General features: G+C 37.1%; 1 protein-coding gene and 1 pseudogene across 3 annotated transcripts; both read right to left on the reverse strand.

Moving 5' to 3' along the window:
• Positions 1–5,593: 5,593 nt before the first annotated feature.
• Positions 5,594–95,398, reverse strand: LOC149847606 (CLP protease regulatory subunit CLPX1, mitochondrial-like). 2 transcript variants are annotated; one of them, XM_089997122.1, is made up of 15 exons: positions 94,459–95,398; positions 92,802–92,863; positions 92,488–92,588; positions 92,167–92,250; positions 35,210–35,256; positions 33,907–33,981; positions 33,726–33,803; positions 14,529–14,585; positions 14,002–14,072; positions 13,823–13,922; positions 13,584–13,688; positions 12,968–13,030; positions 12,706–12,828; positions 12,340–12,504; positions 5,594–5,810 (listed from the first exon to the last, which is right to left on the reverse strand). In XM_089997122.1, the coding sequence occupies exons 1-15, from the start codon at positions 95,290–95,292 to the stop codon at positions 5,739–5,741; spliced, it is 2,037 nt and encodes a 678-aa protein (XP_089853248.1). In that variant the 5' UTR covers positions 95,293–95,398; the 3' UTR covers positions 5,594–5,738. The 2 variants fall into 2 exon arrangements, with proteins under 2 accessions (XP_089853248.1, XP_089853247.1); XM_089997121.1 differs by having other exon boundaries at positions 5,594–5,813.
• A 40,671-nt stretch (positions 95,399–136,069) lies between these two features.
• On the reverse strand, positions 136,070–138,203 carry LOC149847607 (zinc-finger homeodomain protein 2 pseudogene; annotated as a pseudogene). The gene has a single exon (XR_016430631.1). The product of XR_016430631.1 is annotated as a zinc-finger homeodomain protein 2 pseudogene (transcript).
• Between the last annotated feature and the right edge of the window lie 5,976 nt (positions 138,204–144,179).

Consider the following 144,179-nt stretch of genomic DNA (forward strand, 5'->3'; position numbering starts at 1 on the left):
TGAACGCAAACACAAACATATTGTTGAAAGTGCAATGAGTATGATGCATGGTTGCAACTTGTCTATTAGTCTTTGGACAGAAGCTTTTCATACTGCCACTCATGTGATAGATCGTTTCCCTATGCATATCCTTGAAAATCAGACTCCCTATTATGTTCTCTTTGGTGTACATCCCGATTATGATGAGTTACGAGTTTTTGGATGTACATGTTATGTATATATCGATAAATCCATGAGAACTAAATTTCAGGACAAAGCCTCTATATGCCAATTTGTAGGTTATGCAGATGAACACAAGAGTTACAGGTGCTATGATCCGGCGAGTAAAAAGATCAAAATCTCCAGAAATGTTATTTTTGATAAAAATAGCTTTCTAGGGAATAAAGCAAACAATCTTGAACATATTGACACAACTGCAGTGATGAACTTATTTCATACACTGCAGAACAAACTACTTTGGATCCTGAAAGCATACATGATGAGACGACATCAAATAAGGTATTTGAAACAGAATGTCTGAGATACAAAGGAAATGTATATACTAGGTGACCCAGAGAGCAAGCAAATGTACCTGCTGGAGAACACGTGACATTGCCCAATGACAGAGAAACACCCAAAAGATTAGGCAGGATAAGGCATCCTATTGAAAAATGGGTGAGTTATGATAACTTTTCTATGGATTTTCAGATTTTTCTATCCAAGATTGAAAAACACGAGGAACCACTTAGGTTTTGTCAAGCCATTCAATCCAACAAATATATTGAAGCGATGAATGAGGAGATCAAGGCACTTCATGAGTGTCAAACATGGGAGATAGTTGGTCGCCCCCCAGATAAAAATGTTGTTGGCTCAAAATGGGTATATAAAATTGAATATAAACCGGATGGTAGCATCGAATGATACAAGGCACATCTTGTTGCCAAAGGTTTTACTCAAGAATATGGTCAAGATTATGATGAGACATTCAGCTCAGTGGTGAAAATGAGAATTATTCATATTATTCTTGGCCTCGCTATTAAACATGGGTGGACCCTTAGTCAGTTTGATGTTAAAAATGTATTCCTTCATGGGGATCTAAAAGAAGAAGTCTACATGGAGCAACCTCAAGGTTATGCAGAGGGAGACCCAAAAGAATATGTTTGCAAGTTAACCAGAGCATTGCATGGTTTAAAACAAGCCTCCAGATCATGGTTTGAAAGCTTCTCATTAGAGATTCCGAACCACGGTTTCTTTCACTCCCAATTGGATCATTCTCTATTTATATACAGGGATGAAACCACTATGGTTTTTTTACTTATATATGTTGATGATATTGTGATCACTGGTAATGCTCCAAATCATATTCAACGAATTAAAGCTTTACTAAGTATGCAATTCAAGATGAAAGATCTTGGAGAACTGAGATATTTTCTTGGTGTAGAGGTGGACAGACAGAATGGAAAAATGTTATTAACTCAACACAAATACACTCTTATTGGTAGAAACCTTGTCGCATGGAGTGGCAGAAAATAGAAGGCCCTTGCGAGATCTAGCATAGAGGTAGAGTATAGATCTATGGTAGCTACCACAACAGAAGTGACCTACATTAGGCATTCACTTACTGAGATGGGAGAGAATATCTCAAGTTCGACTCTCATGTGTGATAATAGAAGTGCTATACAAATTGCATTCAATCTTTCTTATCACAATCGGACTAAGCATATTGAAATTGACCAACATTTCATTAGACAAAAGATAGCGGACAAAGGGATTGAACTAGTTTATGTATCTTCAAAAGACCAAGTCGCTGATATGTTTACAAAAGGTCTCACCAGTAACCGTTTTTGGTACTTGAAGAACAAGTTGCACATGGTTCACTCCCATGCACAACTTGAGGGAGGGTATTAGAATATGGATTCAGATATGGATCCAGTAGAGAATCCATATCCGACACGAGTTTGTACATGGATGTAGTATACATTACTTATACAGGATAGTTTTGTCCATGTAAAAAAAGGAATTGTAAACCCTATTAATGTTAATGAAAGATTAGTGCAGCAGAATAACGAAGAGATTCTGGTTGTCGATTCCAGCATAGCCGAGTTCCTCTCTCTCTCCTCCTTCACCTCCATTTCTTCTTGGTTCTCTCGACAAAGTCTGCCAATCAAGGGCAGTTTTCATAACATTAAGGACAAGGCTTCAAAGAAACTTCTAGCCAGCGGAAAGAGTGATGAAGGTCGTTATCATTTTTCTCTTCCAGCAGGACGGTATATAGAAGCAATGGTAGGCGAACGGGCACGGTTTGACCAATGACATCAATGCCTCGGTCATCAATCATCTAAGATTGTTCATCATGTGCTAAGTCGATTTCATTTACCTCTTCATAAACGTTTGAAAATAAAGTTTGTAAAGAATGTCAAATAGGCAAAAGTCATAACTTGCTTTTTGTTTCTTCTTCTCATCGAGTAGATAAACCTTTAGATTTGATATTTTCGGATGTATGGAATCCAGCCCCTATTGTTGCACTTAATAATGAACGATATTATGTGAGTTTAATTGATGCCTATTCTCGTTATTGTTGGATCTATATACTTCATCAAAAATCGTAAGTTTTTGATATTTTCAGGCAATTCAAGGCACATGTTGAGAATATTTGTAATGGTAAGATTAAATTTCTTCACACGAATTGGAGTGGTGAGTATCATAATGTTTCTACCTATTTACATGCTTGTGGCATTGGTCACCGGGTCTCTTACCCCCATACTCATGAGCAAAACGGAAGTGCCGAACGCAAACATCGACACATTATCGATGTTGGCCTGACACTTCTGGCCCACTCTGCCGTTCCCTTAAAATTTTGGCCCTATGCTCAAATTGTTGTTTATTTTATCAATCGACTCTCGTCGCATACCATTGCAAATAAAACGCCTCTCGAACTTTTTTTTAAAACTCGTCAACTATACCTTTTTGCGTGTTTTTGGGTATGCTTGTTTTCCCTATCTCCGCCTGTATTGTCGTCATAAACTTGACCCTCGCTCCATGTTGTGCACCTTCTTAGGGTATAGCCCTCATCACAAGAGTTATGTGTGTCTCAACATGACCACCTTCAAACTCCTTGTTTCCCGACATATTATTTTTTATGAATCTCGGTTTCCTTTCTCCCAACTTAGTAGCCATCCTCGATCTCCATCTTCGCTCTCTTTCTCGCCTGCGTCGACCCCTCTTGTCATACCTTATCCCTCCTTCCCTGCTATGGCTGCCCCTACACCTATCCTATCTTCTTCTTCACCCTCCTCTACCCTGTCGATTAGTGTGGACCCTCCTTCCCCACCTACCAATCTTGTTTCTTTGAGATCTGTCCCTCCCTCCTCGGTACTGATTCACACTCATCCCATGGTTACTCACACCATGAACGACACTCATAAATCAAAAATAGTCTTTTCCACAAAACATCTTCTTCCAGTTGCTCTTCTCTCTGAGCTAACACATGATGTGGAACCCACTTCCTTTACCCTTGCCAACCAAGACTCTCGGTGGCAGCAAGCTATGTACTTAGAGTTTAATGCTCTCATTCAGAATGGTACATGGGTTTTTGTTCCTCTGGTTCATCATCATATTATTGGTTGCAAATGGATTTACAAAATTAAATAGCAGTCTGATGGCAATTTTGAGCACTTTAAAGCTCGACTTATAGCCAAAGGCTTCAGTCAACAAGAAGGTGTCGATTATTTTGAAGCATTCAGTCCTGTGGTTAAACCCACTACTATTCGCATTATTCTTGCTCTTGCAACTGGTCACAACTGGTCGATCCATCAACTTGATGTGCAAAATGCCTTTTTTCATGGAGTTCTTAATGAAGACGTGTATATGGCACAACCTCCCAGTTTTCAAGACCCTCAATTTTTCCACTATGTGTGCAAGTTGTGATGTGCGCTGTATGGCCTGAAGCAAGCTCTACGCGCCTGGTATCATCACCTTAGTGCATTCTTTTTTACAGTGGGTTTCATTGGTTCCCAAATGGATACTTTTCTTTTTATTTTTCAGAATCTGTCTATTATTATGTCTGTTCTTATCTATGTGGATGACATTATTGTGACCAACAACTCTTCGTCTCACATTCAGTCTCTCATAAAAGATATGGGGCATGAGTTTGCTCTTAAGCATTTGGGTCCCCTACATTTTTTTCTCGACATCGAGGTTTGTTCTCTATCTACTGGTTTGCTTTTATGTCAGCGCAAGTATATTCTGGATCTACTCAGTCGGTCCAACATGCTTGAGACCAAACCCATTACTTCACCAATGACGACCAGTCTTTCTGAAGAACCCATGTTATATCGCAGCATTATAGGAGCCTTGCAATACATCACCCTGACTCAATTGGATGTGTCATTTGCCGTGAATAAAGTGTATCAGTTCATGCATCGTCCGACTCAATCATTGGCAGGCTGTCAAGCATATTCTCTGCTACCTCAAGTCCATGATTTCCTATGGATTACTTATGCACCAATCCACCAATTTTGATCTCTCTGTATTCACGGATGCATATTGGGTTGGTTACCTTGATGATAGAAAATCCACCAGTGGGTATGCCATGTTCATTGGCCCTAATTTAGTCTCCTGGAGCTCCAAGAAACAATACACTGTCTCCCGCTCAAGCACCGAAACTGAGTACCATGCACTCTCTAACTCTGTGACTGAAGTCACATGGGTCAGATATCTTCTACGGGAACTCGGTTTCACTGGTCCTCCTTATCATTTGGTGTGACAACATTGGCGCCACATATCTCGAATCTCATCCAGTTTTTCATTCTCGCACGAAACATATCGAAATCGATGTTCATTTCATTCATGACAAAGTTGCTAAAAAGGAGCTGCAAGTTTGTTATTTACGTAATCATGATCAACTGGCTGATGTGTTCACTAAACCCTTATTGACTCAGTGATTCTCGTTTCTACGGTCCAAACTCAATGTGAGTGAAGACTCATTGGGTTTGCAAGGGGCCGTTAGAGTCACAATTCCAGAGAACTCCACCAGAGTCCGGCTGAGAGGCACGACCACTAAGAGTCCTGATGAAGAGCAGAATAAAGCAAATGACCTTCCAGCAGGTCACGATAATCCAGTTAAGAGAAGAGTCCACACATTGAATAGAGTTCAAACGGTTTTATCAAAACAAGATGATAAGGATGATGAAACGTTGACTAAGCTTAGAACTCCCTATCCACATGTAACGTTAGCTATTTTGGACTCTCAATGTTAGAGAACCTCTATTTGTGAGTTAGAATAGAGAGAAATTATCCATGGACATAGGTTTATACAGAACCAAGTTAAACCACTGTGCAGCTGTGCAATTCATTTTTTATCGTGTGAGTGTTTGTTTATTTTAGATGACTACGCTGCAATATCACAACCAATAATTAGGTAATGACTGATCGCTGCTTGATTCAATATTATCTTAGAGCAAATATAGAAGCAAGCCAAACTCGAGAGCTCGTATCTAAGAAAAAGGTTACGAATTGTGATCTCATACACTGAATGGCTACTTTTCTTTCACCAAAATGCAATCGAAATCATATTAGGAAAAAAAACACATGCACAGATTCTTACGACAAAGAATGAGGAAACTTGTGACATTATGGAATGTCACTATCTTAAATTAGCATGTTACATTTTCCATTGAAAAGATGGCTGCCCTACAAAGACAATTACATTACATTTGCATGCAATTATTCCATTTGTACATTGGACATATGGTATAAGGCTACATGCCCATCACTCTAGTAGAGAGTTCTGCCTCAACTTCCCCTTCACCCTCCGTTCCCTCGGCAGAAACCTGCTACAAGGTCACGACAGCAAAGCCTCAGAAAAGAAGTATCAGATTGAATAAATTTGAAACGTATCACCGACCAAGACATAAGCCAACTTAAGGAAGCAAACTCTACATCCACATACATTTGCTGGCACAAACTTTGGGTTGGATAATTATACAACAAAGCAACCAGCGGTCTCATGACTAGGTCAGTCATATGTGGAGCAAAAATTTAGCTGTCAACATTTCAGAAGGCAGAAACAAAAAAGGCCCAATCAACTAATCAACATTCTAACTGATTTAGGCACAACAGCACATCATGGATGTATGTATTCATATGTTCAACGTTGGGACTGCAGACTGCTCAATAAACCAAGCTGCCATAGCTCAGCATAGTTTGGCTTGGTAACAACTTCATTCTGGCTAGTACAGAAGCTTGCATTCATCTTGATATGAGCTTGTTATGTTTAATGAGTTGAGCACGAACAAGAGCTGACCTGGCTCTGATAATCGCTGGTAAGCTCATAAGGACAAGAATGTGCAATTTGTTAAGATTGTGTACCCAATATATATATATATATATATATATATATATATATATATATATATATATATATATATATATATATATATATAACCCGAAATACCCATACTGTCATTTCCTTTTGTAATAGGGGTCAGTCCACTAGGGGCTGAGTTGTAATTTCTTTATTTTATATTTTTCTTTTTGTTTTTTATGAAGTTTGTAACATGTGACTGATTGGGACAGCCCAACTAGTCCTTGGGCTAGTCCCAATGGTCATATTTATGACCGTTGGGGGCTAGCCCAACAACTAGTTGGGCTGCCCCCTTTGCCCCTTGTGTTTATAAATAGGGATCTCCCTATTGTGTTTCTTAATGCTTTTCTAAGCATTTGTTAATGAAAGATATATTAGATTTTTACTTTGTGAGTTGTTGGTGCATTGTGTGAATTTTTTTTTGTCCATAAGTGACCATGACTGTGTTGGTATCTCATTGTTAGCCCTTGTGGCACTCTTTTGAGATTTTGTTGGTTTCATTACATGGTATCAAAGCCATCGGTTAAGGATCATGTTCGTGCGGACGTGAGAACACGGATCATGTGATCATGCGCTCGTGGTGTCCAAAGAGTACTTTGCTTCAATTCTCTCTCTCTCTCTCTCTCTCTCTCTCTCTCTCTCTCTCTATCTCTCTATATATATATATATATATATATATATATATATATATATATATATATTTGTAAAAATGGAGGATGAACGAGAAGTTATCTTCATTCCCGTGAAACTCCATGATACAAACTATGTGATGTGGTCATCTATAGTAAAACACAAAATATGAAAAAAAAAGGTCTATGGGGTTCGGTTGATGGCATCGAAAGAGAACCTAAGTTTGTGCTTACCAAGATCGAAAATGGCAAAGAAATAGCGCTTCAATAAGAAAAAATGTCTAAAGTTGTTGCCGAATATGAAAAAAGGTGGAGAGTGGGGGATGGATCATTCCAAGATAATTGAATGGCTCATCAATAGTGTCGACATCAAGAAGTGCTCAAGTTTGACAAAGTTTGATTTTGCTAGTGATGCATGAAAGTATCTTAAGGATATGTATTGTCTAAAAGACATAGCTCATGTATATAATGTGCAAAATAATGTTAGAACTATGACCCAAGAAGAAATGCTCTTTCTTTTCTTTGGCATGAATTGACTCTTTTAGAGCCTAAGTGGCATTGTCCTCTAGACGTAGCACTCCTTGAAAATCAAATTAAGGCGGAGCATTTCTACCAATTTGTCTATGAGCTTAGACCTGAATTTGAAGGGACCAAATCGATTCTCCTTCATAGAGGTGTTCCCACCATAGTTGAAACTTTATAAAAATTGACTATGGAAGAGAATAGGTTGAAGAAACCCTCTTTTACAAAAAATGAAAATTATGTGCTTGCCATGGCAAGGCTCGGAAGTAACACAAGAGCTTATAAACCTTATCACTTTGGAAGAAGTTTGAATGACTATGGTAGAAGTTGAAATGATTATGTAAGGAGCTCAAATGACTATGGAAGGAGCTCAAATGACTATGAATACAAGAGTGGTAAATTAATATGTTTTGCAATGAACCAGGTCACATTAAGCTATATTGCCCAAAGAGAAGAAGAGAAGATCAAAGAGATGGAAAGAAAGTTGCCTCTATGGGGTCATCTAGCGAAAAAGGGTGATGTAGATGAAGGCTCAAAAAATGTGTCTCTTTGTCAACTCATGGAAGTCCTTTAACCATTATTCAAGGCTCATGCCTCTTCTCTCTAGTGTGGCCGTCTCTATATGCGTGGACCCCATTAAGACTTTGTGGATTCTTGATTTCGGTGCCTCTTTTCATATGACTTCTAATGAATTATCTGAATGTCGTATTAACTCCAATGATTCTTATGTTTCAACCGCCGATAGAACCTCTTTAAAAATTCAAAGCTTTGGTACTTTAAAAAAATCTTCTAAAAATAGCCAGAAATTTTATGTTCCAAACATTAGAGTAGTACATAAACTAAATCTAAATCTCCTATCCATTTCTCAAGTCACCGAACATGGATGTAGAGTCACTTTTTCATCAAGTGGTTGCTTAGTGCAGGATCATCGGTCTGAGAAGCCGATCGAGCGAGGCCATAGAAGAGGGGACCTCTACTACATGGACAACTTAAAACTTTCAAATCAAGTTTTTTGTAATTTTGTTGAAAAGAAAAACATTGAAAAATAGCATAGAAGATTAAGACATCCAAGCATGTCAAAATTGTATTTATTTTCCTTTCTTGAAAATTGTATTGAAAAGGAATTGGTTTGTGAAGATTGCATTCTCGAAAAAATGAATCTTTACCACTTGGACCTAGTCATTTTGTTTGTAAAGAACTATTTGAGTTAATCCATTTGGATGTATGGGGACCCGCTCCAATTATGTCTAATGGAGGTGTATCTTATTATATTATATTTGTTAATCACTATAGTAGGCACACATAGATTTATTTCCTTAGACTCAACTAATATGATGTATTTGATTGCTTTAAAATTTTTCATAGTTATGTCAAAAATCAATTTAAAGTTTCTATCAAAATCTTTATATTTGATTTTAGAGGTGAGTTTTTATCAAATGATTTCAAAAAATACCTTGATAAACAAGGGATTGTTCATCAAAGATCTTGCCCGTATACACCACAACAAAATGGGTTGACAAAAAAAAACATCGGCATATGATTGAAACTACTAGAACTCTTCTTATATCCAAAAATGTTTCAAGAGGTTTTGGGTCAAAGTCGTTCTTACAACGGTCTATTTAATTAATAGAATGTCATCAATTATTCTTGAAAACATTTCTCCTATTGAAAGATTATTCAAAATGCCTCCGGATTATAAAAGATTAAAAATCCTTGGTTGTAAATGTTGTGTCATTTCTAACAAAAATGATAAGCTTTTCGCTAAAGTCATCCCTTGTGTTTTATTAGGCTATACCGAAAACCAAAAAAGATATAGGTGTTATGATATTGAAAAAGACAAACTTTATGTTTCAAGAAATGTGGCCTTTCTTGAAAAGGAAAATGGATTTGAAAAAATTGTGCCTAAGGAACCTTATAAATACTCATTTTTACTTGATTTAGCTAAAATGAATGTTGATGATATGGATGGGCATGACCAAAAATATTGTTAATGAATGACAATGATGTTCAAGATGTGCATGAGAGTGACTATGATGACACAAGATACCTCTATTGATATAGTTGAATCTAACAATGAAGTGCAAATCTATTCTCGACGAACTCAAGATCATCCCCCATGTGCACTAGAAAGGTATTCCCAAAGTTAAGACATAGATCAGCCCAGTGTTAGGAGATCTACAAGATTGTCTAAAGCACCTAGTAGGTTTGTATCGTATGAATCATTTGAACCTAACTATAGAGTTTGTTTTATAATCATTCACTCTTATATCGAACTTTCTTCATATAATGAGGCTAAAAATTATCAACAATGGATTAGAACCATGAGCAATGAATTAAAAGCTCTAAAAAATGCAAAAACTTGGAAAATTCAAACTTTACCCAAGGGAAAGAAAGTCATAGGATGTAATAGGGTTTACAAAGTTAAAACCAAAAGTGATGGACCCTTAGAGAAATATAATACTAGACTTGTAACTAAAGGATATAGTCAAGAATATGGTATAGACTATGAAGAAACATTCGCTCTCATTGCTCGTATGACTACTGTTAGAACTCTCATCTCTATAGCTTCAATTAAAAAATGAGTTATTTTTCAAATGGATGTTAAAAATTTCTTCTTAAATGGTAACTTAAATGAAGAAGTTTATATGGAATCACCTCAAGGTTTAGGATTGGCATATGAAAAAGTTATTCGTTTGAGAAAAGCTTTGTATGGTCTAAAGCAAGCTCCTAAGGCTTGATATGATTGATTTAACACCGTGATAATTCCACTAGGTTTTAAATCTTGTTATGCTGACAGTGCATTGTCTGTTAAGTCTTCTAATGTAAGTATAGTTTTTTTGTTGCTCTATGTGGATGATATGATTATCACAAGAGGTGATAAGCAGGGAGTTAGTCATCTCAAAGATGTTCTCAAATCCAACTTTGATATGACAAATCTTGATTTTTTACGTTATTTTCTGGGTATTGAAGTTGCATATTCACCTCGTGGTTATTTTTTGTCTCAGACTAAGTACGTTATCAAGATAATAAAGTCATTCGGGTTCTCTTATGAGAAAAGAATTGATACTCCAAAGGTCATCAATGTAAAGATGAAGATGATAGAGAACCTTTGAAGGACCCAACTCTATATAGACAAATGATTGGAGCTATATCTTATCTCTCTATTACTCATCTTGATATTTCTCATGTCATTCATTCTGTTAGCCAATTTCAGCATGCTCCTACTACAGTACATATGAGTGTTGTAATGAGAATCATCAGATATATTAAAAACTCTATAAATTATGGTTTATTTTTTCATCTTCTTCTCCATTAAAAGTTATTGCATATTCAGATTATAATTGAGGGAAAGATGTGAATGATAAATGCTCAACCACCAGTTCTTGTATTTTTTAGGTGGTTTTTTAATTTCATGGAGATGCAAGAAACAACAAAAAGTGTCTCTTTCTTCCATAGAAGTAAAGTAATGTGCCATGAAAACAACCACTTTTGAATTAATATGGTTGAAACAGTTGTTAGAAGACTTGGGAGTTCACATTGCAGAATCCTCAAGATTATGTTGTGACAACAAGAGCGCAATATACATAGCAAGCAATCATACATTCTATGAAAGGACCAAGCATTGAAATGAATTACCATTACGTTTATGAGAATTTCTGAAGAAGACCATCACGTTGCCATATGTACTATCTGAGTATCAATTGGCAGACTTTTTCACCAAAGCGCTCCCATCACCCAGATTTCACTTCCTCCTTGACAAACTCTCGGTTGTTGCACCGTGAGTTTGACGGGGTGTTAAGATTGTGTACCCAATATATATATATATATATATATATATATATATATATATATATATATATATATATATATATATATATATATATATGTGTGTGTGTGTGTGTGTGTGTGTGTGTGTGTGTGTGTGCACGCACGCGCACGCGAGTGTGTGTGTGTGTGTTATTATATATATTTATTTGTATGTAAACTGAAATACCCATCACGGGTACTTCGGTTATTTCCTTTTGTAATAGGGGTCAGTCCACTAGGGGCTGAATTGTATTTCTTTATTTTATTTTTTGTTTTTGTTTTTGTTTTTTATGAAGTTTGTAACATGGGACAGCCCAACTAGTCGTTGGGCTAGACCCAACTATCATATTTATGACCGTTGGGGGCTAAGCCCAGCTCCTAGTTGGGCTGCCCCCTTTGCCCCTTGTTGTGCTTATAAATAAGGATATCCCTATTGTGTTTCTTAATGCTTTTCTAAGCATTTGTTAATGAAAGATCTATTATATTTTTTGCTTTGTGAGTTGTTTGTGTGTATTTTCATTGTGTGAATTCTTTTGGTCCGCAAGTGACCACTATTGTATTGGTATCTCATTGTAGCCTTTGTCGCCCTTTTTGAGATTTTGTTGGTTTCATTACAAAATTGGTTGCTAGGAATAACCTGCTGGAAAACATCTTTTTTCAATTAAATCATCCCGGACTTTCCTCTCTTTCATGATGAGTCAGCTCGAGCTTCGAACAGTATGAGCACAGATGCAGGATGAAGCTCATATTGAGCAACCGAGCTTGAACAAGGAAAGCTCAAGCCATTCAGCTTGTTTAGCAGCCATAACGCTTGCTATGATTTGAGAAAGAAAAGGGTGTTCTGAAATGTACTGCAAATTCTAATTAATATTCAACCAATATGTTCAGCAAAGCATCACTGACAATAAGAATCATAACCTCTCTACATATGCCTAAGTCACTCTCCTGTTATTTGACGGATCATAGTGTACAGCATAGCATCACTGACAATAAGTTTACTCGTTGACAAATTGTAACGTAAAAGGAAGTTCCACTTACCACAGAACCCTTCTCCTTCTGTTTCCGTTGGGCAAGGTAGATTTCCAACGCACCATCTCCACGCAGAATTTTGGCACCACATCCTGGAGAATCTACTGATCCAATAGCCTCCTCATCAACAACCACTGCATCGACTCTGTCATTTCCAGTTTTGACATCTGGAATCTGAGAAAATAAATGAAAAACATCACTTGGACACTGCATATCAGGCTGAAGTATCAATATGATTCTAAAACAGACATTTCTGTCATCTATGGTATGGCAGGAAATAGAACCAATCTTTTTTTCAGTGAGCTCTGAAAAGATAAAAGACAAGATGACAAGAGCAATGGCACCAACAGAAAGCATCAACACAAGCATCCAGACCTCATACATAGCTTCAGTCAAAAGGTTCTCCAATATAGATCGCAAACCTCGAGCACCAGTATTTTTGGCAAATGCTTTCTTTGCAATAAGCCTTAGTGCTTCATCTGTGAAATGTAGCTTAACCTGAAAGATTGATGTGGCATAAAGTCATGACTTATTTTAGAATCTGGACCAAAACTCATGATAAACATTGACATGAAACAACAGGAGACTTTCTAAAGCATAATCTTAGCCAAAAAATCAGTAGAATTGAAGTGCTTACATCATTCATGCTAAACATTTTCTTGTATTGCTTCCCAAGAGCGTTCCTTGGCTCAGTAAGGACCTAAAATAGAGGACAATAGTACTAGCATGTATTAATTTTAAGAAATGAAAGGCCACAATAAAGCCAAGGTCCAACAAGCACCACACAACATAAACAGTAAAATGTATCATGTTCAGTCATGTCCACACAGATAACAGGATTATTTCTAACTATTATATTTGTCATGCAATTCCACAACGGATGCACAACATGAAGAGTAAAATGTATCATGTTCGGTTATATCCACACAAATAACAGGACTATGTGCTACCATTCAATCTTTAAGCCTGTCAACAAATATATAAGCATAAACAAAGCAACCTATCATAATACACTAGAATATGTCAAACTGTTCTCTGTGACAGAAACAAGAAAATACATGCTATTTATTACATTCTGCACACACCAATTCCTTACAACTAACAATTATGCATACTATATGCATAAATCAAAACTAGATTTAACTCCTTTAAAAAAAACTAGATTTAACTGAAAACAAACAGATTTTGATATTAAAGAACAATTGACTAAAGAAAATCAAGGGAGAAACAGAAAAACGATTAGTAGAAGCTACCTGAACAAGTTGGTCCTTGTTCAGAGCTGATAAGCTAACAAGAATTGGAAAACGCCCGATAAATTCTGGTATAAGACCATACGCAATGAGATCACCACTTTCAACCTGCGCATGGTAGCTATGAGCTTCAGGGTGACTTCAAAAGTTTGGATTCAAACCAAAACTAAAAAAACAAGTGATTGCCCAAGAAGCCAGCAATTTAACTTCAACAGATTTGGCAGCAAACAAGTTATGCTTACCGATTCTAGCAACGATGACGTCACTGCAGCATTTGTGAGCCCACCTGTCCTCATGTTTGCGCGTATTGGGGCTCCAAAGCCAATGGAAGAATCTTGCCGTCTGAGAGAGAGAAAAAGAGACTAAAGTTGAAAGGATGTAAGTTGCATCATAATAAGACGTCGACTTGCTACTTCCCCACCTTTCTGAAATGGTTTTCTCCAAGTCGACAAAAGCACCTCCACATATGAAGAGTATGTCCTTAGTATTGATCTGTCATGCAATGCAAGTTAGCAAGTTAAAAATATAAAGATACACAAGCTCTGCATGCTAATGATACTTTTTAAAATAGGACAACATAACCATTTAGAAAAGATAGCAACAGGATTTGACACAGTAATTTCGGGTACACACACCCATGCATGCAGACAGAGAAACGAATACATATGATATAACACTCAGAGAATTACAGAATACTTTTGGGTAGACACATGTAAGCATTCACATACACGACATATGTATCTGTTGTCACTATGGTCTTTGAGGCACTAGCTTGCTCTCATACCTTTTTTTTACTCTGAAGCCTCATTTTACGGTCCTAATATTGATAGCATATAACACAGAAAATTACACTGAGAAACCTAGTCATGCCTGTGGAGTTGCTAAAACTTACTAGAGCTGCTCCTATCTCTTGCTACTAAGAACACACAAATAAGATGTAGGGCATGCCTGAATGCTGTCACCGCGAGGATGTTTCCGAGCCCCTTTTTCTGGAACATTCACAACCTGGTGAAAAATAGGCAGAAGATTTTAAAATACAGTATTGCATATTGAAGTTATGATTCTTTTCAAGTCATCTTCTCCCATAAATGGGCAAATAGAAGTTTCATACAGCTATAAGCCAAATGAAAAGTTGAAGCAAGTATAATGTAGCATTGAACAAACATGTTTCTTTCACCAAATATAGGCAGTCATCGATGCAATGTTCACATGCTAAGAAACATATACTTGCCAACAACAGACAGAGCCCATAAAACCCAAACAGAGAACCCCAAAACCTGCACTCCCCAAGAAAAACCTGACTAGCATCGTATGGAATTTTTGATTGACCATGGTCTGCTGATAGTGTGGACCATTGATGTCTGTCAAAAAATGCCACTCCCTTCAACAGTTTTATCGTGAAATTTGGGCAGCATGCTGTGGCAATTTTCTTAGGATTCCATGGTGTAAAGGCATTTTTTCCTTTGTAAAGTGCTAGATTAATTTTGCCATTATCCCTTCTGCTTGGCCACCCAACTACATCAAGATTTGATGTTTTGAACTTTCAATTTGCATCTGTCAATATTGGGTCTAGCATGTGCTATGCCTATGCACTACCAGATTCACAAGTGTTAATTGAAACAGGAGTTTTTCAGCAGCAGTCAAATTTCCTATGGCCGATATTGCATTACTTCACGTCTACCTATGTCGTCTGAGCCTGGCTCCAAAATCAATGGCACTTCCACCCCCATTCACTGCAACCTTCTCATTGAGAGAGGGGGTTAGGAGAACAAAAGGTTAGAGAAAACTTGGGTGTTAGGGAAAATAAGTGTAGAACGAAGGGATGGGGTAGATGGTCATTTTCCACAAAATCTGACCATGGTTAACTTGGCGCCATTCTAACAGAAGGGCTATTTTGCACCAACGGTGAAAAAAGCAGGGACTGATTTGCAAAATGGCATAAGGCAGGGACTGTTTTGCAAAAAAACCCAAGAAAGAAACAGCTAAAATAGATATAGAGAAATAGGGTTGGACATTGGCATAGTGATGTAGACATGACCCAACTACGGGAGGTCGGTCTCACGAATACACGTACACGTCAAGTGTACGATGGGGAAGAGATTAAACCTAAATGAAAAAAATGACTTTTTAAAACTAATTTTGTTGTTTTTCGAAAATAAAACAAACAAACTATATATATATATATATATATATATATATATATATATATATATATATATATATATATACAAACAATGTAACTGGTTCTCAATGACGAACAATGTCGCCACTCACGTCAATACGAATGCAACCACAAAGAGCGCAATGACAACAAACAGCCACTATCGAGATTGATGCTAGGTGTTTCACAAATAGAAAATACTGGTAAGTCTAACACCCTTTTCAGTCTGGAATTAAAAATTCAGGAAAGAAAACAGATTGAAGACCCACAGTTCAGCGTGTCTGGAGTCTGGACTGATGAGTTTGGACAATCACCCCACTATAGGATGAGTCTCATAGAGTATGAGGAACTGCGTAGGCAAGTAAAAGAGTTATTAGAAAATGGACATGTTAGGGAAAGAAAACTGGTACTTGGAGGATGTGCATAGATAGTCGTGTCATCAACAAGATCACTGTCAAGTATAGGTTTCTCATCCCTAGGCTAGATGACCTATTGAACCAGTTAACAGGGTCAAAAAAAAAATTCTAAGCTAGATTTGAGGAGTGGGTATCATCAGATTAGATTAGGCTTGGAGATGAGTGGAAGACTACGTTCAAGACTCGTGATGGTTTGTATGAGTGGCCTGTGATGCCCTTTGGGTTATCCAATGCCCCTTCCACTTTTATGTGAATCATGAACCAAATTTTTAGGCTCTACATAGGAAAAATTTTAGTAGTATATTTTGATGACATACTCATTTATAGCACGAGTGAGCACAAACATTTACATCATTTGAGGTTAGTCTTTGATGTGCTTAGGCGCAAACATTTCTATGCATCATTTGATAAATGCACGTTCTTAGCTACTGAGGTATTAATCTTAAGATATGACGTGTCCATGAACGGTATTTCCGTTGACCCTTCAAAGGTAGAGTCCATTAGAGATTGGTCAGTGCCAAACTCTATTACTGTTGTTAAGAGTTTTCATGGGTTAGCATCATTTTATAGGATGTTCATACAAGTAGTATTGTTGCTCTATTAACCGATTGCATAAAGGGAAAACTTCTCAAAAATCTTAAGTTAGCTCAATTATGTTCTACTTTTGTCCTAGCTTTACTAAGTTTTGAGCTTGCTTTTGAGTTGTCTTGTAAAGCATCCTGTGTTGGTATAAGTGCGGTTTTGAGTAAAGAAGGCAAACCCATTGCCTACTTTAGTGAGAAACTTAATGAAATCAAGCTAAAATATATCACCTATGATAAAGAATTCTATATCATTGTTGGAGTCTTAATGCATTAGAGGCATTATCTCGTACATAAGAAATTTATTTTTCATATTGACCATGAAGCATTGAAATACATAAATGGTCAACATAAACTGAATGCACGTAGAGCTATGTCACATAGGTGTGGGTGTGGGTGTGGGTGCGGGTGCGGGTGCGATGATGCAGCACTTTAAAAAACTTGGGTGCGGAGGTGTGGGAGGGTAACAACAACAACAACTACGCCTTCATCCCAAAATAATCGGGGTTGGCGATATGAACCAAAAAAGAAAATCATTCTGGGTCCTCCACATGAATCCTTCTCCTCCAATCATTTCTATCCAATGCCATGTCCTCGGTGAGGTTCAAAGCATTCATATCCTTTCCTATCATCTCCATCCAAGTCTTCTTAGGCCTACCCCGACCTCTTTTAACTAATATATTTTGTCATTTCTCCATCCTTCTAACTGGAGCATCATTAGGCCTTCGTCGAATATGCCCAAACCACCGTAAACGATTTTGTCTCATCTTATTTTCAATGGATGCAACGCCTAACTTCTTATGTATCTCCTCGTTTCAAATCTTATCTTTTATTGTATTTCCACACATCCATCGAAGCATACGCATCTCAGCTACACTCATTTTTTGAATATGATGTCTCTTTGCAGCCCAACATTCCGTACCATATAATAAAGCGGGCCTAATTGTCGTCCTATAAAACTTTCCCTTCAACTGCAATGGCATTCTACGATCGCACAACACTCCAGTTGCACTTTTTCATTTCATCCACCCAACCTTTATCCTATGGTTTACCTCTCCATCAATTTCTCCATCCTTTTAAATGATAGATCCCAAATATTTGAAATAGTCATCCACCGATATTTCTTGCTCGCCAAGCTTCACTACACTCTCATCACTACGGCGTTGCTTACTAAACCGACATTCCATATATTTTGTCTTACTCTTACTCAATGTAAAACCTCTTGCTTCCAATGTCTGTCTCCATAATTCTAACTTAGCATTAACCCCATCTCTAGACTCATCAATCAAAACAATATCATCAGCAAACAACATACACCAGGGCACATTTTCTTGAATTGTTTTCATAAGCTCATCCATCACTATAGCAAATAGGAAAGGGCTTAATGTAGATCCTTGCTATAACCCAACTGTTATAGGAAAATTGTTTGTCACCCCTCCACAAGTGTGGAAGGGTATATATATATATATATATATATATATATATATATATATATATATATATATATATATATATATATATATATATATATATATATATATATATATTTTTAACACCACCCCTTTACCCCTTTTCTACCCCTTCTCGAGGTACCCCATTCTCGAGCCCCGTCCCTCTTTAGCCCTTCTCGAGGTACCCATTATTTTTTTTAATGGGGGGAGGAGGGATCGAGGAAACCCTTATTTTTTTAATAGGGCAGGGGGGCTCAAGGCACCCCTTTGTTTTTTTAATAGGGGGGCTTGAGGTACCCCTTCCCATTCTTGAGGTACTCTCGAGCCCCTTCCTTTTTTTAGTAGACCAAAATGGACTCAGACAAAGTTGACCGAGCCTATTTTAGACAAAAATAACCCTAGGTGCAGGTTGACTGCACCCAAGGTCACATTGACCGCACCGGGTGTGTGATCATCGCAAAATTTTTCCTCTTGTGGTTTCTCTCTCTTCCTTCTCTTTTTCCTTTCTAACCTCTATTTCCTCCTTTTTGAAGGGAGAAAATAAAAGACAAAAAAGAAGAGAGAAGAGAAAAGAAAAGAAAAGAAGATAGAAGAGAAACTCTTTTGCGGGGTCTCACTTGACCTTGATTTGAAAATATTTAGAAAATTACTCGCCTCCGTTTTGAAATATATTGCGGGAAAATGGAGAGATGGGATTCGCTCGTCAGTACGAGGTTCGACCGTTCCTGGCGCCTTTACCAGGGGTAATCAAACCAAGGATCGAATTTATGTCTTTTACTTTACCTAAATATTAATTAAGAATTTATCCTAAGTCTAAATGCACAAAGAATCATGCTTGTGCAATGCAAGGATGTATGCTCTTTTGAAAGATGTTTTGAAAATTTCCAAGTATTCTGAGATGAACTTGATAATGGAGTGAAGAAATGGTTTCTGAATGGTGAAATTTAACTTAGAACTTGAGATAGATCAGAGAAGTTCTAAGTCTTTGAAGTAAATCAGAGTTGAAAGAATAAATCTTGGTTTTGAAAAAGAATGATTTGAAGCTAAAATGAAAGGAAAATGAGTTTTCACAGTCAGGAATGGACTTTGAATTTGGATTTAGGGAAGGAAATGAATATTTGAAATGGAATTTGAATTTCAAATTTGAAATCAGAATGAACTTTGAGAAATCCAAATGGTATTAAAAATAAAAATGGATTTAGGAAGTTCATATGAGATCTGAAAATGGAATTGGATTAGAAAATCCGGACTTGGGAATGAAATTGGATTCTAGATCCTAAGTAGAATTGGATTCAAGATCTGGAATCCAAGATGGAATTGGGTTTTGAATCCTAAAATGGATTTTGGATCTTAAAAAATGGATTTAGGATCTGAAGTCTAAGATCCAAAAGGTGGAATTGGGTTCTGGACCCTAAGATGGATTTTGGATCTGAAGTCTGAGATCCAAAGTGGAAGTTGAATTTTAGATCCTAAATGGATTGTGGATCTGAAGCCTGAAATCCAAAAAGGTGAAGATTATACTTGAAAATCTGGATCCAAGTTGGGATTAAAATCTAACTTTGGATTTGGATTCTGAAAGTCCAAATGGGACTTTTGAAGATGAATCTGGGTTTGAAAACCCAGATTGAATTTAAAATTTAGGAAGAGTCAAGCTTTGAAATTTAGAATCAATCTCAAACTTTGATTTTGAATTTGAAGATAAAAGATAAACTTTGGTTTTGAATTTGAAGGTGAATCAGAAATTTCAAAGTTAATTTGAACTTTGAAATTTCATTTGAATTAGAATTTGAATTTTGGATTTACAAATGAATTTCAAAGTCAAATTGGACTTCGAATTTAAAATTAGAATCTGAAAATGATATTTGAATTTACAAGAGTTGAAATTGATTTGAGAAGTGAGGAAGATATCTGAAGGAAATCACTTGGATTTCTGAAAAAAGAATTTTGAAAATATGATGCAATTCTATCTTAAATGATGAATAAATTTAAAGAATTTTGAAATTGGATTTTGAAAGCCATATTTCATTCTTTAAATGAATGTAAATAAGATTAATGATATAATACACTCCTGACTATGGTCATTGAATGTATTATATAATAATCACATTTAAATTCAAGTGAAGAATAAAACACATTTTTGGTGCTTTTATAGAGTTTAAAATGAAATTAACCCCCAATATACCCTGACTATGGCCATTGGTATATATATTGAATTAATTTTAAATTAAGCTCTGATAAAAGAAGGAGATATTTAAAAATGTGATGATTTTTGAAAAGGATCCAGTGTGGATCCAATGTTATTTCATAAAAGATAAAAATACTAAGTTTTGTTTACATCCTGACTATGACCATTGATGTAAATCGTCAACTTAGGACTAATTACCTCTTACGAAATGGTGCACGTGTCATTCGTGTTTCACCATTGTGAGATTTTGAGAAATAAAGGCAAAAGCATGGAAAATAAGCAATTTATGATATTCACAATGCTCATTCACTCTATCTAAAACAGGAAAATATAAATTCTCATTAAGATCTAACTATTACGATACATGAAATTGAATTTACAACTCCAAATAATGATGTTTTCCACATGTTCCCCTGCAAAACACTTGTTTAGTATGAGAAATAGAAGAAAATTGCATATATCACATGAAGCCAAGACATATATGATGGAAAGATGGAAAATGATATATATATATATATATATATATGTGTGTGTGTGTGTGTATGGATATATCAAGTGGTGAAAATGGAAGGCAGTGGGATTCCTGCAGTAGGGAAAATGATGTGAGACAGCTAATGGATGTGGAGGAAATATAAGGAATAGGGTGAAATGAGGTTACAGCAGGGGATTTTGCTATGACAATACAAGGAAATGATAGGCCGGTAAGGGTGATACTTTAGATGAGGGTGCATCTCAGCTTTACATGGGATGTCCTATGACTGGTGACAGATGAGGGAAGAAGGCCTTGTGAAGGTATGGCAGCTACTGCCGCAGCTATAGTGGATGAGTGGAGGCAGCTAGTGATGATGAAGAAAGAAAAGACAAATGTGAGAAGGATGGTAATGGGTGACAAGGGATGCACATATATGCAGTAACGAATATGGGATGACATTAAGTGTGTCATATAGAATGGTTGTTTGCAGGCAACATGCAAAAAAATGAAGGCATATGGTAAAATAGAATGCCACAAGAGAGGTGTAGTGAACAGTGCAATTGGCAAGGAAAGGAATGGAATGGTTGAGTTGATTTCTTCAGCATGGTTGCACTACCTGGGTGCATACTTTTAGGACATGAATGTACTCATGTGATGAGAGGATCAGGATATGTACAAGGTACAGACAATCCGTAGAAGAGTTATAACTACTGAATTAGGAGTGATGCTAATGTGTGCTACAGCATGGGTGCAAGTGGGTGATAATGATTAGTGTAATGAACTAGTGGATTTATAGTAATGAAATGTGAATACTAAGTACAGCAGGGTGCTAAAAAGAGAGAACTGACCATATATATATATATATAACATGCAAACCTTACCATTAGGAAAAGAAAGAAACTGGTTTTGAAATGACAGAGCACCCAATTTCAATTTGGCAAATTATAGGGTTTTCAATAAATCAGAAATTCTAATTTTGAACCCGCAGGGCATTTGAATGTCTTATCCTATCACATGCTTCACAACGGATTTTAGATTCTGAAGGTGATTTTCACAATTGACCTGCAGATTATGGAGGTTACTGGAAGTTACAAGTACAGGGGGTTATGATGGTGGTGGAGTCCACAGATGCTGTGTATGTACAGTGGGGGGGGTTGAAGGTGAGTATATATTGACTTGATCCATACATCATGTAGAGGTACAGGGCAGGCTAAATGAGGATATGATGTTGGAGACCTACAGCTATATCAATGTCCTGAACATTATAATTCTGCATGTGGGTTCATACAATAGCAAGAGTCAAGATGGTATAACCTGTCACATTCAGGTGATTGCCTCAAAATCCCATGCCCAACATGCACTCCAGATGGTTTGAAACAAAACTTAGCTGGATCAGCAGGGAAGTAAATCTGTCAACTTATCTCCACTATAAATGGTTGGTGCTGATGGTGAACAGCTATTAATGAAAAATGAGGAATACACTGGGAGTATTTCCTGCATATGGGTGTTGTGGAGCACAGAGATGCAGCTATATGCAGGATACAGAATGGCTTATCATGGAGGAGTAAAACGCTGGCCATTGGAGGTATTGTGTTAAAAAAAAAAGTGTGAGATACAAAGTGAAAATGTAGAGACTCTGAAATGGTAATATTTCAGATGGTATATGATAAAAGGAAAATGGCGCTACAGGCAAACAAAACAAAGAAATATATATATATATATATATATATATATATATATATATATAGCAGAGTTTGAGAAGAATAAAACCGAATGATGTAGGTGGCATTAGTGAGCATCCAACGAACTCTCTCGTTTGTTTTGTTTCTCTTTTTTTTTTTAGAACAGCAGCAGCAGCCGAAGATTTTGCTCATCTCAAATTCCATGAAATCTGAAGAACTCCTGTGGAATCTCATCTTGAAGAGTATGTCTTGCTGGAAATGACCTGAACATGGTGTGGTTCTATCTGTTTTTATTCCTCTACCAGCAATAATCGTGCGTCAGAATCTTCTCAACACATGGTGATTCTTATAATTCTGGGTGGATCCTGTATGTGAGCGCAACTACAGGGGCTCCTCTCAGACTAGCTGTGCAATGAACGCAAGTCACTCCACCATTATTGTCCATGACTTTGGACAATTTCCTGACCACAGCTGGAAGCCACAAACGTAGATCAAATGCATCGAAGTCACATATTTCTATGCGATAGTGTTGAATACCATTGAATGATATCAATTCCAAAATATTCAAGATCAGAATTTTGCTGTAGGAAAGAGATTGTGTCCACTCCGATACAGCATAGTTTGCCAATATCTGTATGTCAACGCTGCTCCCATTGCAATTCTGAGAAACCCACTTCTCACGAAATCCTTAAAATGGGAGCTCCTTCTGTGATGAGCGTCCATGCTTTTGAAACTTAACATTATGCTTATGCAATAACAGAGGAATGTAACCAAACTAGAGAAATACTATGAAGGACAAATGGTTGATGCTGTGAATCAAACTGTGGTACCGATGTGCAATACAAAGAAGGAGAAAAAGAAAAAAAATGCATACAGAGAATAGAAATGAGAAATGATGGTACTGCAGTTTAGAAGATAAACAACGATCAAACAAACTGAAATAGAAACTTGAAATGCTATGAAGTGAAATAATTAGGAAATCAACAAGAGATTACCGGTAGGAATCAATACTAATAGGAATAGAAATCAGAAGACAAACAGAAATCAAAACAGAAGAAAGAAATGACTAAGAAGCAAAATATGATTTGAAACAGGAAGCAAAAGCATAGATCAAAACAAGAATCAAATAGAAGCCTAAACGAGTTAAAGTAGAGCATTAAGCAGAGATTGAAAATAAACTACAACAGAAAAAAAAAAACTCAAAGAAAAGGAAATGAATGTAAATAGGAAATTAAGACGTGAATTAAAATCAGAATGGACAGGAAATTGGAAAGGAAAGTAGATGAAATTGACTACAAACTGGAATCGTAAATGAAACAGTGAAAATATAAAAGTAAGATATCGAAAAATATGTTGGAATTAATGATTCCATTGATGTTGCATGGAGGTGGGTGGATATTGCATAAGCAATTCGATACCACCACAGATGCGTAAAGGAGACTGAAAAACAGAAAAAAAAAATTACAGGAGGAAAGAGCACTTACTTGTGGTTGCAGGAGTTCTGGGGAAGAAGCACCGTGAGGGAGGAGTTGATGGCAACTACCGAGGAATAAGTAGAAATTTGATGGTGTGGTAGAAGACGGACCGATGCTGGCTGATGGTGGATGCTCGATGGCATTAATGGATGATCGTGGATTGTAATGGAGAATATGAGAGGGTGAAGTTGGATCCCTCTCCCTTCTGCGTGCTCCCCTTTTAAAGAGCAAAAGGAGGATTCCAGAGAGGGAGGCTGTTGGAGATGGATGACCACTCAGCAGAGAAGAAAGTGATGGATGGTGCGAACGAGAGTGGCCGTTGCAAATTTTCTCAAATTCCCAAGAGGGGCTCCCTTTTCAGGATTTTTCTAAAAAATGGTTTTTTTGGTTTTCAAAAACAGGGGTTTTAAGAGAGGGTTTTTGACAAAGGTTTAAAAGGAAGGTAAACTGTATAGTTTCTGAAATTTTTTGGTTTTTTTGATTTTCTCATTTTTTGTTCTTTTTTTTAATATATTTTTTTATTATTTTTATTATTATTTTTTTAAGACAAAATTCCAAAAAAAACTAAGGATTGTGACTACTTTTCACAAAATTTACAAAAGAAGAGTTTTTCTGAAGAGTCAGGGTTATTTTGGGAAAATCTCTTCAAAAAAATGGGTTTGGACCCAAGTTTTGAGAAAATGTTCGAGTTTTTGAAACTCGAATTGAAAAATACAATGCGATGGACCCAAACGGATGCCGGATGAACTGTCTGAGCTATTTAAAAACTATTTTTGGTATTTTCTGTAATTTTAATTTAAAAATTGGACGAGACTCAGATTTGGATCTTGACAATGGATCTGGATCCGAAATCAAGTCAGATATATAAAATGAATTTAATTTCAGTAAAACTTGAGAAATGAACTGGAATTTAGATTTAAAAGGGACTCGGTTGCTCATAAAATGATATCAAGGGCAAAAAGGGAATATTTAAAAGATTTTGAAAATTTTGAGGTGTTCACAAGGTGCCACACCCGCGTCACGTCACGTCAATGCGAGTGCGGCGGCCTCTATGGCGAGTCCCTATAACATAGGCGTAGAGCTAAATGGGTAGAATATTTGCAAGAGTATAATTTTGTTTTGAAACACAAAACTGGAAAAGATAATGTTGTAGTTGATGCTTTAAGTAGGAAAAGTTCTTTGCTTTCAAACATGAAAATGTTTTTTTGGGGATTTAAAGATTTTGCTTCTTTATATGCTAGTGATAGTTATTTTTCTAAAATTGCGAGTGAAATAAATGAAGCATAGCATGATGATTTTTGTTTAAGAAAAATTTACTTTGCATACCTGATTGTTCTCTTAGATTTAGGCTTATTTCATATTTGTATAATGAAGGTCATTTTGGTAGAGATAAAACCATGAAACTTGTCTCTTCCACATACTTTTGGCCACACACTATGTCACATGGGTGCGGGTGCGGGTGCGGGTGCGGGGATGCGGCACTTTCAAAAAATCCGGGTGCGGGGGTGCGGTAGGGGCAAAAATATAAAAAAAATTTATATATTCATAATAGTTTAACATTTAACAGTTAACATTGTCATAATACCATTCATCATGCATGCAATATATCAACCTAAATATCAAATTATCAATCGAATAAGTAAAGCAATTACATAAATCGACCTAAATATCAATCAAATAAGTAAAGCATAAAAGAACTAAATTAATATTGTGATCATCGCAAAATTTTTCCTCTTGTGTTTCCTTCGCTTTTCTTTTCTAGCCTCTATTTCCCTTTTTTAAAGGGGAAATAAAAGAAAGAAAAAGAAGAGAGAAGAGAAAAGAAAAGAAGAGAGAGAGGAGCTCTTTTGCGAAGGTCTCACTTGACCTTAATTTTAAAAATATTTAGAAAAATTACTCGCCTCCGTTTTGAAAATTTGCGGGAAAATGGAGAGACGGAATTCGCTCGTCGGTACAAGGTTCGACAGTTCCTGGCGCCTTTACTAGGGGTAATCGAACCAATGATCAAATTTATGCCTTTTTGCTTTACCTAAATATTATCTAAGAATTTATTCTAAGTCTAAGGATGCACAGAGAATCATGCTTGTGTAATGCAAATGCAGAAATGTATGCTTTTGAGAAAACACTTTTGGAAATTTGAGATTTCCCAAGTGATTCTGAAATAAATGTGATAATGGAGTGAAGAAATGATTTTTTTAATCTAACTTAGAACTTGAGATAGATCTGAAAAGATGTTTGAAGTTCCAAGTTTTGAAATAATCAGAGTTTGGAAAAACTAAATCTAGATTTGAAAAGGGGAATTTGAGGCTGAGATAGAAAAAATGAACTTTCAAGGTCAAAAATGGACTTTGAATTTTGAATTTGTACACTTTGAATCTGAATTTTGAGTCTCTTACTCCTAGCTATCGAGCATGTTTGTTAACACTTTATTCATATTATGAATCGGCTCATTATAATCAAGCCAAAACTATACCACATTGGGTTGAAGCCATGCAAATTGAGTTAGATGCCTTAAAAAAGGCCAATACTTGGAAAATTGTAACCCTACCCCCTCATAAAAAACCTATTAGATGTCGATGGGTTTTAAGGTTAAAACCAAAAGTGATGGATCCTTAAAAAGATATAAAGCCAGATTAGTGGCTAAAGGATATGCGCAAGAATATGGAATTAACTACGAGGAAACATTTGCTCCTGTAGTCAGAATGACAAGTGTTAGAACCTTAATAGTTGTCGCATCAACCAAGAAATGGCCTATATATCAACTTGATGTGAAGAATGCCTTTTTAAATGGAAATCTAATTGAAGAAGTCTATATAGATCCACCACCTGGAATTAACATTGGAAAAGGTCAAACTCTTAAACTTTTAAAAGCCTTACATGGTCTTAAGCAAGCCCCCGAGGCTTGGTATGATTGATTTAGTGATACCATGAAAAAATTGGGTTTTCGTTCCTGTTACACTGACACTACTCTCTTTGTGAAAAGTGTAGGTACGAATATTGTTATCTTGTTGCTTTATGTTGATGAAATGATTATCACAGAAAATGATCAATATAGTATTATTAATGTTAAAAATATACTAAAAGATAGTTTTGACATGTCTGATTTAGGTTTTCTTCGGTATTTTCTTGGCATTGAGGTTGCATATTCTCCCCGATGATATATATTGTCACAAATGAAACTTGCTGCAGATACATGTGCTAAGTCTGATATTTCATATGATAAAAAGGTGGAGACTCCAGAAGTAATCAACGCAAAATTAAGAATGGAGGATGGGGTTCTTCTAGAAGATCTCACACTGTACAAACAACTCATCGGATCTCTCACATATCTTACTATCACCAGACCTGACATCGCTCATGTTGTTCACTCTGCTAGTCAATTTCAGCATGCCCCTACAACTTTGCATATGAGTGTTGAGTTCTGGATCATCTGATACATCAAAAATACTATAACTAAAGGGTCATTTTTATCCTCCTCTTCTTCATTAAATTTACTTGCTTATACTGATGCAAATTGGAAAGGTAATCCTAATGATAGAATCTCAACTACTGGCTTTTGTGTCTTTTTAAGAGATTCTTTAATTGCTTAGAGATGCAAGAAGCAATACAAAGTCTCCATATCCTCTACTGAAGCTGAGTACCAAACTATGACAACTACTACAATGGAACTTGTGTGGTTTCAAAGTCTTCTCAAAGACATGGGGTAGACATTACTGGCACCTCAAAATTGTGCTACGATAATAAAAGTGTCATTTATATTGTCAACAATCACACCTTCCATGAATAGACCAAACATATTGAAATGGACTGTCACTATGTTCGAGATGAGTATCTACGTGGAACAGTTGTATTACCATATGTCACATCAGAATATCAGCTAGCGGACTTTTTCACTAAAGTACTTTCTGCGCCTCGCTTCATGTTTCTCCTTAGAAAACTTTCCGTCATCACCCCGTAAAGTTTGAGAGGGGTGTTAAATCGTATGTATAAGACTATAATACCTTATAGGGGTATTATAGTTTTTTCACATTGTTTTAATAAACAATGTATTTTTCCTTTTTATTCCTTTTTTATTTTTTCTATCTTTTTTATTTTGAATTCACGCCAAAAGGGGTCCCCACAATAGAGTCGTTGGGGGCTCCCAACGACTCTTTGGGAGCCCCCCCTTTTGGCTCCTTTTCAGCCCTCTCTCTTTGTATAAATAGGGGTGAGACCCCTTGTATTTCTTAAGTTTTTTCATTCTCACTCTTTCAATAAAAGAGTCTTTTTATTTTAGTTGTGCTTTTTTTAAAGCTTGTGTATGTATTGTCCCATAGTGGACTTGTGTATTGCTCTCTTTTGATATTTCTTTATTGTTGAGATTGTGAATGCATTTAGCATTTTTTATATTTCTGCATACTTCGTTACAATCATAACATCTATAACATTTTGATTTTCACCATAACCAATAAAAGTACATTCAAGAGCTTTTGGTGAAAGTTTATCTTGTTCTTGAAAAAGAACAAAGCATTTACATCAAAAAAACCTAATCTTTTAAAATCAAGAGATATTTTGAACAAATTTTCAAAAGGAGAAACATTTTTTAAGGATGAGGAAAGCATTCGATTTATGAGATAAGTTGCAGTAAGAGCGGCTTCGGCTCAAAAGTTCTTTGAAACATGTTTACAGACAAAAAGAGTCCTTGTTGTTTCAATGAGATGCCTATGTTTTCTTTCGGCAAGACCGTTTTGTTGGAGAATTTTTTAATAAGATCTTTGATGAATAATGCCATTTAATTTAAGATAGTTTTGAAATTCTTTTGACATGAATTCTTCTCTGGAATCAGATCTAAAAATGGTTATGTTGTTTTAAATTTGATTTTGAATAAGAACATGAAATTCTTTAAACATGGAAAAGACATCGGATTTGTTTTTGATAAAGTAAACCCATGTGTATCTAGTAAAATCATCAATAAAGACAACATAATATGAATATCCTCCTTTAGACATAACAAGAGTCGGTCTCCATACATCTGAATGCACTTGTTCAAATGGTCTTTTAGAAATAAAATTGCTATGTAGATAAGGAAGATAATGCATTTTTCCAATGATACAATCATTGCAAGTAAATGCCTTTTCATTACAAAATTTTTCCAAAAAAAAGAAAAAGATATACTTGGAAATACTAGGGTGTCCAAGCCTTTTGTGCCAAGTCTCAAGATCTTTAGATTGAACTAGATTTAAAAAAAAAAAAATGGATGGCAAAGACAAAAAATCCATGTAATATAGGTCTCTTCTTCTATGCCTTGCCCAATCCGCTTTACGGATCAAAGATCCTGTACATAGCAATTGGTTGGTGAAAAAGAGACACTACATCCAAAATCGGTTATTTGAGAGACAAAAAAAAAAGATTTAAATTAAATTTTGGAATGATTCTAATTTTTGAAACATGAAATTCTTTGTCTTGACCAAAAACTTTTTCAAGACTTCTCATTCCTTCAACATCTAATGATGTTCCATCGGCCATGGAAACGAATGATTTAAAAGAATTAAGATTTGGTTTGGATAAAATAAATGCATTCGGAGTCATGTGAAAAGAGGCACTCAAATCAAGGATCCAAGAGGACATACTGGGAGTTGAGATCGCGACACCAAAAGTGGAAGGTGTGAAAGAATTGATCCTCATGAATTGTTGGAGAGTTTTCGTAAGTTGAGCAATATAGTCCTTTATGTCTCCATCTCTCTTTGAATCTTCACTTGAATTATTTGGACAATCTCCAGTGGAAGCTACCTTTCTTTTAAGTTTAGGATAATTCGGTCGAAGATGACCCGATTTATTACAACAACAACAACAACAACAACTACGCCTTCATCCCAAAACAATTGAGGTCAGCGATATGAACCAAAAAAGAAATTCATTTTGGGTCTTCCACATGAATCCTTTTCCTCCAATCATTTCTATCCAATGCCATGTCCTCGGTGAGGTTCAAAGCATTCATATCCTTTCCTATCATCTCCATCCAAGTCTTCCTAGGCCTACCCCGACCTCTTTTAACTAATATATTTTCCCATTTCTCCAACCTTCTAGCTGGAGCACCATTAGGCCTTCGCCGAATATGTCCAAACCACCATAAATGATTCTCTCGCATCTTATTTTCAATGGGTGCAACACCTACCTTCTTACGTATCTCCTCGTTCCGAATCTTATCTTTTATTGTATTTCCACACATCCATCTAAGCATCCGCATCTCAGCTACACTCATTTTTTGAATATGATGTCTCTTGGCAGCCCAACATTCCGTACCATATAGTAAAGCGGGTCTAATAGTCGTCCTATAAAACTTTCCCTTCAACTGCAATGGCATTCTACGATCGCACAACACTCCAGTTGCACTTTTTCATTTCATCCACCCAACCTTTATCCTATGATTTACATCTCCATCAATTTCTCCATACTTTTGAATGATAGATCCCAAATATTTGAAACAATCATCCACCGGTATTTCTTGCTCACCAAGCTTCACTACACTCTCATCACTACTTCGTTGCTTACTAAACCGACATTCCATGTATTCTGTCTTACTCTTACTCAACTTAAAACCTCTTGCTTCCAATGTCTGCCTCCATAATTCTAACTTAGCATTAACCCCAGCTCTAGACTCATCAATCAAAACAATATCATCAGCAAACAACATACACCACGGCACATTTTCTTGAATTGATCTCGTAAGCTCATCCATCACTATAGCAAATAGGAAAGGGCTTAGAGCAGATCCTTGATGTAAACCAACCGTTATAGGAAAATTGGTTGTCATCCCTCCACAAGTGCGGACATTGGTTACTACTCCTTCATACATATCCTTAATTATACTAATGTACTTGAGAGAAACACCTTTCTTCATCATTGTCCACCAGAGAACGTCCCTAGGTACTCTATCGTATGCCTTCTCTAAATCAATAAAAACCATATGCAAATCTTTGTTCCTCTCTCTATTTCTCTCAATAAGTTGTCTAAGAAGATGTATAGCTTCCATAGTTGATCTTCCAGGCATAAAACCAAATTGATTCTCCGATATCATGACAACCTTCCTCAACCTAGACTCAATCACCCTCTCCCAAAGTTTCATAGTATGACTCATGAGTTTTATACCTCGATAGTTTGTGCAATCTTGTATATCACCCTTATTCTTATATAGAGGCACCAAAGTACTCTTCCCCCACTTATTAGGCATCTTATTTGTCCGCCAAATCTTATTAAAAAGATTTGTCAACCATTCTAAACCTTTCTCTCCCAAGCATTTTCATGCCTCGATAGGTATACCATCTGGGCCAACTGCCCTTCTTGATTTCATTTTCTTTAAAGCCTCTGCAATTTCTTTCTTTTGAATCTTGCGCATGAAGTCATGATTCATCTCATGAAAAGGAATGAAGTCTCCAAGATCTTGAGCATGACTTTCATTAAATAGCTTATCAAAATAATTTTTCCATCTCTCCTTAATCTCCTCATCTTTGACTAAAACCCTTTGCGTTTCATCTTTGATACATCTAACCATCGAGGGATCACAATGGTGACAAATAATTTTTCTTCCACCACCATTGTTATTTTTCCAAAAAATGAGGAGGTTTATATGTCTTCATGTTATTTTCTGGTCTAGATACCGCATGGACCTCATCAATGTCCTTTTTAAGGGTCAAGCGAGTTTCTTCTTGGCATAAATCAGCGAAGATTTCACTAAGAGGGGTAGAAGCCCTATGAAGAAGGGACCCTCTTAGTTGTTCAAATTCGGGATGAAGCCCGTGGATAAATTGAAAAAAACTCTTTCTCTCAATTTGCTCTTACCTCATGGCAATAGCGCTTCCTTCTCATTGTGGTTCAAGAAGAGCAAGTTCATCCCATAACAGAGATAGAGTACTATAATAGTCTGTAATGCTCATATCTCCTTGCTTGGTTCCTCCTATTTTTTCTTTCAAAAAGAAATGCCTAGCAAGGTCTTTTTTAGTGTACATACCTTTCATGAAAAACCATGCTTCGTTTGCCTTCTTGAATTTGGCAAGATTGGCGCAAATTTTGAGTTCCACATTATTCATAAACCATGTCAATATTTTGGCAAGATCACTTTCCCAATCTTAAACGTTAGATTGGTATTCTTGAATAGCTTTGGCATTTTCTTCTTCATTCAAGGCTTTTTCTTCATTTTCCTTCTTTTTGGTAAGCTTCAATTGTGGTTTCAGAACGGTTCCACATACGTATCCCCAAAGTTTCTTACCTTTTAGGTTGTTTTCCATGGTGGCCGCCTACATTCTATAGTTGGTTCCATTTAATTTGAATGAAAGATCGATCTTTGTATTTTTGTCGGCCATCATGGAGGGAGTTGAAGAAAAACAAAGGTATGATACTTAAAACTACTCAAACATATGAAAGAGTACCCCAATGATGCTTTCACAACCAAGCTCTGAAACACTAATGAAGAGAGTTAAAGCCACTAAGTGACTAAGAGATGCACAAGCATACAAGCAAAAGGCCACTAATAGGCAAAAATACAATAGGCCACAAAGTGGCAATTGACAAACACACACAATATGAAAGAAAGAGCTCTAGAAAAATAAATAATCTCTTATTAAGAAAAGCTTAAGCAAGCTTACATGGAAGTGGGGAAAGGCCCCTTATTTATACACAAAAAGGAAGCAAAAGGAGGCTCCCATAGAGTCGTTGGGAGCCCCTCCAACGGTCATATTTATGACCGTCGGAGAGGTATGACTCTATGGTGGACCCCATATTAAAAAGGAAAAAAGAAATAATAAAAAATAAATACAAAAAATAAATAAAAAGACAAAAAAACATATCCCTAATGGATATGCGTATTTACAAGTGAAAAGACCAATTTACCCCTAGTGGGTATTACAATATATATATATATAGACACATAGACATATATGAAATCTCTCTCTCTCTCTCTCTCTCTCTCTCTCTCTCTCTATATATATATATATATATATATATATATATATATATATATATAACATCTATAGAATTTAACAGACTTGCCCTTCCTTTTTAAAAATGAATGAAGTTTTCTTATTTAGAGTGCATCCTCTCTCTCTCTCTCTCTCTCTCTCTCTCTCTGCTTCAAATAATTGTATCTTATGTAGAACCAGATTTTACTTGGATATTTGTGTTCTATAGCAGCCACATTTGGATGAAGTGGATGGTCATAGTTTGAAGGTCACAGGAGGCCCTTTCAAGGCTGTCCTAGGCTATCGGCCATGTTGGATAGGTGTAAATTCACTATTAGGAAACCTAGTTCAGGGTCTTTGGCAATGCAACTATAAGAGCAGCATTGTTTATGTTATGCAGCATTCGCCTGTATAGATATATTCTACAAGCCTATCCAAGTATGTTGTAACACAAGGGATTTGCATGAAACGCAACATGAAATATGGTATGCACTTCAGCATAGTTTGCTGAATGAATTCATCCCTATGCACCAGAGTTTATTCTTCAGTCATATCTGTGTTCCAACAGTGGCAGCACTGCACCAATTTGAATAGCCAAGTGATTCTTTAAAGTTAAGCAGACAAATTATTAGTCTTCACCAATAAAGCTTATACAAGAAAGATGCAGAACAATAAGATCAGAGAATAAGCATAGGGCACAAAATTGTTCATGACAGTCTTCAATGACCAAATTTGAACTTATATATAATTGCGAAAGTAAGAAACACTAGGCAGCCGTAAAACACTCACAGTTCCTTCCAGCATCTTAAGCAATGCCTGTTGAACTCCCTCACCAGAAACATCTCTGCTAATATTTAGGCTTTCAGCCTACATACATTGAGCATGAGAAAAAACAGACAAGATGATTATATAACTGTATTTTTCATTGCAATGCATCAACCTTTTGTATCAATTGATGCCAAATAGATACCTTCTTAGTTATCTTATCAACTTCATCAATGTAAACTATGCCTTGTTGAGCTGCTGCAATATTGAAATCAGCAACCTATTGAATAATAACATAGGGTAGAAAACATCAGTATAAATCAAGAATAGTTACATGAAAAAGAGAAAAAAAAAGGACTAGATAATAGCTTCAGCTTTCAAAGTGAATGTGCAACAAAAAGATATCCAAAGAAGGGTTCCTAGCACAGGAAATATGCAGGACACTAAAATAGAGAACAAGGTTATGGTAGCAAATAATAATTTAAACGTTCACAAAACATTCCTCTCCTACTATTCTATTGCTTCTTTCCATTCCATAGTATGGAAAAAGAGGAAGTGCCACCTTCCATCCATATGGTAATTATCTTACCCAGTGCAACAGAAGTTCCATGTTGCCTTCTTGAACAAGAAAAAAGAAAAGCACAGCACTTGAATGTATTTGTAAACAACATTGTCTACTTGTGTTCGTTTTAAACCATAGTTACTGGAAGAGCCCCTGAGGAGGGGGAAGTGCACTTCCCAATAGGGAAGCATGGGGGAAACACACTTCCCACTCACTTTTCAAATCGCTTCCCTTTCATTTCTCACTCGCTTCCTCTTTATTTTTTGTGTTTTTCATGTTAATATTTATTTTTTTCGTTTCCCCCTTGTTTCCAACTTTCGCCTCTCACACGCTTCCAAAACGAATCCCGCTTCACACTACCTTTTAACACTCGCTTCCCCACTTCTGCTTCATGCATCCATACTGTATCCATTTCACTTCCTTGTAACTATGTTTTAAACATCTAAAAAATTGTTCGGATGTTTGTTTCGATATTTTATAAAATCATTTCTATTTATTATTTATAAATATGGTAATATATCCATACATGGCAATAGACTACAACTGATGCGAATAAAAATTAAAAAGGACTAAGTTTTGCCAAATGTTTATCCATTGGTACTCATGAGCTGAGTATAAATGCATGAAATTAGCCAAAGCAATCACAATCAATTAGTATAGATCACATGCATACACACACAATTGTGCATATGGGCTCGAATCAAATTGTTTTGATGAAAAAACCTGATCTTTTCATTCTAAAGTCTTGGTCATAAGCAATTCCTTATCTAATAGATGTTTTCCACTAAATAAATCACAAAGATTCACATTTGTAGGGTTTAATTTACAAAACATGCAATAAAACATCAAAAGAATAAGATGTTCCACACAAACACACAGAGATAATAACATATATATAGTCTAAGTTGAGTATCCGTGTAAATGATGTAATGATCATGAACTGTACCGTAAGTAACTTGTACAATATTGATTCTACATCCTCCCCAACATAGCCTGCCTGCAAGTAATGGTATTTGCATGTTAGAAAAGTCTCAAGTGTAGCAGGCAGAAAAAATCAATTCACTCAAGAATGGAAATGAGCTTGCTGAATATCAGAAGATAAAGGCTGATCAGCAAACAAGCTTAAAAGTTTTTCTTCCTTTTTATTTTTTCTTTTTATTTTTGAAGCAGAAGCTTGTTGATGATTAAAATCAAATTTGAGTATGACATAAGGCTTTTGGGGCTTATAGTCAACATATGACCACCCAATATTGTCATACAAACATAGGCACGTAGTGTCAAGAAATTGCATAGCAAGTACAGCAAAAGAAAAATGTTACTGACATTAGACTAGGAGCAGAGAAAAGGAACATGATAATAACACTATCATCATTACTCATCCTAAAAAGGAAAAAAACAACACTATCATGATCATTGAAAAGAACAGCAAGACAAGCACAATTATTTCTTTCAGGCACCACACATTCACCCATATGCAGTTAAAGCTACAGCCATGTCAATGACTGCATGACATTGACAATTTATGAAGAATCCAAGTTGCAGATGCAAAAAGAATATGTTGATTGTGTAACCAAACCAAGACTAGAAACAGAAACTTAAAATACTCTAAGAGGTTCCTTGCAGAAAAGGAAGAGGAAGAACCCAATGGGCAACGAGATTCACCAAGAGACATCGACAAAGAAGTGGGGAGGAAGACAATGAAAGAAACAAGAAATGTAACATTGAAAAGAAGTGAAAACTGATGTAAATAGAGAAAGAAAATAAATATAGGGGAAAATTAGTAAAGATAAACAAAAAGTAGGTTATGAAATAGATGTAATCCATAGTTCATATCAAGAAATCACTGGGGAAAAAATTATAAGGCTTCCATTTGTTGCCATCTGAGACACCAGTTGATTTTCAGAAGGACAGTAGAGCAGGACATTGATATATTTACCTAGTCCACCAAATGCAACACCTGGAAATCTAGCAGTTGGTTTTGCAAGAACAAAGTCAATGGTTTTGTACTTGATACTAGAAAACCCTTCAAAAACTCATAAGGAATGACACTAGAGTCCTACTGCAATACTTAGAGCTTTGGACAGATGATTGTTAAAAATAAGTGTGTGTATATATATAATGTAACTAGATAGTAACTAGGATTAGGATTTTCACCTTTTTGTTTTTGGTTTTGAACTAGTCAACATAAGTTGACTAGTCAAGCAAAGCCCCACTACAATGTATGCTTCTTGCATAGTCTTGATCAAAAAAATATTGTTTTTATTTCTTCTATTTGCCCCTTTAGTGGGTGTTTGTGTGTGAGCCCATTTTGTGGCTTGTGAATGTTCTTTTAATGCTTTGGTGAAACTCTTTGAGTGTCCACCTTATTGTTTTGGTGAATATCTTTTGTAAGACCTTGTTTTCTTTCATGGTATCGGAGATAGGAGATCAAGCTGATTTTTTGGTGCATTGGGAAGCATGTCACTCAAGATTTTGAAGAGATAAAGTCTCTTTTGCAAAATTCACTTAAGTGCTTGTGAGATTGTTGTGCCCTCTTGGTGGTGGAGTGCTTGTGTGCTTGTACTCTTCATTGAATGTGCTCTCTTGGTGGTGGAGTGCTCGTGTGTTTGTGCTTCTCATTGGAGGTGCTCTCTTGGTAGTGGAGTGCTCGTGATCTTCTTGATTATCTTCTCTTTGTCTTCCTCCTCTCTATCTTCTATTCTTCCTCTTAACCCTTGTAAACATTGATGGCAATGATAATGTCACCCTGAAACCCATCAGGCTCAATGGCACAAACTTTGTAACATATGCTTCAATCATGAAGCACTTCATATGGGAGAAAAGGTTGTGGGGATTACTGAATGGGTAGGATTTGGAACCCAAACTAATTCTTACTAAGATAGAAGGAGAAAAAAAAGTATCTCTTACGGAGGCGGAAAAGACCAAGGCTATGACCACGTATAAGAAAAAATTGAAAGAATGGCGAATGAAGCATGTCAAGATTATGTTTTGGCTCATTAGTAGTGTTGATATCAAAAAGTGCTCAAGTCTAGCTAAGTTTGAACATGCAAATAAAGCATAGGACTATCTCAAGAGAATGTATTCTCTTAAAGATATTGCCCATATTTGCAACTTACAGGACAAAGTACACACTATGACTCATAGAGGAAAAAGTATTAGATAATACTTTAGTGAGTTGTCTGACCTTTGGAATGAGTTAGCTTTCTTGAGCCACAATGAAATTGTCCCGAAGACATAGAAATTCGTCAAAGACAAAGTGATGTGGAGCATTTCTATCAATTCATCAATGGTCTAAGACCGAAGTTTGAGTCTACCAAATCAGCTCTTCTTCATAGAGAAAAAGTTTTCCCTATTGAATATTTAAGTATAGAGAACAATAGATCAGTGTTTTAAAACTCGCCGAGTCAACTCATTGACTTGGCTGACTCGGCTCGGCCCTCCAGCGAGTCAACTCGGCAAGGCAAACTCGGTTTGCCAAAACTCGGGCTTGACTCGGGCGAGTTCTGGGATGTTTGAAATTTGATTTTTTGGGTATTTCAGAATAATTTTTTTTCTTGCATCAATAGGGAATAATTAATTGGCTTGTATAATTTGATCAGTTGTCTTGAGAATTTCTTCTTTGATTTTGTTATGGATTTTCTCACACATAGTATGTAACCCATACTTTCTCTCAAATATCTTTCTATTTTTCAAATTACTGAAATGGCTATAATGTTAATTTATTTTTTATGACTGAATAGGATCATGACTTTGAAAAGAACTTGTCTTTAGCTATGTGTAGTTGGAAGTGTACACTACATGAGCAAGTTTCATGTGCTTGTTATGACTGTGATTCTTGAGCCTATAGTATGGCTGAATTTCTCTTACAAAGCACATTGGATATCCTTCATAGTTTCATCTCAAAAACTATAAGCCTCGGCCCCTCATTCTGTTGTTCAATATTGTCTTTTATTCGATGATTTCCTTGTGAGTCTATTCTGCATAATCAGATACTGTGGCCAATTTTTTCTGGCAGTCATCCTAGTGCAGCTTAAAAGTGTAATTCTATATTGTACATGGTTACTTTTGATATGTGGGCATGTTTCATAAAGCACAAGTCCAATATTTTCTGAGCCAGGATCAAACTCTGGTTTTGAAGTGGATTGGGCCTACAAAAGGTAGAACATGGTGAACTGGCCATTACAACATTTATGAGTTGGTCAGGTCTCATCAACTTCAGTACAGACCAAGCATGGACCTTTTTAAAAAGTCCCGACTACAGACATATTTTGCCTAACATGAGCCCCTGTATATGAGTTTATCATCTCTTGTTTACTGAAAAACATGGTTTGAGACAAATTATATATTATTTTCTTTTAAAATCAAAAGTTAACAAAACCCGGTCCGAGTCACCGAGTTGACCCGCCGAGTCACGAGTCAATAAAGAACGAGTCGAGTCCTGAGTCACGGGTTTTAAAACCTTGCAATAGACTCAAAAAGAAGACACCTAAACAAGATGATGGTTCGGTCCTAGCCGTGTCTAGGCCGAGAAACCATGTCCATGTTAATATATATATATATATATATATATATATATATATATATATATATATATATATATATATATATATATATATATATATATAATCTGTTTTGGATTAGTTTGCCTGATCGGGGCATTTTTGTCTTTTCAGATATAATTATAGTTGTTTTCTAGAAACAATTATATTCTAGTTTTTCTTAATTTTTTCTAGTTTCTTTTCTTTTTTTTATTTTCTTTTCTTTGTCATTAGGGGCCCAACGACTCTATGAGTCGTTGGGGCCCAACGGTCATAAATATGACGAGCTCCCCAACTAGTCTATAAGGGGAGCTCCCAGTGGCCTCCCCTTCTTGAGTTGTATATAAATAAGGTGTGTTCTTCCTATCTCTCTCATTGCTTTTCAAGCACCTCATTAATAATATTCTTATTCTTTTACTTGGTGTTGCCCTTTGTAGGCTTTTTGTATTGTCCCATTGTGGAGTTCTTGCTTATGCACCTTTGTGCCTATTGTGCCTTTGTATTTGTCCACTATTGGACTTGTTTGGTGTGTTTGCACCTTATCTTTGTAATTACACATCCTTCATTACAGTCCATGCTTACAAACCACCACATTATGGGAGGCCAAACAATGATAACCATGGAAAACAAGGCAATGAGTTTGAGAAAAAAAATTTATTTGTTATTATTGTCATGAATCGGGACATGTCAAGACATATTGTTTTAAATTAAAGAAGCTCTATGAAAAGAAGGTAGCACCAGCTACACAAGAATCAAACATTAGGAGCATGTCTTTGACTCAACTTGTAGAAGTTCTCCAACTTCAAATCAAAGAAGCTTCATCAACCGGAGCTCCGATAAGACTCTTTGGCTTCTTGACTAAGGTGTCTCATTTCATATGACACCAAATGATATCTTATCCAAATTCGTAACTCAAGCAGGTCAAATGTTTTTACTGTTAATGGGGCATCCCTTGAGATAAAGGGAATAAAAAATTTCAAAAATATTTTAAAAGGTTTTTCTATTCCAAAAATTAGATATATTCACAAGTTAAACCTAAATCTTTTGAATGTCTCTCAATTATCTGATCATGGGTATAATGTTTTCTTCTCTTCTATTGGTTGTCGAGTACAAGATCGTCAGTCAAGGAAGCCGATTGGAGAAGACCATAGGGAAGGAGGTTTACACTACATGGATAGAAATGATTGGAGGAAAAGGATTCATGTGGAAGACCCAAAATGAATTTCTTTTTTGGTTCATATCGCTGACCCCAATTGTTTTGGGATGAAGGCGTAGTTGTTGTTGTTGTTGTTGTTGTACCCAAAAATACCTTTTGTTATAATGATTAGAAACTGAATTTGGATTTATGGCATAAAAGACGTGGTCATCTTAATGTATCCAAAATCCATCACTTTCCAAATATGAAAAAAAATTGTAATCTTGAAAATTTTATATACGAAGATTGTATTCTTAGCAAGATGAAAAGATTGTCATTCCAAGAAAGAACTTTTGTCTTCACACCACTGCTTGTGTTAGTACAATCGGATGTTTGGGGCCCAGCACCTATTATATCTAAGGGTGAGTTTGCATATTATGTAATTTTTCTTGATGATTTTACTACGCATATGAATTTATTTTCTTAAACATAAATCTGAAGTTTTTTTATATTTTCAAATATTTCACAATTTGGTCAAAAATAAATTTTAAAATGATGTCTTTATCTTTCGCATTGATTTAGGAGAAGAATTTTTATCAAAAATATTTTAAAGATTACATGAAATAAAATGATATTATACATTAAAAATCTTGTCCTTACACTCCATAACAAAATGGCCTCATCGAAAAAACACATCATAGAAACCACAAGAACTTTGCTTATCTCAAATCAAGTACCTAAAGAATTTTTGGCCAAAGCCACTTTAACCGTAGTTTATCTTATTAACAGAATGACATCTGTTATCTTGAAAAATATCACCAGTTGAAAAACTTTTTAAGCTTACTCTTGTTTATTCTAGACTAAGGGTTTTTTGATGCAAATGTTTTGTATTTACTGATAAAAATGATAAACTTTATCCTCATGTTATTCCTTGTGCCTTTTTGGGACATGCAAATAACTAAAAAAGCTATGGATGCTTTGATTTTAAAAATAAAAAATTATATGTTTCAAGAAATGTGTCTTAGAAAAAAATTTAAATTTAAAAATCCTAAGCACAAAACTAAGTATTATTTTCTATTGGATTTAATTCCAAAGTTTAGTGATTGTGATGTTGATCTTGATGAAGATCAGGATATTAGAAATGATATAGTGAGTGAAGAAGAATCTCATGACAATGAGATAAGTGAAGAACAAACTCAAAATCAGATCTGTATTCAATATTCTAGAAATAGTAGTTCTGAACATCCATGTGCCCTGAAAAAATATACTAATGAAAACCATATAGAAATACAAACTACAAGGTCATCGAGAGTAGCAAAACCCTTAAGAAATTTGTGTCCTATGAGTCCTTTTCACCTAAAATATCAAGCTTACATTGCATTGATATATTCCTATATAAAACCCTCAAACTATGCTGAAGCAAATAAACATTCTGAATGGGTAGAAGCCATGAGGATAGAATTAGATGCTTTAGAAAAGGTGAATACTTAGATTATCCAAAATAATCCCCTGGAAAAGAAACTCATAGGTTGTCGATGAGTCTATAAGATAAAAACCAAGAGTAATGAAACCCTTGAAAGTTAAAGAGCTAGGTTTGTGGACAAAGGATACTCCCAAGAGTATAAAATAGATTATGAGAAAACCTTTGCACCTGTTATTAGGATGACTAAGGTTAGAACCGTAGTAGCCCTTGCTTTACGAAGAAATGATCCATATACCAAATGGATGTGAAGAATGTGTTTCTCAATGGTAAATTGGTTGAAGAAGTCTACATAGAGGCACCACCTGGTATAGTTATTCCTAAAGGAAAGGTTCTTCATTTAGATAAGGTTTGATATGGCCTTAAACAAGCTCCAAAGGCTTGATATGACAGGTTTAGTCCATTTATACTTGATGTTGGATTCCAATCTTGTTTAATTGACACATCTTTGTTTGTTAAGATTTCTGATGCAGGTATTATTATTCGTCTTATTTATGTGAAAGATATGATCATCACAGGAGGTGACAAATAGGAAGTTGAAAACATTAAAAGAGTTCTCAAAACACATTTTGAAATGACTAATTTGGGGGTTTTTAATTATTTTTTTGGTATACAAGTTGCTTATTCCTCTAGAGGTTATTTATTGACTCAATCTAAATTTGCTTTAAATATTGTTGTCAGGTCAAGTATTTCAAATGATAAGAAAGTTGATAATCCCGAAATTGTAAATGTCAAAATGAAGATTGATGATAGGGAACCACTTGAAAATCCAACACCATACAGACAACTTGTCGGGGCTTTGTTATATTTCTCAATTACGAGACTTGACATTATGCATGCAGTTCACCTAGTGAGCCAGTTTCAGCATGCTCCCACCACGGTTCATATGAGAGTAGTTTTACGTAATTTTTTAGGACTTTTTTTATTTGTTTCTTCCTCCTTAGATTTAATTGCTTATACTAATGCAAACTTGGGAGGTAATCCAAATAATCGACACTCAACCACTGGCTTTTATGTGTTTTTAGGTGACTCGTTGATTTCATGAACGTGTAAAAAGCAGCAAAAAGTTTTTCTCTCCTCAACTGAAGCAGAATACTGAGTCATGGCTACACTCACTAAAGAGGTGGTCTGGCTAAAGAGATTGTTGGCTGACATGGGCGTTCAGAGTAAATGAGCATCATGATTGTTCTGTGACAACAAAAGTTTCATCTACATTACGAGCAACCGGACCTTCTACGAATAAACCAAATACATTTAGATGAACTATCACTATGTACGAGAGGAATTCCTACAGAGCACTATTGATCTTCCATACATTACTTCAGAATATCAATTGGTGGATTTCTTCACCAAACCTCTCATTGCTCCTAGATTTCACTTTCTCTTAGACAAACTTTCGGTTATCAAACCGTAAATTTTTAAGAGAGTGTTAAAAATAGGTGTACATACATATATATATATGTATGTATATATATACATGTATGCAATATCTCGTGGAATTTTTCCAATTATAAATTTAATAAATATGATTTTATTAAATAAATATATATTTTTCATTGCTTGAAGTAATATAATATATATAGGGGCTGATGTCAATTTGGATCTGGACATGGGTCATGGATCTATTAGCCGAGACCCATAGTCCATCCATGATAAGATAAATGAGTTTTAAAAAAATAATAATAAATTATACAACAACAAGAACAACTACGCCTTCATCCCAAAACAATTGGGGTCAGCGATATGAACCAAAAAAGAAATTCATTTTGGGTCTTCCACATGAATCCTTTTCCTCCAATCATTTCTATCCAATGCCATGTCCTCGGTGAGGTTCAAAGCATTCATATCCTTTCCTATCATCTCCATCCAAGTCTTCCTAGGCCTACCCCGACCTCTTTTAACTAATATATTTTCTCATTTCTCCAACCTTCTAACTGGAGCACCATTAGGCCTTCGCCGAATATGTCCAAACCACCGTAAATGATTCTCTCGCATCTTATTTTCAATGGGTGCAACACCTACCTTCTTACGTATCTCCTCGTTCCGAATCTTATCTTTTATTGTATTTCCACACATCCATCTAAGCATCCGCATCTCAGCTACACTCATTTTTTGAATATGATGTCTCTTGGCAGCCCAACATTCCGTACCATATAGTAAAGCGGGTCTAATAGTCGTCCTATAAAACTTTCCCTTCAACTGCAATGGCATTCTACGATCGCACAACACTCCAGTTGCACTTTTTCATTTCATCCACCCAACCTTTATCCTATGATTTACATCTCCATCAATTTCTCCATACTTTTGAATGATAGATCCCAAATATTTGAAACAATCATCCACCGGTATTTCTTGCTCACCAAGCTTCACTACACTCCCATCACTACTTCGTTGCTTACTAAACCGACATTCCATGTATTCTGTCTTACTCTTACTCAACTTAAAACCTCTTGCTTCCAATGTCTGCCTCCATAATTCTAACTTAGCATTAACCTCAGCTCTAGACTCATCAATCAAAACAATATCATCAGAAAACAACATACACCACGGCACATTTTCTTGAATTGATCTCGTAAGCTCATCCATCACTATAGCAAATAGGAAAGGGCTTAGAGCAGATCCTTGATGTAACCCAACCGTTATAGGAAAATTGGTTGTCACCCCTCCACAAGTGCGGACATTGGTTACTACTCCTTCATACATATCCTTAATTATACTAATGTACTTGAGAGAAACACCTTTCTTCATCATTGTCCACCAGAGAACGTCCCTAGGTACTCTATCGTATGCCTTCTCTAAATCAATAAAAACCATATGCAAATCTTTGTTCCTCTCTCTATTTCTCTCAATAAGTTGTCTAAGAAGATGTATATCTTCCATAGTTGATCTTCCAGGCATAAAACCAAATTGATTCTCTGATATCATGACAACCTTCCTCAACCTAGACTCAATCACCCTCTCCCAAAGTTTCATAGTATGACTCATGAGTTTTATACCTCGATAGTTTGTGCAATCTTGTATATCACCCTTATTCTTATATAGAGGCACCAAAGTACTCTTCCTCCACTCATTAGGCATCTTATTTGTCCGCCAAATCTTATTAAAAAGATTTGTCAACCATTCTAAACCTTTCTCTCCCAAGCATTTTCATGCCTCGATAGGTATACCATCTGGGCCAACTGCCCTTCTTGATTTCATTTTCTTTAAAGCCTCTGCAATTTCTTTCTTTTGAATCTTGCGCATGAAGTCACGATTCATCTCATGAAAAGGAATGAAGTCTCCAAGATCTTGAGCATGACTTTCATTAAATAGCTTATCAAAATAATTTTTCCATCTCTCCTTAATCTCCTCATCTTTGACTAAAACCCTTTGCGTTTCATCTTTGATACATCTAACCATACCCAAATCCCTCGATTTCCTATCTCTTATCTTTGCAAGCCTATAAATATCCTTCTCGCCTTCTTTGGTATCCAACTTGTCATAAACCTCCTTATATACCTTAGCCCTCGCATTTCGAACTACTTTTTTAGCTTCCTTCTTTGTTATCATATACTTGTCCAAATTCTCATTATCACGACTCTTACTTAGATTTCTATAATAATAAAGATAAGATATATGTATTATATATAATATATATATAAATATATATTTTAAAGAGTTTTATAGGAAAAGACGTCTACTTCCTTAAAGAAGTAGAACTCTTTCTCTTTTTGAAAAGGACGTCCCCTCCTTAGTGGGGAGTCCTAATTGCATTATAAAAGAAAGGGGCGTGAGCCCACTCTCCCAACCACAATATTGAAAGAGAGACAGAGCAGCGTGTGAAGGGCTGCAGTGTCTTCACCATCATCATCATCTTCTTCTTTCTCCACGAATCTACAAGAAAAGGTACGGGATTTTCTCAATCCAGCTTGATGGGATTTAGTATAGGTTGATTTAGGGATGGGTTTAGGGTTGGAAATAAAAATCTGGTTTTCTTTGCATATACATGTTTTTTTTAGCAGATTGAAGATTTAATTAAAAGTTGTATTCTTTTTATGCAAAAACCAGTTTTGGAATCTGAGTTTTTTATTGAATTTAATTTGACTACAAAATCTAAAAGTGTCAAGTTCACACATATATGCATTGGGGTGTTGTAGGCTGTTTTTTTTTATCGTATGGCAGAATTTATTAAATTTTGTTTCCTGTTGATTTTGGGTGTCACGAGATCCAGATTTTTATATTAGGTTTTGCTCAGTGTTGTGAAAAGCATTTAGGCGTAGTGAGGCGCTCCACCAAAAACCGAGGCGAGGCGTAAGCCTCGAGGCGTAAAGCGTAAGCCTCAAATATTTTTTTTTTGAAAACTTTGAAAAAAATATAAAAAATATCTAAAAATATAAATAAATAAAGAAATGCTTTATTGATGAAATAACAACCAATAAAAAATAGAAAATCTCAAATAAGTAGTAAAAATTATGAGATTAACATATAAAAGTAACTAAAAAATGATTACATAACTGAAAAATATATGAGATTAACCAACAAAAGATAAAATATACTAAGAAACCAATTAGATAACTGGAAAATGTATGAGATTAACCAACAAAAGTTAAAATATATGAGATTATTCTAAAAAATATGAGATTAACATATAAAAGTAACTAAAAAACTGATTACATAACTGGAAAATATATGAGATTAACCAACAAAAGCTAAAATATACTAAGAAACTGATTACATAACTGAAATAACTGGAAAATATATGAGATTAACTTACAAAAGTTAAAATATATGAGATTATTCTAAAAAATATGAGATTAACATATAAAAGTAACTAAAAAATTATTACATAACTGGAAAATATATGAGATTAACGAACAAAAGATAAAATATACTAAGAAACTGATTACATAACTGGAAAATATACGAGATGAACCAACAAAAGTTAAAATATAGTAATATACTAAGAAACTGATTACATAACTGAAATAACTGGAAAATATATGAGATTAACCTACAAAAATCTTATTGATCATGTCTCAGAAATCTTGTTGTAAAACAAACAAACAAACAATTTTTTTTTTTGCTTCTCAGGCTTGCGCCTTGAGGCACAGAGGGCCGCGCCTCAAGGCAAGGCACGCCTTTTGCGCCTCAAGGCACATTTTTGATAACACTGGTTCTGCGTGTTATCCATCCAGGCATGTATAGATGTTCTAACTCAACATGTCCAGATTTGTGATGATTCTTGATTGACATCTTGGCCAAAATAGAAAACCTGATATTTTAATTTTTCTGCTGTGTAAGTTTTGTAGCTAACGTCCCAGCCAGAACATGTTTATTTCTTGGATATGTTAACTTAGATGCCTTGGTACAGAAATTTCTTTCCTTGCTGTCACGTTTTGTTTCTTTTTCAACATTATTAAGCATGACCAGATCATCGTGTAAAGACCCAAAAATTTTCCCTGCGGGTTTGGTTGGATCAATATGAACCAGTTTGGGTGATTGAATCAGTCTGACATTGTTCAAACATGGACAGACTGTTTTCTTTGTGTGCCCAGAATCTTCGTGTATTCAGAATTCAACTGTTATGCTGATAATGGATGCCTGCGTGAGTCTGCCAATCTGTCCAAACTCAACTCTCAACTCTCGTTGGGGTTGGACTGATCATAGAAAAAAATATACATATATATCTGATTGTAGATTTAATTAACTCCAAATCTAATTGATTGAATTTAAATCTGTAGTTTTTGAAGAAATAGAACCTGAGTTATTGCATAATATTAAGATCTGCATTCTTTGTTAAATCTGAGTTTTATTAAATTGAGGTCTGATCCAAAAAATATAAAATACATATATTTATGTTTATGTCAAAAACCCAATTTTTGGGCTGATTAGAGACCGTATACATAAATACATGGAATATCGTTCAGACTTAAGTTCTTCTGAATATGATTTGAACTTGGATTGCTGCCGAGAATGCGTGCAGTGTGTAATGAAGTGCCAAATGAAAAGAGCAACGTCTCCAAGCGAAAGCACGGAAGCACGCACATACACAAGAGGCCACTAAAGGGCGAAATAAACCACAAAAGTGGTCAAGCACAAGAAGAAGATAAAAAATATATTTCTCTTCATAGAATGCTTCATAAGAAGCTTAACAAATACATGGGGCTGTGCCCCTTATTTATACACAGCAAGGGACCCAAGGAGGGGCTCCCATAGAGTCGTTGGAGGGGTCCAACGACTCTATGTGGACCCCTCTCAAGTGAATAAAAACAAAAAACTAAAAAAGCAAAAAAGGAAAAAGAATAAAGGAAAAAGAGAAAAGCATATCAATGATATGCGTGTACAGGGTGAAATGACAGAAATACCCCTATCAGGTTTTACAAAATAAATATATATATATATATATATTTATATATATAGATAGACACATAGACATATATATATCATATATATGTGTATGTGTCGTAATCTATGTATATAGATATATATATCTATATAAATATACATCATTTTTTAACACCCCCCCTCAAACACATGGTGAGATCACCGAGAGTTTGCTAAGGAGGAAGTAGAAGCGAGGCGAAGGCAAAGCTTTGGTGAAGAAGTCCGCTAACTGATATTCGGTAGGAACATATGGAAGTTGAATGGTGCCTCGTAAAAACGCATCTCGAACATAATGACAGTCCATCTCAATATGCTTCGTTCGTTCGTGAAAAGTGTGATTGCTAGCAATATAAATGGAGCTCTTGTTGTCACAGCACAGCTTTGAGGGAGTGGAGAATGAGACACCCATATCTTTAAGTAAGCTTCTTAACCATATAATCTCAGTTGTGGTAGTGGTCATCGCACGATATTCTGCTTCAGTAGATGAGAGAGAAACTTTACGCTGCTTCTTACACCTCCAGGAGATAAGTGACTCCCCAAGAAACACACAATAACCTGTGGTAGAAATACGATCATCGGGGTTACCCCCCCAATCAGAGTCAGTATACGCAAGTAAAGTAAGAGGTGAAGAAGAGGAAAAGAATACTCCCTTAGTTATGGAATCTTTTAAGTATCTGATAATCCTCATTACTGCTGCCATGTGAGTGGTGGTAGGAGTAGTCTGAAATTGGCTTGCACTATGAACTGCATGAGAAATGTCAGGCCTGGTGATAGATAAATATGTTAAGGATCCAATCAATTGACGATAAGGCGTGGGATCTGCTAAAGAAGTGCCATCATTGGCTCTCATCTTGGCATTGATCACTTCTGGAGTCTCCACCCTTTTGTCATCTGTTAGCCCAGACCTAGCAATAATATCAAAGGCAAGCTTCATCTGAGATAGGACATACCCCTTGGGGGAGTATGCAACTTCAATTCCTAAGAAATACCTCAAAAAACCTAGATCAGACATATCAAAATTTTTCTTAAGAATATTTTTAATAAGATCAATACCTTTCTTATCATTACCTGTGATAATCATATCATCAACATATAATAACAAAATTGTTATGTGTTCATTAGAGGATTTAACAAACAAAGCAGTATCAGTGTAACATGAGGAGAAACCATTATCAAGAACTACTTTGCTAAAAAGATCATACCAAGCTTTTGGCGCTTGTTTTAACCCATAAAGAGCTTTGTTTAATTTTAGAATATTACCTTTCCCAATTTCAAGACCCGGCGGAGGGTCCATAAGAACTTCTTCACATAAAGTTCCATTTAAGAAAGCATTTTTAACATCAAGTTGGTATATAGGGCATTGTTTGATAGATGCTAAAGCAATTAAGGTTCGTACACTAGTCATTCTGGCTACGGGAGCAAAAGTTTCTTCATAATCAATCCCATGTTCCTGGGCATAGCCTTTAGCAACCAAACGAGCTTTGTATCTTTCAAGAGACCCATCACATTTAGTTTTGACTTTATATACCCATCTACACCCAATTGCCTTCTTCCCTAAAGGTTGAGGAATAATGCTCCAGGTTTGGGCCTTGTTAAGAGCCTCTAATTCGATTTTCATGGCTTCAATCCAATGTGGGTGATCTTTAGCTTCCTTGAAAGAGGTAGGTTTGTGATACGAATGTATTAACATAAGACAGGCCCTATAATTCGGAGAAAAAGATTCATAGGACACAAACTTTTGTGGTGGCCTACTAGTACGAGAAGATCTCCTAGGTAGATTGTTGTCAGTAGATTCTTCTAAAGAGAAGTCTTGAGAGTATCTGTCAATAGCAGGTTGATGTTCATTTCCTATCCGCTGGGTATAGACATTTATATCATTAAGGTTTTCATTTTGGGAGGTATTATCATGTTGTATATTATAATGTGAAATTTCATCACAACTAGTATCACAAGTACTTTCTCTACCGGCTCCACCATCGCCTTCCTTTCTCTCTCCTTCTTTTTCTTGCCCTCCTTCTCCTTCCTTTTCTCGTGCTCCTTCTCCTTCCTTTCTCTCTCCTTCCTTTCCTCGTCCTCCTTCTCTTTCCTTTCTCTCTCCTTTTTTTCCTTCTCCTTCCTTTCCCTCTCCTTTTTCGCCTCCTCCTTCTCCTTCCATTCTTTCTCCTTTATCTCGTCCTCCTCCTTCCTTTCTCTCTCCTTTTTCTCCTCTTTCTCCTTCCTTTCTCTCTCCTTTTTTTTGTCCTCCTCCTTCCGCCGCCTTTCTTTCTCTTCCAAATATTGTTTTCTTCTTTCCTGCACTTCCTACTTTTGCTTCTTCCTTTTTCTTTCTTTTTCTTCCTCCTCCTCCTTCTCCTTCTGCCGCCTTTCTTTCTCTTCCAAGTCTTGCAATTCTAGGAGCTAAGTCAAATAGAAAAGAATAATCGATGTCTTCCTTAGATGTGTGGATATCGAAACCATTTTGTTCTTCAATAAAGTTTACATTTCTCAACACATATAATTTATTGTTTCGAATATCATAGCATCTATAGCCTTTTTGATTCTCACCATAGCCAATGAACACACATTCAATAGCTTTAGGTGACAACTTATCTTGTCCTAGACTAAGTACAAAACATTTGCATCCAAAGATTCTTAGTCTATTAAAATCGGGAGTAATTTTAAATAATTTTTCAAAGGGCGAAACATTTTTCAAAGAGGAAGAGGGCATACGATTCACAAGATATGTTGCGGTAAGAAGAGCTTCGGCCCAAAAAATTTTAGGAACACATTTAGACACAAGAAGAGTTCGTGTGGTTTCAATTAAATGCCTATGTTTCCTTTCCACAAGACCATTTTGTTGCGGAGTTTTAGGACAAGATCGTTGGTGCAAAATTCCATTTGTTTTAAAATAATTTTGGAAGTCTTTAGACATGTATTCTCCTCCTGAGTCGGATCTAAAAATAGCTATATTGTGTTGGAATTGGTTTTGAACAAGAGCGTGAAACTCTTTAAAATTAGTGAAGACATCGGATTTATTCTTGATAATATAAACCCATGTGTATCTAGTAAAGTCATCAATAAAAGAAACATAGTAAGAGAAGCCTCCTTTGGACATAACGGGTGTCGGTCCCCATACATCGGAATGCACAAGTTCAAAAGGCCTTTTTGACACAAAATTGCTATGAGAATATGGAATAGAGTGAATTTTCCCAAGAATACAATCATTGCATGTAAATGTATTTGTATTACAAAATTTTTCCAAAAATGGAAAAAGGTACAATTTAGAAATACTAGGGTGTCCAAGTCTCTTATGCCAAGTCTCAATATCTTTGGATTGAACATGATTACAAAATGATTTGGATGGCAAAGACAAAAAATCCATATAGTAAAGGTCCCCTCTTCTATGGCCTTGCCCAATCCGCTTCTCGGACCGGAGATCCTGCACATAGCAATGGGTAGGTGAAAAAGAGACATTACATTCAAAATCGGTAATTTGAGAGACGGAAAAAAGATTTAGATTAAGTTTTGGGATGATTCGGATTTTGGGAACAAAAAATTCTTTGTTTTGGTCATAAATTTTCTCAAGGTTTCCAATACCCTCAACATTTAAAGAAGTTCCATCGGCGGTGGATACATATGATTTAAATTTATTGAGACTTGGTTTTGACAAAAGTGATGCATTTGGAGTCATATGGAAAGAGGCACCCGAATCAAGAATCCAAGAGGACATACCTGGAAATGAAGAGATGGCGGCACCGGAAGTGGAAGGTGAGGATGATGATGTAGAGGCGTTCATCTTCATAAATTGTTGGAGAGTTTCAGTTAGATGAGCGATGGAATCCTTTATGTCACCATCCTTTTTTGTATCTTCATTGATGATTAGAGGAGTCTCTCCCACGGAAGCTACCTTCTTCTTAAATTTAGGGCAATCGGGACGAATATGGCCCGGTTCATTACAATTATGACAAATGATTTTTCTTCCTCCACCACCATTATTCTTCCAAAAATGTGGTGGTTTATATGATCTTACATTGTTGCCGGGTCTAGACACGGCATGTACTTCATCAACATCCCTTTTTAAGGCCAAACGGGTTTCTTCTTGACATAAATCGGCCAAAATATCGCTTAGAGGAGTAGAGGCTCTATGAAGTAGAGATCCTCTAAGTTGTTCAAATTCGGGACGAAGCCCATGAATAAATTGAAAGAACCTCTCTTTTTCCATTTGCTCTTGTCGCATAGCAATAGCACTTCCTTCCCATTGCGGTTCGAGAAGGACAAGTTCATCCCATAAAGAAGATAGGGCACTATAGTAGTCCCTAATGCTCATATCACCTTGCTTGGTAGCTCTTACCTTTTCTTGTAGAAAAAAATGCCTAGCAAGGTCTCTTTGAGTGTACATACCTTTCATGAAAAACCATGCTTCATTAGCCTTCTTGAATTTTGCAAAATTTGCACAAATCTTTAATTCGACGTTATTCATGAACCATGCTAAGATTTTAGCATGTTCACTTTCCCAATCTTCCATTTTAGAAGAATAATCAAGAATAGCCTTTTCTTTTTCTTCTTCATTCAAAGCTTTTTCTTCACCTCCTTCAAGTTTAGTTAACTTTAGTTGTGGTTCCGGAATGGTTCCACATACATAACCCCAAAGCCTTTTACCTTTGAGATTATTCTCCATAGCGGCCGCCCACATGCGATAATTGGTCCCATCCAATTTGAATGAGAGATCGATTTTTGCATCTTTGTTGGCCATTAGAAGAAAAATTTATAAGACAAGAGAGAGGAGAGGTATTACTTGTCAAGGGAGGATCCAATGAAGCCTTCTTAACCAAGGCTCTGATACCATGTAATGAAGTGCCAAATGAAAAGAGCAACGTCTCCAAGCGAAAGCACGGAAGCACGCACATACACAAGAGGCCACTAAAGGGCGAAATAAACCACAAAAGTGGTCAAGCACAAGAAGAAGATAAAAAATATATTTCTCTTCATAGAATGCTTCATAAGAAGCTTAACAAATACATGGGGCTGTGCCCCTTATTTATACACAGCAAGGGACCCAAGGAGGGGCTCCCATAGAGTCGTTGGAGGGGTCCAACGACTCTATGTGGACCCCTCTCAAGTGAATAAAAACAAAAAACTAAAAAAGGAAAAAAGGAAAAAGAATAAAGGAAAAAGAGAAAAGCATATCAATGATATGCGTGTACAGGGTGAAATGACAGAAATACCCCTATCGGGTTTTACAAAATAAATATATATATATATATATATATATATATATTTATATATATAGATAGACACATAGACATATATATATCATATATATGTGTATGTGTCGTAATCTATGTATATAGATATATATATATAAATATACATCATTTTTTAACACAGTGAACTCAATATGTTCATGCGAGTTTCTTGAATCTGCCTGTATTCTGCTTGTCATATATATATATATATATATATATATATATATATATATATATATATATATATCATTCAACACATATATATCTATATCGATTGGGATATATATAATAATCAAACATATATATATATATGTTGACCGCCAGGATATAAATTCGGAGGTGCAACAAGAGTCATCCATTTGGTTTGTGTCCTGTCTTCACCGAGCCCTGCTACCAGTGCAAGCAACCTAGACACATTGCTCAGTACTGCCCGAACAAGCATGGAGGTCAGGGCAGCCAGCAATAGCAGCCGCAGAGGAAGACCAATGGACAGGTGTACGCCACTACAGCCATGGAGCAGAATGATCAGAACGATCTGATCGAAGGATTATCGTAGTTGTTGATCACCTTGCAACTCATTCCTTTATATCTTCTTCTTTTGCTAGATTGTTTGATATTGTACTATCTAGTTTAAAGATTACATTAGATGTTATGTCTCCGATGGGTGTGTCTACTCGATGTGCTAAGTATCTTCCCACAATTCGAGTAGTTATTAAGGAACATGAGTTGTCAGCTGATCTTATTATACTCGAAATGACATTCTATGATGTCATTTTGGGCATGGATTGATTGTCACGACATAACACTACTCTTCATTGCCGAGGCAAAAGGGTCTGTTTAGAACGACCCGATCTATCAGCATTGGTTTTTCAGGCAACCAAGCTGGTTGGAGAGGTAAAGATCGTATCAGCATTAAAGATCTCTAAGTACTATAAGGAGGGTTGTATTGTGTTCTTGACTAGTGTGTCCGCTACGGATAGCTAGGAAACACCATTATAGTAGTTGGACATAGTCTGCGAGTTTGCAGATGTCTTTTCAAAGAACTTACCGAGTTTACCGCCTCATCATGAGATCGAGTTTTCGATTGAGTTGATACATGGAACGACACCGGTGTCACGAGCGCCATATCATATGGCACCTGCTGAGCTTGCGGAGTTGAAGAAGCAGTTATAGGAGCTTCTTAATAAGGGTTTTATCAGGCCAAGTGTGTCACCTTTGGGTACACCAGTCTCATTTGTCAAGAAGAATGACGGATCCATGAAGCTCTGCATTGACTATCGCATGTTGAATCATGTGACTGTGAAGAACAAGTACCAATTGGCAGGATAGATGACATGTATGATCAGTTGCGCACAACGAAGATATTCTCGAAGATTGATCTTCGTTCGGGGTATCACTAGTTGGGGATCAAGGCAAAGGACATCCCGAAGACAGCTTTTCGGTCCAGATACGGGCATTACAAGTTTTTGGTGATGTCTTTCAAACTCATAAATGTCCCAACAGCGTTTATGGACTTGATGAATCGAGTCTTCCAGTATCAGTTTGTTATTGTGTTCATTGATGACATCCTGATATACTTAGAGAGTGAGGAGAAACATAGAGAGCCTCTGAAGATTGTTCTGAAAGGACTCAGGAAACATAAGCTCTATGCTAAGTTCTCTAAGTATGAGTTCTGGCTCGACAAGGTTATGTTTCTCAGCCATGTCATATCAGGAAATGGTGTTGAGGTGGATCCAACAAAGGTGGAAGCAGGGTATTATTGTAGATTCATTCAGGACTTCTCCCGTATAATTGCACCGATAACGAAGTTGCTGCAGAAAGGAGTGAAGTTTGTTTGGACACTACGTTGCGATGAGAGCTGAAGAAGAGGTTGACCTCAACTCTAGTTCTAACATTACCTTCAGGATCAGGAGGGTTCGTGGTATACAGCAATGTCTCGGGAACTGGATTGTGTCTTGATGCAGAACGGAAAGGTTATTGCTTATGCTTCTCGACAGCTGAAAGTGCACGAGAAGAACTGCCTGACGCACAACTTAGAGCTAGCAGTCGTCATCTTTACATTAAATATTTGGTATCACTACCTCTACGGGAAGCAGTTTGAGGTTTTGTCTAACCACAAGAGTCTCAAATATATTTTTTCAAAGAAATATCTGAACTTGAGACAGCGCAGGTGGTTAGAATTCCTCAAGGATTATGAGTTTACCACTGCTTACCATCCGGGTAAAGTGAATATAGTGGTTGATGCGCTAAGTAGGAAGACTCTGGTTTCGGCAGCCAGTTTGATTAGTCAAAGTTGGGATTTATTGGAGGAATTTGTCAAGTGGCAGCCATTGGCAGACCAAGTCGGACGCATCAAGGATGAGAGCATGACCCGAGATCATAGATCGCATCGAGGAGTTACAGTCAGTTGATTCGGACTACACGGGGTACCCCTTTCGATCGTGTTGAATCAAGATCCTTGTTTTACATATCGTTTCTGGCGCCGATTGCAGAAAATCTTGGGTACCAAACTGAAGTTTAGTATAGCTTTTCATCCACGGAGCGATGGACAGACAGAGCGTACGATCCAAACTCTTGAGGACATGCTGAGAGCATGTGCGCTGGATTGGGCAGGAGACTGGGATAAGCATGTGTAGCTTGTAGAGTTTTTATTCAACAATAGCTATCACGCTAGTATTGGTATGGCCATGTATGATACTATGCATGGTAAACCTTGTAGATCCCCGGTGTATTGGGATGAGGTTGGTGTTAGAGCGGTAGAGTCTCCAGAGGCGATCCAGCACTATTTAGATCAAGTGCAGATGATTCACCAACGATTGATTGCTGCACTGAGCCGACAAAAGAGCTACGCCGATCAGCGGTGCAGAGAGCTCAATTTTGTAGTAGGTGAGCACGTGTTTGTTCGAATATCACCGACGAAAAATATTTTCAAGTTCGAAAAATAGGAAAAGCTTAGTCCTCGGTATGTGGGACACTTTGAGATCCTTAAGTAGGTTAGTGAGTCAATGTATCGAGTGGCATTTCCGCCTCAGCTTTCCGAGATCCACAATATTTTCCACGTTTCGATGTTGAGGAAGTATGTACCAGGCCCCTCACATGTTATCCAGTACGAGACAGTTGAAATACAACGAGACTTAACGACGAAGAAGAGACTAGTGGAGATTGTGGATCGCAAAAAGTGAGTACTTCGGAGTAGAACTATTTTGTTCATGAAAGTGTGGTGGCAACATCACAGACTGGACGAGTGCACCTAGGAGCCTGAGACCAATATGAGCAAGCATTACCCATACTTATTTGGTACATTATAATTTTGTGAACGAAGTTCTTTTAAGGGGGTAGGGATGTAATATCTTGTAGAATTTTTCTAATTATAAATTTAATAAATATGATTTTATTAAATAAATATATATTGTTCGTTGCTTGAAGTGATAATATATATATAGGAGTTGACATCAATTTGGATCCGGACATGGGTCATGGATCTATTAGCCGAGACCCATAGTCCAACCATGATAAGATAAATAAGTTTAAAAAAAATTATAACTATAATAATAAAGATAAGATATTATATATATATATATATATATATTTAAGAGTTTTATAGGAAGGGACGTCTACTTAAAGAAGTAGAACTCTTTCTCCTTTTGAAAAGGACATCCCCTCCATAGGGGGGAGTCCTAATTGCATTATAAAAAGAAAAGGGCCCTCTCTCTATAAACCACGATATTGAGAGAGAGAGAGAGGGCACAGCATGTGAAGGGCTACAGCGTCTTCACCCTCACCGTCATCTTCTTCTTCCTCTTCTTCTTTCTCCGTGAATCTACAAGAAAAGGTACGGGATTTTCTCAGTCCAGCCTGGTGGGATTTAGTATAGGTTGATTCAGGCATGGGTTTAGGGTTGGAAATAAAAATCTGGTTTTCTTTGCATATACCATGTTTTTTCTTAGCAGATTGAAGATTTAATTAAAAGCTGTATTCTTTTCATGCAAAAACCAGTTTTGGAATCTGAGTTTTTTATTGAATTTAGTTTGACTACAAAATCTGTGTTTTAGTTATGTTAAACTGTTGTTCATCGATGTGGATTAAGATCTGTTTTGATTTAAGAAATCTTGATAAAATTAGATTCATAAAGTGTTGAGTTCACACATATATGCATTGGGGTGTTGTAGGCTGTTTTTTTTTAAATGTATAACAGAATTTATTAAATTTTGTTTCCTGTTCATTTTGGGTATCACGAGAACCAGATTTTTATATTAGGTTCTGCGTGTTATCCAGGCATGTACAGATGTTCTAACTCAACATGTCCAGATTTGTGATGATTCTTGATTTTTATATTAGGTTCTGAGTTCTTGCATAATATTAAGATCTGTGTTCTTGGCTAAATCTGAGTTTGATTAAACTGAGGTCTGATCCAAAAAATATAAAATACATATATTTATGTATATGTCAAGAACCCAATTTTTGGTCTGATTAGAGACCATATACATAAATACATGGAATATCGTTTCAGACTTAAGTTCTTTTGAATATGATTTGAACCTGGATCGCGTGCAGTTGAACTCAATATGTTCATGCGAGTTTCCTGAATTTGTACCAGCCTGTATTCTGCTTGTTATATATATATATATATATATATATATATATATATATATATATATATATATGTTGACTTGGATATATATAATTGTATATTTATATCATTCAGCAAATAAGAATATATATATACATTTTTTTATATATCTGCCAGCACGTGTGTGTATATATATATATATATATTAAAAGGGTATATATATGCATAACAATGTATACAAATCAATCTGCATATATGTATATATGACGATCAAGACATATATATATATATATATATATATATATATATATATATATATATATATATATATATATATATCGAGCAGTATATATACATATGTGTATATATATCCTAAATCATATTTCGAAAGAGGTTTTGAGTATACTGAAATTTATCTATGTTGTTCCAAATGTCCAATTTCTTTTGGAACTATAAAATTTACTGGTTTTGGATAGTCAATTGAATCTGAATCGAATTAATGTTGCAAATTGGTTTGTTGTGGATACTTGAGTAAATCTGACTCTAAAAGTAAGTTTGACATGATATAAAAAATTTCAGTGTCATAAAAACATGTAAAAGAAATCTGTTTGAAAAATCAAATTGGAATCTAAATTTTCAGTTGCCTAAAACTTTGATTCCCATTAAAAAAATTGTTAAAGATGATCTGCCTTGGATAGTTAGTCAATTGGAGAAAAATGGATGTTGAATTGAAATGATTATAAAAGTTTTGGTTTTCCTGTTGGCTTGGTAAAAGTGTTATGCTAGGTTCAATGTGCACTCATTTATTTGTTGTAAATATGCATTGAAGTAGTATCCTGAACACAAAAATTTGAATATTTATATGTGATTTTTGTTCACTGAAATTTGCAATGTCATCTTATTAAATTGTACAGTGGTTGTGTGTGGACTACCGATGGGCTTTTGGAGGTCAGGAGCATATGATGACCATGAGATAGTAAACTGTGAATACATTGCAAAAAGATTTTTCTTGGAATTATTTTTGCAATTAATTGCATTGTTGATTTGATAGGGCAAGGGCTCGAATATTTTATTGTATAATTATTAATTAATTAAGATTGGTAAAATAGACCAAACAGTGTAATAACTTTTCTTTCTTGGTGTCCCTCTAAAAGGGTGAGAACCATGGATGACGGTTATGAGAGACCGTAAGGATGTAACGAAGAATGCGAAAATACAAATTATAAGAGAACTCTTAAAAGAGTTTAACAAAGAGCCAAGTAGCACAAACACATAGTGTGCACAATACCCAAACCCACTAAAGGGCAAATGCCAAAAGGCAAAGAAAAATATTATTGATGAGTGAAAGAGAGAACAAAAGCTACTTTACATGAGGGAGAGCCCCCTCAACTTATAGAGAAAAAGGGAGACCTTGAAGGGAGCCATTGGGGCTCCCATTATAGTCGTTAGGGAGCCCCAATGGCCATATTAATGACCATTGGGGACCCCAACACAATGACTATAAGTGTGGGGCCCCCAATGGTCCCAATATATTGAAAATAAAAAAAATACAAAAAAAATAAGAAAAAAAAACCTAAGAAAAAATAAAATGTACAACAAAATTATCAAAATACCCCTATTGGGTATTTTGATATGAATACATAAAGAAGAATACACATACACACATATTAACACCCTCCTCAAACTTTACGAGGAGAAAATTAAAAGTTTGCTAAAGAGAAACAAGAAGCGAGGAGTCGAAAGCGCCTTGGTGAAGAAGTCAGTCAGCTGATATTCTGATGTAACAAAAGGTAATGTAATAGTTTCCCTGAGGTATTTATCTCGAACATAGTAACAGTTCATTTCAATATGTTTGGTGTGCTCATGGAAAATATAGTTGCTTGCAATGTAAATCGCACTCTTGTTGTCACAACACATCTTGGAGGGAGTTGAGATGATGACCCCCATATCACAAAGAAGACTTCTAAGCGATACAATCTCATGGTTATAGTCGTCATGGCACGATATTCAGCTTCTGTTGAAGACAATGATATTTTTTGTTGCTTCTTGCACCTCCAAAAAATGAGTGAATCCCTTAAGAAAATACAAAAACCAGTAGTTGAGATTCGATCATTGAAATTACCTCCTCAATCGGCATCAGTATAAGCAGTTAAATTAAAAGAAGAAGAGGATAAGAAAAACCCTTTTGAGATAGTATTCTTGATATATCGCATAATTCTCATGACAACTGTCATATGAACTGTCATAGGAGCATGCTGAAACTGGCTTACAGAATGGACAGCAAGAGCGATATCCGGTCAGGTGATAAACAAATAAGTAAAAGATCCAATTAATTGTCGATAAGGAGTAGGATCATCAAGTAGAACGCCATCTTCAAGTCTTAATTTGGCATTTATAACTTCAGATGTTTTTACTTTCTTATCATCTGAAATCTCTGACTTAGCACAAATGTTTGTTGCCAACTTCATTTGAGATAGAATATAACCTATCTGTGAATAAGTCACCTCAATACCTAAAAAATATCTCAGAAAACCCAAGTCAGACAGATCAAAAGTTTTCTTTAACATAGACTTGATGTCATTTACTTCGTCTTTGTCACTTCCTGTGATGATCATATCATCAACATAAAGAAGAAGAATCACAATAGAATCACCTATTTTTCTTAACAAAAAAAGCAGTGTCAGTATAACATGAGACAAAACCCAAGTTAATTAATACATTACTAAATTTGTCATACCAAGCCTTGGAAGCTTGTTTAAGACCATATAATGCTTTCTTTAGTTTCAAAACTTTCTCATTTAAATTCACACCAGGAGGAGGATCCATATAGACCTATTCACTAAGATCTTCATTTAAAAAGGCATTTTTAACATCAAGTTGATCAATATGCCAGTTTTTAATAGAAGCAATTGTAATGAAGAGGAGCGGAAGCACAAATAAAGCAAACCACTCTTTAAGAGTGATCTTAAGAGCCAAGAACACAAACACTAAAAGTGTATACAAAAAACCAACTAAAGGAAAAATGACTTAAAGTCATAAGATATTATTGAAGAAAGAAAGAAGAGGGTGAAAAACCCAATACCATACAAGAGAAAGCCTCCTCTATTTATAGAGGAGGCCAAGAAGAAGGGACCACAAGGGGGCTCCCATCTAGTCGTTGGGAGCCCCAACGGTCATAAATATAATCGTTGGGGCCCCAACGACAAGATGAGTGGGCCCCTTGTGGTCTTACAAAAAGCAAAAGAAAAAAGAAAAAAGAAAAAGAAAAAGTAAAAAAGGGAGAGAAAAAGAAAAGGGAAGAGTTTACATGGGGATTTACCAAAATACCCCTATTGGGTATTGGAGAAAAAACAAAAAAGAAATATGTATATATATACTTATATATATACATATTTATATATATAAGTATATGTATATATATATATATTTATGTATACATAATTTAACATGCCCCTCAAACTTTACGGGAAGAAGACCAAAAGTTTGCTAAGAAGAAATATAAATCGCAGAGTTGGGAGCGCTTTGGTGAAGAAGTCAGCCAGTTGATATTCTGAAGTAACGTATGGTAATGTGATAGTTCCTCTGAGGTATTCGTTTCGAACATAATGGCAATCAATTTCGATATGCTTGGTCCGCTCGTAAAAAGTATGATTGCTTGCAATGTAAATCGTACTTTTGTTATCACAGTAGAGCTTGGTGGGAGAGGAAATGAGAACGCCCATATCACCAAGGAGACTTCTGAGCCATATGATTTCCATTATTGTCATTGTCATGGCCCGATATTCAGCTTCAGTGGATGATAGTGAGACCTTTTGTTGCTTCTTGCATCTCTACGAAATGAGAGATTTACCTAAAAAATGCAAAGACCAGTAGTTGAGATATGATCATTAGGATTTCCTCCCCAGTCAGCATCAGTAAAAGCAGTTAATTCAAGAGATGAGGAAGAGGATAAGAAGAGTCCCTTGGAGATGGTATTTTTGATGTATCGCACAATTCTCATTACGGCCGCCATATGAACTGAAGTAGGTGCATGCTGAAACTGGCTTGCAGCATGAATCACATGAGCTATATCTGAACGGGTGATGGATAAATACATGAGAGATCCAATTAATTGACGATAGGGGGTTGGATTCTCAAGAAGAACATCATCCTCAAGTCTCAGTTTTGCATTGATAACTTCGGGAGTCTCAACTTTCTTTTCATCAGATATTCCTGACTTGGTACAAATGTCTGTTGTTAATTTCATTTGAGATAGAATGTATCCTCGCGAGGAGTAAGTCACTTCAATTCCCAAAAAATATCTCAAGAATCCAAGGTCAGACATATCAAAAGTTTCTTTTAACATAGACTTCACATCATTTACCCCCTTTTTGTCACTCCCAGTGATGATCATATCATCAACATATAACAGAAGAATAACAATGAAATCACCTATCTTCTTTACAAAAAGAGAGTGTTAGTATAGCAAGAAGTAAATCTTAAATTGATTAATACATTACTAAACTTGTCATACCAAGCTTTAGGAGCTTGCTTAAGTCCATATAAAGCCTTTTTTAATTTTAAAATTTTACCATTTAAATTCATACCCGGAGGTGGTTCCATATAAACTTCATTTAAATTTCCATTTAAAAAGGCATTTTTGACATCAAGTTGAAAAATTGGTCATTTTTTAATAGAGGCTATTGCAATAAGAGCTCGAACACTAGTCATTCGAGCAACAGGGGCAAAAGTTTCATCATAATCTACCCCATACTCTTGGGCATATCCTTTGGCCACTAACCTAGCCTTATATCTTTCTAAAGAGCCATCACTCCTAGTTTTTACTTTAAAAACCCATCTACATCCAATGGGTTTCTTGCCATTGGGTGGATCAATGATTTCCCAAGTTTGTGCCCTTTTAAGTGCATTAAGTTCCAGTTTCATTGCTTCATTCCAATAAGCATATTGTTTAGCATCATTATAATGAGTCGGTTCATGAATTGAGTGAAGAGCTAGCAGACATGCTCGAAAATTTGGAGAAAAAGAATCATAAGATACAAATCTATTTGGTATTTTAGAAATACGATTTGATCTTCTTTGAGAGGATTCTTCAATCGACCCATTTTGAGAGAATTTTTCAAGGGCACAAGGAGGATTACTTTCATTTCTTCTAGAGTAGACTTGTGTTTGCCTTGATACATTTTCTTCTAAATTTTGGTCATCATTTGGAGGTTCAAAATGATCCTCTATGAGAGATTCACTAGATTCAACATGATCATCTATGACGTTTTCTTGAGGTAACAAGTCAAATAAAAAAGAATAATCAATATTTTCATTTGGTTTATGCGAAAAACCATTTTCTTCTTCCAAGAATGTGACATCTTTTTGAAATATAAAGTTTTTTTTTAATATGTCAAAACATCGATAACCTTTTTTTTTCACCATATCCTAAGAAAATACATTCAATTGTCCTAGAAGAAAGTTTATCATTTTTGTGAGTTACAACAAAGCATTTACATCCGAAAATTCTTAGTCTTTTATAATTGGAAGACATATTGTAAAGTTTTTCAAATGGAGAAAGTTTTTTCAAAGAAGATGAAGGGGTTCTATTGATAAGATATGTTGAGGTTAGAACCACTTCGGCCCAAAAGGATTTTGGAATATTTTTTGAGATTAATAAAGTTCTTGTGGTTTCTATTATGTGTCTATGCTTTCTTTCCGCAAGACCATTTTGTTGCGGAGTGTTTGGACAAGAACGTTGATGGCAAATTCTATTTTCTTTCAAATAGATTTGAAATTCATTAGACATGTATTCGCCTCCCGAATCGGATCTAAGAATTGATAGATTTCCTAAAAAATGATTATTAACCATTGCATGGAATTCTTTAAAGAAGGAGAAAACTTTGGATTTGCGACTTAAGAAGTAAATCCATGTAAATCGAGTGAAGTCATCAATAAAGACCACATAGTACAAAAATCCTCCTTTGGATAAAATAGGGGAAGGTCCCCATACATCGGAATGAACAAGTTCAAAAGGCCGAGTGGTGAAATAATTTCTTTGAGGAAATGGAATAGTTTTAGATTTCCCAAAAATGCAATCTTTACAAGTCATGTGTTTGTCTTTACAAGTATTGTTCAAAAAAGGAAAAAGAGACATCTTTATAAAATTTGGATGACCAAGTCTCTCATGCCAAATTCCAATACTTTTGTCCTTTATAAGATTGCAAAATGACTTTGGTGGAAGAGTCAAAAAGTCCATAAAATAAAGATCACCCCTTCTATGGCCTTGCCCAATCAGCTTCCCTGACTGGAGATCCTGCACGGTGCAATCTTTAGGTGAGAAAGAGACTTGGCATCCATGATCGGTGATTTGGGAAACGGAAAAAAGATTTAGATTAATTTTTGGAACGACTCTTACTTTAGGAACGAAAAAGGTTTGAGAAGTTTTAAAGTCAAGTGTTCCAATACTTTCAATTTTTAAAGATGCCCCATCGGCCGTTAAAACATAAGAAGATATGGGTTCGGAAAAAACATTAGAAAGAGAGTTTTTATGAGATGTCATATGAAAAGAAGCACCAGAGTCTAGTATCCACATACCTGGAGGTGATGAAGAATAGGCGATGGCGGCTTCGGATGTTGAAGATGAAGAAGTCTTGAGAAGATGTTGGAGAACTTCGGAGATATGATTAAGAGTTTTTTTTATATCTCCCTCTTTGACACTTTCTTCTTCCTTCTTTGGAGAATTTTCTCCAATCGCGGTCACTTTCCCCTTAAGCTTTGGGCAAACCGGTTTAATGTATCCCGGTCAGAGTTACCGGAAGCGCCTAGCTAAAAGGGGAAGCGCGCTTCGGAAGGGCGAAACGTCGCGCTTCCGAAGCGTGGGGGGAAGCGTCCCCCTTTTTTGGGAAGCGTGTTTCCCTTTAATGGGGGACGTGTTTCCCTTTAATGGGGGACGCGCTTCCCTTTAATGGGAAGCGCGCTTCCCATCACGCTTCCCCCTCGCTTCCCCCACGCTTCCCCTGTTTTTTTCAATTTTTTTGTATTTTTTATTTTTTATTTTTATTTTTTTCGCTTCCCCCTCGCTTCCGAGACGCTTCCTAGGTCGCTTCCGAGACGCTTCCTAGGTCGCTTCCGAGACGCTTCCCGAATCGCTCCTAAGTGGTCCCACGCTTCCCCGCTTCCTAAAATTTTGAAAGTGCCTCGCTTCCCGCTCCCGCTTCCCGTATCGCTTCCCGCTCCCGCTTCCTCAACTGGCAACCATGATCCTGGTTCATTACAATAATGACAAACCACTCCCTTTCTATATCCATTATTTTTGTTAAAGTGGGGAGGTCTATAGGCTTTTACATTTGATCCGGGCATATTAACGGCCAAAACTTCATCACTCTTAATACTTAGGCCAAGTCGAGTTTCTTCTTGGCATACTTCGACAAGGGCGTCTTCAATGGGTAAGGCTTTACTTCTATGGAGAAGGGATGCCCTAACTTGTTCAAATTTCGGTCGAAGACCATGGAGAAATTGGAAAAAATGCTCCTTTTCAATTTGTTCTCTTCTCAACTCAACATCTTTCGGAGTCACCCATTTGGGCTCAAGAAAAACAAGCTCATCCCAAAGAGGGGTTAAAGAGCTAAAGTAGTCACGGACACTCATATCCGTTTGTCTAGTGCAACGGATTTTTTCTTGACAAAAAAATTGTCTAGCTAGATCCTTTTGGGTATACATACCCTTAAGAAAGAACCATGCCTCATTGGCTCTTCTAAATTTTGCAATGTTTGCACAATTTTTGAGGTCCACATTGTTCATAAACCATGCCAAAATTTTGGCATGGTTACTTTCCCAATCCTCAACTTTGGATTGATGGTCATTGATAGCTTTGATGCGCTCATCGCCATCTAAAGCTTTTTCAACCCTATTTTCAATTTTAGTGAGAACAAGAGAGGGTTCAGTAGTAGTTGCCATAACAAAACCCCAAAGTTTCTTACCTCTTAGATGATTTTTCATAGCGGAGGCCCACATAAGATAATTGGATCCATTGAGCTTAAAAGAAAGCTCAACTTTAGAATCGTGTTTCATAGGTGCCAAATAGTCTTCCTTTTTTCAAAAGCTTGAGAGGCACACGTCCCAAGATGACAAAAAAAAGAGAAGCCTGATCACCAACCTTGCTTTGATACCATGTAATGAAGAGGGGCGGAAGCACCGATAAAGCAAACCACTCTTTAAGAGTGATCTTAAGAGCCAAGAACACAAACACTAAAAGTGTATACAAAAAACCAACTAAAGGAAAAATGACTTAAAGTCATAAGTTGGATATTATTGAAGAAAGAAAGAAGAGGGTGAAAAACCCAATACCATACAAGAGAAAGTCTCCTCTATTTATAGAGGAGGAGGCCAAGAAGAAGGGACCACAAGGGGGCTCCCATCTAGTCGTTGGGGCCCCAACGACAAGATGAGTGGACCCCTTGTGGTCTTACAAAAAGCAAAAGAAAAAAAGAAAAAAGAAAAAGTAAAAAAGGGAGAGAAAAAGAAAAGGGAAGAGTTTACATGGAGATTTACCAAAATACCCCTATTGGGTATTTGGAGAAAAAACAAAAAAGAAATATGTATAGATATACATATATGTATAGATATACATATATGTATATATATACATATATATATATATATATATACTTATATATATACGGATGTATATATATATACAAGTATATGTATATGTATATATATATATATATTTTTTTTTATATATACATAATTTAACAGCAAACTCCGCCTGTGTAGTTATACACTGCCGGTCCCAAGCCCGGATAAAGGAGGAGGGTTGCGGTAGGCCTGTGACAGCCAGCATAAAAACTTTGTCATATCCTATGAAAATGAACCAATATGAGAATTTCGTTGGGGCGTTCCCTACTGAGCGACGCGCTGTACTCTCTAGGCCCGGAGGCAGTGATAAATGTGCAAGGGTTGCTAGGTCGTCGCCTAGAAGTGACGCGTCACACCGGCGCCCGGGTGTGGTGTCAAATAGGCAAGGGTTCCCTCACTTTGTTGGACGGGTGGGGGTAAAGAAGTTAGTCCAAGACCATAAAATTAGGTTAGCCACTTGGAACATAGGGTCTTTAACTGGTAAGTTGGTAGAGTTAGTAGATGTTATGTGTAGGAGAAAGATTGATATTTTATGTCTTCAAGAGACCAAATGGGTAGGTGAGAAAGCTAAAGTGATAGAACCTTGGGGATATAAGATTTGGTATACAGGAATAAATAGGAATAGGAATGGAGTAGGGATTGTTATGAGTCGTCAGTTTATAGATAATGTAGTTGAGGTCCGTAGGAAGGGTGATACAATTTTACTTATTAAATTAGTATTAGGTACGGATATTATTAATATTATTAGTGTTTATGCACCTCAAGTAGGTTTAGATGATTCCATTAAGCATCAATTTTGGGAAGATTTAGATGGAGTAGTACAAGAGACATCTTATGGAGAAAAGTTTTTCATCGGCGGTGACCTTAATGGACATGTAGGCATTAGTAGGGAGGGATTTGAGAATATCCATGGAGGCTATGGTATAGGAGAAAGAAATGAAAGTGGAGAAAGGATTTTAGATTTTTGTTTGTCCTATGATATGATCTTAGCAAACACTTGGTTTAGGAAGAGGGAGTCTCACCTAGTAACATTTAAAAGTGGGGTTAATACGAGTCAGATAGATTTTTTCCTACTTAGAAAGAGAGATAGGGGTTGTTGCATCGATTGTAAGGTTATACCAGGAGAAAGTGTAGCTACACAACATAGAGTCTTAATTTTAGATCTTAGAATTAGACAATGCCGCAAAAGGGATAGACATAGGATAGATCCTAGAATTAAGTGGTGGGCACTGAAAGGAGCTAAACAAGGAATGTTTGTAGAGCAGGTAGTCAAGGAAGTTGATTGGTGTCTCGAGAAGGATTCAGAATCAATGTGGAATAAGATAGCGGGTGGTATGAGAAAAGTAGCTAAGGAGGTATTGGGTGAGTCTAAAGGTGGTGCACCACTAGGTAAGGATACATCATGGTGGAACGAGGATGTCAAATTAGCTATTAAGGTTAAAAGAGAGTGTTATAGAAATCTAAGTAAGAGTCGTGATAATTAGAATTTGGAGAAGTATATGATAGCAAAGAAGGAAGCTAAAAAAGTTGTTCGAAACGCGAGGGCTAAGGTATATAAGGAGGTTTATGACAAGTTGGATACCAAAGAAGGCGAGAAGGATATTTATAGGCTTGCAAAGATGAGAGATAGGAAATCGAAGGATTTGGGTATGGTTAGATGTATCAAAGATGAAACGCAAAGGGTTTTAGTCAAAGATGAGGAGATTAAGGAGAGATGGAAAGATTATTTTGATAAGCTATTTAATGATAGTCATGCTCAAGATCTTGGAGACTTCTCCATTCCTTTTCATGAGATAAATCGTGACTTCATGCGCAAGATTCAAAAGAAAGAAATTGCAGAGGCTTTGAAGAAAATGAAATCAAGAAGGGCAGTTGGCCCAGATGGTATACCTATCGAGGCTTGGAAATGCTTGGGAGAGAAAGGTTTAGAATGGTTGACAAATCTTTTTAACTTGATTTGGCGAACAAATAAGATGCCTAATGAGTGGAGGAAGAGTACTTTGGTGCCTTTATATAAGAATAAGGGTGATATACAAGATTGCACAAACTATCGTGGTATAAAACTCATGAGTCATACTATGAAACTTTGGGAGAGGGTGATTGAGTCTAGGTTGAGGAAGGTTGTCATGATATCGGAGAATCAATTTGGTTTTATGCCTGGAAGATCAACTATGGAAGCTATACATCTTCTTAGACAACTTATTGAAAGATATAGAGAGAGGAACAAAGATTTGCATATGGTTTTTATTGATTTAGAGAAGGCATACGATAGAGTACCTAGGGACGTTCTCTGGTGGACAATGATGAAGAAAGGTGTTTCTCTCAAGTACATTAGTATAATTAAAGATATGTATGAAGGAGTAGTAACCAATGTCCGCACTTGTGGAGGGGTGACAACCAATTTTCCGATAACGGTTGGGTTACATCAAGGATCTGCTTTAAGCCCTTTCCTATTTGCGATAGTGATGGATGAGCTTACGAGATCAATTCAAGAAAATGTACCGTGGTGTATGTTGTTTGCTGATGATATTGTTTTGATTGATGAGTCTAGAGCTGGGGTTAATGCTAAGTTAGAATTATGGAGACAGACATTGGAAGCTAGAGGTTTTAAGTTGAGTAAGAGTAAGACTGAATATATGGAATGTCGGTTTAGTAAGCAACGAAGTAGTGATGGGAGTGTAGTGAAGCTTGGTGAGCAAGATATACCGGTGAATGATTATTTCAAATATTTGGGATCCATCATTCAAATGTATGGAGAAATTGATGGAGATGTAAATCATAGGATAAAGGTTGGGTGGATGAAATGGAAAAGTGCTACTGGAGTGCTGTGCGATCGTAGAATGCCATTGCGGTTGAAGGGAAAGTTTTATAGGACGACTATTAGACCCGCTTTACTATATGGTACGGAATGTTGGGCTGCCAAGAGACATCATATTCAAAAAATGAGTGTAGCTGAGATGCGGATGCTTAGATGGATGTGTGGAAATACAATAAAAGATAAGATTCGGAACGAAGAGATACGTAAGAAGGTAGGTGTTGCACCCATTGAAAATAAGATGCGAGAGAATCGTTTACGGTGGTTTGGACATATTCGGCGAAGGCCTAATGATGCTCCAGTTAGAAGGTTGGAGAAATGGGAAAATATATTAGTTAAAAGAGGTCGGGGTAGGCCTAGGAAGACTTGGATGGAGATGATAGGAAAGGATATGAATGCTTTGAACCTCACCGAGGACATGGCGTTGGATAGAAATGATTGGAGGAAAAGGATTCATGTGGAAGACCCAAAATGAATTTCTTTTTTGGTTCATATCGCTGACCCCAATTGTTTTGGGATGAAGGCGTAGTTGTCGTTTGTTGTATAATTTAACAGCAATAACAATAAGAGCTCGAACACTTGTCATTCGAGCTACCGAGGCAAACGTCTCATCATAATATACCCCATACTCTTGTGCACATCCTTTGGCTACCAATCTAGCTTTATATCTTTCTAAGGAACCATCACTTTTCGTTTTTACCTTAAAAACTCATCTACATCCTATGGGTTTCTTTCCTTAAGGAGGGTTAACAATTTCTCAAGTTTGTGCTTTCTTAAGTGCATTAAGTTCATGTTATATGGCTTCATTCCAATGTGCATATTGTCTATCATCATTATAATGAGATGGTTCATAAAAAGAGTAGATGGCTAATAAACAAGCTCTAAAATGTGGTGAAAAAGACTCATAAGACACAAATCTATTTAGTGCTTTAGAGATACGATTTGACCTTCTTTGAGATGATTATTCTAAAGATATATTTTGAGAAAATTTGTCAAAAGAACATGGATAAGTATTTCACTTCTTCTAGTATAAACTTGAGTATTATTTGTTACATGTTCATCTATATTTTCATGATAGTCATTTCTTTCATCGTTAAAAGTTTGTTCATTTTGATTTTCAACATCATTGAAAAGTTCAAGATTCTCAATCGAATTTGATTCACCTTGTCAAGGTAGTAAAATCAAATAAGAAAGAATAGTCAATGTTTTCTTTTGGTTTCTTATTTGTAAAACCGTTTTCTTCTTCAAGAAAAGTAACATCTTTTGAGATATAAAGTTTATTATTTGATAAGTCAAAGCATCGGTATCCTTTTTGTTTTTCACCATATCCTAAGAAAACACATTCAATAGCCTTTGGAGAAAGCTTATCATTTTGGTGAGTAAGGACATAACATTTACAACAAAAAATTCTTAGCCTTCTGAAATCCGGGGACATTATAAAGTTTTTCAAAAAGAGAAACATTTTTTAAAGATGATGAAGGAGTTCTATTAATAAGATATGTTGAAGTTAAAGCGGCTTCGGCTCAAAAAGACTTTAGAATATTTTTAGAAATTAAAAGGGTTCTAGTTGTTTCTATAATATGCCTATGTTTTATTTCCGCAAGACCATTTTGTTGCGGTGTGTTAGGACAAGATCTTTGATGACAAATTTTATTTTGTCGTAAATAAGTTTGAAATTCATTTGACATATATTCTCCTCCTAAATCTGATCTTAGAATAGATAAATTACTTAAAAATTGATTCTTAATCATTGAATGAAAATCTTTAAAGATGGAAAACACATTGGATTTTCGATTTAGAAAGAAGATCCATGCGTATGTAGTGAAATCATCTACAAAAATTACATAATATGAGACACCTCCCTTAGACATGATAGGAGAAGGACCCCAAACATCGGAATGAATCAATTCAAACGGTCTAGTTGTGAAAATAGAGTGGCTTTTAATTTGCCCAGGATGCAATCTTTAAAAGTCATAACTTTTTCATTACAAGAATTTTTCAAAAAGGAGAAAAGAGACATCTTTAAAAAATTCGGATGGCCAATTCTCTTGTGCCAAACTTCCATACTTTTGACATTTACAAAATTACAAAATGACTTGGATGGTAGAGTAAAAAAAATCATAAAATATAGATCGCCCATCCTATGGCCTTGCCCAATCAGTTTCTCACTTCTTTTATGTCTCCTCCATTGTTGCTCACTTCTTCCTTATTTTGGACATTTTCAACCGCGGCCACTTTTCCTTTAAGCTTAGGGCAAACCGGTTTGATATGACCCGGTTCATTACAATAGTGACCTTTCTAAAGCCATTATTCTTGGCAAAGTGAGGAGGCTTATAGGGCTTAACAATGGATCCCGGCCTAGTAACGGACAATATCTCATCACTTTTATGAGTCATACCAAAATGTGTTTTCTCTTGGCGTACTTCGGCAAGGGCATCTTCAATAGATAAGGCCTTGCTTCTATGAAGAAGGGATGTCCTTACTTGCTCAAATTTCGGTCTAAGATCGTGAAGAAATTGAAAGAAATGTTCTTTTTCAATTTGTTCTCTTCTTAATTCAATATCTTCTGAAGCCGCCCACTTGGGCTCAAGAAGAAAAACTTCATCCCAAAGGGAAGACAAAGCACTAAAATAATCTCTGACACTCATGTCCCCTTGTTTAGTGGATCTAATCTTTTCTTGGCAAAAAATTTGTCTAGCTAGATCCTTTTGGGTATACATACCCTTAAGAAAAACCCAAGTTTCATTAGCTCTTCAAAATTTAGCAATGTTGGCACAAATCTTTATGTCAACATTGTTCATGAACCACGCCAATATTTTGGCGTGATTACTTTCTCAATCTTCTACCTTAGTTTGATGCTCATTAATTGCTTTAATGTGATCCGCACCATCAAGAACCTTTTCAACAACACCTTTGATCTTGGTGAGCTTCAATGTCGGTTCAAGAGTGGTCCCCATCACGAAGCCCCATAGTTTCTTTCCACGAAAGCAGTGTTGTAAAAAGCATTGAGGCGTAGCGAGGCGCTCCACCAAAATCTGAGGCGAGGCGTAAGCCTCGAGGCATAAAGCGTAAGCCTCAACAAAAATTTTTTGAAAACTTAAAAAAAACTATAAAAAATATCTAAAATTATAAATAAATAAAAAAAATGCTTTATTGATGAAGCAACAACCAACAAGAAATAAAAAATCTCAAATAAATACTGAAAAAATATGAGATTAACATGTAAAAGTAACATTAATACAACAACTTGATCTAATTAAGTATCTAAGAAACCAAAATTCAATCACAGCATGAGATCTTCTTATTTATGTTGTTTTTCATATATTAGAAACCAAAATTCTCTTCAATTAAATTGATCTCTTGCCGCATTTGCACCAAAAAAAAATAGAGCTAAAAAAATATCCAGAGAATAGCCATATGTAGTAGAGAAAGCATGGGCCCCTTTTGTGTTCAATCCAATTTCAGCAAGTAATGAAGTTAACTGACGCAAAACCGAAGCATAAGTGTTATCAAAATCCATATAAAATATCTCTCTCTCTCTCTCTCTCTCTCTCTCTCTCTCTCTCTCTCTCTCTCTCTCTCTCTCTCTCTCTGGGTGTCGGCTACTCGCCATTCTTCTATAGAGGAAGAACCAAAAAATCATTTCCTTCTCCCAAAAACCCTTCTTCAAATTTCAAGGTACGTCGGTTCCTCTAGATGATGAGTTGTGGAGCCTAATTCAGAGTTTTTGCCCTTGCAGTAGGGGGTCCGGGGGCTCCCCCCAGCGCAGGTCCCGTTGCGCGGTCAGCGGGCAGGGGTCCAAGGGGGGTCCCTCGGAAGAAAAAAAATTTGGGGCTTATGTTTGCGACCCGGTTTCTTATGGATCAGACTCGATCTGATGATCAGCCCATCTCCATCCTCTTGATTAATTGGGGGTGCCACCATGACCTGCGGTGGATTCTAAATCTGGGGTCGCTTGCTCGGGTTTTCGTTGTCGACAACCATCGACCGATCCATTTGCATAATCTAAGCAGCATGAACAGCCACCAACGGCAAAAATTAGCGAAAACCTATCAAAATCGTATGCATCAACACAATATAATGTTGTAACATATGAAAGGGCAAGACTTGAAAATGCTCTCTCAGAAACAAGACACCAAAATATAGTAATTTTTTTAGGAAAAGAATACAGTACAGAACCATGGTAGCATATGCATATGCTTGTGTTCTGCTAATTTGAAGCACCACCTGCCCATGCAACCAGGAACCAAGCTATTCATCACACGGGTGATATTGTTCCTCTCATGCCTGTGCGGGTGACATATGACACAATACACAGTTGAAGCTTTCATATGCATAATGTATGTGCATATAAGGCTTCATTAACATCAAAACCTATTGTTTTTTTCCCTTGAGCCATGCATGGAAGGGAAATTAAGAACTAAACAAGTTTAGGAGATTTTTTTTTTAAGAATAAATTTCATTGCTTCAGCAGTGTAAATCACAGAGAACGTATGAATGGGTGTGATGAGATATCAGGACCCCTTTAAACAGAAAACAACAAATACAAAATTAAAAACAGTGAAACCAGCAGCCATGTAGGGTCGTGATTTGTGAGGTCAGATTTGCCTAGTCGATCCACACAAAAATGGCCCTGTTACCTCCAATCCATTCAGTCGAACATCGAGGCCATTCTCTGTTTGTAACTTCCCACCTTAATGGATCATGTAATGCAGCAGGGTCTGTGTATATTCCTCTAAAAATCTGCTGGTTGCGCTCAATCCAGATTGCCTTCCAAGCAGATAACGCCCCACACTCGCCAGATAAATTTCCATCTCTTACCTTTCCGGTTCATGTGTGCTGAAACCAATACAACTCTTGGGAATTTGATGTTACCCCAGTTAATTTGAAAGGCCCCCCAAACCTCATTGAGCAGATTTCTTATAAAAACACATTGACAAGGTGAGGCGCGTACGCCTCACCATGAGGCGCGCCTCGCTCTGAGGCATACGCCTCAAGGCATATGAGGGTGCGCCTCAGGGCTTTTGCACCTTAGGTCTGCGCCTCAAGGCACAAAGCCCCTCGCCTTGAGGCGAGGCGCGCGTTTTGCGCCCTGAGGCGCGTTTTTAATAACACTGCACGAAAGTGATTTTTCATCGCCGATGCCCACATTAAATAATTTGATCCGTTGAGCTTGAAGGAGAGCGCCACTCTTGTGTTGTGCTCTATGAGGACGAAGAAAGGTAGAGATGAGAAAGAACTTACAAGAATCTTTAGAAGACTTACAAGAATCTTTATAAGACTTACAAGATTACAAATAACCTAATTGGCTCCGATACCATGTAATGAAGAATGCGGAAATACAAATTATAAGAGAACTCTTAAAAAAGTTTAACAAAGAGCCAAGTAGCACAAGCATATAATGTACACAATACACAAACCCACTAAGGGGCAAATGCCAGAAGGCAAAGAAAAATATTATTGATGAGTGAAAAAGAGAGAGAAGGGAGAGCCCCTCAATTTATAGAGAAAAAGGGAGACCTTGAGGGGGGCCATTGAGGCTCCCATTATAGTCATTGGGGACCCCCAACGACTATAAGTGTGGGGCCCCCAATGGTCCCAATATATTGAAAATAAAAAAGAAAAGAAAAAAAAAGAATACAAAAAAATAAGAAAAGAAAAACCTAAGAAAAAATAAAATATACAGAAAAATTACCAAAATACCCCTATCAGGTATTTTGATATGAATACATAAAGAAGAATATATATGTGTGTATATATATATATATTTTTTAACAGAGGATACTAAACACCGTGTACATTTGTTTTCTCCAAGAACTTGACGTGTGGTTTGTGTTTCCGACCACAGTTGTAGGAAACTTTCGCCACATTACCTGGGAATGGTGTTGTTAACTCAGCTGTAGTTATTGGTATACCAATAAAGTGGCGTTAATGGATGTTGATTTTCTTATCGTCCCGACGTTAGGTGATGATTCATAATGTTCTGATTGATGGTGATGAATCCTGACGTTGGTCGAGGGACATGTATAGAACCCAGTAAATAAAAGAGAACTTGTGTGTTAAGCTACCATTGGGATCTGCTTTGAACCTCAGAAATTTGACCCATTTTTTAGTATATGTGGGTTTTAAGAATGTGAAAATTAAATGGTGTGTATTAAATAGGGACATACATGCAAACGCAATTCTGATAATTTAACTTAAAAAGTTATTCATGCATGTTGCATTAATTCATGCATCCCTAATCGTTTAATGTAGCAATAAATTGTTGATTGCTTTATTTAAACTGCTTGGATTGCAAGTTTATTCTTGTAATATCGCGTATTTTTTCATGATTTTTAAAATCAAAAAATATAATTTTAAAATTATATATTTATTTAAATTGATAAAATTATGAGAAAATATATTAAAATATAGGTCACATCAACAAGGTCTGAGTGTGGCCTAGATCCCTATGACAAGCTATTTGAGTTAGTTATAATTTGAGAAATTTTTTGTTTTTAACCTTTAAATTTGAGCAAAAATTGAGCAAATTCATGTAAAATTTAGAGGTGAAATTCAGCTATGACCACCGTTAGATCCGCCTCAGCATGTAGATCGTGTTGGTGACTTGTTTTTCTAAAATCAGATTACGGTTGACCCGAAAAATGCAATTTTTCAAAAATAACCGGCCTCAATTTTGGCATTTTTCTAGATTGGATTGGACTGGATCCGCTTTGTTTGATTCAAGTTAATATGGATCTGGACCCAGTCTAGGATCCATATTGACTAAGATCTGGTTCAGGTAGGATCCATGGCAATTTTAAAACCATTTTGAACTTAAAGTTTTAAAAACAACTTTTAAAATTAAGGATGGGGGGTAGAACTCTACCCCATAAAGAGTCTTCCCGAGGGGGCGTCACCCTCTGGAATATTCTTTAGAATATTAATTAAAATAAATAATTAAAAAATATCTACAAGATAAGATTATCTAGATGAGAGTATAGAGTTCTACACATAGTAGAACTCTACTCTCGTAGGCGATTCTAGAGGGGACGTCACCCTTATTCTAGAAAACATTAAAAAAATATAATAGGGGTCATACTCTCCCTCTCTAGAACTCATGTTCTAGAGAGAGAGAGTGGGATAGAAAGAGAAAAAGAGGGAGAATAAAAAATCGTGTAGAGAGAAGAGAAAAGAAAAGAGAAAAAAAGGAAAAGGAAAGAGAGAAAAGAAAGAAAGAAAAGAAGAAAAAAATATATTTTTTCTAAAGCATCCATCGATTTCCCAATCTTTTTAACGTTGCGAATCAAGGTACGGGTTTCTCTCTCAATTCGCACGGAAAGAAACATGAATAAACTGATTTATACATGAGTACTAGAGAGAAAAGGGGGAAATCTACTTTTTAAAATATATTTTATATATATATATATAATGTCGATTTTATATATGTGTATATATATATAGATTTATTCTTTTATGATTGTCGGTTTTTCTTTGTGCATTTAAATCTAAAGATATGCATGTCAAATCCATATATGTTGACTTTCTTGGCCCCGCATCCAAAGATATGCATATAGTTTCAGGTCTGCCGATTTTAATATTCATGCATCCGATCATGTAATGGTTGTTTTCAGATTTTGTCGATTTCAATATATTCATAAATCTGAATGCATATTTGTCGATTTTCTCATGTTCATGCAAATCTGAATATATATATATATATATATATATATATATATATATATATATATATATATATATATATATATATGTGTGTGTATATTTTAGGTTTGTCGATTCTTAGAAATATGAACATGTTTTGTGATTTAGATTTGTAGATCACGCATCTGAATATTTTTTTATGATTTAGATGAGTTGATCATGCATCTGAATATGTTTTACTATTTTAGACTTAACGAGTTGCATATATATATGCATCTGAAAATATATGTTTGATTCAGACTTGTCAAGTTTCATATACCTATACCTGCTTCTGAACATTATGTTTGATATCAGATCTGCGTAGTGCTCATGCTGATCTGGTTCAGATCTGCCGAGTATATATTCATGCTAATCTGGTTCAGATCTGCCAAGTGCTCATGCAGATCTGGTTCAGATTTGCCGAGTTCATGCTCGTTTTGTCTTGGACCAGATTTGCAGAGCACATGCTCATATTGGCTTGGTTCACATCTGCCAAGTACTTGCTCATATTGTTGGGTTCAGATCTGCCGAGGTTCATGCACCTGAAATATTGCTTTCATAAAAATTAAGTCTGTTGGATTACCTGTTGCACATATACACAGATCAGACTGTACAGAACTGTTGTGCACACGCACAGGCTCTGTTGTGCATGAATGCTTGTAAACCTAAACAGGTTTGTTGTGCACACGCACAGGCACACTTGTACAGGTTTGTATGTTGTGCACTGGTACAAGGCATACTTGAGTAGGCATGCTTTGCACGTATGAATATGGATCCTGAGCACAAACATTAGGCATACCTGATTGTGCAAGTTGTACATATATACTTGAAGTACTTGTGTGTGTGCTGAGTAAATACACATGTTATACTGGAATTGACCGTTATGCACACGTTATGAACTACATCTATTTTCTTTTCTATGCATACACGGATCTGCCAACAGGGGCTGGTACACATTTTATTGTAGTTTGGCCGACCCATGTTCATGTTTACGAACATGTACATGGATCAACCAGCAGGCTGGTATATGTTTGATTGTGGTTTGTCCGACTTATGTACATGATTATGATCATGTACATGGATCAGCCAGCATTTTCAGCCTAGCCGACCCATGTACATGATTTTAATAATGTACATGGATCAGCCCCAGTTGTTAGCTTGTTGATCGGACCAACAGAGGTAAAAAATTTCTGCATAATTGATTTGAGTATATAAAATTAGTCATGTACATGTTTAAGATTTATATATGTATTCTTTTTAAGATGATACACAGTGTTGTGAAAAGCGTTGAGGCGTAGCGAGGCGCTCCATCAAAATCTGAGGGGAGGCGTAAGCCTCGAGGCGCAAAGCGTAAGCCTCAAAAAAAAAAATTAAAACTTAAAAAAACTATAAAAATTATCTAAAATCTATGTCACAGGATTCGGCTAGCAGGGTGCCGCACCCGCATCGACGCGGGTGCGTGTGCGGGTGCGGCACCGGGTGCGGTCAACCCTATCCTGGGTGCGTTGACCGCACCCAGGATCATTTTGGTCCATTCTTGTTTTGGATTTATTTTTTAAAAAAAAAAATTGCCCAAATGGGCTGCGAAATTTTTTTAAAAAAAAGTAATGCTGACAGCTGCTGACAGCAGCAGCTGCTGCTGACAGCTGCAGCAGCTGCCTGACAGCCGCAGCAGCTGTCTGTCAGCTGCTGACAGCTGACAGAGCTGCTGACCCCCTTTATATATATATATATATATATATATATATTTTACATTTTTGCCCCTGCCGCGCCCCCGCACCCGGGTTTTTTGGAAGTGCCGAATCCCCGCACCCGAACCCGCACCCGCACCCATGTGACATAGTCTAAAATTATAAATAAATAAGAAATGCTTTATTGAATAAGCACCAACCAACACGAAATAAAAAATCTCAAATAAATACGGAAAAAATATGAGATAATTAGTATAAAGAAAAATAATGTCTATATTTTTTTTATAGAAAGAAAAATTTAGACAAAACCTTAGCTTATATTAGTATCTTTTCTGGGGTACATTAATTCACGGGAAACAGAACTAGGAGACAAAATTCTCAATAGCATATTTACTATGTTTTATACCCAGGTGGTATCCCATATGGTAAGCGGAGTCCTGTGTCAAGTTTAAGGCCCAAGATCGAATCCCTCGGACACATGGGCCACATCTGGGAAAGGGTTGGAGGCATCGTTGCGATGCAGGTGAGGTCACATTGGAATTGAATATAATTGATGATTGGATATAGTCAACCCCACCGCAGACATATCTAGACTGAGGATAATCAGGTGAAACGACATTGCACATCAAAAGTGTGCCGCCACACCTGAATGCCCTTCATCTCACCGTCAGGCCACGAAGATGGAGAGTGGTCAGATGCCAGCGATTTACGAGGCTATACAACACGAATAATGCAAGAAATAACACATTGCATGCAATGTTCATGCTTAAAAGATGCAAAGTGTGTGCACAACAAAAGTATTGCTTTTGTCCTAATTTTGTCCATATATTTGGTTGCACATGGATGATGCCATGCAGTAAATTCCAAGGATCACGAAAAGCAGAAGGCTACTACTTTCCTGCAATAAATTTTTTCTTTATGCAAAAAATTACGAGACTTATCTCATGTCACGTGAAATTCTGGGTAGTTAATTATGATAGAGAAAATGACCCGGGTAGGAAGCTAGCTAGCTACTTGCATAAAGGACCACCACATCGAATGGAGATCAGGTGAAATCACATTGCACAAAATCATTGTAAGGCTGCCCCTGAGCAGTACCCTCCATCTATTGTTGGGCCCCACGGCCGGAAAGATGGAGGGTGCTCAAATGCAGTAGCACAATGATTTTTTGCTCAAATATTGCCAAAATTTGCTCACAGATTGACGCAAAATGCTACCGAGTTGCTTTGAAAACATTGGTTATCAATCAACACACGGAAGAGAAGGGAGGGAAAAAAGACAAGCATGACACACCTATGTCACAATGACACAGACACGATGAAGGGGGTCGGGTTACCTGGGGTACGGCTGCTTCCGGCGTCGCAGCTGCTTCCGGCGAGAAGGAGGAGGCCGATAAGGGAGAGACGCTAGAAAGGGACTCTAAGAGGGGCTGCGAGAGAGAGGGAGAGGGGTTGCGAGAGAGAGGGAGAGATTGTGAGAGACGAGAGCGAGAGGGGCTGCGAGAGACTATTTACGGCCGCCGACCCTCGTTAGGTTCGGGGGCAAGATTTTAATTATGGTCAAATGAGGGCTTTGACCTCATTTGACCATAATCTTGAGGCGTGCGCGCCTCACCTTGAGGCGCGCCTCGCCTTGAGGCATATGCCTCAAGGCCTCTGAGGCGTACGCCTCTATGCATTTGCGCCTTAAGTCTGCGCCTCAAGGCACAAAGGCCCTCGCCTTGAGGCGAGGCACGCTTTTTGCGCCTTGAGGCGCGTTTTTATCATGAAATGGTGTATTCTGCAAGCATTGTATTTGCATGTGTACGTGCTTGGCTTAATGTGCATTCATATTTTATGTGTTTAATGTGTATTATGAACATGTTTGAAAACTGAGTGTGTGGTGCATGTTCACTGAAATTTTGCAAAGATGCATAAATTATTTTTGAGATTGTTGGTGGTCAGATATGAACCACTGCAGGTCGTGTAGGTCAGGAGTATGTGTTGTTCCAAATGTTGTTGATTTTATTTATACATTGCAAAATTTATTTCTAAAAATTATTGGTTTTCCAAATTTAATTACACTTAAATTGTGAGGGTCATGGCCCAAAATTATTTTTGCATGTTGATTTGCAAAATGGTTATTGTGTAAAGAACTTTAAATTGATTTGAACTGGTAAAAGAGACCAAACTATAATTAATCACTTCCTTGATGTCCCTTCCACAATATGGAAATCTTGGATGACGGTCATGGGAGACCGTGAGGATACTAAAACTCTATAAGCGATTGTACCCCTAAACCCAATATGGTGGTTCACCTTCCGGCCACGGTTTTAAGAAGATTCAACCACTTTGCCTGGGGGTTGTGTTGTTGACTCAGTTGTAGTTATTGGTATATACCAAGAAAGTGGTGTCCTATGTCACACGGACTCGGCTAGGGAGGCGCCGCACCCGAGTCGACATGCCCCGACACGGGTGCGAACACGGGTGTGGCTTAGGACACGGCCCGGACTCGGTCAACGACGAGTCAGACTCGGTCAACGAATCAAGGCCGAGTTCGTCCTCGTTTTGGACTCGGTCAATGTTGACCGAGTCTATATTCGTCTATTTTAGGGTGAAAAAACTAAAAAAAATGAATTTTTTATATATTTTTTAAATATATATATATAAAAAGAGACGGTTGTGCACAATGCACAGTCACAGTGTGCACAGTCACAGTGATTGTGTTGTGCACAGTCACTGTTGTGTTGTGCACTGTCATAGTTGTGTTGTGCACTGTGCATAGTCACAGTGACTGTGTTGTGCACAGACTGTGATGTATGCACAGTCACGCACTTTTTTTTACAACAACAACAACAACTACGCCTTCATCCCAAAACAATTGGGGTTAGCGATATGAACCAAAAAAAAATTTCATTTTGGGTCTTCCACATGAATCCTTTTCCTCCAATCATTTCTATCCAACGCCATGTCCTCGGTGAGGTTCAAAGCATTCATATCCTTTCCTATCATCTCCATCCAAGTCTTCCTAGGCCTACCCCGACCTCTTTTAACTAATATATTTTCCCATTTCTCCAACCTTCTAACTGGAGCATCATTAGGCCTTCGCCGAATATGTCCAAACCACCGTAAACGATTCTCTCGCATCTTATTTTCAATGGGTGCAACACCTACCTTCTTACGTATCTCTTCGTTCTGAATCTTATCTTTTATTGTATTTCCACACATCCATCTAAGCATCCGCATCTCAGCTACACTCATTTTTTGAATATGATGTCTCACGCACTTTTTTTTTAAAATAAATAAATAATATATATAGTTGAGTCCCCGTGTCCAAAATTTTTAAAATTACGCCGCACCCGTGTCGCACCCGCACCCATGTGACATAGGTGGTGTCAGTGGATGTTGATTTCTCTGATGTCCCAGTATTAGATATTGATTTTTAATGTTTCGATTGTTAGAATTCTGATATTTGAAAGTTCAATCACTCGAAGAGATAAGAGAATGCAAGAGAGAAAAAAGGCTGCAGTAGAAAAACTTGATTCCTCACTTAAGGAATCGGTGCACACGTCTTTCATTATATATATCTTATAATACAAATTTTAGGGTACTAAATTACCCATTTACAACACAGATAAATTATAATATAGCCATTAATGAGAATGTGCCATTCTTGTACATAATAAACATGGATTGGATCGGTCTGGATGTAATCCAGATCCAAATTTTGTATGAAATACGACTTCTTTTCACCCTCCCTCAAGTTGTATATGGTTTTGAACAATGAACAACTTGCCTTTTAACATCCAAAATCTGTCATTGGTCAGGCCCTTTGTGAGGTGAGCAACTTGATCAGTAGTACGAACAAACTCAGGTTCAATCTCGTTCTCTTCCACCTTCTATCTCACAAAGTGTTGATCTATTTCAATGTGTTTGGCATGGCTGTGATAAATGGAATTGAAAGACATATTGATGGCACTTTGATTGTCACATAAGAGGATAGATCGAAAGACCGATTCTCCTACTTCTGTCAACAAGTGTCTGATCCACGTTGCCTCATTTGTGGCAGTTGCCATTGATCTATATTTAGCTTCTGTGCTTGACTTAGCAATGGCCTTTTGTTTCCTACTACTCCAGGAAACTAGATTTGTTCCAATGAAAACACAATAGCCTGAGACTGACCTGCGTTCATCTGGATCTCCTGTCCAGTCTGCATCACTGTAAACAACAAGTTCATGTCCATGTTGTCCATTCATTTTCCTTTTATACAGAAGACCATCTTCAATAGTTCCCTTTAAATACTGAAATATTCGTTTAACAACGTCCATATGTCCAACACGCGACTCATGCATAAATTGAGATAACTAGATTAACTGCGTAAACAATATCAGACCAAGTGAAAGTGAGATATTGCAGCATCCCGATTATGATGTGATATCCAGTAGGATCCTCGTACAAATCTCCATCTTGGGAACTGAGTTTTTGATGAAGAACACTTGGTGTGCCTAAAGGTTTGCAATCTTTCATACCTGCCTTGCTGAGAACATCAATAGTGTACTTATGTTGGGTGAGAATCATTCCTTTCGTAGTCCTCTCAACTTCAACTCCTAGAAAGTATCACAGTTTACCAAGATCCTTTATTTTAAACCTGTGATTCAAGAGCGCTTTAACTTGCTCAATATGATCATTCGAGTTACCTATAATGATAATGCCATCTACATATATCAATAACAAGGTAACTACGTCTTGGTATTTGAATATAAACAGAGTGGTCAAGAAAAGATTGACTAAAACCATATTTTTGCACTCTCGACAATATGGTGATGGCTACTTTAAACCATATATAGCTCTCTTTAACCTACACACGTATTTCTTAGAATCTCCTTCTGCATATCCAGTGGGCTGCTCCATATGCACTTCCTCTTTCAGATCCTAGAAAGGCATTTTTGACATCATGGGTAATCAGTTTATCACATGAACTGCCGAATAGAAAGCTTTTGCCCAGAAAGTAATTGAAAGATTATTGTCATGCATCATGCTCATTGCACTCTCGACAGTATGGCGATGCTTCCTTTCAGCAATCCCATTCTCTTGAGGTATACGATGGCAAGACACCCTCCTACTTATTTCATTAGATTGGAGGAAATTAATAAAGTCATTTGAAGAGAACTCACCCCCTCCATCACATTGGAGACAGAGAATATTTTCAGAAAAATGATTCTTAACAAATGAATGAAAATTCAGAAACTTAAAGGTCTCAGATTTGTATCTCATAAAGAAAATCCATATGTATCGTGAAAAAATGTCACCAAATATAAGATAATATCTAATTTCAGACATAGAGGAAACTCGAGCAGGACCCCAAACATCAGAACAGATAATTTCAAAAGGTCTTGAAGTTATTTTATTAATAGAATAAAAAGGTAGAACATGACTCTTACACAAAAGACAGCTAGAACATATTTTATCATCAACATTTAATCTTAAACTTGACTTAGAAATGAGACTGTTTGAAACAAGCTTTTCAATAAAGTGACTACTGCAATGACCTAAACGACTATGTCAAAGACTTGGCTTATTATATTCAGAAATACTAAAGACATTTTTAAGAAGCACTGAAGAGGGTGATGAGGGAAGCTTCAGGTTGGAATCAACAGGACAAACGCTAGTAGAAAGATCCTCTTGAAAAACGTACATATTACCCTGTTGTTTTCTTTTAGCAAACATTTCCCTCATACAAAGATCCTTTATATGAACAGAAAAAAAAGTAAACTCAACTGAAGCATTAATATCATCAATAAGCTTAGAAACAAAGATAATATTTTTCTTGATATTAGGGGCATGAAGAACATTTGAGAGATGTGAGAGGACTTTGACATAGGAATAACAGAATTTCCAATAATGAGAAATAGAGTGGTGAGATCCATCCCCAGTAACAATACTACTTCTACCAACATAAGAAGCAAGATTTAGGGGCTTACCAGCATCACCAGTAACATGAGTCGTTGCCCCGGAATCAACATACCAAGTGCCCTGATTATTCTGTTTTAGATTTAATTCTACCAAGGCAGACAATAGCAACTCTTTTACTTCTCCACAGGTTATTGGATTATCTGTCCCTTTTATTGCCTCTGTCTGTAGTGATTTTCCTTTATTTTGAGGATTAAACCAACAGTTAGCCTTGATATGCGTCATTTTGTTGCACAGAAAGCATGTGAAAATCGTCCTTTGCCTATGTGAGTTAAGAGGTATGGTGGGTGTAGGTAATATCCCACGACCGCCTTGTCCATTCTTTCCTTGACCTCCCTTTCCTCGAAAGTCATAATTTTCTCGTCCTCGCCCATAAGCAGTACCAGTGGCAAGAACATCTTGTGCTCCAGCGTGAACATGAGATTCTTCAGAAAATCCTTTTAAGGTAATCTCATATTGAAAAAGTTTGGCACACAGATCTTCAAATGTAGGTAAATCTGATAAATACAGTAAAGAGGTAACAATCATGTGATAATCGGGCCCCAGCCCGCTCAAAGTCGGTTGCACCATGTCTTTGTCACTTACTGCATAACCCACGATGGCTAGTTGATCTTTAATGGTCTTCATTTTGTTCAAGTATTCTATGATAGTCATGGATTCATTTTTCAACATTTGAAATTCCCTCTTTAAAAATATAACTCTGGCCTGAGAAACTTTTAAATATGTCTGAACCAGTCTGGCCCATAACTGCATAGTCGAACAGTCATCTGGAATTGCCACAAGCACCTCTTACGATAGTGTAGAAGTAATATAAGCAGCCAGCGCCTGGTTTTGTTTCATCTAGGTTACATACTCTGGATTCCTGACATATAAAATAGAATATTCTCCTTTAACATTCTTGTCTTCCTATGATATGAACTCTAGAGGGACCGGAACAGAGCCATCCAAATGTCCAGAAAGATCATGACTTCTTATGAATGGGATAGTCTGACTCTTCGAGGTTGGAAAATTCGAGTTATTTAATTTCTTGGACACAAGTTGACTGAGAAAACTTGAGGAAAGGCCAGATTGAGAAGGAAACGAGTCCATATTTCAAAGAAAGAGAAGATCCGAATTCAAGAATAAAATAAACAAGAAAAGAAATGGGTTCAAAACAGAATTTAGTCTCTAGTAAAATATGTGGCCTGGTTCATAACAGAATTTAATCTTAAATAAAATTTGTTGCCTCTCTCAACTACTTTTTTTTTAAATCACTGACAATATTTGAAACAGAGGCAACAAACGTGATGTTGTAAATACAAATCTGAACAATATGCAACCAATATTACGCACGCGACTTCAGCCAATATGATGCATGTCACTTTAGATTGGGATGTTGCGTCTTGAATCACAATGGGATAAAGGGATTCAACAGAGCAAACCGAAAATAATAAAGAAAAACTGATCTTGAAAGAGGAATAAAAATCACTATTTCAAGAAAATGAGGCTTGCAAAACGAGAATAGGGTTAAATGATGTGAAATAAACCCAAAAGATGGAGGAACGATTTCTTGATATGAAATGATATGAAATAAACCGAAAATGGCCTTTCCGAAATCTGGAACAGAAACAAAAGGAGAAAGGAAGAGAAAGAAACTGCAAAAAGAAAAACAAACGCCGGCAAAAAACGATAAGAGGAAGAAGAAGAAAGAGTGAGAAAGAAAGAGAATGAATTACCTTAAATAGAGGCAAGAATATCAATTTTGATGGTCATAAAGAAGTCACAATCTCCAAGCCCTAGATCTGTGGCTTTGATACCATGTTAGAATTCTGATATTTGAAAGTTCAATCACTCGAAGAGAGAAGAGAATGCAAGAGAGAAAGAATGTTGTAGTAGAAAAACTCGATTCCTCACTTAAGGAATCGGTGCACACGTCTTTCATTATATACATCTTCTAATACAAAATGTAGACGAAAAAACGAAAATTAAATTTGTATGTATTTAATAGGGACATGCATGCAAAGCAACTCTGATAAATAATTTAATAAGTTATTCATGCATGTGCATTGAATCATGCATGTATATTGTTCAGCATTAGCTCATGCATTTATGCATATTTGGCTTTGTATAATATTTTATTTTGCATGATATTTGGTGGAATGCTGAATGGTAAAGTAGATTGTGGTAAGTTATTGTGTTATTCCTCTGAAATTTATGCATGAATTTGTTTATGTTATTTCCTTACTATTTGGATTTTTAGAGGAATTCGTCCAAAGGACTTCAGTTCTTACTAGTTTTCTTAAAACTGTCTTACAGGTACGGATGCTCAGTGATGTCCTGACTAGATGGTCGAAGACTGCAAGCCATGTGACTGGTGTTCTAGTTTTTGACAAGATGGCTTGATTAAACATAATCATTTTTTTATGCTCTTGGACTTTTTTGACTTTTTTTTAATAAATTAATAAAGTTTGATTTATTCCTTCAGTTGATTCAATGCACGGTATGGTTTGTGGTTTGGTATATTAAATTTGTGATGCCCCGGATCCTTGAGTAAGTTTTCGCAATTGTTTTTAAAAAAAAATCCACTATTTTTACAAGGGTCAGTTGGGATCGTTACAGTTTTAATCGTGTGTTGTTTGTAGAGCCCTCTTAAACTTGTGTTTGAGTTAATCTATGCTAATTTTCCTTACTGTTGGATTTTGAAAGGGTCTCATACGAAAACTTCGGTTCTTACCTTGTTTTTAAAAATCTTTTTTAGGTACTGCGGCACAGTGATAAAGGAACCAACTCACTAGAGGGATCGAGGATTATGATCTGGTGGTCAGGGTTCTGACGTATTCGAGAGTTTTTGTTTATGGAAACTATGTGAACCCTCAATGGGACTAATTAATTAAATTAAATTAAATTTCAATTCATGGTTGGATTTATTCTATGTATGGAATTGTTGTTGGGTTGTTTATAGTAAATTTGTAATGTGCCCCAAGTCCCTAGGATATTTTTTTCAATGTTTTAAAAAAAATGCATTTTTTGAGGGTCAGTTTGGGTTCGTTACAATGTATATATATGTAACGCTCTCCCCATCGTGGGGGGGTTACGGAAGGAGAAGGGGGTGACGCCCCTTCCTCTTCCACGAATCAGATCGTGGGAGAGGAAGCGGGCTGCCCCCATTTAATACAGAAGGTGGGAGGGGGTAACCGAGCAACCCCCATGGCTATAAAAGCCATGGGGGGCCTCCTCATTTCCCCATTCGATCACCAGAGGAGCAGAGAGGGAGCGTGTAGGGAGAATCGAGAGGAGGTGTTGCAGCCATCGCCGGTCGCCGTCAGGTAAGTCTCTCTCTCTTGTGGGTTGTCTGAATGCAGGGGGGTCGCCGGCAACCTCACAGTTGCCGATGAGTTGCAACAAAATAGGGACAGGGAGAACCCTGTCCCTGCCTTGCGATAGAAGAGAACGATAGAGGGGTTTCCCCTCTGTTGTTGCCTTTCGTTGGTGGTCTAAAGATGGGGGTCGCCGGCAACCTCACGGTTGCCGGCGAGTTGCAGCAAAACAGGGACAGGGAGAACCCTGTCCCTGCATTTCAATAGAAGAAGAGTGATAGAGGGATTTTCCCTCTGCTGTTGTCACCCACTGATGACGAAAACGGGGAAGGGAGGACTAACTGCCGCAAGGAGGCAGGAGGTCTGGCCGCTGCCCTCATCACCGAAGGCATCGGCCCATCTGCAGAGGTTGCAACAGTTCGACAACAATGATGTTGTCGGAACTGTTGCAGAGAAAAAAAAATGATGAAGTGGATAGGTGCGTTGTGACAGCAGACCGTATTAGTCTATACGGACCGAGTCGGGTCCGAAGTAGTTAGCAGACCGAGTCGGGTTTGTAATGGTGGACCATTTTGGCCCAGACCAAAGGTGGACCCAATATGGGTCAAACCGACTAAGTCTAGACCAAGACAAATCAGATGCGTGTGCGATTGATTTATAGAGTGCGGTGGAAAAATCGAAGTAGCAAAGACTCGATTTTTCCATTACAAATTGGATTCGGGTTTGGATCTCAGTTTGGACCCAAAACTCAAATGGATTCGATTAGACGGCCTGATTCAGATCCAGACAAACCCTTTTCAAGCAGGTTTGGATCAAGAATACCAAATCCATGATCCAAATCATAGTTGAGTTGATGACCTAAGTGGTCAAATTCTATTATGGATGTGGATCTTAAAATAACATGAAGTAAAGATGACATAGAAGTCATTGAAAGAGCAAAAAGGTCATTTTTGCCCTTGATACGCCTACAAAGCATACAAGGCATAACTAAGTGCTCCGAAGTCAGATCCATGTGATTCTCGAATCCATGGATTCTACTGCTTGGGTAGAGTCTATTAGTAGGGGATGTGTAAACAAACTCTGAAAGAATAGAGTTAGTGTTTGACAATTAAGTTTAAGGGTGTTTTGGTAATTTTGATGATACGAGGTATTCGTTGTTTTCAGATCAAGGGTTGAAATTGGAATTTAAGCATTCCAAGTAAGTGAACATTTGCAAATTCCTCCTTAGTTGATTAAAACACATGCTAATTAGTTTAGGCATCTTTATATATGATTTCATGTGCTTTAAGTATGCTAGTTTGGTTTATTGTAAAGAGACACTGTTTTGCATGCCTAGGAATCTATAAAGTTCAAGTGTGATGCTTAAACCTGATCATGCATAATTTCTGAGTTATGAAATAAAAGTGGCATGACATGATTGCATGCATGAGATTGATGTGTTATGTGAAAATTGAGGGTAGAGTTCCAGAGTCTCAGGGTAGGTATTACATTAGGAAAAGTCACGCTTATGCCTTGGGAGGGGCATTGTAAGTGTCGTGAATTAATCTGTGGTGGGTTGTCATCCTTAACAGTTCAGACATGTAAACATGTGTTAAAAGTAATTGGTGGATATACATTGAGGATTGTATAACGCACTAAATGCAAGATGTGAATGTTGAGTAAAAGTTGTTATAGGATGACCACCCGGTGTGTGATGGGAACTCTACTAGGAGGCATGGTCTAGGATAATGTTGAGGTGTATACCTCATGGGTAACCTGGGAATATCTCAGACGTTTCTAGGTGACCCTTAGGGGTTAAAACATTGCCCACTAGACACATGTAGGACGTAGCATGAACCACAAAACCTTGAGGGCAGGTATAGCTCCTTGGAACACCTTGGGGGCAGGTATAGCTCCTTGAGACACCTTGGGGGCAGGTATAGCCACCTTGGCTCTTCGGCTAGCTACCGTTTGAGTCCCTTCGCTCCCGGCTTGCAACCGGCGAGCTGCTGCAGCACCTGTGTTCGTAGTCTGGGCCAGTTTGGACTACGTTGTTTGTGAGTGGTTCATAAGTCTGGCCAACATTGTAGACTCTGAGTTGTCTACATGGGTTGCTACGCCCGAGGAGGCTATGTCCGGAATAGCCGATTAGAGTAGAAAAGTTGTCTAAAAATGATAATAGAGATGCAGTAAAAGGGGTAAAACTCATAACTAACATGTGTGCATAAGTAGCAAACTAAACTAAGACTAGGAGCTTAGAGCTCACTACAGTTGCAACGGTCGTGTCTATTTGTAAATGGAATCTCACTGGGTTGTAGACTCACCCCATTCTTTTGGTTGCAACTGTAGGTTCAGATACTGTTGCCGCCACTCACAGGACTTAGTATGACTCTGCCACATCAGAAGTATGGTTTTCCTTTACTTTTTATTCTGCTTTTGTCTTTGGATGGTTATGATATTGTAAATGGATGTATGGATCTTCAAATATTGAATAAAAGAAAAAAAAATTCTGGCACGATTTTGAGCTATTTTTGAGATTATTGAGTAATTTCCCTCTGGGAACTAACGTCCACGAACCCGGGCTCGAGAGGCCCCGGATCGGGTCGTTACAATATATAACTAGATACTAACTAGGATTAGGTTTTTCACCTTTTTTATTTTGGTTTTGAATTAGTCAACATAGGGAGTCGTTGGGCTCCCAACGGCTCTATTTAGAGTCGTTGGGATCATAACAACTCTCTATGAAACCCTTTCATCTTTGTGTATAAATATGGAGCAAAGCTCTACTACAATGTATGATTCTTGCATGGTCTTGATCAATAAAATATTGTTTTTATTTCTTGTGTTTGACTCTTTAGTGGGTGTTTGTGTGTGAGCTCATTTTGTGGCTTGGGAATGTTCTTTTAGTGCTTTGGTGAAACTCTTTGAGTGCTCATTTTGTTGTTTTGGTGAATATCTTTTGAAAGACCTTGTTTCATTTCAATGATGACCTCTCTGGTGGGATAAATGCTATGTCACATGAACTCTTCAAAAGGGTCACCACACCCGCGTAGATGCGACGCGGTGCGGGTGTTGGTGCAGGTGCGGGTGCGGCTAATACAAAAATATGCTGCACCGGGTGCGGTCAAATACCTTGGGTGCGGTCAACCCGCACATGTTATATTTGTCCAAAAATGAACTCGGTCAACTTTAACCGAGTCCATTTTGGTCCATGTCTTAAAAAAAGGAGAAGTAGAAGAAGAAGAAGAAGAAGAGAAAGAGAGACATAGAGAGAAGAAAAAGAGTAGTAACGAATAGAGAAGAGAGAGAGAGAGGTACACGTACCACCTTTACCTTCTTCTTCTTCTTCTTTTACTCGTGGAGAGAGAGAGAAAGACGATGGTGGGGTTACAAAGGGGGAGAGGTGGGGACTATAAAGAGAGAAAAGAGGGGGAGAGAAGCAGTGTGGATGAGGTTTACGAAAAGAGAGAGAGAAGCAGGGAGTGAGAGAGGTGGTGGGGTGAGGTAGGGTGAGGGTTACAAAGAGAGAGAGAGAGAGAGGGGCGGTGGGTGAGAGTTACGAAACGAGAGAGAGATGTGGGGTGGGGTTATAAAGAGAGAGAGAGAGACCTGGGATGGGATTAACAAGAGAGAGAAAAGGGGTTTGTGTCCCACCTTTTTATTAAAAAAGGTGAATCTGATCTAGACCCAAATTCTCATTCTTTCTCTTTAGTGAAAAAATTATTTTATATATATATACCCTCCCCACACCCAAGTTTTTTTAAAGTGCCGCATTGCCACACCCGTATATGCACCCACACCTATGTGACATAGGATAAATGGAATCTATAGAGGAGGATAGCTAGCGGTTTAGTTAAAGGGATTATGAGGAAAGGATAGGATCACTTGTTTGCACAAATCATCAATTTCTGGCAAACAACAAAATTTTGACACAAAGCTGAAGTACAAAAAAAGAAGGAAAGGAAAGGAAAAGAAGAGCGAGAGAGAGAGAGAACTAGCAGCAAAATCAGCACATAAATATGCTTGAAAGTACAGACTCAGTGATAGCAAGAGATCAAGTTACATGAAAAAAGGAGTTAAATGTGGATGCTGCATCATTTTACATAGAGACTCGTGCAAACGAAGGCAACGAAAATATTACCTAGAAGAAGAAAGGTTTTCAGTGTTTATGATGCAAACTGTACCCACATAGAACAAGTCAAACCAAGAAATGTATTCATGAAAAATGATGGTAAGTTATTCTCGACAATAAAAAAAAGTTATTTTTTTTCTTTTCTCGCAAGAAAAAGGAAAACAAAAGAAAATCTGTTTGTGAAAGATAGCTGATGTACAGGGTAAAAGTGATAGAATTCCCAATGCCTCGGGAATATAGCTCAGAGTCCGAGAGATCACATGAGCAGGAAATATTAGAATGACCTCTAAAAAGAATAAGAGCATAAGACTGAAGGCAGTTTGAACATGGAATAGTTTTATGTCTAAAACACATTTCAATGATCAGTAAGAAGATATTTGAGTAAAAAAATTTAAAATAAATGTGGACTTTTCAAAAAAAAAAGACGTGGACTTGCCTGTGTTAATGTTGTTGCATCTGCAATGACAAAGGGCACATTTACAAATCTGGCCAATGTTTTTGCTAGCAATGTCTTCCCTGTCCTCAAAACAAATATAACAGCATGTAAGACAAGCTAACTAGCATTAACATCACCAAAAAGTAAATAAACAATCAATCCACAATGAAAAGAATCAGCGTCAAGAAACATTCAAGCAAATGTAACATGGATTGTCACAAGAAACTAAGGAAGAAACATTTCCCTCATCCAGTACAACAAAATAAGAAATAAAAAATAAACTTTAGCCCTTTATATAAGACAAGAATGCATGGTACCTGACCCTGTGGGACCCATGAAAAGTACGTTGCTTTTCTCAAGCTCCACTGAATCAGAATCATCAGCTTCAGAATCAGGGTTTGCAGAATCTACTCCCCCACTAGGATTACAAATTCATAATTCATATATATCAGAGGCTGGATGCAGGAACCAATAGATAATGTGGCCCATGTTTATGCACACATGAACAGGCACTGATTTTTTGCATTTCAAGGAACAAAAGCATGAAAAATAAATAAGTCTCAATAGATAAATAAAGCAACTGATCAACCCTTTCAGCAATGTGAATTGAAGGTGGGACAGTTTCACTAACCCTTTCTGCAATGACGAATGGTATATCCTCTTATAGTGATTATAGACAGCCACTGAAAGCACCTGTTCACAAGGAAGAGGAGCGTCATCTACACCTTTTTGCTTTTCCAGCATTAAGATGCTCTCAAGAAGCATTTGCGCCATAACTGTAAGGATGTCACATGCGAGATAGTAACATAGTATCAATCATATAAAGACAGGTCAAAAGCTATACTAAGAGATGCTAATAGCCAATGATATGAGTTCTATTAGTTAAACCAGTGTCACACATCTCATTCTTGGGATATTCTATGCGAGAATATATTAGCTTTTCTTTTTCTTTGGTACAAGGTGAATTCAGAAAAACCAACTAAAAACATGCAGAAAAAGGAAAATGAAAAGTAAAAGAAATTTGATACGTTCACATTAAAATTGTCATATAATTAAAACAAAAAAGTGACTAATTGAATATAGCATTTTTTGCTTTTTACGCATTTAACTTTTAACCAATATGCTGCAATAAAATCAATTTATCATGGACATATGTGACATAGATTTAAACTAACAAAAGGTGACCCAGTCAGAAAAAACACTCATATTGGGACTTACACATCCAACATGATGTTATCAAACGTTAATAATTAATTTTCATTTTCCAGAATGAACAGGAAAAATGAAGTTCAATTAATTGTTCACTTGGCACATGGAACAATAAGTCCATTCCATGGATTCAAGAATATTTCTTTGTGAAAACATCAAATACAAAATCCATGTTTCACATAAAACGAAGAAAGGATACTCGTTGGTATCAGAAAGGAACAAGCATTCCTTATTTTTGCGGTCTTCACAAGCACCATATATAAAAATTGAATGTCCATTTCATTGGCTTTTAATTCTATAAATCAGAGGGAATAACAAAAATTTGATTGTGCCGGAAACCTAGCTCAGTGTAATGATAACACTATTGATGAAATCAGGGACAATTTCCATAACTGCACAAACTGCAACATCCCCCTTCAAGTCTAAATTATGATGAGATGTGTGTTCATACAGCATGAATGTAGTTTATGTTGTGAAATTTCCCAAGAAAAGACAAATAGCATTTCCTCATGCCATGTACTTATGTGCATTTTCATGTGAACATGAACATGTCATGTTTCAAAATACATATGTTCGTGCAAGTGCTTTTGTGCATTTTTATGCAAACATGAACATGTTCATGCTACCATGTATGTATGCACGTGCAAGTCTTTGTACTTGTGTGCATTTTCAAGCGAATGCGAACAAGTTCATGCTTCCCCACACATATGCTCGTCCAAGTCTTTGTACTTGTGTGCATTTTCATGGAAACATGAATATGTTAACGCTTCCACATACGTATGTTCATGCAACTGTTTCCTATCTATACAGTTGTACATCCACATTCTTATAGACCTGCAAATGTCCGCAATTGTGTCTATGCATGGATGGACAACTTTTACAGCATTGTTTGTTTCTATTTTTTCAATGAAAAAGCAAGGCAAAATGATGAAAAAATCAGTAGTGATTTACAACACACTGAGGTAGTCGATGCAGAGCAAACTCATCAGGCAAGAAGAATTGTCCATTGTCAGATCAAAATTTAGCATATTTGGCAGCAAGAGAGATCATAGAAAGCCATCAACGCATAAAGGCCTCACCTTTTTGGCACGTTCCTGGCCGATAACAAACTTGTCGAGACCCTTACAGATCTCCTTTGGCGTGGGCAGATCCTTCCCCAAATTGGAGCCGCCCCACCCATCGTTCGATCCTAAAGATCCGCCGGACGTGCCGCCTCCAGCGCCGTTCCCAGGTGCCCGCACCACGTTGACGCCCGGAGGGAAAGGCGGGCCCGGTGGCATGTGGACAGCGAGGCCGTTGCCGGGGGGCTGCCAATTCTCCGGCGGATCTCCACTTAAGGATCTGAACGACTCCCAGAAGGAGACCCTCAGCTTCTTCGTGTACTCATCGTCCACCTTATCCTCTCCATCTTCCTCCCTGGTACCAGCGAACGCGGAGGAGGTCGAGTCGGGATCGGGATTCGGATCCCGCTTCCTTTCGGGATCCTTGCCTCTTACCCTCCCGATCTCGATGAAGCTCCCGTGGAGAGGGGCCAACTTGAAGGGGCGGAAGTAGTAGGCGGTCTTGCAATTGGGGCAGAGATTGACGGCCTGGTAACCCCGATCCCGGTTGTGGAAGAGGACGTCCATCTGCTTGGAGCATCGCGGGCAGCTGGTCTCGGCCCTGATCCTGCTGCCGTCCCACTTACTGCGCTCCTGCTGCAAACCCACCGACGCCTCCTTCTGTCTGTACGACCCTATGTGCAGGTAATTCAGCCTGGTGGACACGTGGCACCTCTGCGACTGCCGGCAGAAGAGGAGGTAGGGAGGCAATTCATACGAGTATGATGGCTGGTGCGGTCTGGGCCTCGTCAGGGACAATTGGGACGATTTCGCGGTATCTCTCAGCCTTCTCCATCGGAGGAAACCAGACATGGTATGGTTTGGCACAGGCAGAGAGGGGTTTCAATTTCCGCTCTTCGTTTGCGTCTTCGTCTTGTCTTCGTCTTCAGTATTTATAAAATAAAAAGAGAGGAGAAGCAGTGGGAGGGAGGGGAAAAGGAGGATATATATATATATATATATATATATATATATATATATATATTTAACATACACCTCGTGAACGCCACCCTCGGATGGACACAGAAGGATAAATTAAGTTTTAAAAAAATTTATTTGAAGACAAACTCCAGGGCGGGCTCGAGTGGACTAGATTGCGTTGCGGGCTGGGTCAGGCAGTCGGGGCGAGGCGTGTCACGTTTCTTTGCAACACGGTACGATCGTACACGCAACCCATGATTCGGAATTTCGAACCCCACTACCAAGATTGGAGATTCTTCACGTCTCTCGTGTGTCCCTCACCGCATGTCCACTCAAGCGTACTCTGATGCACGTATTGTAGCGTATATGAATCAGTTGAGTGTTATTAAAGCGTCTCGCGGACCATCCGAATCGTCTGGTGAGCGGTCTCGAGCTCCAACCAACGTCCAGCCTCATGTAGGTCGGGTTTGTCTCGAGTATCTGACCCGACTTCAACCTGAATATTCCAGTAACCGGTCCCGAGCCAAGCCACACGTCAATTGGGTTTGGGCTATGATTTTTGCTAGGTATTCAACCGACCCAAATTATATGAGTGTTTTTTTTTCATACATTTTATGCAAAATTTATATTTTAAATGCCCTCTAAATTATGTAGGTTGGGTTTGTGATTTTATTTTCTCAGCTGGATATAATCCGAATGCAAACCCGAACCTTAGTGCTTGTAATTTTGGGCGTACCGGGAAGAAGAAACATGTCACCAGCAGCAGCCAAGTATGCTCAAGTTGCTGAGCAAACTGTATGGTATGGACCCACGACCTTTCATCTTAAATTCGTGGTTTGCCACTTCATCCTCACGTAATTTTAAGACGGACGTGGTGGTGGAGGATGAAACATAGAGGCCGCCTTGTAACTCGGGATCGATCGGACTTTGTATAAATAAGACATTATTGGACCCCAATCATGGTCATATGGAACTGTCAACAGGTCAGATATCAGGCCTTTTAGTAATATCGGTCGGGTTTGGGTTCAGGTTATGTCTTAGAAAATGGGAGCCCAAACCGAACTGGCATAGTTGAAACAACGTTTAAAATTCGCATTCTGCATATATTAAATACTCGCACGTTGTTGGTTCGCGTAACCGCGATGGGTATCCGATAAAAGCATGGCTCACAACTAGGGGTGTCAACGGTTAGGGTTTGGTTCGAACTCAGGTGAAATAAGACCTGGCCCTGATTTTCGGGTATGATATCTGGTCCAGACCCGAGTCTAATCGGATCCACCATAAGAGAAACCACACGCGAACCCAATAAGAACTACATGAACCAAACCCAGGTCATACCTGGAAGAACAATATTTTTTATCATTTTTACATTGAAAATTTGTGGGTCTTAATCGGAACTCTGGTCGGGCCCAGGTCTGGTATAAAATTTGACAAACTATACATGGGTCCCTGTATATCGGACCCTTGGGTCGGGACTCAGTTTTTAATCGGGTCATCTTATTTATTACCATACACGAACCCTAGGGTTTGGTTTGGGGCCGGACCTGAAGCAAGTTTCTTTGGCCCTTTATTGGCAGGGTGCGCTAAATGACCGGATTGACCAGGCTGGGCTGGGGCCAGCCAGCCCACTGGTAAACCAACCTGTTTTCCACACTTAGAAAAAAGCATCCAAGTCAAAGAGCACAGCAAGATCTTGTTGGAACGCAGGCCAAAACTGAAGAAACTATTTGAATGTCCCTAGTCATTCTGATTAGATCAACCGAGATCTTTCAAAAAATGGCCGATATTTGCAGCTCTGCGTGTGCACGTACGTATGTTCTTTCGACGCTTTATCTTTCTTATCTTGCGATGTATTTGTTGACGGTAGCCGTCTTACAAATCAAATCCTTATACACCCATTTGTTTTCTTCCTGATCGTATTCCTAAAATCTCACAATATCAATTCCCCTTTTACTATACAATACAAACGGAAACTCAAATGCATACTTAAACAAGCTTGTTATGAGTCGCCGCCGGTCTTTTATGTCGGAGTCACTAGCAAAAACGTTGCTTATCGTGATCAACTATCCCCACCAGGCGGTTCATAAAGGCCAGAAATCGTAATAAAAGCATGTGCTATCAAGTCATTATCAGGAAAAAAACATTTTTCATGCTTTCAGTTTTCCCTCCATAACTCACGCAATTAAATGTGATTCAGGGATGAGATTCTGTGAACCAACCTTCTTTTAGCTGCCCCATGAGAGGCTCTTCCAATTAGGAGAATCTACATTCCAGTAACTTATTATGGCCTAAACGGGCTGGAACAACGGGTATGTTTGGTTGCATCTCATGTGATTTTGAAGTTATATGATTTCAATTCACATATTCCACCATGTTATTTAGAATCACAAGAGTCAATTCCAATATGATTTCAAATCACATTCCTTTTTTTATTTTCATGAGATTCCAAATCACATATTTGGTAGTCAGTGCAAATGAGACATGAGATTCCAAGTCATATGTTTGGTTAGTTGTGCAAATTCAATTCATTATACTGTATGAAAAATGACTTGTTTACAAAAATACCTTGCACTTTTTTATATTCTCCCTATGTCCAAAATCATAAATACTCAACTTCACTATAACGTTTTTAACCCTTGCATGTGTGAAACCGGCGAACTTTACACGATATATCGCATCGCTCCTCGAGTAATGCAATCAACCACTTAAAAGGAGTTCTACACATTTTTTTCTTGCGGACATCATGAATGTCGCATAAAATTTACATGTGATCTTTCTGTTATTCTTGAACTTCAGAGCATCACACATATGTCATAAAGTTCACACATATGTCACGAAATTCGCAAATATATCACGAAGTCTGCAAATAATTTTATGTGCAAACTTTGCTCAAACTTCAAAACATCGCACATACGCCACGAAGTTCACAAATAATTTTATGTGAGAACTTCGTTCAAATTTTGGAACATCGCACATATGTCACGAAGTTCACAAATAATTTTATGTGTGAACTTCGCTCAAACTTTGAAACATCGCATATATTTCATGAAGTTCACAGATAATTTATGTGAGAATGGCGTAAGTATAAAAACCGAAACATCGCAACCCATAATTTTTAGCGTTATTTGTGGTCCTCATTCTGCTTTTCTGTGGTGACTTTTTCTGCAATTTTTTCAACAATTATTCAAGCAACTATTCCAGCGGGACTTCATCTTTAAGTATTTTGGAATCTCCAGCGGTGTCTTTTGTCAGTAAGCACATTTTTAATTGTTGAACCAGTTTTTTTAAACACAAGTTTTTTGAAACACGATTTAACAATGACATATTGTAGATGTTTATATGTATATATTTGAGGTCATATTGTCGTTCTTTGTAATCATATGTTATGGCACAAACACTTCCTTTGTTCCAGCTATCTAATTGTTTCCTAAAGCGTTCGTGCCGATTCACGTTCCTAGTCCCACCATTATTCATCTTCCTTTTCAATATCACCGGCAATTTTGGTGTTGACTGTCCCAAGCTAGCTTGTAGGAGTACTTGACTATCATGCTGCAACTTGGCTTCACATTTGCTAAAGAGCCAAATATCGCAGACAGACCATGTCACAGCCTCGGCAACAACCTCATCATCCTAGTCCTCCACATCCCCATACGGTCTCCACACAACTTGTATAATCGAGATTGTGGTTTAGATATAGACATAATTATTCATGCAAGATGTTGAATGTGATAACAATTTGTACTAAGGAAAATAAAATCCTAAAGCGATGATTACTTAAGAATGCTAAACATTATAATGATTTACACTAATGAAAGTTAGATGCAAATGTGATAACGATTTGTAATAAGGAAGAAAAAATCCTTAAGTGATGATTACTTAAGAATGTTAAACATTATAACGATCTACGCTAATGAAAGTTAGAGGTTATGGAGATAATAATTTGTACTAAGAAAGACAAAATTCTAAAGCGATGATTACTTAAGAATGCTAAATGTTACAATGATTTACACTAATAAAAGTTAGATGTTAAGGAGATAACAATTTGTTCTAAGGAAGACAAAATTCTAAAGCGATGATTACTTAAGAATTCTAAACATTACAATGATTTTAAACCATTTACCTCATTTAATTGCAACCCATCTAAAATGAACTGAGCATTTTTCTCCTTGACATTTATTGAAGTCCACTGGCTGATCTTGGGAAAACTACAAACCGCAGGGCCATACTGAGGACTCAAGGCGTCAATATGCTCCCACGTTCAAACCTACAAAAACAATATTTTAGCAAGACTACAACCTTCAACGAGCTTAGTCTACAAGCACTAAATATGTAATAAACAAATACCTGAACAAATGACCAAAACCCCTACGATGGTTTTTGTACCCTTACTCGCACGGTAAAGTTGATTGTACAAGTATGCGAGCATAGCAGCACCCCATGCTCAATTGTCGACTTCATCTAAGTCTTCCAGGAACTGCAGCCACAAGTAACTTATTCTCGAACCACAATAATAATAAAATAAAGTAATTCCAAAAAAATAAAGAAGGAAGTTGTGCACCTCTTGGTCAACTGCTTCAGATGCACATGCAGCAGACCGACCTTCCCATTTATTATAAAAAAAATGAACTTTCATCGATGATAAATTATTTCCACCAGAAATACACTCACGTCATTCCTCCATCAACATTCCTAGAAGGGATATGCAATTGTCCCTTGGGTTATAGTTTAAAACCCGTGTTAGGACAACACTTCCATGGCACTTAAGACCCGTAATTCGTGCCACATCTTATAGGGTCATGGTGATTTCAAAACCTCATAAAGGGCTAATAACATTAGAGAAATTCAAAATGATTATTATGTCATGCATAAACACACACACTTAAAGTGATCCACCTTCATACATAATGATAAGTCCCATAAAAAAGAAAAAACCATATAACCCAATCAACTTTATGCTTACCTTGGGAATGGTAAGTAGTATAACTCCGATCAATATTGTTGTCAATGGAATCATGCTCCTCGAGTGGCAATAACTCGACGTCCCTGGTCATCGGAGGTAGAGTACATCATCTCCTGCAAGTATAATCTTAAGTTGATAGTTTTTACACTTTTGCAGAAGGTTTATGTGCATCCTTACTAAAACATGCTCCTGTGGTAGGCTTGTCGTATGGGTTACTAAAATACATATAATAATAAACCTCTATATGGTTTTGGTCCTGACTCAAAGTTGCCCATGTGAGTACTCACAGGGGGGTAAATATTGAAACAAATACTTTCATACTCACACAGATTATTATTGTGAGTACCTTCTTAATGAAATATGATTCCCAACTTGGATTATATTCATGCTTTAGTTGTATTTATGTTTTACTATACTCATGCTTTAGTTGTACTCATACTTTCTCTCAAGTATTACTTTATCTGAAATTATATGTGATTTTACCTGAAATTGGTATAATTATTGACTGAGCTTTCATGAGTCTGAACCTTTAAAAGAAATTTTTAGGTGATTAGCTCATGAATAGTGGATGGCGCGAGACAATGACAACATTCTAAACCAGACTTTCAGAGGAACACATGTTAGTTTAGGGTGTTTTGTTTATATATTGTTTTTTACCCTATATTTTTGTATAACGAACTCTTATATAAATAAAACTCTTTGGACTTTTTGACTAATTTGATTTTTCGTGCATGATCCTCACCTGTGACCTGTCCAAAGTTTGCTTAACCCTAAGGTTAAAATAATTGTTTTCAGTTGCTTAGAGGTTAAAAAAAGAAAATTTTCAAACTTTTCGATAAATTTTTTGGGGCGTAATAAATTTACTCTTAGGGTGTCACGATTCTCCCTCTCCTCTAAAAGTAGGAATGGGTATTACTTATATACCCCTTGGATTCAGGGGTGTTCCCCATCAAAGTAGGGATGGGGTGGATGGGATCCAGGATGTGGACAGGATCCCACCTTGCAACAGTCAGGTCTTCAAAGGCGTAGGAAGAGAAGGGAGTACCAACCATATTTCAAAAAGAAGAACATAAATACCAATCAAGAGGCATTGACTGAGAAAGCAAGCTTGCCTAATGAAGAGCTTTCTCTCCTCAACCAAGCTATAAAATTAGGTAATACTCAGAAAAATATAATAATGACGGAAGAAGAATGCAATCTGGATATGACATTGGAAGTAGAGGGAGTCATCTCAAATGGCCCGAATTCCTTTTACACTCTTCAAACCGCATCCATTAAGAAGATAATGGCCTAGTCCATAAATCTTGGAAGGGCCACCCCTCCATATTGGAACCCAATTGTGAGGGACATGTCAAATTTTTTAACTAATTACAAATTAATTAATGGAATCTGGTAGGGTTCTGCCTAACCCCATCTTGCCTTAAAAAAAATGGAAAATGATTATACTGTACAACTAATTTGACATGTTTCTCAAAATGCTCCATAATATTTGCTATTATCCCTATGTCCAAAATCATAAATATCCTAATTTAAAAAGTTCTTTTTACCCTTTGTATATGTGAACTTCCTAAATATATGCAAATTTCCTCTCAAATATGTGACTATTTTTTTCAGAATAGTCGATGTTTTCAGATTTATCTCTCTGATCCGGCATCAAAAACTTGTGTTTTTATAGTCTTTGGAAAGTTGAGACATATGCCAATAACTTTCTTGTTTTGAGTTAGAACTAAATACCCCTCTAGGGTTCTTATTTCTGAGTTCTAAAGCTGGAATAGAAACATGCTCTATAGACTGGAACATGCAAGACTGCACCTTTTGTGTATATTCTATGCTATTTTCAGGCTACCTATATAAAAAACCCAAAAAAAAAAAGATAGATCAAGATATTAGCTTTCCAATGCCACCAAAATTACCTTGATCTGATGAGTTGTTGGGAAGAAATGTTTTTTGGAAGCTAGACTATTCAACTATTCTAGTATGCAATGCATGCTTTTATTCCAGTTTTGGAACTAAAAAATATTAACCTTAGAGGGGCTTTCGACTCTAACTCAAAACATGAAAATTATAGACCTATGTATCAACTTTTCAACATTTGTAAAAACATAGGTTTTTGATATCGGATCAGAGAGATACATATATGAGAACAAATACAATTTTGTAGAAAATATATATGTAATTTTCTTGCTAAATATATGTGCTTTTCTTTCTATATATGCAAATTTTTACTTATATTTGTAATTTTTCTTTTATATATATATATTATTTTATCGTAAATATATGCATTTTTCTTCTTATATATGTGATTTTCTCCTATATATGTGTTCCTCATAAACATGTGATTTCCTCCAAAATATATGAGGAGTTTATCCTATACATGTGATTTTCACCTAAATATATGCGGAGTTTCTCCTTTATATATTATTTTCCTTCTAAATATGCAATTTCTGCTTAAATACATGCAATTTTCTAAGTTTAACAAGAGGTTCACACCTATTTTTTTGCAAAGTTCTGAGGTATATGTGAACTTAGTCATATATTTGCGATGTTTCAAGGTTTGAGTTTAATAGGATGTTCACACTTATTTTTATGTTGTCTTCTTCATTTTATGCGTATATTTTATGCATACTTCTTTATTTTATGCAAACTTCCTCATCCTCGCATATATTTTATATGAACTTTCTCATCTTTGCCTATATTGACCAGTCTGTCTTTCAATTCTCTCCAACCGCTCATCAGATCAAGATGATCTTGATGGCGTTGAAAGATTAACATCTCCATCAGTATTTTTTCTTTTTGCTATTTTTTTCAGATTTCTGGTGCAGATAGTCGGAAAATATCATGGAACATATATAAAAGGCATAGCCACGCATGTTTATCTCTTATTTTAGGAACGCTGGCAGAGTTGTATCTTAGTGCCCGTTCGTTGTTTTCTAGCGAATCAGGTATCATTAAAAATGTATTTTTATTTATTTATTTTTCTTTTTTGTATTATTTAGAATCCTTCATTTTATTTGCTAAAACGTTCTCTGAAGATAGATTGTTCGGTTGTTCCAATCTATAAAGTATGTTTCTATTTCGGTTTTGAAACTCGGAAACGAGAACCCTAGAGAGATTTTCGGTTATGACTTAAAACATGAAAATTATAGTATTGTATTTTAGCTTTCCAATGAATGTAAGAACACAAGTTTTTGATGTCGGATCAGAGAGATACAAATATATGAGAAAAAAGACTATTTTGCAAAAAAATAGTCACATATTTAAGAGAAAGTTTACATATACAGGAAGTTTTCACCTGTGAAGGGTAAAAGGGTCTTTTTAAATCTAGATATTTGTCATTTTGGTCATAGAGAGTAACAAAAATTGTGAGACAGAAAACGTGTCAAATTAGCTAACATTTCAGTTATTGTCTATTTTTTTATATTCATACATGTTTCTTAAAGCACTAAAAATTAACGACCCACAATACTTTGTAAATTTAAATACATTACGAGCCATTGACTTTTTCCATTACAAAACACTACTTTTTTATCGGCAAGATGGGATTAGGTAGACCCCTCCAACTCATTAAAAGCAAAAAAGACGTACAAAAACAAATTTATAAGTTTGCACAATTTATATTCATTGATCAGCCCCTAAGAGGAATGCCTAAACAACCAGTCTTCCATGTGTAAGTTGCCAATTTCCCTTTGTCTTTGGCTTATACGACACTTCTTTTGTTCTTGTGCTATAATTTCCTTTTGTCTTTGGCTTGAACCGAGGATGTCCACATGATGGACATGATCTGCTTTTTCTTGATCTTTAAAATACAACATGCAGTGATTGGGACAAACATCTATATTTTGATACCCCATATCTATAGCATTGACCATAACCTTCGCACGGTAGAGATTTTGTGGTAATTTTTCATCTTTGGGCAACATACTCTTCACAATATAGCACAGACGGTTAAAACATGATTGACTCAAATTAAACTTGCACTTCAAATTCAGTAGTTGAAGAATTACAGACAGGATAGTGTGACTCTCGCAATCATTCCACAGTGGTTTATCAACATCTCTAAGTAAGTCATAGAATATACTAGCTGCATCATTTGTTACTTTTTCCTCTACCCCAGTTGGTGCATCACTATGTCCCAAAGCAGAACCTATTTTCGGTCCTACGACATCAAATATCAGGTCCACATATAAATTATTGTGCACCACATCCACCCTTGCGTCATAATTATTCCAAAATTCTTCACCATGAAGCATCCAATTTTGATAACTACTAACAAAACCCTTCCTGTATAGGTGATGTCTAATGCCATGAGGTTCTACAAATCGATTATTCTTACACATCGTGCAAAAGCATCTGATCCGACTGGTAGGATCCACTATACTGACATTTGCCATTGCGAATTCAATAAAACTGTCAACATCATCCATATATTCATGCGACACCTTATTATCAACTATCCTATGATACATCCATTCACGGTTTGCAGTCATTTTGTCCTAAAATATTACAAATATTTTCATCACTAGTTAAAAGAAAATCTTAATAATGCTATAATGACACAAATATATCCATTTGAACAAAAAAATCATGATACAATTTCACATAGAAGGCATAATCAAATGGAAAATAACTTCATGCAAGCATGGATACTGTAATATCCGAAAATTTCTAAGTTCTTTTCTATAGCATTGTGAAATGTCTTGAATTTCATGCCAATATAGAACCCTAATTTCTTTAAAAATTAATGCTCGAGTATATTTGTAAGGCTTAGGGGGTTTAATAAGGTTGAATTGTAGTAAATATAAACCCTACACGGTTTGAATAATTGAGAAAATCCTAAGTGATGCCTAATTGAAAATGTCTCTCTTAAAAAGAAAATGTTGAATTTTCTTTAAGTAAAGATAATTAAATAATATGAATTAACAAAAGTAGGTTGTGAACATATACATATTAATATGCTTAATAAGTTGTAATTAGTGGATAATTAATGTCTTTACATTTTATATGATTTGTGGTTGTATAAAACAAAAACGATTTTTGTTGGAATTCTATGTTTTTGTTAATTATAGTTTAATAAAATACATTTTTGTTATAAATTAAACCCATTTTATTAGTTTAGTAGGAGCCAATAGGTGGGCCGTCTCATCCTATGTGGCATCTTACTTTAAATTTATTTTGAAATTTAAAAATCTAGTGAATTTTAAGTTTATTTAAAACTTGAAAATCAAGGAGGAGATCAAGGGCTCCCAATGAAGTTTCATTAAAGTGATCAAGGGCTAGAATTAATTCCAGCCCATAATCTAGCTTAAGAGGGTTATAAAACCCTCTCATATCCCATGCCTCCCTCATTTGGGCTGGAAAAAAAAAGGGAGAGCTTCTCTCTCCCCAAAAAACTCTCTCTCTCTCCTCTCTTTCCCCTTCCCTACTCTCTTCTTTTTAGAGTTTCTTTTGGTCCTTGAGTGCAAGATCCAGACCTCAAGGGGTGTGGTGAGGATATCTAAGGTCCTCACATTGCTGAAAGGAGGAGCTGATTGGTGGATCGAGCAAAAAGGGTCGTTCATCTATCAAGAAATACATTTTTTTCAACAAAATATAGGGTTTCTATGCTTTTCTTGCAAGAACGGAGTTCTTGGCATAGATTTTGATTCTTTTTCATGAGTTTAGATCATGATCAAACCCTCCTAACCGTGGGTTTGACTCAGATCTAATGATCTATGGCAAAAACACGTTTTCCCCTAAAGAAAACCATTTTTGAAATCGGGTTTATCATAAAAATTGGTTTCTTAGAAATAGATTCGTAAAATATATTTGTATTTGATTTATTCCATGATTTTTATGCAAATATTAGTTTGGATTGATAGATTATGAATTGTTCTATCTACTGTGAATATTTTAGAATTTTTGGAATTTTGTTTCATGCGTATTTCCTATTTCTTTTAATTTTTCTTGGGATTCGGGTGACTCGGTTTGATTCACTCAAATGCAAATCTCGGAATTCCAGGTTTTCCACTTGACCGCCGTTCAGTAAAATGGTCGTTTCTCCCTCGTTCAGAGAATTTTTGACGAACGAATTGTTGCGTTGAAAATCTAACTCCATTGTGCATCTACTGTAGAAATTTGGGCTCTGTTCATAGACCGAGCACGTCTCTGTGACAGTTGAAACAAAAACTGATAGGTCTGTAGTAAAACATGCATAACTCCCTCATACAAAAAAGTTTTTACAAACGATTTGCGGCTATGGATAGCTGACAACAATTCCTATATACTGTAAAAATTTTAGCTCTATTCATGGAGCCAAAAAAATTCTGTGAGCTCTGTACCTGTCGAACAGAGTTATGAAATTGGAAAAATTAGGGCAAATTCATAAATCATAGCTCAAAGGGTGCATAGTATATATGTTTTTATTCAATTTCTTTATAGAATTAGTATGCATTATGTGAATGATTATGCAGGTCTGATTTTATGCAATCTTATATGATTATGGCATGAATTGTAAATGGAAGGTTACACATTAAAGATTTAGTTTCTAAAGGTCCAATGAATACAAGTTTATGTTTTAAATTCTAAAAATGTGTTGACTACATGTATGTCCATGATATCGTGATGATATGATTGTTTCATTGATATGGATGTTCATATATATTCTCCTTGTTGCATTGGCCATGTACATGCATATGCATTATGATGTGTGAAAATGAATAAGATGTTTATGCTACGCATGTGCTTAAATGTTTGTTACAAGTTTAATTATATGACTTTGTCCAATACTTTATAAGAATGCATCCATGACCATAAAGTGGTTTAAGTTTGATGTTGCATAAAAAGTATGACTATATCCAAGTAATCATGTGACATTAAACTCAAGATACTTGCTTGGAGAGTAGCAGGTGATACAAAACTTCGTGGGGCAAGTTCTGTTACGGGCACGAAAGGTTGCTCCTCCCCTCCCACGATTTTAGGGGGAAAACCTCTACATTAGACTGCAACATAGAGATTATAGTACTCATGAGGAAAAATTGATGCATCGGGTTGAAAGGTGTTGGAAATCTCTCTCGTATTAACGTCTCTCACCCCGTCTTAGTGAATGGACCTGGCCAGGCTAAAGCCATCCCTTTATGTAAAACACATCCTGTGTCATGGTCCTGATCTGAGAATGTCTGCCTGTGTCGTATCAGCAGGGCTAAGAAGTGATAACTTAAATGGTGTGCGCATTAATTTGGCATCGCATGCATCATCTAATTAAGAAAATGTAACTAAAGATAAGAAAATATGCATGCATTGAAAGAGCTTCTGCATATGGTAAGTCATGCATTTTAATGGTTCATGCATTTTGTATTTTGAATATATGGATTTATGTTTTTCTGTTAAATATGAAAATTCTAAACATACATGATTTGTTGTATGATTGTTTAAGTTAAATTAAATGTTAAACCATGAAATTTCTATTGAAATCTTTGTCTTGTTATTCTGTCTTACAAGTTTAGCATAATTACTCTACTGAGACATGTTGTCTGACCCTATATGGTTTAAAAATTTTCAGGTAATGAGTAGGTACTTACGTGCGAAGGCGGAAGGTTGCGACGGGGACTGAGCCTACCTTTCCTCTGCTTCATGAATTCTGAACTCTGATTTTACTTTAATTCAATTCAATGACAAATGTGATAAATTTTGGATATTATGGAACTTGATTTTATTTCATGCATGGTTAATTAGTTGTTAAAGTTTAAATTCCATAATTATATGGTTGCAAGCATTCATATGAAGTAGCATGCCAAGTTTTATGCCCAATGTGTTTTTCCGCTGTTAACTGCTAAAAGATTTAAATGTATTTCAAAAAAAAAAAAAATCCACCAATTTCGGGTTATAAAAATTGGGGTGTTACAGATACAGAAACATCAAACATTACAATACATTCAAATCATTCATATCAAAACAATATCAAACATGTATCTGCAGCAAACATACTTCAATATCCCGCTAACTACTACCATGCCTAGCATGGAATCCGTACTCCAAAAATAAGAACACTTCTATTCTCATACATTAAAGTCATGCTCAACATGATCTTCAAACTCCATCAAAACAGTCCTAGATATCCACAACTAAGTGTGTGAACAAAAAAAATGTTGCATCTAATAAATTAAATAACATGTGATGCGCTTGCATCACTTACTCACCTCAGGTATTTACCCGATTTGAATTGCTTTTCACCAAAAATCTAGTACAGTGCTCAGAGCTCCTTATATTTACTGAAAAACAGTAAAACCTATTGAAAATCATATCAGAAACTTAGTTGAATGCTAAAACAGATTAAAACAAAACAAAACAAAAATTGAGGCACCCCCTGTATGTAAAAAATACACAAAGACAGGAGCGCTTTGCCCCTTGTCTATCAAAAAACCCAAGCAGTAGGGGCTGAGGCCCCTGGCAGACTGTAGGAGGCAGAGCCTCGCCCTCCCTGCCAGAAATTGAGGGAGGGGAAAGGCCTCTGCCTCACAAAGGAGAGGGTGGCAGAGGCAAGGGGTGAACCCCTGCCTGCCGAAAAATGAGGCGGCAGAGGCAAAGCCCCTGCCTGACCAAGAGGAAAGAGGCAGGGGGCTGCCAGAAATCCAAAGGCGGCAGGGGGCTGCCAGAAATCCAAAGGCAGCAGGGGGCCTCACCTCTGCATGCCTAAGGAAAAAGAGGCAGGGGCGAGGCCCCTACCGAAAAAATTGAGAGGCGGCAGGGAGGATCGCCCCTGTCAGACAAGGAAAAACATGGGTAGGGGCAGGGCCCCTGCCAGACATCCCAAGGTGGCAGGGGTTCTCACCCCTGCTTGTTTGGTAAATAAGGGGGGCAGGGGCTTCACCCCTACCGAAAACTGCAAAGGCGCCAAAGGCATTGCCTCTGTCTGCCAAAAGAAATAAAGACAGTCAGGGGCTCTGCCCCTGCCTACCATAAAAATAAGAGGGGCAGGAGCATCGCCTCTGCTGGAAAATAAGGCGGTAGGGGCGAAGCCCCTGCCTGATAGAGAGGAAAGAGGTAGGAGGCAGGAGGGCTCGACCCTGCTTAACCAAGGAGAAAGGTAGCATGGGCATCGCCTCTGTCGGTCTGCTGAAAAATGACAAGCGGTAGGGGCGACGCCCCTGCCAAAACAAGATGAAGAAGTGGAAAGGCGAGAAGGAGATGAAGAAGAAGACTAGGGGAGGGAGTTACCAGAGAGACTGGGGGGCGGTTGTCGGTAGCCAGAGAGAGGACGGAAAGCGGCGCGGGTGAGAGAGAGAGAGAGAGTGGCACGGGTGAGAGTAAAAAAAAATCGATTTTGTGCCCTAGGGTGATTTACATCGACAGTTAGCGACGGACTTTTGGACGGAATTTTTCTGTCGCAAACTCCATCGCTAACTAGCGATAGAGTTATTCCATCGCTATATCCATCGCTAAGTGCGTCGGGTTTTGCAACATAAAATTTCAGTCACTAATCTGTCGCTACTTAGCGGGGGAGTTGACGACGGATGTTTGTCCGTCGCTAATTTCGTAAGTATTTACGAACTTAGCGACGAATGTTTTTCTCTCGCTAGTCCGTCGCAATTTTGTGACGGAAAAAATCCATGGCAAAAGTCTGTCGCTATTTGGCATTTTTCTTGTAGTGGATGCGCTAATACAAGTAAAAAAAAGGTTTCCTATATAGGTGTTATGAGCGCTGACCTCCACCAGTATGAAAAACCTTAATACCACTTGGAAACACAATGCTTTTGTCCTTAATGATGTTTTGGAAAGTAGACTTTGTATTTTGTTGAAATGACCACACCATGGTTTTTTACACATGAATGTGTCAACGAGATTTTGATATTGGCTCAGAGATTCTCAACATTGACACGCAGCTCCGAAGTTCGAACGGATCTGTGTAGGAATCAACATGGCACCTTCAAATGAAGTAGCTTGTGTTCTGACTTCACGAACACGTTTTTCATATATGATTATGTGGGAAAATACTCAACTGTAACACATGAATTATGTATGGATATTTTTCGTTTGTGGACTTGAAATTGAAACGGGTTGTAGGTGGCGTAGTATCCCTGAAGCATGATACATGATTGCAAGTGACTAGAGAAACCTTCGTGGCATGAAACATGGAGCTGAGCAAATGCACTTGAGAAGTAATGTGCAAACTAAGGTTAGATTGCTGAGTTGCTTACGAGCAATGCTGTGTTGCCTTGTGTCGCCGCATACCATAACCAAGATATAAGTTTTCCACTTAGCAATGCACCTATCATCATAGGTCTCGCCGCAACACACACACATATGTTACTTTTGGCCGGTGACGAATAAAGTTCGGCTCAATACCATTAGGTTGTAAAGTGAGCACCGGGTTAATATTTTTTTTTTGTTAATTTGTCTCAACATGACACCCAAGATGATATTGGATTCATATAGATGCCCAAGCATGTGTTGGACATGATCTCTGTCATGTTCGTGACGTGATTCATGTTCTTCCTTTGAAGCTCTTGATTTTGTTGTTGTTTTTAATACTTTTGGTTGTCTATGGGATGGTTTGTATTGTATTTCTTGATGAACAAGAATCTTGGTTTTTACGTGGTTCTAGGATCCTCCTCAACTATAAGATGTGACATGGCTAATTTCATGGAGTTCCTGACAGAATAACATATGATTGTAAAAGTGGAGCATGATTGACAATGTTACATAAATGCTGTATAAACTTCACAATTATTCATAAATGTAAAATATGCTCTGGGTCCTACATTCTGTGAAATTGCTGTCCAAATCCCGATGTGTTACATCCCTTCACTGTGCCATTGAAGGTGAATTTCATGTTTGATCAATCTAAGAAGATAGGCCTATACTGTTTTGATGATTTTTTTTAAACAATTTTTAATAAAAATTTAAGAAAAAATGTGCAATCCCTTCTATATAATAGAATTTTTTGTATACAATAAAAAAAATTTAGGGCCTAATTTGGAGGCTTCGTCTAAGGCCTCAACTTCCCTAGTCGAGAGAGAGCTATAAATGATAACTCGTTCATTTTTTGAAAAATTTACACTGGTACCATATAAGTAACACTTGTATGTAAATGCTCATACAAAATTTTAATTACATTCTTAACTTATAAGAGTGGTAATTGAGAAAAATTATAAAGCATTAAAAATTTTGAACTTATACACTTGCTTTTGCTTTTATAATATTTAGGGTAGGAAACCGCAATATTAGACGAAAAAAGTTTTTGGCGGTTCTCATCCGTAGCGAGGGAGGACAACTGGAGTGGGAGAGGCTGCTGACACAGAAGCAACGACGACGAGTGACGAACATCGAATTCTCCGTCTTCCTCCGTAACGAGGAACTCTTCGAATCCCAATTTGGGATTCGAGGAGCGGGAGCGGGACCGGGAGGAGGAGGGCGGAGCAACCGGAGATCTTGGCGCCAATCCCCTACAAGCAACCGCCTGCGAGGGCTCGCTGCCTCGCACGGTCTCGAACAGTCAGGACGAGAGGATGCTCGCGAGGGAGACCATGAGGCTCAGCGCAAACCTTGCGTCCGCCAACGCCAGCATTGCCGCGCTCGAGACGGCATTGGTCAGGCCGGAAATGCGGGTGCGTCTCGTCGGAGAGACGAGGCAAGAGATGGTGGGCAGAGTGATCTGTTCGGAAGAATTGGACGGGCGAAGGTGGAACTACGTCTTCGACGCCCATCTGCCGGGAAGTTTCAGCCGTTCGATGCATGCCGTCGCCATGCAGCCCCCAAGAGCCCGATCGACGTCAGCTGCTTCTCCCTCTCTCTCTTCTCTTATTTTTTGTTCGTCATTGCTGCTTCTTTTTCTCTTTGTTCTTTCTCATTCTTATAGCCTTTGATTTTGCTGGAAAATTTTATGGCTGTTATTTCTTGTTTTAGGAACGATCGTTGCCTCATTATTGAAATGCAGGATGGCCAATCGAATTTGTTTTTATTTCTTTACATCTTTTCTAAAGTTTGCCAATTGTCTCTTAAGACTTATTATCTGTTGTTTTTTTCCTAAATAATTCTAAGAGAATGTCTCGGCCAGAATTTGGACGTTGTTGATTTTACTTTGATGTTTTACGTTTTCCTCCATTTTAACAGAACAGAGAGAGAGAAGGTGGATGACAAAAATGCCAATTTATGAAACTAATCAGTGATTAGCTTCATGATGGTAGTTTTTGAGGGAAAGCGTTGGATTCATAAAATTGAGAAGGAGACTTGATAAGCTGCTATCACAGGAAGAAGACGGAATAGAAAATAATTCTTGCACTTCATCTTCTCAATACAGTGTACACCCTCATATATACAGATGGATCCCATAATTTGTGAGATATGATAAAATACAATATGATAGGAGTACAATAAAGAATACACCAAATTTGATCGTGTATCACACCAAATCTGACCATGCAGGTTTGTGGATAACACACCAAATCTAACCATGCAGGTGTGAGGATAGCACACCAAATCTGACCATGCATGATCACACCAAATCTTAACACTCCCCCTCAAACTGGAGCATGCAGATCACAAACGCCCAGTTTAGAAATAAAGTAAAGAAATTGCTCTTTCCAAACGTCTTAGTAAACAGATATGCAATTTAATCCTTCGATTGGACACGAATTGTTCTGATTACTCCAGTCATTATCTTTTCTCTGATAAAATGAAAGTCTAGGTAAATATGCTCAGTGCACTTTATGATAGACTGGGTTTGCTGCTATGTGAATTGCAGCTTTATTGTCACAAAACAATTCAACAGGTTTAAATGATAGACACAAAGATCTATGAGAAGGTTCTTGAGCCATACTACTTTAGATGTCACATTTTCTATTGCCCAATATTCTGCTTCAGAAGAACATCAAGCTTTTTTGATATCTATGAGAGAGGATTGCGACTAAGAAAAGTACAATATCCAGCCCAATTAGAGTCACAATATATTTGAAGTTGAAGATTGTTGGCAACCAGCCCAAAACAATATCTATGAGCGGACATGTTCATACCCATCTGGGGTATACCGGTTATTTCAGTTGTAATAGGCATCAGCTCATTAGGGGTTGACTATGTATTTTGCTTTATTTTATTTCTTTGTACCTTTTCTTTTTGATAAAGGTGTTGGGTAGCTCCAACTAGCGGTTGGAGATACCATTGGGAGCAGCCCAACAACTAGTTGGGCTGCTCCCTCGTGGCTCCTTGTATTGTAAATAGGGCTCTAAGGCCCATGCATTTACTACTCTTCAAGAGAGCATTTCTATGCAATACAAAAATATTTTTGACCCTTGTGTGGGTGGTGTAGAGTGTTTTTCTTGATTGATTGTATTCTTTCAAGTCCATAAGGGACGTCTCTTCATATTTGGTCCATTTCATTACATAGTCAGCCTTTAATTGGGTACCCATATGATATGAAAGCAAAAGAGAACTTTGAAAACCAATTCCTTGGGACCTTTTTGAGCCAGTATAGAGACTTATTTACTTTGTATACCAATTCCTTGGCCCCTTATGAGTAAAGCTAGGAGGTAAGGTCATATACACTTTCTCATGAAGATTACCATGCAAAAACACATTGTGAACATCCATTTGATGAAGAGACCAATTCTTTGCATAGGCTACCAAGAGTATGCCATGAAAAGAGACTAACTTGGCTACAAGAGCAAACGTTTGATGATAATCCATCCCTTCATGTTGAGAGTTATTATATATATATATATATGTACTATATATATTGCTCTATTTACTCCAAAATACTTGATAGGGGTATTTTAGTCTTTTCACAATATAATATAAGTTGCATGTAACTTATTTAGGTTTTTTCTATTTAATTATTTAATTATTTTTCTTTTTTTATTTATTTCCTTTTGGGACCATTGGGGCCCCCACTTAGATAGACGTTGGGGCTCCCCAACAGTCATTAATATGACCGTTGGGGCTCCCCAACGTCTATTAGTGGGTGCCCCAATGACCCCCTCTCCCATGCTTTTTACTTTGTATATAAAGGGGTCTTCCCTCTCATTCTTTGCAAGAGTTTTCACACTCTTAATAAAAGTTTTTTTTTTAGCCTTTTGGCATTACCCCTTTGTGGGTTTATGTAATTGCACTTTATGTGCTTGTGATTTCTCCTTAGTGGGTTTATGTATTTGCACTTTATGTGCTTGTGATTTCTTGTTCATTATTGGACCTTCAAGTGTTATTACTTGTTATTTGTATTTTTGCCTATTTCCTTACATGGTATCAGAGTCTGATTGTGATCAAGTTTTTTTTTGCATCGGGAAGTGTATCATTCAAAATTTGAGAATGTGGTGAAAAATTCATTATCTCTCCTTTTTTCTCTTCTCCTTGGATTTACTCTTTATGAATTTTATATTTTTTAAGTATTCTTTATGATATTTAGCTCATGCATTATGCATGATAAAAACATCTATTTTCTTTATCGTTATACATATATATATATATAACTTATTTTCTTTATCGTTATATATATATAAATATATATTTCTATGTTATTTCTTTTAAATTAAAATAAAAACAAAATGTATGCTTTTAAATTGTAAAATGATATTTTTATCATCGTTGAACTTGTTTGAAATTTGGAATTTTTCAAAACTTGCTTTAATATATATATAATCATGTATGTTTGAACATGTGTTGTTGGTCTTAGATAGTTCGTTTGAACTGATAATGATGTTGTATTTCACAAAGTATAATTTTACTTGAACTTATGATTATGTTGTTGACCTCGCGCCTTGCATATGATTTAAATATTGTATTGCATGCTTGATGGACATGCGTGTTCATGTTTAAAACCCTTCACTCATTGTATACTTAAAATGTAAAATTTTATATAATGACTTTAGTGCTTTAAATTTATCACTTGCATATATGCTTAAATTTGTTTGTAAACATGTCTTTTGCATGAGATATGTGGCTTTAATTATTGCATATACACAAGTCTTTTTAATCTCTTTATGAGAATGTATGCACTTAGTTTTTTATATAGTTCTTTTGGTATCTATACATATGCTTTGGTTCTCTTTAATGGCATTGATTGTCATATAATTGACTTGTGAGTTAAATATAAATAGTCTTTTTCAAAATCATATATATTGTTTTTATTTTCTCTTTGAGAGTCATTGGATTCTTTTCATGTGATATGCCTTATTTTTTTATTGATATATTCATGAACTTTTTTTGAAGAATTGCTTATAATAATCTTGATTCTTATTTTCCTATTGAAAATAGTCACGAGACATATTGTAGGACATATGATTGCACTACTTTTATTCTAAGATTTCATCTTAGTTGTTGAAGTTTTAAATTTAGAACTTTATATGTTCAAATTGATTCCTTTTTATGAACCAAATAAAGTTAGCCCTTTACATAACTTGCTGATGAATTAATGCTTCTTAAGCATTTTGTGTATGAATAAAATATTATTTATTTTTTGAGTGTTATTTCATTTATACCCTTTCAAGGGTCATGCTTGTAGTGTCTCCAATAGACACATTTTTGTGAGTTTTTCATGCATTTGTGGAAGACCACCATTTCATTACATGATTATAATTGCAAGAGCATACAAGACCAAGTTTTCTAATGTTGAAGTTGATTTAATTTTTTTTTCAAATCGGTATTTTATTCAGAAAAATGATTTTTGTGAGTAATTATTTGCCTTCTTATGACAATTGTATTGTCCATCAGAGACTTTTATATAATGCATCAATCTTCTTGGCCTTGTTATTATTGAATCAGAGATGTTTATTGGGGTGAGTTATGTGCACCTCGTGTTATGTCATTTTAGATTGTCAACTTATAGTTTGACTCTAACTAACAGTTATGTGATTTTTGAGTGTATTGTATCACTCATTTGTTCTTTGGTCATTGATTTTATTATGGATGATTTTAATTATATGTATATGTGATGACTATCTATTTTTTGAAACCGTGGTGTTTCGAAATGTTGTCAAAATTGATAATGATTGCATTAATGTATTTTCAGTACAAGCTTTCTTACCTCGGTTGTCTTTTTCTTTTTATGTCTCATATCTAAGTGTCATTATATATAGACAAGAGATGCTTATTCATACCTTCATGTGTGATTTTTAGCCCATTGTTGGCTTTGTACTCTTGCTCTAGTAGTTGATACACTTGTTTTAAGTGTCGTTATATGTAGACAAGAGATGTTGATTCACACCTTCATGTATGTTTTTTAGCCCAATATTGGTCTTGTACTCTTGTTTTAGTCCCTGATACACTTGATTTTGAGTGTCACTATATGTAGACAAGAGATATTTATTTACACTTTTGTGTGTGATTTTTTAGCCCATTGTTGGCTCTATGCTCTTGTTCTAGTCGTTGATACACTCGTTTCAAGTGTCATTATATGTAGACAAGAGGTGTTTTTACACACCTTCATGTGTGTCTTTGGCCCTTTAGTGACATGTTGTTTATGCTTTTGGTCTAGTCACTGATGCACTTGGTATTTGGGGTTTGTAGGACTAGAAGGTGATTGCTTGTGATGGTTAAACCAATGCTCTAATTTACTCATTCAAATGTTTGAGAATTTTTAATCTATTCAAAATTGTCTAACTCATCTTCTCTTCTATGAGAGATGATTGATTGAAATAATTTCATGCATCTTGCATTGCATTATTAAAGTTTGCAAAATATCACTTCTTGATATTTGTGAGAATAAAATTTTTCACAAATTGGTGTTGATTTGCAAATATCATTTTATAAGATTTTTAAAATCTCTCTTTGAAATTTTTAAACTTTTATTGCTTATTTCAATGAAAGATGTTTATAGAAAAAACTTTTTTGCATACTCATATTATGAGTCTTTTTGTGTACTCTCTTGAGGTTTTTGTGAGTACATCTCTTAAATAAATACTTGAGTATTGTTTTAACTAAAGGTACTTGATTTTTAGATTAGATTCATGCTTGTTATATGCATTTTATACTTATCTTTTTCATGTGCATTACAAATGCTTTAATTGCATGATGCATATATGTGTTCACATAATTATATGCATAAAGTAATTAGCTCTTTCTAAATCTTTTGTAATACTTACTCTGTTTCAATAAAGAACTTCTTTTTATGCCTTTGTGCATGCTTGCTTCTTTGTGAGCAATTTCTTGTGTCTTTGTACACATATCTTTCTTTAAGAATATAGTAAGCTTATCAAGTTGTCTTTAAGCTTGATCCTCTTAACAATATTTTCACATGATGCTTAATTGAAATGCGTAGAATATGTTTTATGCATCAGTGTTTTATCTCTTTTTGTTGAATCATATGCTCTTTAAATAATTAAATTTTCTCATAATCAATGTTATGGTTTTTTGAAAAATAGGTTGATTCAATATATCTTGTTTGAAAACTTTTATTCTCGTTTTAAATTATATTCGACAATGATATTTTTTTTGTTTACTTAGAGCTCTCTAGTTTGTTCCACACGTTCTTAAAGATGAGATGGAAGAGTACTCTTGATACATCGTGGAGATATTCAATGAAGGTGCTTGGGGATGATCACCATTAAAGACAATTGAAGGCTAACATTTGCAAAATCCTCTGATATGCTATAACGATGACGATTTCCATTGAAGATTCTTGAAGACTTGGAATTCATCCTTATTGTTTTTTCAAACTTTTCATCCTCCCCACGTAAAGTTTGAGGGGCGTGTTAAATATATATATATATATATATATATATATATATATATATATATATATATATATATATATATATATATATATGTTGCTCTATTTACTCCAAAATACTTGATAGGGGTATTTTGGTCTTTTCACAATATAATATAAGTTGCATGTAACTTATTTAGGTTTTTATATTTACTTATTTTTTTTTCCTTTTGGGACCATTGGGGCCCCCACTTAGATAGACATTGGGGTCCCCATTGGTCATTAATATGACCATTGGGGCTCCCCAACGTTTATTACTGGGAGCCCCAATGGCCCCCTCTCTCATGCTTTTCACTTTGTATATAAAGAGTTCTTCCCCCTCATTCTTTGCAAGAGTTCTCACACTCTCTTAATAAAAGTTTGTTTCTTTTTTAGCCTTTTGGCATTACCCTTTTATAGGTTTATGTAATTGCACTTTATGTGCTTGTGATTTCCCCTTAGTGGGTTTGTGTATTTGCACTTTATGTGCTTGTGATTTCTCATCTATTATTGGACCTTTAAGTGTTATCACTTATTTGTATTTCTACCTATTTCCTTAGAAGAGTATCCCTTGATGACTAAATGCGCTTTATATCTCTCAATTATTCCATCAGATCTGTACTTGATTTTATAAATTCATTTTCTGCCCATGAGTTTGACACCTTTAGGTAGCGTGGTGATAATCCAAGTATGGTTTTCTTCTAATGCTTTGATCTCGGTAGCCATAGCATCTCACCAATAAGATTCCTTAACTACTTGTCGAAAGGTCCTAGGCTAAAAATTGGATGTAATGGCTACGAGAGAAGCTTGGTGGGTTGGAGAGAATCTATCAAATGACACAAAATTTGTGATGAGATATCAACTTCAATTGATTTTGCCTTTCGTGGAAGCAATATTAAAGAAGGTGTGTGGGCTAGTTACCATGAAATGAAATGGATACGAGAAGCGAAAGTGAGTGTTAAATTGTACTATGAAGCGTGATATGTTTGTGAAGTGATAATGCAAGAACATGAAAAATACAAATATAACACATAGAAAACAATATAAAACCGGGTGGAAGCAAATAAGAAATGATATGAACACAAGTATAAAGTGTTATAAAACCAACAATCAAGCCTGTTATAAAAACTTAATTATTTTTTAATATGAAAAACACAAAAAGTGAGGGAAAGTGAGTCATGGGTATTTTGATCATTTCAAAACATGTATTTAGTACAATCTATTTTGGATTGAAATGTATTTTTTTGTCTTTTTTATTTTTATCTTTTTTATAAAGTGTAATCATGATTGTTGGGAGGCAGTCCAGCTAGTCATTGGATTGCCCCCAACGGTCATATATATGACCGTTGGAGGCAACTGCCTTCACTACAAGTGAGGCACCATAAATAGAGCCTCACTCTACTCTTGTAAGTATTCTCTTAGAAGCATTTTGTGTATCTTTTTTATATAGGCTTTGTGCCTTTGTGTTATTCATGGTTTCTATCTCTTTTATGATATTGTGATCGGCCCATTAGAGACCATGGTTTTGTTGTGCACTTGTGTAGCCCTTTGTTGGCATTGTATTCATGCACCCTTGATTCATTACAGTTTTACTTTTATCATGTTGGCTCTGGCCTTCTTTTTATGACTTTTTATAACAAATGATGTAATGTTCATAACTTCATATTGTTAAGATGTACCTATGATTATATATACTTACATATATTATGTATATGTATTTTATATGGTTGTAATAGGTAATACCTAATAGAGGTATTTTAGTTATTTATGTTTTTATAATAGGCTATGCCCATTAGGGCCACATCAGTCTTTTTATATTTTATATTTTTTGTCCTTTTATTTATAGCTAAGGCCACTTTTGTGAAAGGTCCTAAGAGTCGTTGGGAGCTCCGCAACGGCTATAATTATAGTCGTCAATGACTCTTTGAGCCTTCCATTGTCTATATAAAGGGGATCTCTTCCTTATTTGTATGATGCTTTCTCAAGTATATTATCCCTTAATAATATTTATATTTTTTACTTGTGTTTTAGCCCCTAAGTTGCTTGTGTGCCTGTGCTATTGTGTTGACCCATAAGTGGTCCTTAATTGGTAAGCCCATAAGAGGCACCCACTTGTTTCATTACACATATAGTTACCAGGATATTTTTACTGAAGATTTTAAAGCACATATAGAGAGAGTTATGTCCAATGTTCTTATTTAGTCATTCAACTTGAAAATACAACCTGCTTTATGCTTACACCTTTCCAATAACATTACAGTCCCATATTTTATGCTATACAAGCCTCTATCTTCTATTCATAATGGCTTTTCATGTGCCAGCTTCATCAAATATACAAGACCCCTTTTCTGAATTAGGGTCATCATGTCCACTGTATGAGCATGCATAAAGTTATTATTTTCAACATTGGGAGGTTTGGACTACTTTGGACAATCTTTTCACCATTGATAGTTTCTCTTTAAAGTTCTCAAACTAATCTAATTGGTGAACTATTTCTTAGAAACACCAGAATGATGAAGTTCTTGACAAGTGTATTGACATGTGGGGCTATTGAAGAAATAGCTGGACTGTTTCATATGAAAAAGGGGCTAGAGAGGGCATTTTTGTTCACAGAAGAAAAGGTTGTTAGAATGTTATGTTTATTTTGTTCTGCTTCACATTGGGCTTTTTTTGTCGTCCAATGTATCTTTATTTTGATTTGCTTGTACAAAAAAAAGTTATTTTAAAACTCTTCCTCTCCCTCTCCCTCTCTCTCTCTCTCTCACACACACACACACACATCATGACAGATGCCTAGTAAAAATATGGTAGAATATGTTGGATCATTTTTCAAATCACACAGTTTCACAATCGTCATCATGATATAAAACACAAAATAAATCAAGAAATACAACAGTGTAAATAACATGATTAACAGACGACCGAAACAATAACAGGGAGCAAACATGGCATTTTCCGCATCAGACCAAAATCCAGACAACAGCATAAGATTAAACAGATGCATAGAACATAAAGAAAACAACAGGAACATGTTTAGTTTATGTAATAGGCTAAGGCGTACGAAGGTACTCCCCTTAGAGAAGATTCGCCCCCACATACTGTGCAAATCAGGGTCCGGCGTCCTTCCCCCAGGATACAATAGTCACGACGAACCGAACGGTGCACTCCGGCGGGTCGTCCTTCGAAAACAGACTCTTCGAACCAAAGTTGCAGAACAACCCTCTTCGGGATATCTCAGGAAAAGGAGAGAGAGAGAGTAACAGAGAGATGGGAAATCGCAGAGCTTCGGCCAGAAATCGCCTGTCTCTACCTCTTTCGTAACCCCAGCCCTCACCACGCTTTTATAACCCACGAACGATTATGAAACGTGGAAGGACCCGTTACGGATTCTGAGGAGACGTGATCCGTTAACGGTCTTCGAAAGATCGAGACCCGTTACGAAATCCGAAGCGTCATAACGGGCACAGAATACGAGGAGTCGTGACCCGTTATCCATTCCCATAACCCGTTACCGAATCCAAAGAAACTTTGGGTAAAAAGATACTTGTCTTGATTGGATATGGCCCTAAAGGGCCAATTACCCGACCCCGAACCGAACCGAACCGGCACGACACGGCACGGCTGGCGGGCGCGCGTGCGCGTGTGTGTGGTGGTCATCCCACTCCCTTGTTCTCAGGAACAAGTGTATGAGTTCACTAATTTCTTATAAAGCTCTCAGAAAACTCAAGCAAAAGCAATATGGGACTATTCCACCTCATCAAGACCTCTATCTTTAAACACCCCATTCCTTCTTTGAATTTCTCTCCCTTCTTTCTTACACCTAACATTCCCCCACAAATTCAAAGAATGAAGCGGGAGGAAACCAAAGTGCTAAAAGAGACATTTTGCAACAAGACATATCATGCTTTCAGCAATGGTATCTTCCGGTTTGAACCACTACCTTAGTCGACTAACTTTACCCCCAAAGGAACGAAGTGAACTGAAGTCTTGAACTTGAACCTTTGGTGTAGGAGTGTCCATCAGCAACAACATGATAAAGGTTCTGGTTGTAATCTTTAGGGGCGGCGCGTTAATGGCCATGCGCCCGAATCCTGTTTCATGAGTGACTTTAGGAATAACCCAATTCCTTGAACTGCGACCACACAGTCACACTCACATAGGTGGGCTTCTCCAAAGATGCACTGCTAACATCTCGCCTTGAAGACTTTGAACCCATTCAGAGTTTTAACTCTTCCTTAACTTGCAGCTACAACACCTTTCTAGAGTAAACAGGGGAACAGACACAGATACAAAGTATCATCTTTAATAAGGTGCTTTCCAGTTCACCCTACAGCTTGTTATTACCACATTGAACCTACTTTGTGGGATCTCCACTCAGATAGGTTGGGTTGCTACTATAGATGAACTACTGATGGGTTTCAGTCCCATCCCCTCTCTGGATTTTAGGACTAAAGACTTATGTAGTCCTTTCGTTAATGGGTCAGCTGTGTTTTCTTTGGATCCAACATAGTCCACAGCAACCACTAACTGAGACACCGGTTCCCTTACAGATTTTATTCTGACTTGGATGTGTCTCCTCTGCTTTTGGTTATATTTTGTGCTTTAATCTTTGCAATAGTGGCCATATTGTCACAATGCACAGATATCGCAGGAATTGGCTTGCACATTAAAGGAAGTTCCTCAAGAAGTCCCTTTAACCATTCAGCTTCCAATCCAGTGACATCTAAAGCACAGAGTTCAGCCTCAAAAGTAGACCGAGACAAGATGGTCTGCTTTACTGATCTCCAGGCGACTGTGCCGCCACCCAAGGTAAATACATACCCTGTCACGCCATAACTGCCAGAGTTCATGGCTATCCAGCTCGCATCACTATATCCCTCAAGAACTGCAGGGAATCTCTTGTAATGCAAACTCAAGGAAATGGTTCCTTTCAGGTATCTAAGTACCCTGTCCAATGCCTTCCAATGAGTGCGATTTGGACAACTTGTGTATCTACTTAATTTTGTCACGGAGAACGAAATATCCGGTCTCGTGCAATTTGCAAGATACATCAAACTTCCAATAATCTGGGAATACCTCAATTGAGACACAGGAACACCAGTCGTATTCTTATGAAGAGGGATAGAAGGGTCATATGGAGTTGCTACAGATCTCCCTTGGTTATAACCAAATTTCACAAGTACTTTCTCGACAAAGTGAGATTGAGAAATGGTTAACCCTTCAGCTGAACGAGTCAGCTTTAAGCCTAAGATCACGCTTGCAACACCCATATCCTTCATATCAAACTTACTACTAAGAAACGACTTTGTCTCATTAACAATTCCCATATTGGAACCAAACAGTAGAATATCATCTACATACAGGCATAAAATAATACAACAATCACTTTTAACTTTACAATAAACACACTTATCAGATTCATTGACAACAAAGCCAAATGATAATATAATATTATCAAACTTCTCATGCCATTGTTTAGGGGCTTGTTTCAGTCCATATAATGACTTAACAAGTCTACAAACTTTATCTTCATTACCAGGAGCCACATAACCCTCAGGTTGATCCATATAGATCTCTTCTTCAAGATCGCCATGCAAGAAAGCGGTCTTCACGTTCATTTGATGGACCGAGAGATCATAAATGGAAGCCAGTGCAATAAGCACCCTAATAGTGGTCATCCGGGTAACCGGAGAATAGGTATCAAAGTAATCTATTCCCTCCTTTTGTTTGAACCCCTTGACAACCAGTCTCGCCTTGTACTTGTCAATAGATCCATCTGGTTTCAACTTCTTCTTAAAGATCCACTTGCACCCAATTGTGGAACTACCACGAGGGAGGTCAACCAGTTCCCAAGTACCATTAGAGATAATGGAGTCCATTTCACTCTTGATGGCGTCTTTCCAATGCTTTGCTTCAGGTGAAGCCATTGCATCTCAGAAAGTGGGAGGATCATCTTCGATAAGGTAAGTGATAAAGTCACTTCACAAATCCTTGGTAATCCTTGGTCTCTTGCTCCTTCTAGGTTCAACCACTTCCTCAGACTCATCGGGTCTAGGATGGGAATAAGATGATTCTACCCCCACATCTGTCATCATTTCCACATGTTCGGGAATGGAACCAGAAGTTGAAGGTATATCTAAAGAAGACAGATTCTGAGGTACACCAACTTTCATGGGAAATACATCCTCAAAGAATGTAGCTTCTCGAAGCTCTACAATAGAGTTAACATCTATGCCAGATATCTCAGACTTAATTACTAAGAACTTGTAGGCATAGCTGTTCTCTACATAACCCAAAAAGACAGCATCTATTGTTTTAGGACCCAGTTTCTTCCTATTGTGCTCTGGGACAAGTACCTTAGCAAGGCACCCCCACACTTTAAGGCATTTCAAGCTAGCTTTCCTATTTCTCCAGAGTTCAAAAGGGCTACTATCCTTATGCTTCTGAGGTACTCTATTCAGAATATGGCAAGCCGTATTCAGAGCATCCCCCCACATATAGGCAGGTAATCCAGAACTCCCAAGTAGAGTATTTATCATGTCAGTTAGGGTTCTATTCTTTCTTTCTGCAATCCCATTGGATTGAGGAGAATATGGATCAGTAAACTCATGAACTATTCCAACAGATTTGCAATATTCATCGAGTTTATTAGAGGTATATTCTCCTCCTCTATCAAACCTCAATCTCTTAAGTTTTCTACCAGTTTGTGTTTCTGCTTCATTCTTAAAGTTAAGAAACTTATCAAAAGCTTCATCTTTTGATTTTAGCAGATACACATAACAGTATTTAGTGCCATCATCTATAAAAATGATAAAATACTTTTTATGATTTCTAGTTAACACTCCATTAAACTCACAGATATCTGTATGCACCAGATCCAATATTTCAGAATCTCTAACAATCGTATGGAATGGTTTCCTACATTGTTTTGCTTGCACACAAATTTCACATTTTTTAGTTTTATCAATGGAATGTTCAGGAATCATTTTCAAGTTCATCATGCGTTTCACAGAGTTGAAATTCACATGACCTAATCTATTATGCCATAAGTCAGATGATTCTATATTATAAGCAACATTAGACAATGAGTCAAAAGATACATCATTTTCTAATTTATCACTGCAAACATGTTCAACACGAATTTTAAATAAACCATCATCTAAATACCCCTTGCCAATAAAAGTTCCAGAATGTAAAATAACAACTTTATTACATTTAAAGTTAAATTCATAACCCTCTCTAACAAGACATGAACCACTAAGAATGTTCCTTCTAACTACAGGCACATGGTGCACTATGTGTAAAGATAGAACTCGTCCTGAAGGAAACTTCAGATCCACGCGTCCAATTCCTAACACCTTTGCAGCCGTTGAATTGCCCATAATCATGGATCTGCCTGCAGCAGCCTGGTATGAGACAAAGACAGACTTATCAGCACAGACGTGCACATTAGCCCCAGTGTCAACCAACCACTCAGTTGGCTCATAAACGTGATAGATTTGTGGGTTAACAGAAACATACCCAGTACTGGTCCCAACGACCTCAGTCACCATGTTGACTTGAGGCATTCCTTCTGTGGTCCCATGAGCTTTGGCTTTCTTGGAAGGACATTCCTTAGCCCAGTGCCCAACCTGCCCACAGTTCCAGCACAGTTTGTTCTTTGCATTTTTCTGGATTTTGGCCTTAGGTTTAAACTGGTTTTTCATTGCAGATTTCGATTTTTGTCCTTTGCCCTTAAAAGCTCCGGTCATCATGTTCACCTTAGGCGGTTCAGTTGGCATTACGATCTGTTTCTGGCTCCTATGCTCTTCTTCAATGGCAATGGCTACCATAAGATCATCTAGAGAAATTTTTCCTCTATGGTGCTTGAGAGACATACCGAAGTCTACCCAAGACTTAGGAAATTTTTCTACGATGGTCATAACCTGAAACTTCTCAGGAAGTTTCATTTCAGCCTCAGCCAAACTATGAAGCAGTAGCAAAAACTCGTGTGCCTGCTCAGTGACCGACTTGCCTTCTACCATCTGATATTTCAGAAACTTGGAAACAGAGTACTTTTCAAGACCTTGGTCTTCGGTATTGTACTTCTTGTCAAGTTGATCCCATAAACCCTTAGCAGTGGTAGACGAAGAACAATACACATCGAACAATGTGTTGGACAGAGCCAACAGTATGCAACCACGGCATATACTGTCCTTTTCTTTCCACTCTACAGCCGCAGTAACTGTAGCAGAGTCAGGGTTAGTATCAGACACCGAAGGGCATTCGACTTCCAGAACATTCAACAGCCCTATCGTAGTGAACCAGATCTTCATGCGTTGCTGCCAACGCTTGAAGTTCTGTCCGGCAAACTTTTCCGGCATACCGGACATGTCCACTTTTGGTACAAACGCAGAAGAAGACGACATGCTTAGAATCTTCTCTAAGACTGTTGGATCATTTTTCAAATCACACAGTTTCACAATCGTCATCATGATATAAAACACAAAATAAATCAAGAAATACAACAGTGTAAATAACATGATTAACAGACGACCGAAACAATAACAGGGAGCAAACATGACATTTTCCGCATCAGACCAAAATCCAGACGACAGCATAAGATTAAACAGATGCATAGAACATAAAGAAAACAACAGGAACATGTTTAGTTTATGTAATAGGCTAAGGCGTACGAAGGTACTCCCCTTAGAGAAGATTCGCCCCCACATACTGTGCAAATCCGGGTCCGGCGTCCTTCCCCCAGGATACAATAGCCACGACGAACCGAACGGTGCACTCCGGCAGGTCGTCCTTCGAAAACAGCCTCTTCGAACCAAAGTTGCAGAACAACCCTCTTCGGGATATCTCAGGAAAAGGAGAGAGAGAGAGAGTAACAGAGAGATGGGAAATCGCAGAGCTTCGGCCAGAAATCGCCTGTCTCTACCTCTTTCGTAACCCCATCCCTCACCACGCTTTTATAACCCACGAACGATTATGAAACGTGGAAGGACCCGTTACGGATTCTGAGGAGACGTGATCCGTTAACGGTCTTCGAAAGATCGAGACCCGTTACGAAATCCGAAGCGTCATAACGGGCACAGAATACGAGGAGTCGTGACCCGTTATCCATTCCCATAACCCGTTACCGAATCCAAAGAAACTTTGGGTAAAAAGATACTTGTCTTGATTGGATATGGCCCTAAAGGGCCAATTACCCGACCCCGAACCGAACCGAACCGGCACGGCGGGCGGGCGCGCGCGCGCATGTGTGTGGTGGTCATCCCACTCCCTTGTTCTCAGGAACAAGTGTATGAGTTCACTAATTTCTTATAAAGCTCTCAGAAAACTCAAGCAAAAGCAATATGGGACTATTTCACCTCATCAAGACCTCTATCTTTAAACACCCCATTCCTTCTTTGAATTTCTCTCCCTTCTTTCTTACACCTAACAGAATATTCTAGTTGGCATCTTCTTTGTACTCTAAAACTGATCTGTTTCTGGACTAGTCTAAGTGTTGTAGTTTGGTCAGCTAAGGGCTTGTCACTTTCTACCTATCTGTTTCTGGACTAGTCTAAGTGTTGTAGTTTTGTCAGCTAGTGGCTTGTTATTTTCTGTGGAGACTATTGAGACACGCTATGATTTTAAGCTTGGTATGTCCTGTGGGTGGAAAATTATGTTGTCAAGAATGTGGTTATGTAAAGTATGATAATGTCAGGCATGTCTTCCGTACCATGTTTATGATCTTTGTCATCTTGCCTTTTTTCTCTACAGTAACTCTTAAGATTAGCAACCCAAAGATTGGAAACGGAAAAAAATTAAACAATATAGCAAATGTTTTGACTGAATTCAAGGGATGTTAAGAAGAAAATTCATAGCTACGCATATGAATTTGAAAGTGACAAATCTATAAATCCGAGAAACATAAATTGGACCTCTACACCTAAGCAATTCAAGTTGATAACACAAGGAAATCTCTCGTAGCTTAAGTTTGAAAGTAAAAAGATTCTATAAGCAACTTAATGGTAGCTGATCATGGAGTGGATGAGAGAGTTGGGAGTGAAATGAGACAGACGAGAGTTGACTATGGTTGATTTAGGGAAAAATGGAGTAGGGAATTTTCACTAGAGAGGTTCTCTAACGAGCCTAATCTCAATCCAAGAAGGCAAGAGCCAATTTCTACTCCAGAATTAGAGAGGCTAAAGAAATAATTATCATTAATGATGAAAAAGATATTATGCAAACCCTAGCATGGGTATATATAGAGAGTCCATGCAATTCAAAATACCAAAATAATCCTCATTAATCTCCATGCAACCCCATACACTCTTTATGGATCTATGGATCCAAATAAAAAAATGTAAGAGGCTTTGCAAGACCTGACCCCTATGTCACATGGGTGCGGGGATTCGACACTTCTAAAAAACCTGGGTGCATCAGGGGCAATATATATATATATATATATATATATATATATATATATATATAAAGGGGGGTACGGGGGTTCCTTCCGGTGTGGGTCCCGCTGCGCGGTCAGCGAGCGGGGGTCAGGGGAGGCCGCCTCTGGCGGGGGGTTATAGGGGGGCAGCCCCCCCCCCCCCTCCCTCAAGATTTTTTTTTTAAAATTCCACAGCCCATTTCATAGGGCAATTAAAACAAAAAAACAAAAAAATGGACCAAAATGACCCTGGGTGCGGTCAACACACCCAGGGTCAAGTTGACCACACCCGCACCCGCACTCGCATCGAGTCGCGTCGACGCGGGTGCGTCACCTTGCTAGCCGAATCCCGTGACATAGCCTAACGCATACAAAGAGACCCAAAACAAGATAACTCACTCCAACAAATACACCCATGACCCAATACCCTTTTATTTGGGTCTTAGATCCAATACATGTCAAGAGAAACCACTCAATACCCCTCTATTTACAAGTAGACCGGGCCCGATAAAAATGGTATGCTATCAATCTCACCCTCTTCAAATTTGCATTGTCCTTAAGGCAATGCATGTAGTTGGTCGCCTTTTTCTTGATTAACTTCTTTGGCTTCTTAGGTCTTCATGCTGATGCTTGAATCTTCATAAGTCTTAATTGAAAAAGAAACTACTAATTCCGGTACGTTTTATTCAAAACTATGAATCATATCTATGATTCTTTTATTACTCTTTCCTACCAGAGCAATCCCTGGGGAGAAACTACAAAAATTGTGAGAAAAGGCATTTATGTTGACTCTAGGCTTGTACTCCACCTTATTTAGTGGCTTTTCATCATAGCAAGGTAGTTATTTAATTGTATAACTCATGCTATTCGGCATGATTTTGTCCATATTTATGCTTGAAAAGTTATTTTTCCAAGCATGTGCATTGGAGAATTTTGGTCTCTCCAAATAAATCACTTCATTCCTTTCCTCTTCTTTCTTGTCTTCTACTATATTGTAGTAGAGATTACAATTGTGGTTGGGTTTCCACTCCCTATTAAACATAGGTCAAACCTTTCATGCTCACTACATTTTTTTTTACATTTATAAGATTTTCAATTTCACAAGTTTGGGAAGACTTCTCATATGCTTTTTTTCTTTTCCATAGTTGGATCCGTAAAGAATGAATTAAGATTGGCATGATCCAATATCTGATCCATACCTAAGCATATATTGCATGGTCCCACAAATAAGGATGAAAGGTCCACTTGAAGAATGTGATTCACGTCAATTCATGCCTTCCTATCTTCCCATTTCCAATCGTACCATGTATGCTCTTATGCTGAAACTTCATTCACCACTTTTGCTCGGTCCTCCATGAGTAATGAAGTGAATGCATTATGTTCAAAAATTGTTGCACTAGAGAGTGTGTAGTGGAGATGTTCGATGGCTTGATTAAGGAGTTCAAAACACTTGGATTCTCATGGTTCAACTCGTGTTGAATTGTTATTTCACATAGCCATAGAGAACCCAAATCTTATTTTCAAGGGCCTTGGATTTTTCAGATTTTACATTAGATTTTTAGACACTCAATTCAAATTTCACGTTCCACAATTGTGATTCCAACTCAGGTATTGTAAATTTGTATGACTGGGTTCACCATTATGCTTGACAAGAGGGAATCTTAAATTTTCTGTAGCTAGAAATGTGTTTTGCTTCTAGAAAAATGTTGTCACTACCCAAGTTTAGGATAAAGGTTAAGGCCAATTTTGAGTTTGGTCTTAGTGGTAGGTGTGTTTAGGTTTTGGGATTTTTTTTGTGATCTTAGGTGAGGTTTATGTAGGTCAAAGTAGCTATAGTATGAGGGTATGTTATGTGACAAATTGGGTTTTTACAGTAACAGTAATCAGGGGTTTGGTAAAATGGCTATAAGTTAAGATTGAGAATGAATTTTGGTGTAAGGTAAAAAGGATTAAGGGACATATAAAGCTAGTGTGTACAAAAAAATCTGGAGGATACGAGGTTAGAAATTAGGCGAGAAGGTGATTTCATGTTTCTTTTGCCCTGTTACAGTTCTAAAGCATAGTATAGAAATAGAGTAACTACAAAAAATAGCTATATTTGAATAGTTACAACTTCAATTGCATCAATTCAAGATTCTAGAAATATCTTGTCATTTGAAAGAATTCAGAAAAATTATTTGCAGAATTATTCTCAACAAAAAACCCTTCCAAACAGATTTTTTGAAGTCGGAGCAACAATTTTTTTTCAGAACATGAACAAAAATCTAGTCTGAATTTTTGCGGACTTTGCGAAGGTCCTTGAGGCAAAACAAAAATTCAATTGAGGTAAAATGAAATCCTAAACTGAACTTTAGAATGTGTAAAAGATATACCCCAATTTGTAGCCTCAATGATCTTCCAGTAAATCCCAGAAGCCGAAACAATCTGGTGTGTTTTCTTCAACTTTCTGCAGAAACAAGATTTTCTGTGTTTCTTGTTGGATTTTAGTAACCAATAATCGAAAATTCGCACCAGATCGCTCCTCCATCCACACTACCCCCAGTGGGATCAACACCACAAAGGCTAGATCTGACCCTCTGCAGGGCAAGAGAGAAACCCAAATTACATGGATCTACCAATAAACCCCAATTCTTGCCGGAAAAAGAAAAATAACTGACATAATTTTTTGTCCAATTCAAGTACTTTCCCAAAGTAAACACACTAAATCATCACTCAACTATAAATCCAATGGCATCAAAACATCCATCCATGCTTAGAAAAATCAGATCCATAAGAGAATCAACATGAGATAGCAATCATTCATCAAAATCAAGCATCTAAATTCATGTGAACACCTATTTTCACATTAAGAGAGAAATTCATGATTCTATAAATTCATCAAAGCATTCAACCATCCAAATCCATGGCATGATTTGATGCTAGAATAAAGCAAATCCAAGCAACCCAATACGCTTTTAATGTGAAAATGAAATTGATAAGACCAATCTCACACGATTTACGAACTATAGAAGTTCTACATGTTTAGACTTCTACACCACCTGATCTATCGAATTTGCTTTAGATATGATCTTATCCCCATGATCTTAAGCAGATCAACATCAATTCACAGTCTGATGGTTGATTTGCAGCAAATCCCATGCTCAATGTGCTGATCCACACGTTATTGAGCCGATTTTCACGTTGAACTTGAAAATCGCCCAATTGGCTACATCAGTTTTCACGCCAATTGAAGAACATGTTTACTTACACAATTTTTTTGGATTTTAATATAAAATAGATAACCATGCTCTGATGCGAGAAATGGTAGCCGATCATGGAGTGGACGAGAGAATTATGAGTGAAAATGGGAGAGAAGGGAGTTGGCTATGTCAGGGGTGGGCAACGGGCTGGCCAGACCGATGGGCCAAGCTGACCTGATCCGCCATGGGTCAGATTTGGGTCAAGGTTTTAGGCTTGAGCCCGTTAGCTACCGGCCCGAAACCTGACATGTTATATACATGGTCTGGTCTGAGTAAGACTGCAGGCTACGGGGCCTGAGCTATTTATTAAAATTTTAATAATACATTTTTTTAAAATTAATTAATTGCATAGTAACTTGGTAACTATTATTATTTACCTAATTAATTGCATTAATTTTATGAAAACTAGAAAGATAATTAGTTGGGTACATGGGAACTTGTTAATTATTTACTGTTTACCTAATTAATTGCACTAATTTTAGAAGAAAGAGAAAGATAATTTTATGGGACTGAGTTTATTTAGGAATTAGATTTTCTAAATTTTTTTCTCCATCACCTTCACCGTGCAAACTGCAAGTCTTCCATCAAGTAACCAAGAACCAAGTAACCAAGAACCATAGGCCAGAGCACCGATGGATGGCTGCGGGCATACTTGAGCATGAGTAAGTCTATTGAACGAGAGAGAGAGAGAGAGAGAGAGAGAGAGAGAGAGATAATATCAAAATGTCGGTGAGCAAAGAGTGATGTTTCTTTGGTTGTGTCATATCATGTCAAAATGATGTTAATTTATTAGTTCAAAATTCAAATGCTATGCCATGGACGAAATATTGTTTTGAACTTTTGATTTGGATACTTTGAACATTATCATATGTGAAATTTTGAATTCTATATTTTTTATTTAATTCAGTTTTTTTTGGCATCCTAAAAGTAAATTTATTAATTTTATTAAAAAATAACTTAAAAATGGGTTTGGGTTGGGTCGAGCTGGCCCGACCCGCTTCACATTGGCCCAGTGGGCCGGGTCATGGACTGTTCTTCAAACCCGAGCTCCTTAAGAATCGGGCCATCTTTGGGCCAGGCTGGGCCGGGCTGATGACCACCCCTAGGCTATGGTGAATTTGAGAAAAAATAAAGCAGATAAAAAAAATTGTCACTATAGAGGTTATCTCTAATGAGCCTATTCTCAAGTCAAGATGGAGCAAGTGGAAATGACTACGGGCAGACTTGAGCATGATTAAATCTATTTAACAAGGCATAGAGAGAGATATTATCGAAACATTGGTGAGCAACGTGCCATATCATGTCAAAATCGTGTTGATTTATTAGTTCAAATGCTATGCCATGGACGAAATATTGTTATGAACTTTTGATTTGGATACTTCTAGCATTATCAGATGTCGAATTTTGAATTTTATGTTTTTTTATTTAATTTTTTTTTTAGTATTCTAAAAATAAATTTATTAATTTTATTAAAAATAACCTACAAATGAGTTTAGGTCGGGTCGAGCCGGCCTCGGCCTGCTTCACATTGGCCTATTGGGCCAATGGACGGGGTCATGGGCTGTTATTCAAACTCGAGCCTGTTAAGAATTGGGCCATCTCCGGACCGAGCTCTAAACGGGCCCGGGCCGGGCTGAGCTCTAAACGGGTCTAGGCCGGGCTGAGCTCTAAACGGGCCCGAGCTAGACCGATGCCCACCCCTAGGCTACAGTGGATGTGAGAAAAAATAAAGCGGGAATTCTCACTAGAGGGGTTATCTCTAATGAGCCTAAAGTCAAGAAGGCAAGAGCCAATTCCTACTCTAGAACTAAAGATGCCAAAGAGAATTCTCATTAAGTATATATAGAGAGAGCCCATGCAACTGAAAAGATCAAATTGTCCTCACTAATCCTCATGTAACCATACACCGTCTATGGATCTATGAATCCAAATACAAAGATGTGAGGAGATTTACAAGACCGACTCCATACAAAAACACCCAAAATAAGATAACTCACCCCACTGAATACACCCATGGCCTAATACCCTTTTATTTGGGTTTTGGATCCAATACATGTCAAGAGAGGCCCTAAAATACTACTCAATTGCCTTCTATTTACAAGTAGACCGGACCCCAATAAAAATGGCATGCTATCACTTAACAACTAAAAAAGAATTCATAAATATGCCATACATCTCCGACCACACAGTCACATTTATCAACGTAAAGGTCATTCTCTTCTGTCCATCAAGTCCCCAATCGTAAGGTCCCCTTAAGTGACCAGCCAGGTATTTCTTTTGTCAAGCGAGCTATCGACTTCACATCATGTTTGATACAAAAGCTTGCATATAAAAAAGGGCAAGTGAAGAAGATATGACAGTCTTCTTATTATCAGAGCCTGTTACAGTCCCTCTGAAATTCCTTCAGCATCTGTAAGGTAATCATCCAAACGTCCTTAGGAACACAATTTCCAACTTCTCTCTCTACGCTAGGAACCGACTGCTAAGTGTTGATGGACCTGGCTACTAGAAAAGCAAGAGAAAGTATGTGATGAATTAATTATGGCATATCACAAATCAAGATTCCTCCAAGTGTGAAGCATCATGGAGATCAAGGTGCCTTGGCGTTCCTTGATTGGATGTTTAGACAAAGTGAAAGGTCTGTATTCAGTAGCTGTGGGACTGGTGGTGGCTTAAGAATTTATATCCTAGCCGCATCATTAATGAGCAACTTGCAGTAAGTTCCATTGCTTACAGAAAATGAGGCCTGCTTTGATGCCTTTCCCCTAATCTCTACTTAAATATCCAAGACATTGGGCGGAAGAAGCAAGGTTGCTTTAGGCCTTTTTAAATAAAATAAAATAAGCATGATTACCTTATTGATGTTGATACCAGGACAATCCTGGGCTTTCAAGCTAACAAGAGGTATGATAATGCTTCAAGTCCTCGACTGAGTGGTGGGCGCCTTGTTCGAGAAGGGAAGAAAAGTATTCCAGGACTGATTTGGTCCTGGAGCTAGTTTACAGAAAAACAATTCAAGGTCGTTAAACTCCACTTCCACCCTAATTTTGAGCAGTACCTAATCAATTACGGATGTCTATAAGTTGGATATAAAAAAAAAAGAGCATTATCACATTATGGAAGCATCAATTAGTGCTCAATGTCTTCCTTCATAGTTGTCCTAGGTATCCCAAGCCTAAAAAGGGTTTACGAAATTGCTAATTAATCACCACCTGACCCTAGTAAATAATGGTTTTAAAATCCTAAGATATCAATGCGCGTGCCCCCTTCTGCACATGCTATAGAGTAATAATTTCTACGCGGACCTAACCCGGTTTAAACATGTCAGAGTTTTTATTTCTCAATGGCTATGATTGTTGGTTGGAAAGAAGCAAAAATTTCCAATGCAGGGATTCTCTAAATTTTAGCAGAAAAGTGTTGAGTTGAGTCGAGTAGAGAAAAAAATAAGATCCGTAAAAGGATAACCATGATGGCTACGATGGTGGGTGACATGACCACTTCACTTGAAATGGGAAGCTGCGAGTATGGGCGTGACCCTTCCTCGTCATTACAGTAGGATCTTGATGAACACTGGCAGAAGGAGCCCCACAGTGGGGGTTCTTTGATCATTCAAATTGAATGAACAAGACTTAACACACACACACACGCAGGCACGCACACAATCTGCAGTTATGAATAAAAAGAACAGAGACCAAATTAACCGCGGTGCCGAACGACCAAATCAATTTGTTAACATAGAGTTAGTGGGTTCGCCCCTTTCATCCTGATGACTGCCCATATATACAAATTTCAAACCGGCAGCAGCGGTGGGTCTCCACAACCATGTTTGGTTGGTTCATGGTCCATGCTAAATACTAGCCAGGACCTCCTGCATATGGTAATTAATTGCTCGCTGACTGTTCCAGGATGAATTTTCCACGCATCGGGAAGCTACTAATTAATTAACAAATGAATGTCCGAGAGTACAGTAACGAGGATTAAAACGTATTTATGGTACCATTAAACCACTTACAAGAATGGCTTAGTGAAAATATCGGAATGATGGAGCGTGAGAAGCGGTACATAAACGTGCATTTTATTTTTGCCTCACAGCACCCACTGAAATCACCAAAAAGTTGCGCGCCGTCGACGCTGCAACTGTTCTGTAAACCATGAGCAAAATCCCGTGGCTAGCTACAGACCTTTCCCTGAAATGTGATACCATCTTCCCCGAAGAAATTGTTACCTTCTAATAATCTTTACTTGATCTCCTGATTAGCTGCTTGGCAAATGGAACTGCGATTTTGAATTTTAATAGCACGGAGTGCCCATGAATTGCCATTGAGTGCATAGAAAGTTGGATTAATCCAAGTTTGCAACTTTAGATAGGTAGAGAAACTAGAAGCACCAATTTGTAAGAGTTATTAATTCCAAAAGCGTCACTAAACTAATGATAAAGGATGATTAGTACCTTAGAGATAAAAACCCAGAATCCAAACAATTCAGGGACTACACTACATAGCTGAAGAGAGAGAAGGATGAAGAAAGAAACGCAGACAGAAAACTCTAGCTAACCTCCATCAAACCTAAAAAAAAAAAACAAAGGAAAAAAAAGGTTATCTGAAAATGTTTACCTTGCATTAGATTGACAATGGACTCCAGGCCACAAAGCAAACCCTAGTCAAAGAAAAACAACGGAAAGAAAGAAGGAAACAAATAGAGGTAGGTGTTTGAAAAAGCAACTTCTGATCGATTTGTGATCATACAGGGCTTGTTGATGAGGAGTTCTTCTTGGCCAGATTGTGCTTGTTATTGTGCATCCAGACTTTGAGCACCCTCCTCTTGACTCCAATCTCTTGGCAGAATTGCTGAACCACTGCTTCCTCCTGCTTCTGTATCGTCCAGCCGGCCTTCTCCGCAAAGTTCAACATCTTGTCCTTCTGCTCTTGAGTAAACTTTGTCCTGAACCTCTTCCTCATGAGTAGGGGATGCCCAGAAAGAGCCCCACCGCCTTCCTGTTCATCAGAGTACTCCGAGGGTGCCACCCCCGGCCCTAGGTTGTAGGGCATTATCATCGGTGGCGGTGGCCTTTGTATCGTGGGGTACCCATATGCTTGGGAGGTGGAGATGAGTACACCCTTGCCCACCTTCCTGTCGGCCTCCTTGAGATGGTGGTAACCATCGACGCATGAAGGAGGGTGATCGCCTTCCATGTCTTTCCTGTGGAAGTTTCTGTGGCAATTGCAAGCAGAGCACTTGAGAGCATCGAGGGTGCCCTCCGCGCCAGCGGCCATGAATTCCCCGCAACCATCAGTGGCGTTGCCTCCCATGGCTGCTGCATGGTTCTTGAGGCACTCCCTATATTTGACCACCACCTTCTTGTAGTTGCCGTAGGGTACTGGCGGTGGTGGGTCATCGTGGCTGCTGCCGTTTGAGGAGGGTGCAGGCAGAGCGGCTGTTGGCATCATATGGTTTGGAGGAGAACCATGGGCCACAATATGATGACCACAGCCATAGTTGTTGCTGCTGCTAATCGGGATTGGAATCTCCCCACCATGACCAGACAGCTCCATAATTCTGACCAGCCAAGAAAACAAGGCCGAATTGTGGTCTCCTTGATGTGGGGAGTGTCTATGACTCGATCGGGAGGAAAACTAACCCAAGTCTGGCTTAGGAATGACACTGTCAACAGACTAGTTTAAGACACTAACGTACAAACCCAGAAAAAAGGTACAGATTCTTTTTAGTCCCAAAAGAGGAGAAGAGAGGAAAAACAAACGAAGTCCAATGAAGTTGATTACTGCCATTCGGTTGACGTCCATTCTTGGAAGGAGTGATCAGAACATTTGAGAAAGCGATTCACAGTCGGTGATACTAAAAGTGGGACTCCGTTCCTTGTGCCGTTGTTTAAAACTTTAAAGAGGAAAAAACGAGAATTGAAGTTGGATATCAAAGTAACCGGATTGAGATGCTTACTAATTAAACAGTCTACCTGGATCTCAATTTTCCTGAAGAAAAAGAGCAGCACTAGCATTGTGGTGTTTCGCACTGAAGACCATGAAATTTAGGACAAGAAATTAACAAATTGGGGTTGAATATCTCCTCTTCTATTTCTACTTAATAGAAGTAATTGTGGCATTACGGACGACTGCAAGCGATGTGGAATACAAAGTTGCAGGAAATTGCACTAGAGAAGCTAGCGATGGGAGATCAACAAGTTTTCCGCGCAAGTGCCGGAGGCAATCATAAAAGAAAATGGGTGATAAAGCGGAAACAGTGATACGCGTGCACCACACACACACACACACACACATAAAAGACACGGATTAGACAAAGAAACGGACAGCTCTCATTGAGGCCTGCAGTGACAAGAGAACTGATCTCCCTCTCATGGCGCACGAGTGATTTTTGACATGAATGCCTATTAGCTGCCTCTTCCTCCAACTCCCTTTGGTAATGAGTGTTTTCAAAGACGGTTTAAGAGCTATGAACGAGAGAGAGAGAGAGAGAGAGCGAGAGAGAGAGAGAGAGAGAGCACGCAAAAGGGCCTGGAGGGAGAAAAAAGCAGATTTTACAGACAGAGGGGAGGACAAATAGTTTTACGCTCGGGATAAAAAGTGGGTTTGCTTGCTTTGCTTGCACTACCAGGCATCAAGCTTACGCCATACAGTGGGCAATCTGTCAGAGAGAGAGAGAGAGAGAGAGAGAGAGATTTTGGTACAATCTTCTCTCTTCCTACCCCTTTTTTTCATGCTACCTACCTTAATGCTTTCTTGACAGACTAATTTTTCGTCTCTACTGTGGAGTAGACCCTCCCACGGAAATTACAAGAGGAGGAGTAAAAACTGAGTTAGAAAAGAAAAGTACTGCCTTTCCCCTACTGTCTATCTACCTGCCTTCATTTCTATTCATTTAATCGCATCCGTACCGGTCAAAAAATACGAAAGCTTTTTCGTTTACACCCGCAAGGGAGGTTCAGTGTTTCCGCTGGTAAAAGAGGAGCAAATGTTAAGCGATCAGTATTAGGTGGCGTGGGGCAACTAGTAATTATTAGTTTCTTTTGGGGCTAGCTAGTTCACTGCTTTCCCTTGAATCATAAATTCAAATAGTAAAACATACTGATCATGGCATGCAGAAAACATGATATTCTTCTTTTATAAAGAAAACTTGGAGCTCGAATCAGCCATGTCAAAGCATAGAAAGATAATTAATGCCTTGGTTGTGCACAAGTCACCTGGCCTGAATAGTAAATGCCATGAATTATCTTGTGGTGAAAGATGAAGTTGTTGTCTCGGTGAAATCAAGGCGCATTTACTTTGGTTTTGTTATATACGACCACGAGAATTATTATGAAACAACGCTTATACGTCAGGAGCACAGACAATAAGTCAGTTTCTGTGAAGTAAATAACAGCAACCGGACCTACACCTTTAGAAAACGACTCATTCTGATGGACGTAACTTAAATGCTAGGACCGAACCATTTTAATGTTGTTGAAAATGAGATCTTATTTCTTTGCTTCAACTGTAGGAAATAAACTGTGGAAGAGTCCATTATGGAAAGCCTTAATCATGATAGCTGATTAAACTAAAACGAGGAGAAAAAAAGTAATAAGGAAACTAACTTTTATACCGTTTATTGGTTTCATTAGAGCCATCAGCAGTTTCCCAACCTTGCGATACAAGTTGAATGTTTTTTTTTTTTTTTCAGACACGTTGAATGCTTTCATTTACTTGTCTTTTGGAAAATTAATTTTTTTAGTTTAACCTTACCGACGGCACATTGGCTGGCCATTTGTTTGTAAAACCTTTGTCTACTGGGGATTTCAGTCAGCTTCGATATTGCCTCCAGGGATGCCACCTGTGGATTTTGGACTTTGTGACTTTCCGTCAAACTTGGCAACAATCATAAGTTGCTCCCACTTTTTATTTTATTTTTTTAAAGGCAAGCTGGCATTGGGCAGACCCCCTACCAGTTATGCAATTATACCAGGGTTTTGAATCTGCAACGTTCCAACACAAGGTGACGTGCACTAGCTGCTCTTTCCACTTGAGTGAAGACCGCTTTTTTCCTTTTATTTTCATAGAAATCGATGGGCAGCTCTTTGATTTTATTTTTCTTATGAAGACGACTATACGATTATTAATGTGAGACATTCTCCAAATTCGAAATCCCAAATCACTTTATTCATCGCTATCCGCTTTGATTCCAATCCGTCTGGTCTCACAGGGACGCGCTTTCTTCCTTTTCTTGTTTGTTTTCTCTCTTTTTATCCAGTATTTTGACGGTGCTCCTTTTTTGTGGGCTTCTAAACAGAAGGGAAATAAAGATACGCCGTCTTATAAAAAACAAAGAAAGTGAACCAAAAGAAAAAAAACTAAATTAAGCAACATATTTTATAATTAATGTAGATAAATGTGAATTTTTGAAACCATTGCTAGCATCTGTCTTAATACAATAAAACCACAATTTTTGTGTTTTGAAATCACCACTGTCGATGGCCTTCGAGTAGGGATGTAAACAGTTCAAGTTCGGCTCAGACGTAGCTAATACCAAGTCTAACTAAGCGGATATTGCTAATTGGATTCAGATTCAAATTCTATTTCTATTTCGAATGAGAAGAGCTAATACCGAATCTGAAAAATACATTTAATCAGATTGTGACATCCGTCAGATTTGGTTATAAACTGTCTTAATCGGATTCAATTTTCTTAACCAAATCCAATTAATTGGATGGGATATATGATCAGTTGACATCCCTACCTTCATCGCCAGTGCAAAAAGTGGGGCCCAACAAAAGTGCTGATTGTTTGGAATATACGGCCATGAGATAACCATTGGGAAGGGTCACTTCCAATGGTTACCTGTTTCCTACGAATAATTAACTGTGAATCTAAGGGATGAAACCCTTGCGCCCAAGGGGCATTTCTCCTTTAGGTACACCCTAATCCAACCTCCTTTCAGGATTATAAGAAGGGCCCTAGGGGCCGGTTCTACTAAGATGAAAATACATAGAATTACAGATTTTTGAAAACAGAAAAATCTTACAATGAAAGGCTAGAGATTGTGATTCAAAGCAAGTGCCCTTGGCAATTTATTGCGTAACAGCGTATGCTCTTTGATTCAGGTTCACCCTCTTCCACCAATCTAATAGTGATATCAGAGCATTGTTCGAACAGCCATGTCAATTCTCATTTGAACTCTGCAGTGCTTACCGGGCGCTGGTCGACTCTCATAGAAACACTTAAAATAAAAAATCAACAAGGATTAGCACATAAGGTCAGTGAAACTGTTTTGCAAATAGTGAGAAATTTCTGTTTGGGGACAAAAATAAATCTTTGGGGCACAGTACATACCTTGTTACCACTGGATGAAAGCTGTTGGTTCCCGCCGCCGGTAGATCAATGTTTGATGGGGCCATTTTTCGTTGCGAATTCACATCTACATAAAAAAAGTGTGAAAATAAAGTGGAAAAAGAAAAAGGGGGAAAACAAAGGGTTTTCTATTTAACCCTTGTCAGAGACACAAATTCGACCGATGAAAGGTTGGATTTGGCATCGACGATGGCAGGATTTGTCACCGAAAAGTTACCCTCTTGAAATCCTCTTTTAAGGGCCGGTTCTTTTCTTTGGTGATCAGAAAACCCTCTGATCAATACCATTAATGACTGGCGATATTGTAATATACAAAATTTTTATCAAATATTTTAATAAAATATGGAGGGTTTTACCTATTCGGGTATTAGTCTATACTGATGAATTTTAATTATTTAATGAGTTATTTTTATTTACAATAAATTATTATTAATTAAAAAAATTAATTAAGATTTATGATGTTCTATACAAGGTATTTGGATATGGACCTCAGTAGAGATTCAAGATGATCAACCCACATTGACGCAAGTTTGAACTGTCTGAATAAGCATATTGGATTCACTGAATCTTAAGTTATCTAGATTTGGATTTTTTAATGTTTTGGGTCAACCCATATGAGTTTGGGTAGGGTTTATACCCATATTGAGCTTTAAACCGTATATAGAAGATTTCTGGATTCATCAAAGATCCAAATAAGTCTTGCTAAGGATTTGGATTCACTAGAGACCCAAATGGATCGTTTGAAGGTAAATAATATTTTAGATCCATTTAATACCCAAATGAATCTCACTAATACTAAATGATGATTTGGATCCATTTGAAACCCAAATGAATCTCACAAAAATTAAGTATAAGTTTTATATTCATTTGAGGCCCAAATGGATCTCACTAAAGTAAAAGTGATTTGGGTCCATTCAGGACCCAAAAGAATCATATTAAATATATATAAAATGGGTTGAATTTGATAAGACTCGAATGAGTCTCACCAAATCCAAAATCAAAGCCCAAACCCCATAGTTTTCACCCCTAGCTAACCCATGGTTTTCACTCCTTGTTTTACAAGTCATGAATTTTCACTCATTGGTTTCTCCCCATCTCTTGCCTATAAAATGACTATCACCATCTCTCTTTTTCATATCTCACGTTGTCATAGTGGTTCATGGTGGCCATCCTCACCCGGATATCTTTTGGTGAGCAAAAGTCACCCATCAGCCGAACCCTCATGAGTTTTCCTCTTTTGTCCACCATCGTGACCACTCTCTCCTCTCTCTCTCTCTCTCTCTCTCTCTCTCTCTCCAAGGGGTCAACCCTCCCTACCGTGGAGTTGACTCCCATACTGATGCCTCCCGATGCGTGTCCAGTTACTCTGCCATCGCCACCGTCAGACCCGCTCAAGTTTATATACTTGACATGAGACCCAAAGCGCATGAGCTTGCTCTGTCGCATTCGCATCGTTGATGAACATATACTAGCCTTGCACATTTTGAGGTAAGATAAATTTATACTAACTCTGGTATTTGTGTGATTCTAATACATGATTTAAATTAAGTAAAATAGATGTTTGCATGCATTGTTTTATGAATAAAATATGTATTTATGTTCACATGCATGGTTTTATGAATATAAGTATATATTTGCATGTGTTAAGGCTTATGTGTCGCATATTATGAAATACGTATATTTGGAATTAAATACACATGTTCATAATTATATATGCATGTTATAAAATGTAGTTGATTCGACGTATCCAATACATATGTTTTAAATTTTTGTGTGCATGCTTTGAGGTTCGATTTATGAATATCTGAAATATGATGTACATGCGACAATGTTATGATATTCATGCATATGATGATATGATTATATACGATGTAAAAATGCCACATGATATGAAGTTATGAGTGCATGCAATATATATATATATATATATATATATATATATATATATATATATATATATATATATATATATATATATATATATATATAAACTCGATGATGAAACTATTGGGTCACAAAACCCTATTGATATGCTAACATGTAATTACATGATGAATTTTTATATAATTGTAATTCATGATGTGACGCATGTTAAATATATACATGTTTATGCCTGAATTGGTGGCCATTGATCCTGTGAATGATTAACTATGTTTATGCATGTATGGCAATAAAATTAACTTGATAAAATAACTTGTTGAAGACTTGTTCCTTAGAGGATGATCTTGTTAGGTTTTACATATCCAAAATCGAATAATCTGACTAAGACAAGCCTGTGAGGTTATACAGGTCTAATATCAGTAGCCTAGCTAGAACGATTCTGTGAGGGTATACTGATCCAATATCAGGTAGTCTGGTAAGGATGAGCATGCAAGGAGGTATGTTTCCATGACTAGATAATTCGATGAAGAACTTATTTAAATATGCGGTAAATCTCGATAAGTGTGAACAAGTTAAATATATTGATTATGATGGATTGTGATGATCAAATGAGCTGGTTGAGATAACCAGTTGTAAATTTATGGATTTAGTTGTACTTCAATTGTTGTAACATGATTACGTGCTGAACTCAGATCGACTATAGATTCATGGTATGATTGAAATAAATATGTTAATATATTAGTTGAATGATACATCATACCAACAAACGAATATGTTGACTTATTAGGTGAATGATATATCATTCCTACTTAGTCATGTTGCTAATAAATGTATTATGTTTTCTTGATTGACATATATCACATATGTGTACCATGATGGATGTATATTATGGATATCTGATTAAATGTGTTATTTTATCATTAATGTACTGACCTGTATTAGCTTTGTATACTCACCATGTGTTCTGGTTTAGACCTATTAGGCTTTTACGAGTCTGGCCCATTTTATGGACATATAAGTGATTTCAAGTTTAGTTGCAGATGCGGGATGCTGTGACGACATTTACGAGCCAATAATTTTCTTTTCTCGAGTACTGAATTCAGCTTCATGTTACTATTGTATTGGTTTTATAATACTCTGTTCTTTTTAGAATTGAACTATTTTAAATGAGTCGTGTTATCCGCATTTAAATTCATTTAATCATTTTTGTGTGGAATGTAACCTGCGTGAGGTTTTAAACCAAAGTCAAAAATGTTTTTGCTAATGATTATTTAATAAA

The sequence above is a fragment of the Nuphar pumila genome, chromosome 2 (assembly GCF_984573655.1).
Source record: "Nuphar pumila chromosome 2, dmNupPumi1.hap1.1, whole genome shotgun sequence".
Classification (NCBI taxonomy): domain Eukaryota; kingdom Viridiplantae; phylum Streptophyta; class Magnoliopsida; order Nymphaeales; family Nymphaeaceae; genus Nuphar; species Nuphar pumila.

Bases quoted from the DNA above. Each gene is read 5' to 3' on its own strand.
- LOC149847606 (XM_089997121.1), bottom strand. From the start codon at position 95,292: ATGTCTGGTTTCCTCCGATGGAGAAGGCTGAGAGATACCGCGAAATCG. The intron at 92,589-92,801 runs GTTAGTGAAACT...TTGTAATCCTAG, and splicing joins CATTCGTCATTGCAGAAAGG to TGGGGGAGTAGATTCTGCAA. The intron at 13,689-13,822 runs GTAAGCATAACT...TACCATGCGCAG, and splicing joins CGTCATCGTTGCTAGAATCG to GTTGAAAGTGGTGATCTCAT.